General features: G+C 36.8%; 3 protein-coding genes across 12 annotated transcripts; 1 reads left to right on the forward strand and 2 right to left on the reverse strand.

The window, feature by feature from the left end:
* Positions 1–9,506: 9,506 nt before the first annotated feature.
* On the reverse strand, positions 9,507–15,567 carry LOC131429901 (U6 snRNA-associated Sm-like protein LSm4). The gene is made up of 4 exons (XM_058594343.1): positions 15,413–15,567; positions 15,310–15,351; positions 10,101–10,199; positions 9,507–9,944 (listed from the first exon to the last, which is right to left on the reverse strand). Exons 1-4 carry the CDS (start codon positions 15,413–15,415, stop codon positions 9,627–9,629), a joined length of 462 nt encoding a protein of 153 aa, XP_058450326.1. The 5' UTR covers positions 15,416–15,567; the 3' UTR covers positions 9,507–9,626.
* Positions 15,568–19,893: 4,326 nt separating this feature from the next.
* LOC131429902 (transcription initiation factor IIB) lies at positions 19,894–22,119 on the forward strand. The gene is made up of 5 exons (XM_058594344.1): positions 19,894–20,197; positions 20,447–20,560; positions 20,619–20,779; positions 20,842–21,216; positions 21,281–22,119. Exons 1-5 carry the CDS (start codon positions 20,181–20,183, stop codon positions 21,562–21,564), a joined length of 951 nt encoding a protein of 316 aa, XP_058450327.1. The 5' UTR covers positions 19,894–20,180; the 3' UTR covers positions 21,565–22,119.
* Positions 22,120–26,503: 4,384 nt separating this feature from the next.
* LOC131429904 (SH2 domain-containing protein 3C) lies at positions 26,504–109,775 on the reverse strand. Of its 10 annotated transcripts, XM_058594348.1 has the most exons (14): positions 109,760–109,775; positions 103,765–104,297; positions 91,501–91,629; positions 91,288–91,428; positions 90,214–90,307; positions 46,034–46,100; positions 41,936–42,178; positions 33,975–34,077; positions 33,713–33,875; positions 32,615–33,642; positions 32,285–32,553; positions 32,022–32,214; positions 31,747–31,957; positions 26,504–28,237 (listed from the first exon to the last, which is right to left on the reverse strand). In XM_058594348.1, exons 2-14 carry the CDS (start codon positions 103,805–103,807, stop codon positions 28,102–28,104), a joined length of 2,820 nt encoding a protein of 939 aa, XP_058450331.1. In that variant the 5' UTR covers positions 103,808–104,297; positions 109,760–109,775; the 3' UTR covers positions 26,504–28,101. The 10 variants fall into 10 exon arrangements, with proteins under 10 accessions (XP_058450331.1, XP_058450332.1, XP_058450330.1 ...); XM_058594349.1 differs by lacking the exons at positions 103,765–104,297; positions 109,760–109,775 and adding an exon at positions 91,926–91,943; XM_058594347.1 differs by lacking the exons at positions 103,765–104,297; positions 109,760–109,775 and having other exon boundaries at positions 46,034–46,097; positions 91,501–91,696.
* Positions 109,776–118,036: the final 8,261 nt, after the last annotated feature.

Consider the following 118,036-nt stretch of genomic DNA (forward strand, 5'->3'; position numbering starts at 1 on the left):
TTGCAATTATGGTCAGTATCCATTTTCATCGGCATTTCATCCAGTGCGAGTTTGAATTTCCATTCTTCTCCGTGGTCAATTTTCTTGAGCTGTACTGAGCGCTTTTTTAGAAATCATTTACGTGTAACATTCGTAGCTGTTGCCTTTTGGTATTATTGATGCTGTCGTTAATCTTTTCCTCCATTGGACGGAAACGTATGTAATAGGGATTGTCTCAATGCAACTCAATCGGACGACAACAGAACGTAAATGTTTCCTATTTTTACTTTTTTTTAATAAAATCCGTGTACATTTTTTACCTAAATACAATTCGAATATCGAATCGAAATAACCAATATAAAGAATGCGATGAAAACCCTATTTTTCATCACAATCTTTCCGGTAAAGCTATATTTTTACCAGTACCAGTACCGTCGAAAATGGCATTGAAAGAGAGGCGAAGTGCAAAGAAAAACATTGCTTTTACATAAAATTTTCTTGTTCTTGGCACGATTGAAGTACTACAGTATGGCTCATGAAAAAAGTATTGCAAATTGTAGGTGTCACAAAATAATCTCTGTAAGTAGGTTAGTTTTTCCAAAAACTGCTTTGACCATACGATGAAAAAGTACAACAAAATCTGTCAAAATAATCTAAAGAACCACTTCCAACAAACATGTTCGTATCAACACGAGACACACTGTATCTACAAGACTGGCCAGTCAGGAAACCACGACCGTTCGCTGGTTTTGATTCGTTTCTTTTGCTAAGGTGGTCTTCACTCCAGCATCCCCCACCGGTTTCCTGTTGGACGCCCCTCCTCTTATGGGAAGCCAAGATGAACTTGGCTTGATAATTTGCTACGGAAAGCAACGGACACGGAACGGAACGTGCGTTGTTCTCTGTTGTTGCCACAGAACAAAAAGGAAAAAAATGTTTTGTGTGTGAAATGTTCCGCCCGTTCTGTCTTACTCCTTCCTGCCGAAGCAACTCCATTCGATTGATGCTGCCGGGACTGGAACGAGAAGCAATGGGAGGATTGGTTTAATGGTGTAAAACTGATGGAACCATCAAAACCTATGATTTGGCGGAAGCAGTATAATTATGAACTTTAATAAGCTTGGGTAATTAGATGAGCATTTGAACATTTTGATCGCTTAACTGGCACGTGTCTTTGTAAACTGGCTTTTAGAGCGCTTTATTTTATGAAAGCTCTTTCTTTATCCACCGAATGGATACCTCATATGACTCATAGATCATATGACTAATGATATGAAATTTCAATAAAGCTACTAATAATTTGAACAAGAAAACATGCAAAATTCGTTAGTTGTAATCTTTGATAATCCACATCTCCCAATTAAAAACTAAATTATTGAAAAACATTCAACAACTTCGGTGTAAATAAAATAAGCAATTTTAATCTATCTAGTAGTGTAATGATGTCTTTCTCATATAATCCATGTTTTCAAAAATATTACTAAGAGAACTTTGAATAAGAACAAAAAAGTTTGTTTGAACATACACTAGCAAGATCTTTATAACTCATAAAAAGTTTTGATTTAACTTTATAGTCTTCGTTTTTATTTGTTTATAGGAATTCTTAGTTATGAATTTTAAACACAGTTGTTCCGGAAGGTCGTCAAAAAGTGAGATAACTAAGTGCTCACAAGTTCCCATCATATGCCGCCCCGTCAATAGAACGGCGTCGATTGAGTGCAATCGCCTTTTGCGTTAGTAGCTGAATGAGAGGGTGTGAATAGGTTTGTGTGTAATGATTCATTTGAAACGCAAAAATTATTGAAGATCCTTTAAATAGGTCAAGTATTTCACCTTGACATCTTATTGCTGAAGTGTATTAAACCCCTTAATGTAACTTTCAATTGTCAATTTGTTTTCATAAAATCCACCTGCAGTATCCTTGTAATTCATAAAATATCATACAATTATCAAAACATAATACGTTTTATACGTAAGAATTTTGGATATAAATAATAATTCTATTCTTATTATTAGTGTTTTGTGTAGGAGCGTATATATACAGAAGTGTGTAATATCTGTATATCTTACTATGTTTCTAAGGGTTGGCTGGTTCAGAAGACTGAAGGTTTGGAAAGTTTCGATACAGCTAAAAATTAAACATTGAATGCAAGCTCGAGTATTGGTAGAATTAGACAATGTTAATTATTTATACAAGACTGAAGAACATAAATTACATACGCATCAATTGCTTGCCAATTGCAAAGGATCGAAAGTCTTTCTGTAATGTTTGTATCCATTTGATGCGAACATTTCATTTAGGCGGGACTGGTCGATGGAACGACCATAAAGCCTTTCATTTGAGTCTAAATTTTCTCCGAAAATCTACTCAGCCGTCGCTGGGAAAAATATTTGAATTTTTTACTATTACCAGTATTTCCGGAGATTTTTTTCCTTTTTTCGCATTATTGCATTGAATGATGGTTTGCATTTTTATATACACTTAACCCTATAATTCCGGAACCGGAAATCGGATCCGGACAAAATTCTATACTTATTTATGGAATAGTTTGTGAAAATCGGTCATGTCATGTCTGAGAAACTGGAGTGATTACCAGTGAAAAAGGCGGGTGGATAATATCAGAGACATAACTGGATGTCGTGAATACGAAGACAACTGACATGTTCCTTAACACTTCCGAATGTCAATTTGTTGATCAATTGTATGAATTATGCAAGCATTCCCCTTTTTCACATTTTTTGCAAAAACAAAAAAAGCTTCACTTGATTTCGATTAGTGTTAATTTCACACAGCGAAAAGTGCACAAATTTAATCAAACATTTCTAGATTTGCATTAAATTGATGTTTTTTACCTTCGATTTGCGAAGAAGAAATCTTAATAGTTCTTTAGAAAACTTTTAGAGCCATTAGAACGGCTGATTTTTTGTGATGCTCCCCACCGTTGTCCTCTTTTCGTTGTTTTTTCACCAATGCAAACGACTGGCAGCTGTGACGTAATCGCTAAGCGAAACTAGCTTTGCAAAACACAAACAATACATCTGCTCGCAGTGACGATAAAATCCAAACTGATCCAATTTTTGTTAAGGGGTTTCTTTCTACGTGATTTCGTTTGTAGCTTTTTCACTAATGGGCGGACCTAACGGCTATAAAAATAGCAGCATATAGAATTTTAATGTCGATTATTTCATTTTGGATTTGCATTTCATTGAAAGAAACTATCAGGATGCTGTACGGGATTCATTCCTGCCTTTCAGAAGGACCAAATTGTGGAAATCACTACGATATTAAGCACTGCTCGGAATATTTTTCTGGGACGAATTATTGTGCAGCAGCAGATATTTTGTTCTCTTCCTCAGAACGCGTTCTGATTGTCTGGTGTTGACATGGGTCAAATGAGACAGGTTTTTTAATAGAGTACTATTGAAATACTTCAATGCTATGCTATACACGTTTAAGTGGAAAAATTTCGATTCTATTGGTAGTTAGATTAAAGACTGTCCCAGAAAGTATGGACGCAACCAAAAACCGCTGCCATTTCGCAATGGTTCAGAATTTGTCAATTTTTATGGCTGCGTCCTGTTGTTTACACTCCTATCTAACCACTTGTGCAGTTGTTTATTCGTTTTCATTAGTTGGTTTCGAAATGCGTGGACTTTCAGCAAAACAACGTCGAAAAATTGTGTACAAATGTTGCACAGAACGCGGACTGTCACTGAGAAAGATAGCAAAAATGGAAGGAGTAAGTGAAAAAGTCGTGCGAAATGCAATCAGGAAGTTCGGTGAGGATAATACCTTTGAAGATATACCGAAAACGGGTTGAAAATAAGGTCCTGCTAACTCTTCGTTTGATAAACGTATACTGAAGGCGTTCGAGCAAAAGAAGGAGGTTTCAGTTCGGGATGTGACCAACAAAGTGGGCACTTCGAAGTCAAATGTTTTTCGTGCTAAGGAACGTTTGAATCTTCGAAAATATAAGAAGCAGAAACAACCAAAACGCAGTCCGAAACAAGAAGCATCGATCAGGCCGAGGGTTCGAAAGCTGTACAATACGATTCTTACTGGAAATTCGAACTGCAAAATCATGGACGACGAAACCTACGTGGAACTCGATTACAAATCCTTGCCGGGACCACAATATTATACGGTGCGAGAAGAGCAAGTGTTAAACTAGTCCGAGACATCGATTGAAGTCGAAAAATTTGGTAAGAAAGCTATGGTCTGGCAAGCAATTTGTAGCTGCGGTAGGATTTCGAAACCCTTCATCACCACTGCTTCAATGAACAGCGAAATATACATCAAGGAATGTTTACACCAACGATTTCTACCCATGATTCGAAGCCGCAAGGATCCTGTTGTTTTCTGCCCAGATTTTGCTTCTTGCCACTACTCGAAATCAATGGTAGAATGGTATACTACCACAAATGTCACTTTCGTCCCAAAATACATGAATCCACCAAATTGTCCACAACTTTTACTTCAAATTTTTTCAGGAAATAGGGCAAAGCAGTAATATAATTAGGTATTTCAAAATGCGCTCATTGAAAACATTGGACGTCACATTCCAAAAACCTCCCCCCCCTTTCCCCTGTCAAAAAGGTCACGTTTTATGAAACACCCCCCTCCCCCTTGCGGCGTGACGTCTTTTATGGACAGCCCCTTATGAATTATACTCTTTGATACTCGTTTATACCAAACATTTCAGAAAAGTTTAATTTTGAATTATTTGAGATTATGTCCCATAACTGAAAATTTTATCATCGAATTGTTAGATACAACAAGAGATATTCGAAATTCGTTAGATACAATAAGAGATATTCACGATCAAAAACTCTCAGAGGGTAAATTTTGAAAAGGCGCCTCATAGTAAAGTAAAAACTACAAAAAAACTGCGTTACTTTGGACGATAACTTTTTTCGGTACTTTCGGAACCGGGTTTTTTTTCGGTACTTTTGGCCAATTTTTATACTTATTGGCCTGTGATTCCGGAACCGGAAGTCGTATTCGGATGAAACATTATTGGGGTATATGTGATTGTAAGACCCTTTCTTTGATTTTTTGACAATTTTAACTGAGAAAATCGAGTGTACATTTTTAGTTTATTTTGCTCTTTTTACCCTGTAACTCCGGAACCATAAGTCGTTTCCAGATGAAATTTAACAGCAGGCAGGAAAACCACTGATGGGATTTATAGCGAATATTAATGAAATGGAACGGAAATATTGTTCATGAAGATTTCAACATATTTTGATTAAAACATTTTCAATTATGTTTTTATATTTGAAAGGTATTAAGATAATCTTTCAATGACGATTTGAGCATCTCTACATAAACGTTCGAGATTATCTGCATAGAAAAACAAAATAAGTTATCCCTAAATCGGAAAGAAGTTAAAATTTATCTTAAGACGATTACTTATCGATTATGGTTTGATTACTGTAAAGAAAACTTTCCGTTTTTGTTAATCCAATGTTATAAAGCATATGTATTTATTTATATTTAGTCCAGCCAAGAAAATTCCAGTGCCATATGGCTTTTGCATTAACTGTAAAAACAAACAACATTAACTACGATCTGACTCTGACGAACATTTAATTATCTTCGTTTATCAGATTTGCCAGTTAATAATGCGGGATACTTGAATGGAAATATATATTGACTGTAATTAATAGGTTCAAAATACTACTGCTCATAGTAGTTACCTTTGAAACATATGCATTTTTTCATCTTTCCATCAATTTTCAAATACCTTATGATCAAAAAAGAACCGGAATTTTCATTTTAAAATTCCCGCACTTGTCCAATCGGTAAACTTTTATTCTCTCAACGTTGGCAACACTTTTATACACATTCTGTTAAATTTTGACGCATATCGTACAATTAGTTTTTGTTTGGCGTCTATACAAAGAAGTTGGAAAATTTTTGTGTGGCGATTTTTATAATGGATGAAAATTTAGAACAACGTGCGTGCATCAAATTTTGTGTTGCAAATGGATTCAAGTGTTCCGGAACGTTGAAAATGTTAGAAAAGGCCATTGGTGAATCGTGTCTAGGAAAAACACAGGCATACGAGTGGTATAAACGCTTCAAAGGTGGTCGTTCAAGCTTGGATCATGATGAGATCCCTGGCCGCCCAACAACATCTGTTACTGAAGAAAACATTGAATCGGCGAAGCACAAATCGTGTTGCAAAATCGTTCTGTACCGATTAGAGAGATTGCTGTGTTGTTGGGCATCTCTTATGGATCAGCCGAACACATTTTAACTAATGTTTTGGGTTTGAAACGCGTCGCTTCTCGGCTGGTGCCAAAAAAGCTGAATTTCATTCAAAAACAACGTCGTGTTGATGTGGCCAAAGAGATGATTTTTGTCCAAAAACTCAACCAATATCATCAGCCAAGCACCGTACTCTCCAGATATGGCCCCGTGTGACTTTTTTCTCTTCCCCAGACTCAAATTGCCATTGCGGGGAACGCGTTTTGAGACCATAGAGACCATAAAAGAGAATTCGCTGCGTGAACTAAAGGCCATACCTTCGGCGGCCTATAAAACTTGTATGGAAAATTGGATCAAGCGTTGGCATGCATGTATTGCCGCAGAAGAAGAGTACTTTGAAGGCGATAATAAAGAAATACATTAAAAATTGAAATTTTGCGTTTTGCCTTCCTCATATAGAAAGGTTATGCAATCACTTGAAAAACCGACCATTGAAAATTCAACCATTCACCATTCGACTCTGTTCATCGAGCTGAGCAATGTCTGTGTGTGTGTGTGTATGTGTCAAATAATCTCACTAGGTTTTCTCGGAGATGGCTGAACCGATTTTGACAAACTAGGATTCAAATGAAAGGTCTCATGGTCCCATACGGAATTCCTGAATTTCATTCGGATCCGACTTTCGGTTCCGGAATAATAGGGTAAAGTGTGTTCAATATTGTACACCGTCACTTGAGCCGGCGAAACAAAAAACGTAAAAAAATTTCTAAACTGGTCTCAAAATTACACAAATCGATAGTCATTATCAGTAGGAAACTCAACAAACCAATTCCGGCTATCCTGGTTCCCGGTATCCGGCTCCGGAAGTACCGGAAATAGTGGTCATATACACCAAAATAGATCTCACTCACTTTTCTCAGCGATGGTTTGACCGATTTCCACAAACTTAGATTCAAATGAAAGGTCTTCCGGTCCCATACGGAATTTCTGAATGTCATCCGGATCCGACTTCCGGTTCCGGAATTATAGGGTAAAGGGTGTTCAATATTGTACACCGTCACTTGAGCCGGCGAAACAAAACACGTAAAAAAATTTCTAAACTGGTCTCAAAACTACACAAATCGATAGTCATTATCAGTAGGCAACTAAACAAACCGATTCCGGCTATCCTGGTTCCCGGTATCCGGTTCCGGAAGTACCGGAAATAGTGGTCATATACACCAAAATGGATCTCACTCACTTTTCTCAGCGATGGTTTGACCGATTTCCACAAACTTAGATTCAAATGAAAGGTCTTCCGATCCCATACGGAATTCCTGAATGTCATCCGGATCCGACTTCCGGTTCCGGAATTATAGGGTAAAGTGTGTTCAATATTGTACACCGTCACTTAAACCGGCGAAACAAAAAACGTAAAAAAAATTCTAAACTGGTCTCAAAACTACACAAATCGATAGTCATTATCAGTAGGCAACTAAACAAACTGATTCCGGCTATCCTGGTTTCCGGTATCCGGTTCCGGATTCCGGAAAGTGCATATAATAGTGAACTCATTTCGTTTTCTTAAGGATGGCTTACGCAATCAAAGCACTGTTTTATTCTGTATGTTATGCCTAAACAACTTCTTGGTTTCTTTCAAAGTTTATTACATGGCTTACCGTGGTGAACAGTTTTTTGGCAATATTGACATGTGGCCATCTGATTGTCATAGGTAACAAGTGATTTGCACGGGATTCTTGTATCCTGACCGAATGTCACATAAGAAGATATAGGCCTCCTCAAGCGCATGCGTAACAAACGTACGCCATTTAGAATACCGGGGAAAAAATTCTTCCACTTTTTTTTCGATAGAAAAAATCTCTCCGTATTGGGACATAGTTTTGCGAATATAAGGATCGATGACGATTGAGGGAAGATCATGCACATACACTTCTATAGCACTATCTTCAATATATACTGGAATGTTGTACTTGATATTTTCATGCTCCACATAGTGCACATTATAGAACTGGATATAAACAACATTATTGGTCTTATTGCATTGAAGTAAATGCACACGTTTAATGTCAAGATGCATTTGCTCCTTAAGCAAACCTTCAAGTTCTCGTATCGAAGGTCGAATTTGGCACTTGCTTGTCAACAATAATTGTATTGCCGACAGGCGGTACCTTTTGTTCGTTTGGTTCACTCATTTTCGAGGTCTATTGTTCACTACACAATACTGTACTTGGTTTCTTCTGTCCCCAACGTAAGCGGTTTTGTTTTATCGACTGACTTGGATGAGATGTGAAAGCGAACTGATCGTGTATTATTTGTAATGCAAAGAATAAATTTCCGTAACTTTAAAATCAGTTATCTAATTGTAACCTGATTGGACTTAGAAACATTAGCAAAAATCGTAAAGCGATTGATCATTAATTTAAACGTGACATGTAATAACGATTTTGAAATATGGTTCGCATATCTATTTGAAAATTGAATCGTACTAATATACTATATATAAAACTTTGTAGAATACTTGAAAATCGATTAAATTTTCAAAGTATTATCGAATACAAAAATCTTAGAATTTATACTTTCTTAACTAGACTGACTTTTACGGGAATTAAGAAATGACATCCTAAAGCTTCAATCAGAGCTCCATGCAGAATCGAAATGAATCTTCTTTACCATAAGTGTCTTGAGAACCATTGCCACAGTTCAGTACGCTAACCTTTCCCAAATTAGTTATACCGTAACGACGTTTTATCAATGCGCGTTGTGACCAAAAACAGCCGCAGCAACTCGGCCCCGTGAGGTTGACCGGACCCGTCTTTCTATTATGGAAAACAACTTACAGCATCCAGAGACCCGTACGCTGACAGACAGACCACGTCAGGATCGAGTCCCGGACCATACAATGGACAATGGATGATTCGCTTTGAGAAACCGGTTTTTCCTTTATTTCACACCAACTTATTCAATTTGGCCGAGGTGTCGTTTTTAACAGATTTCAAACGATTAATTCTCGCTCTCCGCTTTGCCCACGAGAATATCGCTTCTTTCCTGTTAGTTCGTCATTTTTTTTTCGTTCCGTTTTCTACCATACGCTTTACCTTTATTCTTGCCACCTTAAGCGGCCTTTGTCCATTTATATACACACAAGTATCGAAAAAGGGGACGCATATTCAAAAGCGAATAAAAGACCGAGGCGGCGGAAAAGACGAAGCGAAATAATTTATACAAAAAGAAATTAAATTTATCTTCAAGCAGACAGTTCTCTATTAAAAAAGCCCACGAGGAATCCTTTGAATTGGACGAAAAAAAGCCATCGTTTCCATTCAAGCACATATTTTTTATTCAAGTTCGTTTATTTCATTCTCTCAACCAGGTATTCAGCCGAATGCTCGGCTTTTCGTTTTTCACACCTTAAAGACGACTTCTCGCTTCTCGATTACTTCTTGTTGGGCGCGTTCCGATTGGGATTGCCAAGCCCGGCCCGGTTCCCCGGTCGGTTGGCCCCGCCGAATGTGTTCCTATTATTGGCATTGGCATTGTTGCGTCCACCACCTCGGCCACCCTGCTGGCCTATTCCGCCCCCACCGCCACCACCCTGATTGCGACCGCCACCTTTGTTCAGTTCTTGCCGATTCCGCGATTTGGCCTGCACGTCATCCTTCACCATGTCGATCACCTCGTCCGGTATGCGCAGATACTTGATAGTACTGCCGCGGATGTAACACTCGGGCATTCGCCAAAATTTATCACCATCCTGTCCGGAAAGAAGCGGGGAAAGGAGAAAAAAATATGTATTTACGAATTAATTTATGTCCCGGGCTCGTTAGTTCGGTTCGGTTTCAAGTGACCTCCCGTACAAGGCACGGGAACGTCCATTATGCATTCGATTCCATGTAGGATTAATTCTCACCTTTGATGTGCAGATGACCTCCCGAAGATTGATGTTCATCCAGGTGTCGCAGCTCACCAAGTGTCCGTTGTACGTTTCGCCATTCTTCAGCTCCACCAACTGCCGGATTAAAGGAGCAAATATTAGTAGGTGTTAAGTTTTATTCCGAATTCTGATGAAATTTGAGGGATGTTCAACTGTTGGATACGGTATTGTTTATCAAACTTGATCACAGTTCATTATTAAAATATGATGCTCATAAGTGTATTTAAAGGTGAATCCATAAACAGATTTGATTTGAGTTTAATTTTCTCTTCATCTTAGACTAGTCAGTGCATAACAGCTTGTTGAAGTAACACCGCTCAAATTAAACTACTAGAGCAAGTTAGCAGTTCATCTTGAACCACTGAGCAGGCGTAACGATCAAAATTCTACATGTGTAGAAAATTTATATTAGATTAGATGTCGTTTATTTTATCCCGGTTTTAAGTATTCAGTCGTTCATCGGAAACTTTATATTCATTAGTGATACTGTGGCTCAACGTATTTTAAATAGAAACTAAAGGGTGATTTTTTAGGAGATATAGGATTTGATTTTTAAAACATAGCCTCTCTTTATGAGAAAGCCGAAAAACACACCAAATTTGAGGAAATTGTTCAAATTTTGGTACATTTTCTCCTACATATCGGTTGGTATTTCACGAATAATGCCACCGGCCCATAATCCACAACAAACAGTGACTTTTTTGGGATGCTTTGGTAGCTCTTGCAATGCTTCTGGCTGGTCTTCACTCCAGATGCGACAATTTTGCTTATTGCTGTATCCATTCAACCATGAAATGAGCTTCGTCGCTGAACACAATTTTTCGATAAAAAGGTGAATCTTACTGCAACTTTGCAGGGGCCTATTCATGATGAAATTATAGACCAAACGACGATTCATGATTAAATTATAGACCAAACTGATCAAGTTTGCCAATGACACAAAACACGATTCATGCGTGATCTGTCAAAAACAGTGTTGCCAAAAAGATACCAGCAAAAAATCATCCTTTTTAGAAAATTTTGATTTTCCGAACATAACAAAAATATGCTTTTCAAATAACCATTCAAATAAATCACGCATAGAAATGCCGATATCAATTACGGTCTACTTCTTTCAACGGGTGTGGTAAGTTTCGTATATCCTCTTGGCTTAGTTATTTGTATTGATCAAAGGATTTTGACACCCAGAAACTTCAAATATTCGTGAAACTTCGAAATGCAAAAAATATTAGAAATGCAAAAATGAGGAAATAGGGTGGACTTTCACGATTCATTTTCAGAAGTTTCAACGCCACGAAAGAGTTTTATACAAAAATGACGTTGAATCACAAAAAATAATTTTCATAAATCATGGAGATTTTCGTAAAAACCGCATTTATTTCAAGGTAATTAGTTATCATTCTTATTTTTATCCATACATTCACGATAAAAATAGAAGCGCGTAAAGTTTTTACGTTCGGAAAAAGCCTCAAACTCGTAATTAAAATCTAATATATGGAGTGTATCGAAAAGTGTTTAGCAACATTGATTATTGAATAAAAAAGCGAAAAAAAAACATATTTTGACATCAGTTTTCGATATATTTTAGAAAAATTATATTTTTATGCATTTCACTGATTATATTGAAGAAAATCCTAGTTTCTGTGAAAATCCTAGTTTCTGTTTGACAATTGCCCAATACTTTTCAATTGGCCGAAGACCCCGGTGGGTTGATGTCCTTTTCCACGAATTGTACATTATTTTTTGACAACCACTGTAGAACGGAGTTGGCGTAGTGGGCTGAAGCCAAATCCGGCCAGAAGAGAGGAGGAGCCTTATGCTTTCTGTACAGTGGCAGCATTCTCTTCTTCAAACATTCTTCCTCGTACACCTTGGCGTTAATTGTGCCCTTCGTGAAGAGAATCGACAACCGCAAACCACAGGTACAAATTGCTTGCCAGACCAACACCTTCTGCCCAAACTTTTCCATCGCCACCGTGGTGTCAGCGTCGTTCAGGTCCTGGTACACCGATTTCGAATAATATTGCGGTCCGGGCAGCGCTCGAGAGTCTTCCTTGGCGTAGGTTTCGTCGTCGATCAGGATGCATTCGTCTTTATTCTGTAGAATCCGATTACACCGTTTTCGCGCTCTTGTTTTGGCCTGAACTTGCTGTACCAGGGACTTTTTCGGCACATTCTGTTTCTTGTACATTTTTAGGGAGTTCCGAACTTTGATCCACTGAATCATCCCGATACTGGTGTTGAACTGCTCGGCCAAATCCCGCATCGACGCCGATGGGTTTTTCCTGATGTACTCAACCACTTTTAAGTCCCGGCCGGATCGGGGCAAATCCTTCATTGAAAGGGTCTTACTGAACTTCTCGATAATATTTTTTACACTGGCACTTTCACCCTTTTTTTGCAATTTCGTTGTATGACACCACTTTCTGAGTACCAAGTGTGCAGAATTTTCTTTCGCGTGTCCGAATCAATTCGACTCATCATTGAAACGATAAACCGTACCGAAACCAATCGATTGCGCAGCTGTTATTGACATGTAAACAAACATGTCACCGCAAAACACGCTGCAAAAAATTAAGCCATTTGAGAGTAATAACTGTTTGAATGTTGCTAACTACTTATCGATACATTCCTTATTCTTACTGATTGCATTCAAAGCAGACATGACACACACATAGTCAAGAAAAATATCATCAAAACGACAGTTTATTCATAGCGGAATTCATTCCATCCGAATAAATTTAATGTTGATCGTGAAGCTGGTTTCAAAATTTTCTTGAATTTGAAGTTTTAACGCAGCTTTATGCTGATTCCACTTGGCAGAGCCTCTTATAGAGGTTTTCAGTAGGCTTTCGTGGAGTTTAAAGTGATTTATTATGTAGCATTGAAGGCAGCTACAAGTATTTATTAATATTAAAAATGTTACTTGGGTATTTTGCATGATCATTAGTCTAAGAGGAAGTTGTTGTCGAAATGAGTGCCGCATTTGTTCACGGTGGACCGAAAACGATAGCGACAACCATGGCGAAATTGCATCAAGTGGGTTTCGAATTGATGCCACACACTGCGACAAACCAAATCTTTAGTTTTTTTACTCGCCAAATCGATCCCTCCAGAGATGGAATAGACACTTTTTTTGTCAATAAACCAACGATGGTGGAAAATCTTATTTTGCCCCGGGCAATAATTTTCCTGGTACGCCCCTAAATACAATGATTCAAACTCTTGAAGCAATGACATGAATTCGTATTTATGTTATCCAGTTATTACTTCGACATTACCCACCCGTAATTATTACACTTGGATTACGTGTCATGTTGAAACTAATTCGTGAAAATACAGAAAGCCTTTTAACATTCCGAATTACAAGGGGGTGAAAAAGTGGAAACGCCAATTTTAACTGTCTGTATCTCAGTTAATGTTTGACCAACTTCGAAACTTTTATCATCATTAGAAAAACGAATTCATTGAGAGTGAAACATACTGAAGGTTATGCAAAATAGAGTTGTCTACACAAAGTTTTCAGAAAAAGTACAAATAGCAAACAAGTTGCCGAAAATTGTATCAAATTTACTAAGAAAAATCAAACAAATTTCATCTACACGGAAATTCAAAAATAATACATATTTGACATACTACAAGGATTTCAAAGCACTCATCTTAGCCTTTTTGTTCACCAATCGGTTGAATATTGCTTCAGCTAAAATTTTAGAAAAGAAAATATTTCAAGTGTACTAAAAAAATTAAGAAATAACATTTTTACAGAAATTTTAGAACCTGACTTAGCTATTCAACCAATTAAATTTGCACCAGCTAAACATTTACTGTATTTACTAAAAATCTCAAAAAGTAGATATTAATAAATTTCAGAATCGTTGAAGTTTTTAATTATGTTTACATTTCGTCTTTGACTCATCAGTGCATTAGCAGTTCAATATCTACACTGACGTGCCGAACGAAGTTTTTGACATTTACGGAATATTCAAAGCTACCATCTAAACATTATTGTTCATTGAAATTCGCACCAGCTAAAATATGTGGAATGAAATTATTTCGTTTTCACTAAAAAATCTAAAAACGGTATTTTCGCAGAAATTTTAAAATTGTTGATCTAAAATCTAAGCATTTTTGTTTTTCGGTCGATTGTTTTTTGGTCAATTTTCAAAGAAATTTTAAAATTTTAGAAGTATTCGGAGCTTAACGAAGAATGCAAACGAACAAGTATTTTTGAAAATAACGTGTTTTTTGTAAGTTCAGAAAAAGAAAATTTTTCGAAAAATATGTTTGTTGGATCTGTAGGTATCTGCTCATGTGCCATATGATAGTTTGGGTTGACATTTGGATAAAACAAAACCGTATCATACGCGAACAAACTCGGAGTACAAGAAAAATGAATTTTACTTATGTCATTTCTGTATAGTAGAAAAAGCAAGGTCCCAATATTACTTCCTTGTGGTACACCAATGCTTACTTGTTATGAAGAACTTGTTTTCCTGTTAACGAAAACATATTGGGTTCTGTTTTCCAAGTAACTACAAATTACGCTGCTAGCAACGCCTCTGAGTCTATACATTTCTAATTTCTGAAGCAGAATTTAGTGATTAAGAGTATAGAATGCCTTTTTCAGATCTAAAAATAATGCACCTACATATATTTTGAGCCAGTTTCCTCTAAAATTTTGACTACGAGCTCAGTTATAGCAATAGTGGTACTGATACCGCTTCGGAATCCCTATTACATGCTATAGAGTGTTTTATGTCTATCTAGAAAATTACTAATTCGACTTATCAGTAATTTTTCAAATATTTTCTTAAAAATAGAGAGTTGCTATTGGACGATAATTATCAACACATTCGTAATACATGAATATCATTCCGTCTTAATACACGAATATCGTCACATCTTCGCTAACGATTTTATATTACCCGTAAAATACTTCTGAAACAGTACCCTCGCCATGATGTGATTATCCGCCAAATCGAACTCGACTCAAATATTTAATACAATAACAAACTGTTCGGACTGATCTGTTGTATGACCCCATCGTGAAATTGATACTTCACCATTTGAGGCGAACATTCCTGTTGAGGTATGCAGTATATAAACCCGTTTAGCAATTTCACAAAATATTATCTGGCATGAAAACGAATACTATACTTAGCCAGATTTTTGTTTATTTACTTACCATAGGATGACTTTGCGCCGTCTTTAGCAGTGATAAAGGTAGCTAGAATACATTGGTTTTGATAACAAATTTTAGGAAAATAATTTAAGTAAGATAATATTACCATTCCAAAGATTCTATTTAAAACTTTAAAAGCTTTTATACAGTATAATTCGAAAATTTCATAAACTTTGTCCCATACAATCGGTACTATTCAGCTATAAACGCTAATATCTTGAATGAATAAATGCCGACCAAAACAAAAGTTCCCATTTGACAGTTATCTCAGGGACAACCGAAAATGAAACGAACGATCTCGGGGGGTCTCATTGAAGCGTTGAACCATTTCAGCTGTTCTTTAAAGAAGGACAAAACATAAAAAGTAAGCAAATCTCTATGAAAAACGTAACATTTCTCATATATTGTCGATTTCATAAGATGTTCATATGAAAACTATAATAGAGATAGATGAGCTACATATTACAAAGGCCTTATAATAGAGGTACATTTTGTATATTAACATGCTGATATGATGTTTTTGATGATTTTTTATGTATTATTAGATTTGCCCTAAGATTTTCAAGATTAATAAAAATGTTCGGAATCAATATAGAAAGTTTTCATTCCAGACACTTTTCAGATTGGTTGCTTCAAAAGTAAATCAGTGCTACATATCAAAGAGGCGTGATCAAATATTCGAACTAGATGACATAACACTGTAAAGATGAAACTTCGCGATGGGTTACACGACTACATCACAGGAATTTTTAATAATTTTACAATAAATTGTATATTCTCTTACCGTTCAGAATAAAGCTAATCTTCCAAACTTGTTTCGACTGTTTCGTTTGATATCACGATAATTTGTTTCAATTGAAAACGCTACAATAAATTCGCTTCGATTGAATTTTTTTAATTTGCAACGGTTAGGTTTTTCTTCTCTATCTTCTCGGTGATTCTGTCATATCCAACAGAACCCAAGTATCCAAACCATGTTGTGTATTTGCTTTATATTCATATATTTATATTTGATTATATTCATGCATTACTCTAATCTCTTATATTCTAAGATACGACAAGATTCCTTCCTCGTAGCTCGATAAATAAAAAAGCAGCACTTCTAATAAATTATTACCATTTGTTTCTTGTTCATGTGATGTTTTTATCCGACAAACTGAGATGTCAACCTTCAGTTTTTCTGAAAACAAAATAAGCAATATATCGGTATTAAAATGACTTTAAATTAGTTCTACAAGCACGATAAAAAAATATTCACAGCATAAAATCGATAATGTTTGTATATTTTATTTGAGCACTTTAAAATTTATGTCAAGCTAACTAAGGTGCTTCATATCCGCAGTGTTTTAAAGTATTCGATTTTCAACTGTACGGCTTAAAATAAGGCTAACAATAAGACATTAGTTTCCCATTATGTCAGATCATTGCTATCGCCCACTTGCACGCGGTGGGCAGATTTCTTCCCAGACGGCTGGCTATGTCTGCCAGCCATTTTTGCCGGAATTCTGCCAGCAACAATGCAACAACCGTTTCCGGCAGAGAATCCCGCCTAGAGGTTTTTAACGGTACTTTTTCTGTCGGATTCTTGCCATACAAGATTGGCAGAACCGTTTTGAATCGGTTTCACATTTTTAGCGTCCTTGTTCTATTTTTTCAATAAAAAGTACATACGAAAGGCAATAAGTTATTGCCCGTCATATATACTAATTATGGAAAAGGCGAGGGGAATGACAGTAATTCATTTCCTAATTACCAACGAAAAATTTACTCCGCTTCGCATTGCTTGAAGCTCATATGTGTCATTTTCCCTCACTTAATGAGAATATGAAAAGTAAGCTTCGCTTTTTAGATCACCGTGGGTATATCATCAACTTATCTAGATTTTACAAGAATATTCATGAATAATTTGCTTGTGTTGCATAGTTACTGCTATGACAACACATACAACAATATCGTTGATGACAAGCGGTGAAATAAATTCATGTTCGAAAAAATTGAATACGTGCAAGAAGACTGAATTTGTAAGTAATGAATGTAATGAGTGAATTGAATGCATATTAAATAAGGAAATATATTTCCAGCTTCAAGCTGCTGGAAAATGAGGAACATGAAGAGACCGTCTACAACGGATACGAAATATGCCCGGAGGCTGGAACGGAATTTATTGTGAAAGACTCGTATAATGTGAAGCCGAACAATATTTTTAAAATTCGAAACCGCAACGGGAAGGTTGCACATTTGAAAAAATCTACATTTGTATGGATGATTTCGAATCAAACCGAACGTTGCTCGACAGACAGAATTTATCGTTTTCAATCACAAGAGAAAGCAAGTTTGTCGATACAAAGATTTGGAAATGATGTTCTGAATAATATAGTTATAGGAGAATGGATTTTAGTGAGAGAAGATAGTTTCAAAGTTTGTAAAGTATATGGTTTCAAATACATGACAAGGAAGAATAAGAACTACTCTCTGGATAGTGCGCCAATTAATGTACCAACGGGTGCAAAAAGACGTGGTATCATTATTATTGGTTCATATTTTGACATTTTTTATTTTGATAACGAATTTTTATTGGAGATTTTGGATCAAAGTAGCAAAATTCAGATAGACATCGATAGGTATATAACACATTTAGAAAAGCCATCCATTTTTAATAGCTTATTAGTTTATGATTGCAATTCAGCTAAGTGCAATAATAAATTTGTTAGTAATAAGAAATATTTCGATAAGCAACATCATATAAATTAAAATTAACTGCGTAATAATGAAAAATAAAATGATATGTTCTGTCCGATAAATAGTTTCTCTTATATATATATATATATATATATATATATATATATATATATATATATATATATATATATATATATATATATATATATATATATATATATATATATATATATATATATATATATATGTATATATATATATATATATATATATATATATATATATATATATATATATATATATATATATATATATATATATATATATATATATATACATATATATATATATATATATATATCTGAATATTGTGAGGTCTCAAGTCACTCATCTGGGAAAATTATTCGCGCTTTGAATTACCATCATCAATTATCGGTTGAATATGACCAATTATTTATAAACAACCATACTAGTCAGAATAACTTGTTTTTATCATAAATTGTTGTTGTTAATTTCACATTTAATTGGCAGGAAGATATGTTTGTATATAAAAAATATTAAATTAGACAAATTATACTTTGTTACTGAATTGTCAATCATTTCTTTTAGATAAGATGTGTGCTACTAACAAGTAGATGCATGTGGATATGTCGTCTCATGTTTGCAATAATAAAGAATAAAAAGCATTTCGAAGAATTTCGACGTTATAGTAGTCCTTTGAAGTGAATTTCTCGTTGCCAGACTAACTTCTACTTCGAAATCAGAATTAATTCAATATTGTCATCCCTCTCGGGAAAATGTTATTGTCAATAACATTACTTTCTAACTACCAAACATACCCATAATTCAGTCTTATTTGCCTCGTCTCAAGATCCGTTTCTTGTATGCGGGATTAACGAATATCAAATGAAGTCGATGAAAAAAGAAGGAGGATTTAAATAAACAAGACACGTACGGCGAGATAATGACGCAATTTCGCCTGGACAATTTTGACAGCAGCCGGAATGCAGCCAGCCTTCTGACGGTTGCCAGAATTCTTACAAAAGCGAGAAAAATAATTACACAAATGATTTACTGCCAGTATGTTTCCTGCTTTGTCCGCGGCCTAATGGTTATGGTTACTTGGAAACAGTTCGTTGATCATCCAACCCTATCGACAGCCGGGTACTGTGCTTATATTCGTACCGATGTTCAGACCGATGCAGCTGGACAAAATTTACTGGGCTGAGATATCGGGAAATGAACCAAAAATATATTAAAATATACTGCTACTCTTTTCAAGCCAGCTGCATCTCTAATGTCGTTTTCGTTTTTAAATTGCACTACACCGGTGTAGCGAAAGCTGCACTGAAACCGTTCGTTTTTGCCAATTGCACTACACCAGTGCTACACTTTTTCTGCACCGATACCACTGGTGTAGCACTCATCAAAAGTTTGGTGCAGCTCTGTGCAATGGAATCGTTTATTGTAGTCAATGGTTACTGTTTATGTTTTCGTCATTTTTGTTCGTTTATTCATGCCTCAGTGTAGCACTGCACCGGTGTAGTGCAAATTAAAAACGAAAACGCCATAAGAATGTATACAAATTCTGGTTTCCCTGGCAGAGATGCCAGACGCACAGATTTTCAATTTGTTGCAGTAATTTACACAGTTTTCTAGAAGCGAACACAGCCAGACAAAGATTCTTGGGAATTTTCTAATTTGCTTGTGGAAATGATGCTAGAATTTCATGCTTGACATTGAACTCGTGCATGGTGGGACCTTTTTCTTTTGTTCTCCAAAACGATCCCGTTCATCGATTTCTTATGGGTTTTTATCAATTGTCTAATTTTTGATGCGTAAAAAGATAGTTTGAAAAATGACTTGGCATCCCTGCTCTCTGGAAAGGCTTTGCGCGTTTGACAACAGGAGCCCTCGACTGACAGAAACGCTACGACGACAGAAAACGGTATAAGCCTTCGAGTATAGTAACAGAGAAAAAGAAAGGTGAAAGGATAAAAAAATAAAATACAGCCAACCATCGTAGTGCAATTCTTGTATAAGTGCCTATCAGGAAACAAGACTATATTTTATCTTTCTTTTCATTGTGAAAGATTGATTTTGCTGTTGCAGCTGCTACAAAAATAATAGTTGCCCCGTCGCAACAAATCTTCCAAGCGAAGGTTAACGTTCCTTCGCCATTTCAAGCAGCAAAAATGGCAAGTTCTTCAAGGTAAACGACCCACAAAAAATGTGTTATAGATGGTTCTGTGCGAAATATTTGAATGAGCAAGAAATAAACGAAATATATTTAGTTGTATGATGTTATGATACTCTATTCTAACACAGAATTCGACACTGATTTAATGTAATTCGGTTGCTCTTAATTTTGCCCTTTCAATTGCACACATACGAGTGCAATGACTTTTGCTTCAAAATTGCGTCGGAAATTAACTTCAGTAATTGTTTCCATCTAATGCAGAGATCTTCACCTGAACAAGGTATGCTGCTATTCACATCCAGATGCACCATTGATCGAGGATTATCGAGCAGGGGACATGATATGTTCCGAGTGTGGGCTGGTCGTAGGCGATAGGTGATTAATATGCAATCATTGTGTCTTTGAAAACAACTGTTTCGTTTTCTCGCTTTAGAGTTATTGATGTTGGTTCCGAGTGGAGAACTTTTAGCAATGAGAAGGCGGGAGTTGATCCATCACGTGTCGGTGGCCCTGAAAATCCGCTTCTCAGTGGAGGTGATCTGTCCACAATGATCGGACCTGGAACAGGCCCAGCATCTTTCGATGCTTTCGGCAGTAAGTGATTTTTATTAACAGCTAACTTATTGGTGGTGAGTAAAATTGATTGTGTTTTTCAGCCGCCAAATACCAAAATCGACGCACGATGAGCAGCTCCGATCGGGCTTTGATAGCTGCATTCAAGGAAATCAGCACCATGGCCGATAGGATCAACCTGCCAAAGACGATCGTTGATCGAGCGAATAATCTTTTCAAACAGGTGCACGATGGCAAGAATTTGAAGGGTCGTTCGAATGATGCCAAGGCGTCGGCATGTTTGTACATCGCTTGCCGTCAGGAGGGGGTGCCGCGCACTTTCAAAGAAATTTGTGCTGTTAGTAAGATCAGCAAGAAAGAAATTGGACGATGTTTCAAGCTGACACTCAAAGCACTGGCCACATCAGTTGATCTCATCACGACTGCGGACTTCATGTCGCGCTTCTGTGCTAATCTTGGTAGGTTACCTTCATGGTTTTGAAACGATTGGCTAACGTTTTAACCGCACTTTTCAATTACTAGACCTGCCGAACACGGTGCAGCGTGCCGCTACGCACATCGCTCGGAAGGCAGTCGAAATGGATATCGTACCTGGGCGGTCCCCGATCTCGGTGGCAGCCGCCGCTATCTACATGGCATCACAAGCGTCCGATCAGAGAAAGACCCACAAGGAAATCGGGGACATTGCCGGTGTTGCAGATGTGACCATTCGACAGTCGTATCGTTTAATGTATCCCCATGCCGCCGAACTGTTTCCGGAGGACTTCAAATTCACCACACCTATCGATCAACTGCCGCAGATGTAAAGTCCGCCGTAGGATGCTGCGAGTTGCATCTATGCTATGATAATTTCATCTAAAACTTTTACTTTCTTTGATTTCCGACTATTAGCACATTGATTCCCCACCATTCGTTCTTTCCTTATTAAAAGCCCGAGTTACAATTTTCTAGTGTATCTGTTTCTATTACTATGATGAAGCGTTTTGATACAGTAGAAATTTGTGTGCAGTTCTAATCCTGCGTCAAGCTCGTAGCAACACTTTATGAAACATTGCGACCAGAGGCCCGCCTTTAACACAAAATGTCACCTCACCTGATAAGGGAAGTATGAATAATAATTATAACTTTATGTAGGTGTATTAGTTTTGAGCATGAAGAAGATTAACAAACAGTGAAACACAAAACTTTACCGGTTTTTTGAAGGAATGCAAAAATAAAACAGCCTTCAATAAGCAAATAAAGAAAAAATACAGGTTAACCGCGTATGGCTGAACTGCGTGAAGCATACAAAATACACAAAAAAACACTATCAAATAGTTGTAACACTGAATTACAATAAAAAAGCACTTGAACGAAAAGAACTTGTTTTTGTTATTGGGTAGTTTGTTTTGTTTTTGAAATTTATTCCACAAACATAAGCGAAGTTGAATGTTACGAAAAATGTCCAAATATAGGATGCTAGGATGATGGTAACCCTATTCATCATACCACTCGGATGCATCCCTCGGTCGGCACGAATTTGATTAGGGGAAAAAGATCTTGCATTTTGCTTTTTGCCCTCCCGTGGTTATACAATCAATTACAGTTAGAATTTAATATAGATATATGTTACAGCTTTAGCTTAATTATTGAATTTAATGAATGAGATACGGAACGACTTGAGTAAGATGTTGATTGCATTACGCTCCAAACATCCGCATTTTGGAGAGGCCGGTGGGGCTTAACTGAGCTCTGTTTTATGTTTCATTTGCATACTACCGGCCCTTATTACCAGTGTGAAGTGGAAATTAAATGGAGTGAACGTATCACAATTGGGTTTTACACGATGACATCAAACGAACGGTAAATGCTGTCCATCTTTGACGTTTATTGGTGGTTTGGGTACCATGGAATACTGTGGAATGAGATAGTATATTGTAGAATAGAATAAAATAATACAGACTGAACAAATGAGCAAACCACTGATAGCTGTCAAACGATGTTCATTCAGTTCATTTTGTGAGGTTGTGTCGTTTTCATGTAAGACATGATGGGTGAGATGATCTGTGAGTGAAGTGTAAGAGGAAATGTATGCAAGAACGGTAATAAAGGCCACCGTTTCAGCTCAGGACTAACGATCGACCAATAGTAGAGATAAAAGTAGGGTAACGGTACTCTCATTTAGCTCAGCTCCATTAGTCATCTCTAACCATTAGTTAGAGTGAGATCTGTTGTCTCTGTTCGATAGATTGACTTCAAAAGTAAGATGAAACTAGGAGCATTCGCTTCAAGTTTTCGCGTCGCTATAACAACAGTAATGAACAATTTTCGAACTACTTTTCTGCAAATCCGAAGCAAAGATATTGTATTCGATTTGATCACAATGCATTAATTGAAAGTCGAGTAATCGCTAAAATAACATGGTTACGATGTTTACTTGTGGAGTACATGTATGTATGTATGTATGTATGTATGTATGTATGTATATGTGTGAGTATGTTTGCGTGCATATGTAGATGTATATGTATGTGTAAATTGCATGTGTAAATAATTACTTACTCAACACTTCTATTTCATATGAAATTAATTCAGGCTGAGAAAACTGGAAAATCGAACTAAGAAAAGCTTTTAAACTTGAAAAAGAAGGAAGAAGAAGAATGATGCAGAATTCCAGAAATATAAAAAAAAAACAAATAAATAACGCAAGAGTATAGATAAGTAAGCAAAAAAAATAAATCAAGTACCCAACAGGTAAATCCATTTAAACGATTATTATTATTGTCATTACTATTGCCATTATTACGATATTACATTACTATTACAATTATTACCACTACATTCCATACAGACCATTACAAGAACCACATACCACAATTTACATTATCACAAAACCAGATCTACGACCATTGTCATTACAAAAACAATAACTAAACTATAAAACACAACCACACATTATAAAGACAATTTTATACAATCTATTTGAATCAGCACAAAAAAAGGGACCAAGTGAGCACCATAGCCTAGGAACGTCTGTGTGTTGATTTAAAATAGAAACTCATAGAAGCAAATCTTATCAAGGGTCCAGTGTAGAACCGAAGCAAGAGACTGCTGCCACTGTGACTACTTACAAAAAAAAAAAAAAAAAAAACAAAAAAGATCATGCATTTTGCTTTTCAAATCATACATAAATTGTGCTGTAATAACTGATGCTAAGGACGTATCTGTGTACTAGTCTTACCATATTTTTCTAACATTATTTGGAGTGTATAACTAATCATGGATCTTATTACCGAAAATTCGACGATGCGTGGTATATGCGCAAAGTTTTGTCAAAGTGATCTAGTTTTTTGATTAAAAACAATGTTTCAGTCAATTAGTGGGAATGGTGGGATATAATTTTCCCAGTAAACGAAGGCTGATCAAAATTAAACTTTGTTTAAACCATCTTGCTTTCAAGTTTTTCGGTATAACATTTTTAAAAATATCTGTCAAGCGTCGTTTCTTTTTTAATCAGATGCACGGAAAGACCGAAATCAGCATTTTGACGGAAAAATTAGTTGATTTTCTAATTTTAGTTAGTTATTTTGTGAGACAACTAAAAAAATCTTAATTTCGCTAATTTAGATTTTTTAATTCTCATTCCCTTAATAATAATAAAATATTTGTTGAAATGGCAATTTTTTAGTTGAATTCACCAATTGAACGTGCTGTCATTTCATCTCCATTCAACTAATTTTTTAGTTGAATTAGAGAAATAAAACGTTGTTCTTAACCAACATAAATGGTTGAATTGGCTTCTGCAATTTGTGCTATATAGCGCAATGACTACTAGCCACTAGATGGCACACTACTACCGAAAAGAATTTTTCAGTCGCGGTTGTATTTTCTATATTGGCAGGTATAAATACGATGTGGTATTGAAGAAAAAGACATAAACTTCTTTTTGAAAACTGTTCTTCTAAATCGCTGTATTCTTCATTCGACTTCGCGAAATCGACTCACTCACTGAAAACTTTGAGCACTCGGGGAACAAAAACCGAATACAAGTAGTGCACCTGACGGCGCAGCCCGAAAAGTTGGAAGATACAAAGAACATCATTTTACATATACAATTAGGGTGCAATTTTCGAAACTCACTTCACTGTCCCGCGCAAAAACATTATTACGCACAATCGCTTCAAATGCGCATACATTCTGAATAGATACACTTTCCACTAATAGTTTACGTCATTTTTACATATCGGTTTAGAGATTCATATATGGATATATCGTAACACATGCGAAAAACATCAAAACAATTTGCAAGCAGTTTCAACAAAACTGTCATTTTTAGTTTTTTAATGGTTTGTTTTGCTTTGACACTTCTGATGAGTTTTTGGCTAACAAACTTGTTAATAAAACCAATTTCATTTTTGTTTTCTTTGTGCGGTCCTTCAGTAATATTGAAACAAATTTTCTGATTTTAATAACAAAATTAGTTGTCAATGAGAATTTCGTGTTGGATTGAAATATTGATGGTTTGTGTCCCGGATATTCGCCAACTAAACACATTCTCTAAAAATAAGAGTTTTTTTTTAGTAAAGTAAATTCTCAATTTTACTAATTTCATAGTTATTTTGGAAATTGTGTTGTTAAAATTAACTAATTCAAAAACAGTAATACGAATTAGGCGCAGAGCTAATTTCGGTTGTTCCGTGTGTATTCGCAGATTTATCACTTTTATGTGTACTATAAAATCGCAATACTGGTTCTCGTTGTGGTTGATATAAAACTTATTCAGAAATTTAAAATACAAGATTATTCATTAAAATCGATATTGTCCCCATCGACTGAAACACACATATGCCAGTGCTTGATCCAATCCTCAAATCATTTTTTATATTCAGTTTTCGGTATGGCCATCAGAGCCTTCTGCGATTTTAGCATAATCTCATCTCGGGTGCTGAAACGCGTTCCACGGAGTTGTTGCTTGAGTCGACCGAAACGAAAAAAGTTGCAGGGAGCCAAATCAGGTGAATTCGGTGGTTGCTGAATGGTATTCAATGCACTGGTTCTGTACACTCTGAATCGGCTGCGAAGTCTGTTGAAACAGAAGGTCAAATTCCACCACAGGAATGTAATACCAAGGATTTTTAAATGGTATTCGTTTCGTTTTTAGTCAAATGTTCACGGATATTGACCCTAATTTGAGCAATTGGAGCAAACGGGGTTTCTCTATATTAAACAACACTTGATTTATAACGTTCACAGTCAGCTGGCAGAAAAAGGACGATCTTCTCTGCACGCTGATCATTTATTCGGAATTCTGTATACAACAACAGTTAAGTTTCTTATCGAAGTTTTCAGTAATCTTTGTTGAAATACTTCATTGTTTTCAATTGATCCGCTAAAAATTGGTAAAAATTGTATCAAAGGGACCCTGTCAGAGTGAAAGCTGAGCAGATTTCTCACTTGTACTCTGACAGGGTTTCTTCGATATGCTGCTAATGTGTTTCCCGCTCTTGGCCTGCTGAAGTCAGTCACCAGTTCGGCTCAGCTTCTCGCGCTCACTCTGTCTGTTGCGAAAAAAGTTACTGTTAGGTTATTTGATAAGATCACAATACTAGTTGAACCTCTTTTTGTTCCGAAGATATAATCGCATGAATGTTTAATGGTATTATTTAAATGGCAGAGAAAGGTAATATCGCATCACTAGGAGACTTGAGAAAGGTTTTGTAAATGATAGTGAGAAAGGCATAATCGCTTCACCAGAAGCATTGAAACAGGTTTGTGTTATTTTCTTCAAATAGTTTATTACATATCAAATATCATACTTTTATGCGCTTACGGCATGTCATTGAGTGTATGTATGAATGTGTAAGTGTGTCGGTATGTACGCAGATGCGTATGCTCGTGTTCGTGTACTTGTGTATGTATTTTCATGATTTCCGTCTCAACTTTCCCACAGACCACTAATATCTACAATACGCTGTGTGTTGCATTACATAATACTTTTCTTTACCAGTTGTTCACCCGCACAAGGTTAATATTGTTGCATTTTATTTCCGTCCAAATACTCAAATTTTTACGATCGCTATCATTTTTCGGAGCTTCCGTGTGTAGTTGGCTATTTCCTGTACTAATGGGTATGTAAATAAATAAGATTTGATTCAATGTAGAACTGTGACAGCTCCCCACAGTCAGGACTTCCGCTGTTGCGGTTCTAAAAATAGATGCAGGAGATGGTGTTCATCTAATATTTGTCATTTTCAAACTCAACAAAAAACGCGATCCTAATGAAGTTGCTTATCCAACATGTGAGTGAGAATGAGTATCTGTGTTCAATACGAAGTTATTATAAATGGTGTGTTATTGTTATTATCATACAGTTTCCTATCCAAATTGTATCAATGATTAATTATTCCCTTTGCGTTTATAACTGACTATATTCTATTTTACTCTATCCAGATAATTCTGCATTTTGTATTTTACATACTTGTCTACGTAGTCTAAAATACGTTTACAGTAGGAAAAGGTATTTAATATGAGAAAGCTTTGGATTCATAGTTAGGGTGAAATTCATTTTTGCATTTGCTTTGTAGTGTTCTTTTGTTTTTAAATTGTTTTTTGATGCTAGATATTGCTTTGGAAAGAACAAATCAAACTCAGTGCTCCTAGGAAATCTGTTTCGTTTTGATGCTAAATAGTCAGTCTGTTTTGTCAACCGTTCGATCATATAAACTTTGGGTATAAAAGTAACTGCTTCATGATTTTACTGTCGATTGTGTAAGGTAACGAAAATGAGATGGTCTCTTCTTAATTTCAACTATGCACCGTAAAATCTAATACTCTCAAAAGTTCTGCGGTAAGAACTATGCTGTTTAATAAAAATTCGTCTTCTTCTTCCTGCGCATTTAAAACTATCTTAAACAACAGTTTATGGTGCATTCTGTTTAATCTAGAATAAATACAGTTGTATCAAATTACAATGATCGTTTCGTATAAGTGTCAAAAAATTAACGCTTAAATACTCCGATTTTTTGCTTTGTTTTGACTAGTTTATTTGAGGGTTTTCAAAAGGTGTTTTCGCGTTTATTTGACTATTATTTATTTTTCGGGGTGACTGGCAGTTAAAAAACATGTTCAAAAACCAAGATAAATCGCATTCATATAAATATTATTTGACGGTACCATTCATCAATTATTGTTTCGTTTGATTCGTTTTTGCCTTTATTCCAATACATGAGCTAAAAGTTTTGCCTAAAATGTGTATTACCTAAATCGTGATTTTGCGAGTGTGAATAATGGATGAGGATCAAAGATTGAACGAAGAACGATATTAGCGCGATGAGGGCAAGGAAGAATCTATCGAAACCAGTCGGTCTTTATCCAGCGGCATTGGAATCACCACAAAACTTGTCCGCCATCACGCTGAGCACATGTTCGAATTTGGCATGACGGTCCTCGGCTGGAATAAAGCATCCTTTGCAACCCCAGAGGAACTTGACCTGAAATTCGGTGCTGTGAAAGATACAAATTAAAAAAGCATTTTTAATGCCTTGTCTAAAATTCTTTCTATTTCCTGAAAACTGCTCGAGAAAAATTGTTTAAGTTACAGCTTACTTCCACTAACACAGTCGCTTTCAACTAGCAACAATAAAAATAGGCCTGCATGCAGCCAAAGACATCATATTAACAAGATACCCAGCTCTCATGTTTCCCGAACAAATCGTTGTCAATATCTTTTTTGCGAGCATGGCGCCCTCAAGCGAGTCCGCATCGAATCTCGCACATAGAAGTAGAGGAGATAAATGTCAAACTCGTGCGCGCCAAAATAGCAGCACTGCGCACCCATACTATTGACATGATAGGTTGAATGTGATGCCGTGCGATGGCGTTGCTGAACTGAAGATTGATTTCGCTCCAAATTGACAGGGTCTGGTGCGTAAGCTGTCTCTGAATACGGAAATTTGATTCTGGAACTAGATTTTGGACTTGGATTCAACTACTTAATTCAGGTTCAGAAATCAAGTTCAGTATTCAGTTCTAGAACAAAATTCGGAATCTGGATTTTGAAAATGAGCTTAGTTCCGAAATTCTAAATTGAAACAGAATTCTTGATCTGGATTCCGAATCTGAATTTTGCAACTGAATGCTGAGCATGTTCTAGATTTTGAATTATCAGAACCATTGATATATTCACAAAGGATTATACGAAATTTACCTCTAATGAGTATCTTAATTCCATTTTATATAATTGAATGGTAGAATATGTTTGTCCTTATTCGCCCTTATTCTGAATAACGTCGTATCGTTTTTTCGCTCGTATTTCATTCGTATTCCCAATAACGCAAGCAAAATCAAAGGTAGCTATGATTCGATCGAACCACATTCGATCGAAAAATCAATACGTCGTTATTCAGAATAAGGGCGATTAAGTCGCATTTTGGCATAACACATGGTCTGAAAAGTCCCGGGCCTAACAAAGAGAACACGATTTTTTGGTTCAAAATTAACTTTATTCTTCGACGTAATCTCCATCTAAAGCAACGCAATCATTCCAGTGCTGCTCTTACATTTCAATACCACTTTTGTAGAACGATTTATCTTTTGCCTCAAAATAGGCCTCAGTTTCAGCGATAACCTCTTCATTCGTGCGAAATTTCTCACCGGCGAATTTTTTCTTAGGTCTGCGAACAACCAGTAGTCGCTGAGAGCCAAATCTGGCGAAAGAGGTGGATGTGGGAGCAATTCGCAGTTCAATGCATGGAGTTTTACCATTGTTTTGATTGACTTGTGACACGGTGCGTTGTCTTGATGAAACAAAACTTGTTTCTTTGCCACATGCGGTCGTATCTTTGAAATGTCTGCCTTCAAACGCTCCAATAACGCTATATAATATTCACTGTTAATGGTATTTGCTATCTCACGATAGTGGATAAATTTTACACCAACCACATCCCAAAATTGGGGCTTTGGACGATGTTCACCAGCTGCTGTCCAGTCATATGACGATCGTTTTGATTTCGGAGCGAAGTGATGAATCCATGTTTCATCCTTCGTCACATATTGATTCAAACATTCCAGTTTGATACGTTTAAATATGGCCAAACACTGCTCAGAATCATCAACACGTTCTCGTTTTTGGTCAACAGTGAGCAAACGCGGCACCCACTCTGAACAATGCGTTGCAAAATTCACACAATCTAGGGCTATTGCACCAATAGTCTTCTCATTAGTAGATTATTCGACTTTCATTAAACGAATTGTGATTGAATCGGGTATAATATTTTTACTGCGGTTCTAAGAAAGAATACCACAGAAACAATAGTTCAAAAAATTTTCAATACTGATGTTATAGCGAAGCGAATGTACCAACCACTATTGGCTTACCGTAGTGAACAGCTTTTTGGCAATATTGACATGTGGGCATCTGATTGTCATAGGTAACAAGTGATTTGCACGGGATTCTTGTATCCTGGCCGAAAGTCACATAAGAAGGTATAGGCCTCTTAAAGCGCATGCGTAACAAACGTACGCCATTTAGAATACCGGGGAAAAAGTTCTTCCACTTTTATTTTTCGATAGAGAGAATCTTTCCGACATAGTTTAACGAATATAAGGATCGATGACGCTTGAGGAAAGATCATGCACACGCACTTCTATAGCACTATCTTCCACCTATACTGGAATGTTGTACTTAATGTTTTCGTGCTCCACATAGTGCACATTTTTATTGTCATTTGCGAAATGAATTGCATCCAACTCTTTATAAAACTGAATGTAAACAACATTATTTGTCTTATTGCATTGAAGTAAATGTACACGTTTAATGTCAAGATGCATTTGCTCTTTAAGCAAACCTTCTCGTATCGATGGTCGAATTTTGTACTGCCTGAAGTCAACAACAATTGTATTCTTTCGTATCGGCGGTAGCTTTTGTTCGTTTGGTTTACTCATTTCGAGATCGTTCTATTGTTCACTACACAATACTGTACTTGGTTTCCTCCGTCCCGAACGTAAGCGGTTTTGTTTTATTGACTGAGTTGGGTGAGATGTGAAAGCGAACTGACATGTTCGCATTGGGTGTTTTTGATTGCCGTAACAAAATGTGAGAATGAAAAAGTGACACACTACAAGACAAAATTAGGTAATGATTCTATATCGGTACCGTATTCGTTGTGATTTAACAAATAAATACAAACGCAGTGTCGGTTGAAAACTTTCGCACATTTTCCCGGAAAATAATTTTGAATCAATAAATAGAATAAAATTCCTCTGGATAGATGGGAAAAAATGGGTATAGTTAAGTCTGCGTATATACTTAAATTTTTTGCCGATATATGTGCGAATCAATTTGTTTCGGGAAGTACACTCTCTCTACCAAAAAGAAGATTTGTACGCTTTGTCAAGGCAGTATATACATGGGAAAACTTATGCTAATGGCTACCATTATGTTCATTGAATGAAATATGCATCAAATTTCCAAAAAAAAATGCATTTTTATTCATTGCGTTTGGTCAACTGTTTTAACTTTGGTATTTGAAAACCTTATATTATTTACTACAAAATTCTTTCTGAATACATTCAGACTTTTTAGTTCTAAATTTTATATACCGGGAATAAAAATATGAATAATATTTAGCATGTCTATGTTCTAAAACCCAAAATATCAAAGGCGCGCACGTTTTCAGTAAGTACAATGATCAACTTTACCATAAATATCGAATAGCATATAGATTTTAAGTAGATATAGTGAGTTTAAATAAAATTCACAAATCACAAGTCGATCAAAGCAATTGCAAAAGTACATGAATTGAACTTCGAATTGCTCCCACAGCTCTCACTGGCTCTCAGCGACTACTGGTTGTTCGCAGACCTAAGAAAAAGTTCGCCGGTGAGAAATTTCGCACGAATGAAGATTCAGATTGAGAACCTTGCTGTGCAGCATTCTCCATTTTTAAAAGAAATGCCAGATTTATCTTTTTGAAACGAGCAACTGACTTGATCGACTTCCAGAACTCACTTACCGGAATGCCTCCTCCAGCAGAGTATCGAACCGGCTGGTGTCCTGCATAACGATCTGAGCGTTCTTCCGGTAAAGTGAAAGATTGTTAATGAAACTTCTCGCCGAGTCCAGATGAGCAAACAATATGGAAAATCCAAAATCTTGCGTGTTTGTTTCCCACGGGGTAACGCAGCTCGTTACCAACGTGGAACTCTGAGATTGTGACGAATCAACTGAAAAAAGAGAGCAAATATTAGCACGCTAGTTGTAAAGTTTCTTGCACGGTGGTGGCTGTACTCATAACATCGTTGATTGTGCGATCCTTAAGTAGTATGTATGGCAGTATGTGCGGTATCGTCGTATTCGGTGCCTGCGGGTTCGAGCAATCGTTCATGCTGTTGAGCGTGGGTCGTAGTTTAGCTTCAAAATTGAATGCACTGTCGGTATACTTTTGGCGCAATGTGTGCCACGTAGTTTCTAGCTTTTGAATCTGAAAGAAATAGTACGTATGCAGATTAGTGGGGTTTTTGAGGTTGACTAACCGAACAATTCGGTACAACCTGAGGCATTGAAAGACCAAGCATGATTGCACAGAACCCGAACAGATTTCCGAGGGCAGTTTTCGTTTCTACAGCTATTTGAATCCATTTGTTCAAGGTCTCCGCTCTTTCCAGGTCATCCTGGCAGGTCAAAATGGTAACAGCTACTAGTAGTTTCATGCATTCCGTACGCTCAATCAGATCCTGTCGGAACTGTTTGCCCTGCTCGAGTGTGATCAATTCCAGTCCCGTGCAGTTGAGAGGGTGGTCTTTTTTCTCGTCATCTTTTTCTATTTGTAAAAATGGAGTAAGTAAGTTTATTTTAACATATGTGAGTTCGATTGTAAGTACCTAAAATTAAACTAATATCAACACGCGTTAGATGATTCGCAATCACCCTGGAACCGGTTTCACTCAGCATCATCCGGAACGTATTGAGGGTGCCACTGTCCAATGGTTTGTAGTCACAAAACGGAAGCAGAAGTGTGTTGAAACTTTCCAAATCATAACGCGAGACCTGCTCGAATATTGGCATGTTCAGAGACAACAGTGTTTCCTCGGCGGCAGCCGGATCAAAATCCACATAAGATCGCAAGGTGATGGATGACATGGAGCTGGGAATAAAGCGAGGATTTTTCAGTACTACACCGCCTCGATGCTGCAAAACCAATTCATCTCCGGTAGCGGAGCTTTGAGCAGAATCTCCGGAGCCATTACCAGAGTCCGATCCACTGGGATGGTACGAGCCTAACCGTTGAACTGGTCCATGATGATCAACATCCTTCATTGAATCATTCCGCTGAACACCTCGAATCGGCTTCGGTGGAGGACTAGGAGCTTGTTCCGTTTCTTCATCAGCCTCCGCCAACTGTTTGTGCTCTAAACAAGGACTCAGTGAATGCTCGCTGGATTCTTTGTTAATACTAAATGTCCGTGAACCCAGTACTCCACGGGATGAGCGTAAACTGTTGGAACGGGGCAGAGATTGAGAACTCATTTTCAGCGCCGGATCGGCTGTTCCCGATCGAGTTAAAGTTTGAGTTTTTACTACACCATCAGCGCTGGAAGATTTCTCATCCACGGGGGTAGTTCGCTGACTGGAATCATTTTGGATAACTCCATCGGCACTGTTGCACTTCTCGGTCGAGCCAGGTAATCGTGAGGATTTGGAAAGAGATTTACTATCGGAGCCGTTGGATTGTATGACGCCGTCTGCACTGCAGTATCGTTGCTGGGCCGTTTGAGCTCCCTGCAGCGGAGTTAGAGACTGCGAACGTTGCTTCTTCGAAGGCAAACGAGGTGGCGTTTCACGCTTTGTTCGCGGTGGTGAAGACATCGGACTTCGATATGTGTTCGTTTGCTGGGTGTAGGGATTATACCTTGAAAGAAAAACAAACAAAATTACAATGCATAAATATCGTCATGATAAATCCAAACATGCATCGCTACCTAAACCCAGGTGATGACGGCACCGGCGAGGGTGAGTTGAGTGGGCTTGGCCCTCGAACTCCCCCCACGTGCTGGCCATACTTGGAAGCATAGAACGACAACGGATATATTCTGTTGCAGGGGAACTGGATCCGTGCTCCGGAGGCTGCTGAGATGACTTTCCCTGGTAGGAGGAAACGAAATGAAAATGAAGCGGTCGAGAACAATTCCGTTGTGTTTCTGGTGAACATAATTATTGCTGACGCCGCCGAAAGCAACTCACCTGAGCCTACATAGAACGTTATTAAATCAGGAACTGTGTCGTAGGCATCATCTTCGAACTGGTATTGTACTCTTTCGTATACGGTTTCAGGTTGAATCAGCAACTGTGGAAACAAAACAGAAACGTGTGATGTGAAAAAAGAATCAAGGAAAATGCTGTTCAAGCAGTGTGTTTGGGGAATGAAATTTAGTTTTCAGTTCTGCAGCACAAGAGAAAATTGTTTTTTCGACGATTATGCATGATGTTTTGTACTTATTTTCTAGAGTATTTAAAGATTAACCTCGGTATGTTCTTTTTTTTTATTTTGCCTTTAAGATTCCTACTTTCTGGTAATGTGCCTCGCGGGCCAGAAAAACTTTTTCATCCTACGTGCGGAATGGAAGATATCGAATTACTCTCATCACGTTATACCCGGTTGGGCACGTCCAGTTTTACAAATAAACTTGATTGCAGTTGAATTTTCTGAGGTGAATGGTTAAATTTGATGTGGGTCGATAGTTCAGGTCATTACGCATTGATCTCATAAATCAAGTGTATCAAGTAACAATTAAAATGAACGGAATACTGCAAAACGACTTTTTTTGTTTTCCTCCTCCTTTCACGCAGATAAAAGAAATCAATTCTGTGGAAAAACATAATTAAGCTTCCGATCGATAACTGTTCAATGTATCTCAATCTGGACAAATCGAGAGAGGATCCTTTTTGACGAAATTGTCATGCTGCTTATGAAGCTTCTCTCGACTGTAGTAGTAGCTAGCCAAATCTTAACAAAACCTTACAGACTCTTTTGGTGCTTTGATGAATGGTAGAATTCATTTTTATTCTCAAGAGCTCATCTATGTAGAGCTTCATAAGTTTTTGGACCGCAGCTACAAATTGCTTGCCACATCCGTAATGATTAAGTCAAAAACGCATAGCTTTTGCTTCAAAAACACTTTCGTCATTGAACCAACTAGCAACTACCATCAATGCACAATAAGGCACCAACTGTGGCACTAGAAATGATCACAAGACTGCGAACAACAAAAACAAAGCAGAAACCACCCACAACTTAATCTTTGCTGGATGGAAATGGAAGCTCCTCTCCCCCAAGAAAAAGTGTTACGACAAGATTTACTAACAAAAAATTAATTCTAGCTAACAAAAACGAAGGCTCATTCGGCGACGTAAAGCTTGTAAGGAAACAGACCTGAATAAAAAATTTTAATACATAAATAGAAACGTATAGCGTTAATGAAATCTTCTCTAGTCGTTGCCACATGAAACTTTTACCCGGGATGCTACCTAATGTATACCTTCATATACGTTAGTTGTCCATCTACAACTCTAACTCGACTGCAGTAGCAGCTAACCAAATCTCTGACTAAAATTTTACAGCGCCTGTTTATGCTTTGACAAATGGTAGAATGCATTTTTTCCAGGCATGCTTTTTTCGTCATGCTTTTCGACCGCACCCACGAACCTCTTACCAAATCAGAAATGTTCATGCCTACTCATCAACAAAACGTATTTAAATCCATGATGACATCTACTTTAGCCATGGGCATATGAATTCTTTACCCGGGAAGCTATCGGAAGTCCATTTCCACATACGTTTTGTTGTCCTTCAATATGTAACCTTAAGGTAATTTTCGACTAGCAGCTAGTCATTTTCATTTTCTTTTCTTATTCTTTGGGGAATAGAAGATTACGTCTTTTGAGACTCTGTTTTTTTTTAAACTTCGAGTTTATGTATTTCCTTCACATACGTTCCGTTGTCCATCAGTAAGTACCCTTGAAGTATCACTCCACTGCAGTGGCAACTACCCGAATCTGCCCGAACCATTACACAGTCTCTTGTATTTCGAGGCATGGTAGATTGCATCTAAAGACAGACTATTATTTGTATAACTTCGAATTGATAGATTCTTCTTTTTCTTCTTCTTTCTGGTTTGCGTCACCACACTTGAGATAACGCCGAATTGATAGCACAGCAACTAAGGCTATATTGCCAGTTAATTTTCGTTTATAGTCCAATGGACTTTATTTTCACTTGACTACAAGCAAAAATCTCGCTGTGTGCCTGCGTCGAATCGTCAAAATACGGCTGAAAATCATTTCTTTCTGGCGAAATACTCGAATTTTCTCCGGACTAACACTATGCAACGTGCTCACCCGTTGAGAGTTTCACCGGAAGTGAATTGATAGATTTATTTTTACCGAATCATGAGTTTTTTTACCACAGCTGAAATTCACTTGTCAAATCAGAAAATTTCAGGCCTACTTATCAGCCAAAACGTATTTATATCCGTTGACGACATCTTCTGGTGCCATAGCCACATGAAACTTGTACCCGAAAATCAATTCAAAGTTCATCCTCACATGAATTTTGTTATCTTTTATGGCGTTTTTCATTGATAAACACTGGTGGCGTGAATTGCTCTGGTTTTGTACTTTCGAGCAGAAATGGTAACGAAACACCGTCAGAATGTTGCATTTCTGCTCGAAAGTGCAAAACCGGAGCAATCCACGCCACCAGTGTTTCTCAATGAAAAACGGCATTAGTATGTTCCCTTGAAATATCTATTGACTGTAATTGCAGCTAGTCAAATCAGACCACAACATTACAGACTTTCTTTTGCATTGGGAAAGAACATATTGCATCTTTTTTTAGAATCATTTGTAATTGAGTTACGAGTTTTTGCCTTTTCCTATCGAAATTTTTGGTTGCGATTCACATTCCAAATCAGAAATTTTCAAACCAACTTATCAGCAAAACGTCTTAATATCTATTTATTTTATTTTATTTATTATTAATATTTCACTGATTTTTCGCACGGTAGTATATCGTATAACTCCGAGTTGAAAGAAAAGGGTGTATCATTCAAAATCCGCACAAATAAAATTCGTTCTTAAAATTCGGGTTTTTATTCGATTATCACCCAGTTTTCAGAGATACAAAGCAAAGCCTTGGTATTACATTCCTGTAGCGGAATTTGACCTTCTGTTTCAACAGACATCGCAGCCGATTCAGAGTGTACAGAACCATTGCATGGCTGGTGCTACGATTCTACTGACACTGCGGATCCTTCCAGGTCGGGGCTCGAACATACGACAACAGGTTTGTAAGACCAGGTAAGTTTATTTCGCCTTTAAATCCGAATGCACATACCTTGACCTGAACTCTAGCTATAAAATTTTGCACGACCTTCGTTTCTTGTACATTCTTTACAATTTTAAGGGTGTTTCAGACGATGCTTCTTTATAATGTTCCAGTATTTATCTATTGGGCGCAGTTCTGAAGTGTTTGAAAGACTCAGATCTTTCGGCACGAAATGGACATCATTCGCCTTATACCACTCTAGTACGTCTTTCGTGTGGTGGCATGATGTCAAATCCAATCAGAAGATCGGTGAATCGTCATGAGCCTTAAGGATACAGAATCCGCTTTTGGAGCCACTCTTTCAAATACACTTGTCCATTCAAGGAACTTCTTGGCCAAATTAATAACTTCTTGGCAATAAATATTGTTTACGACTGTTACAAGTATTTGAAGGTTATGCATCGGCTTTTCAGTCTTGTATAAATTATGAACTCCTTTATTTTCTCTCCTTTCGACGTTTCGGTCCTTATTGGACCTTTTTCAAGGAATCGACAATTATGTTGTTTTAGAGCTAACAGACAAAAAAATACCATAATTGTCGATTTTTAGAAAAAGGTCCAATAAGGACCGAAACGTCGAGAGAAGAGAAAATAAAAGAGTTCTTAATTTATACAAGACTGAAAAACCGATGCATAGCCTTCGAACTTCTTGGCTAATTTCGACATCTTCTATGTCCGGAGGTTCTCAAACATCAAACTTGCACTTGGTATTTTCATACAGGTTTCGTGAAATCTGCTTGAAGTCCGCCTCGACATTCATAACGCAGCAGTGTAGTTTCGCCGAACCACTTCCGAACACGGCTTTTTGCGACTGTATTCTGTTTGTTATTACGGTTTAGAGAGTTTTGAACTTTAAACGTTCGTAGTCTAGCTCAAGTTTTGGTATTCTGCACGAAATTTTTCCGTTTCCGTGTAAAAGTCCGTTTAGAAAGTCTAAAGGGGTTTTTGCCCGAACATTCTCTTCTGATCAACAGTTAGACGTTCTTCGAATCGTTCTATGATACCTCATATCGTGGAATTCGCTTCCGGAAACTTTCTTCCGATGGCATGAGGCGATCGATCCTTATTCTCAAAGTACTCGTGCAAAACCTTTTCTTTCACGCACAGTTCCTTCGTTACCATTTTGATACCTTTTATGAATCTGATAGCTCCATCAGATACAATAATAAAACGTTCTGAGCAGTCTTTGGACACGTTTAAACGTAACAAACTGAATTTTTGTGTCGATATGTGACAATGGATGAAACATGGATTCATCACTTTACTCCGGAATCAAACCGATCGTCATCTGAGTCGACCGCACCTGGTTAATCTCGTTCAAAGCGCCCAAAAGTACAACAATCGGCTGGAAATGTTATAGCCTCGGTATTTTGGGATGTGCTTGGTGTAATATTCATCAACTATCTTGAGAAAGGAAAAACCATTAACAGTGAATATTATATATTTTGAGGCAAAAGATAAATCGTTCTACAAAAGAGGTATTGAAAAGTTAGAGCAGCGCTGGAATGATTGCGTTGCTCTTGATGAAGATTACGTTGATGAATGAAGTTAATTTTGAATAAAAAATCGTGTTTTCTTTGTCAAGCTCGGGACTTTTCAGCCCATGTGTTATTATTGTTGTGAGGAGGAAAGGAAGTACTAGCTTTATTTCCTTCTCTGTTAACCAAGAAATATGCTTATTTCCAAATCAGATTGGACTCAGACTTTCGTGAATAACCCCAAAACTTACGGGTCCCTAATTTGACATATACACATCTTCTTGACTCTGTTGCATGAAAGTCCTCAGTTCATTTCGTGTTTCTGCTCGATCGACGGTACTCTCGGAGGTTCACAATAAGCTTGAACGATTTTATGCTCCAGGATTTAGTTGACAGAGATGGATTTATGTCCAGGTTTCCCTTTGTCCTAGAGGTAAAATTCTCACTACCTTCCATGTTCGTCAATTGACTCAGAGAAACGTTGAGAATAGTGCATCATTTGTGCAAGATCTCTTTGGACATTTCCAGGAAAAAGCTTTGCATTTTAATGAAAACTAACCGATACTAGATAGTTGCAGATTTAAATATTGAAATGTATTATTTATGCAAAAGTTGAATTCAATGCTTCATCGAAATTCAGGATTTACTAGAAAGCTAAAATCCTTGGATAAAACGTTTTGAATTTTTTTGTGCATTTTAATTATAACATTTTTGCCTTTCTCATATAGAAAGGTTATGCAATCGCTTGAAAAACCGACTAGTGAAAATTGGCCCGGAAGGCCAAGTGTCATATACCATTCGACTCAGTTCATCTAGCTGAGCAATGTCTGTGTGTGTGTGTGTGTGTGTGTGTGTGTGTGTGTGTGTGTGTGTGTGTGTGTGTGTGTGTGTGTGTGTGTGTGTGTGTGTGTGTGTGTGTGTGTGTGTGTTGTGTGTGTGTGTTGTGTGTGTGTGTGTGTGTGTGTGTGTGTGTGTGTGTGTGTGTGTGTGTGTGTGTTTGTGTGTGTGTGTGTGTGTGTGTGTGTGTGTGTGTGTGTGTGTGTGTGTGTGTGTGTGTGTGTGTGTGTGTGTGTGTGTGTGTGTGTGTGGGTGTGTATGTGTGTGTGTGTGTGTGTATGTGTCAAATAATCTCACTAGGTTTTTTCGGAGATGGCTGAACAGATTTTGACAAACTTAGATTCAAATGAAAGGTATCGTGGTCCCATACGGAATTCCTGAATTTAATCCGGATCCGACTTCCGGTTCCGGAGTTATAGGGTAAAGTGTATTACATATTGTACACCGTCACTTAAACCGGCGAAACAAAATACGTAAAAAAATTTCTAAACTGGTCCCAAAACTAAACAAATCGATAGTCATTATCAGTGGGCAACTAAACAAACCGATTCCGGCTATCCTGGTTCCCGGTATTTGGTTCCGGAAGTACCCGAAATAGTATTGATATATACCAAAATGGATCTCACTCACTTTTCTCAACGATGGTTTGACCGATTTCCACAAACTTAGATTCAAATGAAAGGTCTTGTGGTCCCATACGGAATTCCTGAATTTCATCCGGATCCGATTTGCGGTTCCGGAGTTATAGGGTAAAGTGTGTTCAATATTGTACATTGTCACTTAAAATATTTTCGGATGCAACAAACATTTAAATCGTAATTTAGAGTGCGTACTAGAAGAGTTTGTGTGTCATGTTAGTTGGTGGCTGTTCGAACTTGATTATACTAGTTCTAGGGTTTCGGTGCCGGAAGTGCATAAGTGAACCCATTTCGTTTTCTTAAGGATAACTTACTCAATCAAAGCACTGTTTTATTCTGTATGTTATGCATAAACAATCTCTTGGTTTCTTTCAAAAATCGAAGAGAAAAATTTTGAATAGAGTACCACAATATTATATACATGAGAAATGCATCATTACACCACTAGGTGGATTAAAACAGGTTTTCATGGTAATGTGGTCGTTTCATCACTGTTTTGAATAACGTATTGAAAACAATTTCTCCATCTTTTTTTCTCATCGTTTTTATTAGGTACGGCGTACAAGTACATTTTCATTATAGAATATTTATTTAAATCAGCTTCATTCCATTATAACTATAGGGATAGGATTAATTTTAAGCATAGAGAGGACAGGCTTCAACATTGAAAAGAACACGATATTACACCTACCACCAAATACCAAGTTTTATCTGACCGAGTCTTTTACGCGGCTCTTTAAATATCGGTAATCCGTATCAAGGGGTGCCGTTGTCAAAGTTTTCCCCCGGGTAGTATTCGGATGTGGGTGATAAATCACGAGTACAACCATTTGGTTATTTATATTCATAAGCAGCATGGATGCGAAATATTTCGAATTCGGGAGAGGAACACAGGAATCATCCTGTCGATTTAAAGCTCTCCGCCGTTGGTGAACATTTTTTTTTCATTTGTCCCTCAAGCAGCCAATGAAATGCCAATGTTTAAATCTTCACAACGGGTGTGAATGTGAAAGCATAAGAGTTTTCCTCTGGCACTCGTGTTACTAATCGCAAGTGCTATTACTCGAGTTTTTATGCGTTCAACTTGAAAACTAGAGCTCCACTTAACTCCACGCTTCTGAACAGCATCTCAGCTCTATTTACAACAAATAAATTGTTGTAAATACAAACTGTTGTTTTCCCTCTCTATTTGCTAGTAAGTGTTTTTAGAACCGTTGTGAAGTGTAACCAAAGTCTGAAAATACCGTGGAGTGCCGTGGAGAATGAGCACAAAAAGTGCAGTGTTTTCTACGCGAAAACCCTTCCACCACTCGCAAGATAGCAACATAATACACACCTAGTGAAAAGTTCACGTATTAAAAAGTTTACCCCGTTGTCTGAGTGGTTTGTGATGCAGATGAAAGGTTGGCAGAAAAGCTACCTTCCTGTAGCGGTAACGCATCAGGCACCTTGGCAACTGTTTTGTCGTTTAACCGTCAGTTAGGAGCAGTAAGTTTTTGTCCTTACATTTCCCACTCTCTACATTCTGTATATTTACCAGCGCTAGGATGCAGAGATAGGAGTTCAAGTTGAGACCGAAAAGGCACTCGGTGGATGCTGCTTTCGGGAGCAGGCTTCATACTGCTTGATTTATATGTAACAGTGCGGTCGGTAGTAATACATAAGTTAAGAGGATTTGAAAATGCTTTTAGGAAATTCATTGCATTTCTGGTTAACCTGAACTGTGTGTGAGCATGATGCACCGTTCGTTGCAAATTGTTTAGTTTAATACCATTACCAGAGTATTGATTTGACTGACTGAAAAAAAAAACAACGTGACTGAAAAACAAACCCCAACCCGTCGTTAATCAACACCCCTCGTACGTACCTTGTTGATTACAAAATGCAGCGTGGGTCCCTTCGTCCTGCAGGTCAGCACGTAGTTACCGGGCTGTGAGACACAGTCCCGCACCAGGAAGTCACCATCCTTCTGGACTATCTCCTCGGCCCGCTGTCGTGGAATCGGTCCATGGTACCAGGCGTGCGATCGTAAATCTCTCGAATCCAGCGACAGTTCCCATTCCAGGGCTTTCTTCAGTGCGACAGCCTCATTGCCACCGTCGGGTGTTTCCTGTGGTAGAGATGATTTTTATTTCATTTTTATCGAACATTCAGTCATAGTGCTTGGACGGAAGGGAAAGTCGGTACTTTGCAATAGAATTGAAACATGTTGGATTCAAAAGGAATAAAGTTACTTATACTTGTTTCATTACTTTTGTGCAGTTGGAGTTTGATTACTGATTAACTATGCTTTGAACATTTTCACATTTGTTCAACTGAAATTGCGATATAATAAAAATAAAGTTATCGGCATTAAAGTTTAAATAATTTACCTTGATGTCTATCGTTGTACGTTATCAAATACAAAAAGGCACATATTCCTTCTGTTTCAACCGACTTCGCAGCCGATTCCACAAAAGGATTGTAATTCCAACACGGAAAGGAATCCGTTTCGGCGGTCATGATTAGAAAATCATGAAACCAATCATTTTATCTTCTCATGAAACCATGAGCAATAAGTCTTTTTCCATGAAAATTATTCATGGTCCGAAAATGCGTTACTTGAGAAATGTATTTCTTTCAAAGCTCGTAACTCCAATTTCATACCCGAATATCACTTTGAACCCTTTGCCTCAAGTGATGTGATAGATTGCTTAAAAGATTAATGGTAAGGCAAAAAGCAGACATTGAAAAACAAGAACTACTTAAAATGTTTACTTGATCCTTGGGCATATTAATTTCATAATTGGCTGACAGAGAATTGACAAAATAAAAATAATGAACCCAAAATTGACATAACAAGAGACTAAGCACGGCTACGTTTTTCATTTGGCAAACATGAATGCTACATTTTATATGAATGTATTCTTTCATATTTGATGTGACTGTTGTTTTTAGAATAATATTCCGAGAGCTAGCGTAAGCCGAAAAATAAATGAATGAATTTTCAGGAGTCACCCTACTTTTATACGGGAAAATTGATGTAACTCGATCAAATGAAAAGCTAGAGAGGTGCTTTTTTCAGCAAAGTTGCTCAAAATAAAATTTCTTACAACTTTATTGCACCAAAAAATCATTTTTGAGTTCAATTAAGAAAGTTAGATTTCAGATTTCAATCTAAATGAAGACCACCCTAGTATCATTTTTCATCAAAAGGAGCACCATTTAATTACAAACAACTTTTGTGAAGACACCAACTACAAAAAAACTAATATTTAATAGTGAAAATCTTTTTGTCACGCTAATTTCCCGTTTCGGACCACTGTGCACTGTTAAAACCGACTTTTGAACCGAGGCCCGAAGAGCCGGATGTCATATACCATTCGACTCAGCTCGACAAACTGAGCAAATGTGTGTGTGCGCGCGTGTGTGTGTGTGTGTGTGTGTGATTGTCACTCAATTTTCTCGGAGATGACTAAACCGATTCACAAACTTAGATTCAAATGAAAGGTCTCACAGTCCCATACAAAGTTCCTGGATTTCATTTGGATCCAACTTCCGGTTTCGGAATTACAGGGTTATATGCACCAAAAATGTGAAAATAATGTGTCACTCACTTTTCGGGGAGATGGCTGAACTGATTTTCACAAACTTAGATTCAAATGAAAGGTCTTATGATCCCGTATGAAGTTCCGAAATTTCATTTGGATCCGACTTCCGGTTCCGGAGTTACAGGGTGATATGTTTAAAAATGTGAAAATAGTGCACAAAAAATCTGAAAATAATGTCACTCACTTTTCTCGGAGATGGAAGTTCTTAAGATGCCGTGAGAATATTCCAATTTCCACTCGGATCAAAACCCTGAGCCCGAAGGTAAGATGTTTAGTATAAAAATGTCAATTTCAAGAATACTTTGTTCATAAGCTACCTCTTGTGGAACTTTGGATTTCTTCTGGCTGGATCGCTTCGTGTCGGGGTACAAGTGTCTTCACGTCCGTTCTGGACAACTGCTTATCTGAGAATGACTCAATCGATGGTCACGAGTATTCTCGTCTCAAGGCTGACTTGGTTAGTGTTTTTCTCTAGTTTGCAGACCATGAGAGTCTGTAACCAAATAAACAATTGATAGTCCCATAAATGATTTGCTGAATTTTATCCAAGTCCGACAACCGGTTCATTTTTTTTCCAAAATTCAAATCGCTATAGAGAATCTTGAGATCCGATTGTCACTATGCCGATACCCAGCTTTCGCTTACGAAAGTACCGACAATTATAACCAAATGTGATAAAATTGAACTCACTTCACTTTCTCACATATGATTGGATAGATTTTCACTAACTCAAATTCAAATGTAGTATATCAATGTATTAGTATTATGCAACAGAAATCTTCAAAACTATTTTCTAAACTTTTCAAAACTGTAGTATTTTGGAGAATTTCTGCTGTAATATATAAGAGAAAGTGATAATGAGAAAGGCATCATAACATCACTAGGTGGATTAAAACAGTTTCTAAATATAAATCTATCTGTAATTTTTTTTCTAAGCAAAACTGATCTACCCTAGCGTATATGTGCAGTGCGCTTTCATTCATTTTGTCTTGAATAAGACTTACTTTACTATGGGGCGCCTTTTCAAAATTTACCCTCTGAGAGAGTGATAAGTTTTTGACCGTGAATATCTCTTGTTGTATCTAACGAATCAACATAATTTTTGCTACATGCCATCAGAAATATGATCACAATTTTATGATAAAAATTTCAGTTGTGTGACATAATCTCAAATAATTCCAAATTAAACTTTTCTGAAAGGTTTGGTATAAACGAGTATCAAAGGGGATAATTCATAAGGCGCGTTGGCCTTTCTCGTATTTTGAAAGTTCATAGCTCAGTAATCTGTGAATGGATTTATATAATCTAACTACCAATAGAATCGAAACTTTTCAACTTAAGCATGGAAAGAAAAAGCAATGAAGTATTTCAATAATACACTATTGAAAAATTTGTCTCATTTGACCCATGTCAACGACAGCCAATCAGAACACGTTCTGAGGAAGAGAACAAAATATCTGCTGCTGTACAACAAATCGTTCGAGAAAAATGTTCCGAACAGTGCTTAATATCGTTTCTTTCAATGAAATGCAAATCCGATATGAAACAATCCAAAATAAAATTCTGTATGTGGCTATTTTTATAGCCCTTAGGACCGCCCATTAGTGAAAAAGCTACAAACGAAATCACGTAAAAAGAAACCCCTTAACGAAAATTGGAACAGTTTGGATTCTATCGCCAATGCGAGCAGATGTATTGTGTGTCGTTTGCAAAGCTAGTTTCGCTTCCGACAAGAGCGATTACGTCACAGCTACGAGTCGTTTGCATTGGTGAAAAAAAACAACGAAAAGGGGACAACGGTGGAGAGCATCACACAAAATCAGCCGTTCTAATGGCTCTTTAAAGTTTTTTAAAGAACTATTAGGATTTCTTCTTCGCAAATCGAAGGTAAATATCCTCAGTTTAGTGCAAATCTAGAACAGTTTGATTAGATTTGTGCACTTTTCGCTGTGTGAAATTCACAGTAATTGAGATCAAGTGATGTCTTCTTTGTTTTTGCGAAAAATGTGAAAAAGGGGAATGCTTGCATAATTCATACAATTGATCAACTGATTGATATTCGGAAGTGTTAAGGAACATTTCAGTTGTTTTCGTATTAACGACATCCAGTTATGTCTCTGACATTACCCACCCGCCTTTTTTTAATTTTCGAATGTTTGGCTCGTGCCATTTCTCAATTCTACAGTTTTGCGCAAGCTTAAACACTGGCTATATGGGATATGTTATATTATTTTCATTAATATTTTCGTTTTTCAGTTCTCATATGTCTACCTTTTTCAACCAGTTTGTCGTTGGGAATCGATACAAGTTAATGTTACGTCAAGAATAAAAACTCTAAATAAATCACATTCATTCAGATATCAAAAAATACTTACCATATCTAACAGATCGCCCAGGCTCTTGCTCTGTTTTGCGTTACTGATCGTCAAACATTCATAGCTGCTGAAATGAAACAGGGATAGAAAAGAGAAACGAATAAATAAATATCTCATCCTTATCTATTGTTTTATGAAACATTTAATCGTCGCAGCAAAGTACGGCTTAGACGCTGAAATGAAAATATCGGAAGAGAAAATACCACAATAAGACCAATACCCAGTTCAACGCGAATGAAAATTCCTCATCGGATGGATGCACGTCGTACGGTACGGATAGCAATGAAACAAAGCTCCTAATAGCCTTCGCCAGGATAATATCATTTTGTCGTTGTTCAATTCAACCATTCATTCAATTTATGCTCTTTTCTTCGATCCAATTGTGAACGAGGGATCCCGATCGATCGGGTGAACATTGAAAGTTAAATGTAATTCAATCCACAGAAGAATAATTTTTGCATTTTCCTTTCGTGCACGTTTCATATGCCGTCTAAACAAACCCCAACAATTGCTGGGTGGGTGGTCCCGTTCTCTGTAATACAGTTCAGAAGCTTCTGCATGGGGAAAATAATAGAATTTCCGGAAGAGATCAACGGATGGAAGCTGTAGAGTAATTTCTTTCATTTTATCTTAAGAATTATCTAAAAGTTCTATTAAAAGAAATTTTTGTTCCAATGATGTTCGAACTGCTTAATCTACCAACGTCGAACAAAACGCAAAAAAGTTGTTGGAGCCAGTTCGCGCTTTAGGACAAATTCAATAGAATCATCACACCTCCACAAACATTAAACCGTCGTAGGACGAACATGCTGTGTCAACAGAATCGAGCAAAAGCTTTTACTCTGTCGCCACCATTAGCGCTGTCCAGTTCACATTCAGAAATGATGACATCCAGCGGTAGAGAAAGGGGCTGACAACTTTTGTTTGTTCAATACTGGTTCGCTGTCGTTGTTTAAAACGTTGCGGTAAATGTGGAATTAAGTTTCAAATTTTGGGGTGGTGGGAGATGGTGAATGAATAAAACGATGAATGAATTATTGAACTCGACTACAGAAAAGTGATAAACGAACGAACGCCTGTTTCTATATTCGAAATGTTCAATTGGGGATTTTTTTTTATTAGGTTTAAAAGTCGATTTCCACGGTGATTGCTTAACCGTTTTTTAGAAGAACGGCTAAACTAAGTGAATAGAAAAATATTGCTCGGTAAATTTCATTAACTTACAGGTAATTTATTTATTTACTATTATTGTGTCCATACAAGATCTAAATGGAAAATTAGAGTGAGAAAAAACTGGCGCAAAAACCACTATCTTTTCTAAACCATATGAAAGCAATAAATTACAAATAAACTTAAAGCTAGTATCACAAATATCACTAATAAAATAATATCTTAAAAATTCAATGAGTACTGATGTCAAATCAAATCAAATTGGTTTCCGACACCCAGATTCGGAAGTCTTTGAAACAGCGACTAAACATGTTCAAAATTGAACTCACGTTGCACAGTGGTCCGGAACGGGAAATTAGCGAGACAAAAATATTTTCGCTATGAATTATCGGAAGTTTTTTTTCGTAGTTGGTGTTTTCGCGAAAATTGTTTACAATCAACTGGTGCATATTTTGATGTCAAAGGTCATTAGGGTGGTCCATGTTTGGATTAAAATCTGAAATCTAACTTTCTTAATTGAATTTAAAAATTATTGCACTTCATAACAAAGGTAGGAAGTGTAGGTAGGGTGGCTTTTGAGAAATCAATTATTTGTATCTATTTATCTATGTGTTTATGTGTGTACATGTGAGTGTGTATGTGACAAATAATGTCACTTGATTTTCTCAGAGATGACTGAATCTCTCAGATTTAAATCTGAACAAACAGCGTGCTTTGTTCAATTTTGTATAGCGTGTAGTGTTGCCACATTTAAATCTACAATAACTTGACATAACTGTTGACAAATTAAAATGGTTATGGTAGTTTACACCCAAGTGGTTGATTTTATTCCAGATTGAAAAAAAATTCTTGACCGAATCTTCTAGTAATGGTTTTTGAAAATATAAGTAATATGAGAAAGGCTTCATTACACCACTAGCTGGATTAAAAAAGGTGTTGAGACTTAAATTCCACTCGGCAGTAGCTCTCCAATAGATATCAATATTTTTGTATGAGCGCTGTATAATAAAGCGATGCGTGGGAGCCAAGTAAAACACGATTTTTAATACTGTTGTATGCGATTGCTTCTAAGCTCCTAAAATACTGTGTACTGCAGCTTTTTCCATGATGTTTCGATTTGAGCACAATTCGTTTTTGGCAACCTAATCGTAACATTAAAACTGCTAACAGCAATGATTACATTCGAATCAGTTAGTCGAGATTTCACTAAATTTGTTCGGAGTTGGCTTAGATTTCGGTTAGATTTCTTCAAACTCATGTTTCATATTCATATGAAAAGTCCAATGGTCCCATACAAAGTTTCTGAATTTCATTTGGCTCCGACTGCTAGTTCCGAAACTACAGGATGATATGTGTAACGAAATTAAAATAATGCCACTCATTTTTTACGTAGAGAACTGAACCAATTTTCTCCATCTAAGATTAGAATGAAAGATCTGTAGATCTGATAAAAACTTTTTGTTTTTACCAAATCCGGTTCAGAAGATACAGGATGATGAGTATAAAAATGTCAATTTCACAAAAAATAATCGGGTTTGTCGGGCTTGCGGATTTTAAAAGTAACTTATTTCATTTTTAGATCTTGGAAGATACAAAAAATGTTATCGCAACAACGATTTCACGAATTTTAAAACATTTCAGAACAGATTTTAAAACATTTCAGAACAGATTTAAAACATTTCAGAACAGATAAAATGGATTGCAATCCATTAGGTGAATTTAACTGACAGCAATTTCCGGATTCCAGTCTCGAAAGTATGGAGAATGGAGGAGCTCAATCGTATTCTCAAATAAGGCCAAAACGAGTTTCATAAACAAAAATAAAGTTCAAAAAAGACGTTTAATTCCATACAAAGTTGATGAATTTTTTTCCGATTCTGGAATTACAGGGTGATGAGTTCTAACATTCAAACCTTCATAGAATCGTCAGAGTTGGGCTAAAAACTGCTACACTGGACTCGCGATTTATGCGCAAAGTGCGTAAACAAAATTTCGCGTGAATTGAATAAAACATCGAAAATTTTTCGCGTAAAAATGATTCTTTCAATTATATTCGTTTTTAGTGAAAATAACACAAAAAATCTAGCTACATTCATACACAAAAGCACGAACCATCTGAGTACATTCTGAGACTACGGAAATCCGTAAGAGATATTCCAAGATCTAAGAACTACTTGGAATATTGTCCTTAGAAATTACACTGTGCCACAGCAAGAGCTAAAATGGCTAATATCTGCTTTTTGTTTACTGTTCATGTTTTTTGAGCTACATATTGCTTACTTGTCTATTGATAGCTGTTCCAGGTATGTTCTCAGTAGTCCAAGAACTTTAGTGAAAACATGTCTTAAGATCTACACAAACAATCCGCAGTTTATGTGCTGGTAGATCTTAAAGCCTGAGCTCCTGGTTGTTTTTGGGTGACCCAGAGCATCCACAATAAACGTCTTAATTGTAAGTGGAATCACGAGTATGGACCTTGATCAATAATTTCGCATGTTGGATAAAAATTACCTTCATCATGTAAAAACTTTTGTTACGCGGTAATTGCCTAAATTAAGTAGAAAATCGCTCCCTACACAAAATTCACAGAATTGCGGAAGCAAACGATGTCTTCATGGTAATAACCAAATCAGGTATATAATAGGGATGAAAAGTCACCACTTGTGGCTGAACTCCCAATTTAAATCTTAATAGTTTATTTTTAACTCATATGCCAACAAATAGTTATTAAAAAAACGTGCTTAATCCACCTAGCAGTGAGATGATACCTTTTTCGTCAATCCGCATGTGTTTTTTGTATGAATATTTTTCGGTGCTTCAGTTCTCGTGAATGACCGTCGATTTAAGTGGCAATTTTAGATTTTAATCACTCATTATTCTGTAATATCGAAACTGCAAATCGGTTCGAATTTGAATCTAAAAGTGTGACAATCGATTGAACATTACATGATATGTCGGAGTAAATTCCACTTTAGAGTTTACGGTAATTTAGGGTACTTCCAGGGCCTTAATTTAAAAAATTCATCATTCTGTAATTCCAGAATCGGAAGTCAGAATTGGATAATATTAATTAATTTTGTCTTCGTAGACCTGCTTTTTTTTAGAAAACGATTGAGCTTTGAGAAACGATTCGATACTGGTACCGGAATTCGAAAATCGGTTTAGTCGAAGTCAGATAAATTCACCTGAGTAGCTGTTTAGTTTACATTTGTTTCAAAATGTTTGAAAATCAGTATAAACATCTCTGAGAAATCGTAGTGCGAATTAAATCCGAATCGAAAACTGAATACCACTAAAACTGAAATAAGTTTATTTGATTATCGACTATCCGAATCTGTAAACCCGATAAACCTGATTAATTTATGTGAAATAGACATTTTTATACTAATCATCCTGTATCCCCTAAACCGGAAGTTAGATCTGACTGAAAAGCAACATGTTTTACAGGATCTTAAAACTTTTCATTTGAATTTTAGATCGATTCAGCCATCTACGAGAAAGGTCGGAACCAAGCATGATTCAGGAGTCTTGTTTGGGAACATACGACTTTTCATATTAATCTGAGTTTGTAGAAAACGGTTGAGTCCTCTCCTAAAAAATTGAGTGAAATTATTTGTCACACACGTATTTGCTGATATCGACGAACTGATTCGAATGGTATATGGGTGTTATGTTATTCCAGCATTTATTGCTGTAAGTAGTTAAAAACAATATAATTATGGAATTGCTTTCAACTCTAAAATTCTGCCATCATCTGGTTTACATATGGCATATTCAAACGGTTATATTGCCAAAAACGAACCGTGCTTAAATCGGTCCGAGGAAAATGTCATGAAAAAGGATACTGTACTCAGTCTTTTTGGTACTTAGAAACAATTGTATGTAACAGTATAAAAATCATGTTTTACGTTGCTCCCAAGCATTGCATAGGGGAAAAAGTCACTTACACAAAAATATCGATATCTCCGTTAAAAATGGACGGATTTTATCAATCTATGGGTCGTTGAATAGCTATTACCGTGCGAAATCTGGAAACATATTCTGTTTTCAAGGTCAAATGTGACAGATACTGTAAAAAAAGGAAAATTTTGACATAAAACTTCGTTTGAACGATTTCTATACCTATTTTTTATATATATAAAAAAGGTAAAAATTTTTCTAAAGTTTGAACGAATTCTATACCTATTTTTTATGTATATCAAAAAGGTAAAAAGTAGAAAATCGTGTTATTTCAAATAAAACGCGTAAAAGAGTCGCGGTAATGGAGGTTATAGTGTACCATTTATTCGTCATATCAATTCATGTCCATACGAACCGTTTTGTTGTTGCTTAAATACTGGCTCTGGAAGTACCGTAAATAATGACCACAAACTCTAAAGTGGACATCTCATGAAATGCTTAATCTATTGTCTCACGTTTGGATTCGCAGATTTTTTTTATGGTTTTTCTTTTCGCGATATTCAGCTAATCAGAGACCATTTTAATGAAACAGGAAATGAAATTTATAGAATGATAGCACTCTAGGAAGAGCAAAAAAGTGGATACCCAGAATGGAAAGGTGAGACATGACAGAGGGTAAATGAAACAAGCAGAAATCTTTTAGTAACTTAACTTTTACCTTCTACCTAACTTATTTTTATGGTTCCATACAATTTCTCTGTTCGATCCGACTTGCAGTTTCAAAATTACAGGGTAATGAGTGATTGAAATTTCAATTTCATAAAAACTAAGAACTCCGAAGAATGTTCATGCAAAAACACGTGCGGATCTATAAGAAAAAGATGCTCATCTCACTGCTAGGTGGATTAAGCACGTTTTTTGCCTTTCTCATACAGAAAGGTTATGCAATCACTTGAAAAACCGACTAGTGAAAATTGGCCCGGAGGGCTAAGTGTCATATACCATTCGAATCAGTTCATCGAGCTGAGCAATGTCTTTGTGTGTGTGTGTATATATATGTCTCCTGGTTGTTTTTGGGTGACCCAGAGCATCCACAATAAACGTCTTAATTGTAAGTGGAATCACGAGTATGGACCTTGATCAATAATTTCGCATGTTGGATAAAAATTACCTTCATCATGTAAAAACTTTTGTTACGCGGTAATTGCCTAAATTAAGTAGAAAATCGCTCCCTACACAAAATTCACAGAATTGCGGAAGCAAACGATGTCTTCATGGTAATAACCAAATCAGGTATATAATAGGGATGAAAAGTCACCACTTGTGGCTGAACTCCCAATTTAAATCTTAATAGTTTATTTTTAACTCATATGCCAACAAATAGTTATTAAAAAAACGTGCTTAATCCACCTAGCAGTGAGATGATACCTTTTTCGTCAATCCGCATGTGTTTTTTGTATGAATATTTTTCGGTGCTTCAGTTCTCGTGAATGACCGTCGATTTAAGTGGCAATTTTAGATTTTAATCACTCATTATTCTGTAATATCGAAACTGCAAATCGGTTCGAATTTGAATCTAAAAGTGTGACAATCGATTGAACATTACATGATATGTCGGAGTAAATTCCACTTTAGAGTTTACGGTAATTTAGGGTACTTCCAGGGCCTTAATTTAAAAAATTCATCATTCTGTAATTCCAGAATCGGAAGTCAGAATTGGATAATATTAATTAATTTTGTCTTCGTAGACCTGCTTTTTTTTAGAAAACGATTGAGCTTTGAGAAACGATTCGATACTGGTACCGGAATTCGAAAATCGGTTTAGTCGAAGTCAGATAAATTCACCTGAGTAGCTGTTTAGTTTACATTTGTTTCAAAATGTTTGAAAATCAGTATAAACATCTCTGAGAAATCGTAGTGCGAATTAAATCCGAATCGAAAACTGAATACCACTAAAACTGAAATAAGTTTATTTGATTATCGACTATCCGAATCTGTAAACCCGATAAACCTGATTAATTTATGTGAAATAGACATTTTTATACTAATCATCCTGTATCCCCTAAACCGGAAGTTAGATCTGACTGAAAAGCAACATGTTTTACAGGATCTTAAAACTTTTCATTTGAATTTTAGATCGATTCAGCCATCTACGAGAAAGGTCGGAACCAAGCATGATTCAGGAGTCTTGTTTGGGAACATACGACTTTTCATATTAATCTGAGTTTGTAGAAAACGGTTGAGTCCTCTCCTAAAAAATTGAGTGAAATTATTTGTCACACACGTATTTGCTGATATCGACGAACTGATTCGAATGGTATATGGGTGTTATGTTATTCCAGCATTTATTGCTGTAAGTAGTTAAAAACAATATAATTATGGAATTGCTTTCAACTCTAAAATTCTGCCATCATCTGGTTTACATATGGCATATTCAAACGGTTATATTGCCAAAAACGAACCGTGCTTAAATCGGTCCGAGGAAAATGTCATGAAAAAGGATACTGTACTCAGTCTTTTTGGTACTTAGAAACAATTGTATGTAACAGTATAAAAATCATGTTTTACGTTGCTCCCAAGCATTGCATAGGGGAAAAAGTCACTTACACAAAAATATCGATATCTCCGTTAAAAATGGACGGATTTTATCAATCTATGGGTCGTTGAATAGCTATTACCGTGCGAAATCTGGAAACATATTCTGTTTTCAAGGTCAAATGTGACAGATACTGTAAAAAAAAGGAAAATTTTGACATAAAACTTCGTTTGAACGATTTCTATACCTATTTTTTATATATATAAAAAAGGTAAAAATTTTTCTAAAGTTTGAACGAATTCTATACCTATTTTTTATGTATATCAAAAAGGTAAAAAGTAGAAAATCGTGTTATTTCAAATAAAACGCGTAAAAGAGTCGCGGTAATGGAGGTTATAGTGTACCATTTATTCGTCATATCAATTCATGTCCATACGAACCGTTTTGTTGTTGCTTAAATACTGGCTCTGGAAGTACCGTAAATAATGACCACAAACTCTAAAGTGCACATCTCATGAAATGCTTAATCTATTGTCTCACGTTTGGATTCGCAGATTTTTTTTATGGTTTTTCTTTTCGCGATATTCAGCTAATCAGAGACCATTTTAATGAAACAGGAAATGAAATTTATAGAATGATAGCACTCTAGGAAGAGCAAAAAAGTGGATACCCAGAATGGAAAGGTGAGACATGACAGAGGGTAAATGAAACAAGCAGAAATCTTTTAGTAACTTAACTTTTACCTTCTACCTAACTTATTTTTATGGTTCCATACAATTTCTCAGTTCGATCCGACTTGCAGTTTCAAAATTACAGGGTAATGAGTGATTGAAATTTCAATTTCATAAAAACTAAGAACTCCGAAGAATGTTCATGCAAAAACACGTGCGGATCTATAAGAAAAAGATGCTCATCTCACTGCTAGGTGGATTAAGCACGTTTTTTGCCTTTCTCATACAGAAAGGTTATGCAATCACTTGAAAAACCGACTAGTGAAAATTGGCCCGGAGGGCTAAGTGTCATATACCATTCGAATCAGTTCATCGAGCTGAGCAATGTCTTTGTGTGTGTGTGTATATATATATGTGTGTGTGTGTGTGTGTGTGTGTGTGTGTGTGTGTGTGTGTGTATGTGTCAAATAATCTCACTAAGTTTTCTCGGAGATGGCTGAACCGATTTTGACAAACTTAGATTCGAATGAAAGGTCTCGTGGTCCCATACGGAATTCCTGAATTTCATCCGGATCCGACTTCCGGTTCCGGAGTTATAGGGTAAAGTGTGATTCCGGCTATCCTGGTTCCCGGTATCCGATTCCGGAAGTACCGGAAATAGTGGTCATATATACCAAAATGGATTTCACTCACTTTTCTCAGCGATGGTTTGACCGGTTTCCACAAACTTGGATTCAAATGAAAGGTGTTCCGGTCCCATACGGAATTACTGAATTTCGTCCGGATCCGACTTCCGATTCCGGAGTTATAGGGTGCGTACTAGAAGAGTTTGTGTGTCATATTAGTCGGTGGCCGTACGAACCGACTTTGATTATACCGGTTCTCGAATTCCGGTGCCGGAAGTACATATAATAGTGAACCCACTTCGTTTTCTTAAGGATGACCTACGCAATCAAAGCACTGTTTTATTCTGTATGTTATACTAGTTAATGCACAAACAATCTCTTGGTTTTTTTAAATCGAAGAGAATTTTTGAATAGAATACTACAATATTATATGTACATGAGAAAGGCATCATTACACCACTAGGTGGATTAAAACAGGTTTTTCTCTTTCATTTGACTTTTGTCATGTGAGACTAACTGAATTCATCGTCAATTGAATAACCACTCCAAGTCATTTGAATTTTTGCATACTCAATTCCAAATGCCGATAAGCATTAATTCAGCTAACAATGGCAAGCCAGTTCGAACGAAAACACATGCAATTCAACCCGAATACAAAAAATCATTCAGTTGAGCTTCCGTTCATTACCAGCGTTTACAGTTGAATAATTTTCGATATTTTAGAATACACAGTAGCGGGTTCCGAATGTTCAAAAAGAAGTTTGTAATAGAGAACAAGTACATTCTGTGAATAACAAGAAAATAGCGTTATGTGACTGAAAATTGGTGAACTAATATTGACTCACTTCCAGTTACTAAGAAGTAAATTTTATACGGTATAGAGCTAAGGACAACAATGGAATCATGAGACCGGAATATGCCACTACCCTAATGAAAATATCCTAGTTTTCAGCTAGTCGCTAATTAAAATTAGAAAATATCTTTGGCATCTTAGAGCCTAATCAGTGTGCCTTTAAATATGTTATTATTGAATAAATAAAACACTGAAATTACCACTTGAACGTTGGATTGTTACAATTTTCAATATTTCATCCAAAAGCGTGTCACCGAGATTCAAATCCAAAAATCACCAATTAAAATGACAAAGTTCGGAACTCACTAAACCGTACTCTGTCTGCTTCGAGGACTACTTAAATGAACCGTTCTTCAAGTGGTTAGTTATCACAGCTTTTGTTCCCACCGGTCCCGATAGGAAACTTTCTCTATCATCGTAATATAGAGCGCTGAACACAAACGTGTTGGTCAGCTAGTGTTCGATATATACTGTTTATTCATTTTTTAAATTTAATCCACGAACGCAGGACAAAATGGTTAATTCAAAACTCAAACCGATTAAGATAGGTATTTACAAAAAAAACGGAAATGAAAAAGGATTCTCAAACATTTGAAGCGGTTCAGTCACCCTACGAACAGATCGAGTGTTCAACGCGCGGCCAAAACGAACAAAAATCAACTTCCCACAATATGAGCAACGGGGTGAATAATTGGGTAGCATTTTTCTTCCTGGTTCCATAGTCTTCCGCTTTCCAGGATCCGCGAGCAGCAGGAAGTTATCGCGTGGTTCGAACGAGTGGACGAAACAGAATGGCATTCCGGTTTGTTTGTCGATTCCGGTGCTACAGGAGGGAGTGACGTCGAGGACGTCGCGACACAGACTCCCAAACCCAGCGGGGGCTGCTTTTAATGGAAAATATTATAGAAATCAGAAGAACCGAGAATAGCAGAACAAACTGGAGCTTTTGCATATTGCAACACGTGGAAGCGAAATTTTGTAAATTTCCATTGTTCTTCGCTGAACAAAGAAGTCGTGTTGCTTGCAGGCATTTTTACATCAGAGGAAGGGTTTTTGGTTTTCGGAATGGTAAATGTATCATAGTGGAGTGAAAGTCGTCTTATTCGTCTGAATTCCATCAATTGGACGGGGTTTTGGATATATTGGCAATAGTTGGACACCTGTTGTAAGTATCAAAGGATAGATTGTGATTTTTGAAAAAGAAGATCCGCACTCTGTACGACCAAACATGACCAACTGTCAGTGCTGGATGCGTGAGCAATCACTTTGTCCAGACGTGTTAACTTACAACCCTCGTACCGATAATCTCATCACGAGTCACAATCAAGTAGCTATAATCATCTACAACCGAGCTTCAATCTTATAACCATAACCACCACCACCGGGCAGCAAAGGATGTGGTAGCTATGCTCAGACAGGATCAATTAGACTAATTGAGTTACCACGAGTGTGACTATTATTTAGTTACATGCTTGTGAAGTTACGACCTACAACATGCAACATGAGAAAGGCATTTTGGATTGAGTTAAAGTGATTGCATCCGGGAGTAGGCAGTGATCTGGAAAATGCGTAAATTGTTTCTAATTCTGTTAACTTTTGGATAATAATCCTAGTGCAGAACAGGATTATATCATTTGTTTGTACATAAAATACAAATCGTTGTAACTCAAGAACTGATGCTTGTACAAAAATGTTGTTCATGACGAAGTTTTAGGAAATAAATTACATACTCTAAAAATATTACACATTGAAAAAGAAAATGGAATAAAAAGAATCGGATAATTAATTTTTGTCTTCTTCGTACTAAACATACAATGATTCCCTATACTTTAAGAGTATTGTGGATCATTGTTTTGTGAATACCTATAATGAAAGATTTCTAGTGTAAATTTACTCACCTACCCGTACCACGGATATCAACCCGTTGAAAATATACCGCAACCCCAACTGATGATGAATAACTGAGCTTTTGTGCACCCACAACCAAACCCCCGGAAAACTCCTACTCTGTGGCCGGCCGACTAATTTCCTATCCGGTCAGTAGCGGTATTAATTTCGTTTCCTCCGCAATAAAACCGGATGAAGTACAGAGTTACGCCTGCCAGGTTGAATCGCTGTAGCTCTTGTGATAAGCTACAGACAGACAATATCGAAACGGGTTTCGGAATGAACCAACCAACCAACCAACTTATACCCACTCTCCCTTTCGTGGGCGTTCAACTGCCGAACGGAAGAAGATTATGGCACCGTGCTGAATTGTGTTGTAACTATGGAGTAGGTACCGTTCGAGTGTACGAATGGAACTAATGAGTGGAAAAGCTTTTCCGCACTTATACTTGTGATAGGAAGGAGTGACGTCGTTCTGCTACTTAGTAAACTTTTCAAATGGCTAATCGAATTTTAAACCGATTACTTACAGTACACTTGCAGGTAGACATCTTTGAAAAAGCAGTTTTGGACACAAACACCCACAATTTTGTTTTAAACATTGCCAATATTCTTTCTCAAAACTCAGTTCTCAATTATAACACAAATGCATTATTATAATGTATTATGAATGCATTATTATAATGTATTTTTTCAATACTAACTTAAAAATTGTGTAATCAGAAATTATGATTCTGAAACGATTTTTTCAATACAAAATTTTCTATAGGAAAAAAATATCTATATAAATTGGGTTAAACATTGAAGCGTTCCAATATTTTTCTTTTCTATGTACAGGAAACTGAGTTTATGACCTAAAAGTAGTGAAAATTTGAGAAGATCGAGTAAAAAATTTCTTGAACCCGAACTCGAGTGATGCCCGATAAAAAATAAAAAAAATACCCGTACCCGATCCTAACTCGAAAAATTCAGATATTCGGCTTTTAATACCCGTTTAAAAACGAAAGAATCATCACCCGTACACGACCCGCTGGTCTTACAATCCAGCTGTCGTATGTTCGAACCCCGACCTGGAAGGATTCTTAGTGTCAGTAGAATCCATAGTACTAGCCATGCAATGATTCTGTACGCTAAGAATCGGTTGCGAAGTCTGTTGAAACAGAAAGGCCAAATTCCACGGAAGGAATGTAATGCCAAGATTTTGCTTTACACGACCCGAACTCGTCATTCGTGCGTTTCACTAATTGAACTATTATATTTGAAACTAATTTTCACAATTTGGGCGTTGTTTTAGTGTGAACCTATCTATAACGAATTGTCACAGATAACTGAACCAAACACTAGAAGTGACTATGACAGTTAGATGACTAGAATGACAGTTATCTCTATCGGAACATGTTACTCACACGGAAATACCCTCATATTATTTCTTAATTCCCCTTTTTCCCCTTTTCGCGTCGTTACTTATATTGGCATTTTCTGATCGATCCTTCCCAACAACCCATAGCTCTAGAAGCAGAAGTCAGAATTGATTAAAAATTGAATATAGGGCCGTCGAGAGAAAATTCAGGGAACTGCAATATTATGGAACCTCTCTGAATTTGAGAAGTTTAGTAAAAATTTACCTAACAGAATAATTTACATGTCAAAAAGGCTTACATTTTTAATATTTTTTACTATGAAAAAGGAAACCATTTTTAATCTTCGAAGTTCCTGATTAATCTCTTTCGCCATTCCCTCTCAACGGCCAAGACTATGAAGTATGACAACCTTGATTTTGAATTTAAATAAATGAAAATAAATTCAGCGATCTCTGATTGAGTGAACAATTTTATCACACACACTCGCATATAAACAGACACAATCCTACTCATGCAGACATTCTCTGGTCTCGCCGAACTGATTAGAATGGTATATGGCACACAGTCCTTCAACCTTCTCTTGGAAATTTATTAATATTATTTTTATTATTATTATTATTATTATTATTATTATTATTATTATTATTATTATTATTATTATTATTATTATTATTATTATTATTATTATTATTATTATTATTATTATTATTATTATTATTATTATTATTATTATTATTATTATTATTATTATTATTATTATAATTATTATTATTATTACTACACCGAAACCTCCATTTACGAACTAAACGGGGGTTCGTAAATGGAGGTAGTTCGTAAAAAAAGTTTATTTTATTTGGGATTTGGTTCGTAAAAAAGTTTACGTTATTTGGAATTTACTTCGTAAAAAAAGTTTTTTTGTAATGAATGTGTAAACCCCCAATCACATGGCCATTTTCGGAACGGATGTGATAAGTGGGTGCAAGAAAATGATGTTTGGGGTCGTTTCAAAATCCAAGATGGCGATTTCCGGCTTATCGATATTCCAAAAACCCTTACCATGTGGGTATTTTCGAACCGGAATTGATGAGTAGTGGGCAAAAAACGATGGTTTGTAAATGAAAGATGGTGACTTCCGGTTTGTCGATATTCCTTAAAAACCCTTACAATGTAGGTATTTTCGGAACGGGATTGATGAGTAGTTGACGGAAAACGATGTTTGAAGTGGTTTGGAAATCCAAGATGGCGACTTCCGGTTTATCAATATTCCTAAAAACTCTTGCAATGTGGGTATTTTCGAACCGGAATTGATGAGTAGTTGATGGAAAACGATGTTTGAAATGGTTCGGAAATCCAAGATGGCGACTTCCGGTTTGTCGATATTCCTTGAAAACCTTTACAATGTGGGTATTTTCGGAAAAGGATTGATGAGTAGATGACGGAAAACGATGTTTGAAGTGGTTAGTTACTGTTTTAAATTTCGACATTCTAAAAATTAATATTGAGTCGAAAAGGTTCCTTTATTAGGAAGAAGAGATTGCCGTACTGAAGAGGTGTACATTGTTTCATCCGATTCGGAGAAAGTCGATCCTGCTAGTTTATCTGCTATTTATTTCTGGATTTGCTCATAAATGTTAGAAATTTAGTGTCATGTGGTTTTCTAACTGACTCTTACCACTTGAGCCAAATAATATCCCTTTTCCTCAATGGCTTACAAAATGTTAAATCATATTTCGACGGGCCAGTTCACATGAGATTTTGAAAAGTTAAAAAAAAGTGTCGTGATGAGAGTAACAGTACTTTTTTCGGCTTTATCACGTGCATTAAACAACTGAAATTATAAGTGTAACACTAAAAATAAAAAAAAATGGAGAACACGGTCATTGATTTGAAACCAAATTTTAATGTTTGTGGTTGCTTCCAAATATTAGATTGAGACTTCCAGTTGTTCAATAAAATATTGAAAGCATACAATATAACTATAACAATATAAAATTATTATAGCTATTCAGACGTCTACTTGTTATGGTCATTTCGAAAATATAGTACAATATTCAAACAATAATGATTAGCAGGAAACACCTTTGTCAGAAGCATAACTTTTTTTTAAACGATAATAATGATGATCATAATGATCGTCAAAGAATACCGATACAACTGAACTCACCATTTTGATTTTTGAAGCGCTTTCAAACATAATTTCCCGGTATATACTCATCAAACCCGTCCCGAAAATACCCATATTGTAAATGTTTTTAAGCAATATCAAAGAACTGGGAGATGCCATCTTGGATTTCCAAACCGCTTCAAACATCGTTTTCCGTCAACTACTCATCAATCCCGAGTCGAAAATAGCCACATTGTAAAGGTTTTTAAGGAATATCGACAAACCGGAAGTCGCCATTTCGGATTTCCGAACTACTTTAAACATCGTTTTCCGTCATCTACTCATCAATCTCGTTCCGAAAACACCCACATTGTAAAGGTTTTTAAGGAATATCGACAAACCGGAAGTCGCCATCTTGGATTTACAAACCACTTCAAGCATCGTTTTCCGTCATCTACTCATCAATCCCGTTCCGAATATATCCACATTGTGAGGGTTTTTAAGCAATATCGATAAACCGGAAGTCGCCATATTGGATTTCCGAACCACTTCAAACATCGTTTTCCGTCATCAACTCATCAATCCCGTTCCGAAAATATCCATATTGTAGTAATTTCCATGGAGCCGGAAATTGTTTTCATTGGATGCAAAAACCTCTTTTTACGAAGTTGGTTCGTTAAAAACGTTTACGTTATTTGGGATTTGGTTCGTAAAAAAAGATTACGTTATTTAGGATTTGGTTTGTAAAAAGAGTTACGTAAGAAGAGGTAACGTAAAAAAAGTGTCTATTATATTTATTATTGTTATTCTCCTTTCTCATATACGCAATCACTGTGAAAACCAACTTTTCAACCGAGGCTCATACCATTCGAGTCATATACCATTCGACTCAGCTCAACGAAGTGAGTAAATGTCTGTGTGTGTAGGTGTGTGTATGTAACAGAAATGTGCACTCGATTTTCTCGGAGATGGCTGGACCGATTTTCACAATCTTAGATTCAATTGAAAGGTCTCTAGCAACCTATGGAATTTTACTCGAATTGAACTGCCGGTTCGAGAGTAACGCAGTAAAATGTTCAAAAAAATTAGGAAAAAGTGCACTCGGCTTTCACTCAGAGAGCGCTCAACCGATTCTCTTCAACAAAGATTGCTATTGAATTTCATCTGGGTCCGACTTGCGGTTCGGGAGTTACGGGGTAAAATGAGCAAAATGAACTAAAAACGTTTCATCGATTTTTTCAGAGACCGCTCATCCAATTTTCACAAACGTAGGTTCAAATGAAAGGTCTTACAACACTATAGAATCCTACAAAATTTCATCCGGATTCGACTTCCGATTCCGGAATTACAAACTGATAGGTATACAAATTTCATTTTCGGGGGCGTTTTTTCATACATGACATGAAAAAATTCAATCAAATACATTCGAATAGCCGTATAATTTTTGAATCGGATAGATTTGGTTAGTTGATTACCAAATACATTGATTTTGGGTATACCGGATCTTCGTTTCAGATTCTGGAAGTATCGAAAAAAAAAGTGATCGTGTAATCCAAACTGGAACTCACTCCAATTTCTTAGAAGAGGATGAACCGATTTTTACCAACTCAGATTCAAATGAAATGTCTTGTAGTTCCATACCAAACTCCTGAAAAATGTTTGGATCCGACATCCGGTTCCGGAAATATGAGGTAAAATGTGCAAAAAATTGTTAAAATAAGTGCACCAACTATTCTCAGAGATAGCTGAACCGCTTTTCACAAACTTAGATTCAAATGAACGGTCTTGTGATCCCATACAAAATTTTGTTTGGATAGGACTTACGGCTCCGGAGCTATGGGGTAAAATGTGCAAAAAATGGAAATAAGTGTATTATTTTTTCTCAAAGATGGCGTGACCGATTTTTACAAACTAAAATTTGTCTCATGGTTTTATACAAAACTTTTGAATTTCATCTGAATTCGACTTCCAATTTCGGAATTATAGGGTTAAGTGTGTTAACAATTGTATACCATCACTTGAAGGGGAGAAACAAAATATTTAAGAAAATTTATATCGACATAAAAACTGCTCCAATCGGTAGTCATTACGAGTAGACGACCACACAACGCGATTCCGGAAATTCTTTCAAGAATCGAAGAAAATTATTTTGAAGAATACCACAGTATTATATATGATAGAATGATTGATATGAGAAAGGCATCATTACACCATTAAGAAGATTAAAACAGGTTTTTCAAAACAGTTTCATTTAAGGAATTACGTGGGCTAAATCCACAATTTTATGTCGAGTTTTGACAGAAACTTTCACAATTTGATCGTTTGCTTTTAGTCTTGTCATATAACGAGAAATTAGAAAAAGATTGACGAATGGAACAGTAGTAACGAGAATTCGAGAAAAAGTTATTGCAGAGATAGGACTTGAACCCTTAACTTTCTCCTATCCGGATAGATCGTTTTACCAATTGAACTACCCGCCATGTGGAACACATAAAGAAACAGCTTATTTGAACAGCAGATTCCAAAAAATGTGTGTACTAGAACGCTACGCAATTCAATTAATAGTTATATCCCCACGAAATCCTCCCCGCAAGATATCAGTCCACATATCATATCTCATGGCTAATTTACCGCATGCTGCTTCCAGACGCTCTTGAATTGAATTTTTAGAAATAAGGATCTCAGACAAGAAAAAAAGTTCTATTTTTTTAACAGAGTAACGTTTCTGGTAACAGGTTACCCTCTCTGAAACAATCTGGATTTGGATTTGTAAATGTTAAAATGTAAAGTAATTTGAAGCATTTTTCGCATTTATTTGCAACGCAAGTATTTCGAGTTACTAAGAAACGTGGTTTACATATTACCCGAGGCAGCCAGTTCTTAAATGCGTCTATAATACCAAATGTCATTTCATAATCTCGCAGCTCCAAACTGATTTCTAAACACGAGGCTTGTTTTTCGGTGGTATTCTACATTCGATTTTCACGTAGTTTGATCACGCGGAGAATAATAGCCTGTCCGCACTATACCGGGACGACCGGGACGGGACCGTCCGGGACTATCCGGGACGTTTTTTTTCCTCATCGGCGATGACTGAGCTGCCGGCGTGTGCATGTATTGGAATCCCGGACCCGGCATAAAATCCATTTGCTTGCCGCCGATATTCCTCACCGAGTTTTTCGCACCATGCCGACAGCCCACACAGAAAGAGAGTGAATTGAGAGAGCAAGAGCGAAAGGCAGACCGAAATGAATCCAAATGGTTTCATAAATTTTCCTTAGCTTAATTGATTGATTGATTTAGTTAATCATCAAGAGTCCTTACAATCGAGTAATGTCATTATAATTAGCCATTACATTACATTTTAGGATGGTGATTTTTTAATTGTTGCTACTCATTACATATTGAATTACACTACAGATCCTCGTCTATGGTCCCCTATTGATTATGTTATCATTGTACATCTATTCGAAAAACTATTTTAAATAGAATAAATAAATGGTAGTTCAGTCTTATTATTATTGAAAGGTTTGGTCTGAAGGAACTAGGCTTATTTTGATTTACAGCAGCGCCGCTTTTACGTAATTATGGGCTCGGGAGCAGCATATATTTGTGTGCTTATTACTAAGACCGTGGACACGTGCCCCTCTGTCTCTCTTATTATTGTTATTATTAGAGATTGGAATTAATATGAAACAACGCAAGAAACAAGTACGATGTTTTACTTCAATTCGAATCCACTGCCATACATTATTAATAAAGCTATAAAGTGATAATGTGACGAAACTTCTTTACAAGCACAGTTACTTGTTGTATCTGAGATGTTTTAATAAATGTACTTATAGAGACAATGGGTATTTTTAACAATGGAGACGTCTACTAAACATGAGGATTTAATTTAACCATATATTATGATTTTAAATTTTTTATTTTAATAAATGTTTATTGTTTGATTTATGAATAGAAGCTCTAGACTTAAGTAAAAAGAGGTGCGTGACAAACGAAGATTTTTACCCGCGAAGGACAGGATTTGGAGGCAGCCAACGGGTAGATTTAGTTCATTCCACTAACTAGCGTCTTGACTCGTACTATGGCAGCAGTTTTGGTATTTCAGGTAGCCTTAAAAAAAACTGTTACATCCGGCAACTCTAGGAAGCCAGAAATACTTCTGGATTAGTATGCGGTGCAAACGGCTGTTTGAAATCGATTTATTTTCCCAATATTTCTCTGTATTCAGATGACAATGATTTTGCAGGTTTGAGTACAATTGTTCAACGGTTCGCTTCTGAGTTAACCAACCTTGAAGAAGGATAAGGTCCAGACTATGTCAATTTTCAACATTTAGTACTATTATTAAATTTTCTTTCACTTATTCAAATCAAATTGGATACAGTGGCTCCCCAACCGCCGCTAATAAGAATTAAAACTGATACATTGATGAAAGTTGTAATAAGCAGACCAAAATACTAGTATCTGCTTCTGTTACATCTGTTGATTATATATAAATATTTCGATTTGCAGTGACTTTAACAGCGAAATATCACAAGACATGAACAACACGATTGACACTCCTTATAACTACGACGACGCTGACGATAAAAACCCTTACAATAGTTCAAATAATGGAAACGAAAACAGCGGCGACGATAAAAACTCCTACAATACTTCAATCAATGATAAGAAAATATCTGAAAATATCACCATTGATACCAACATTATCACCAATATGAACACGCCTACAAGTGAAGTCGTTAAAACAGCATTCAATACCATCAACAACAATTTTATGGAAATAATCAATCCCAGCGACATAACATCCAACTTAAACTATAATCATATAATATATGGAAGCCCCCCGAAAGCTTTTTCCAACTTCAAATAAATAAGTACACGTTTCTTCTTGTCTATAAGTTGTTTATTTAATCATTTTGCCATGGTACTGCTCCAGCCTCAGAATTGAAGTAATTCTTATAGATTTCTCGCACTTGGAAAGCAGATTTTGACGAATTTCCACCTCGTTTAGATAACTGTGCGAGCTCTAAATGATGCTGATGTGATGGTCCTTCTCCACTGTGCACATCTTGCATGCCATCATACTTACGAATAAAATTGTGCAGTATGCATGTGGCAAGCACGATTTTATCTGCATATTCAGGGTCCAACTCGATTCGTCGATTGAAAATTCTAAACTTCTGTGTTAGGATACCAAAAGCATTTTCAGGTGTTCTCCTGGCGCGACTCAACCGATAGTTGAAAATCCGTTTTTGATTGTTCAGATCTTGTTTTGAATATGGTCTCATAAGATATGTTTTCAACGGGAACGCCTCGTCTCCAACAAGGTGTCTGTATCAGTTCCAGGTAAGATAGAATCTGATGGCACTGACAGATTGTTGTTTTCTGGTGCATGTCCTAAATTAGAATTAGCGAGAATCCCGCCATCACTATCTCTTCCTTTGGCCCCAACGTCAACTGCCAAGAAGTTGCATTTTGCGTCTACTAAAGCTAACAACACTATTGAGAATCTACCTTTATAGTTATAAAATTCTGTACCACTATTAGGAGGCTTTTTGATAAAAATGTTCTTCCCATCGAGAGCACCCAAGCAATTTGGAAAGTTCCACCGTTCGAAAAATTGTTTCGCTGTATCTTTCCATATTTGTTCAGTAGGCTATGGTATAGCTTCTTTTAAAAGTTTATCAACTATTATTGCACAGGTCTCATGCACCATTTCATGAACTGTAGTCTTCCCCAGGCGATAACTGAATGATATAGTTGTCATTGAGTCCTAAATTAAGCGTTAATGCAATGGGGGGTGGGGGGGTTGGGGGGTTGTTGGGGGTGGGGGGTTAATCGCCAGTCGAAATTTGGAGTCTTCCTTTTTTAGATAAACTTCTAGTTTGCGTAGAAGTAATTCAAAGCAGTGTTGCGACATCCTGAAGTATTCGTGGAATTTTTATCCATCGGCTACTAACTCTTTGAAAAGTGTAGCAAATTCTTCCTCCGTTTCACATTTCGTCCAAGCTTCATGAACCCACTTCTTTTTTTTTAGCAGAGGGAGTTTGATCCTCATCTTCCTCTTCGTCTTCAAATGCAATAGCCATCATCATAACTTCGTCATCAGTGAAGTTCTCCATTTTCTACTAACTAAATATTATTTACCACTTTACGTTAACACTTAACGCTCGTCACTGTATAAGTTTTTACGTCGTCCCTCATGAAATATATCGTATATTAACGCTTCTGATTTCAAACTACTTTTATTACACCTAACTCGGGCAATAAATACTTGTTGGTAGGTATTCAAACGTTATTGAAAATATAAATATATAGGTACACAGATTCGCTAATTGATAGGTAACGAAATTGTGAACGTGATATAGTGTTCATTTTATCAGGTAACCATTAAACATAATTGATTTTATGTGTATATAGAGAAGGGCCCATCGAGTCGAAAATCCGCATGTAGAGCATGTAAAGGATTGACCCGGCTACTTGTACACAAAATAATTTAAAGCAACAAATTTTACAATAAACAATCCACACTCCAAATTCTTAAATTATTAGAGCGGTTGGTGGAATTAACTAAATCGCTTTTAAAGAAAAAAATCCTTTTATTTTCACTAAATTCAGTCCAATTTGATTTGAATAAGTGAAAGAAAATTTAATAATAGTACTAAATGTTGAAAATTGACATAGTCTGGACCTTATCCTTCTTCAAGGTTGGTTAACTCAGAAGCGAACCGTTGAACAATTGTACTCAAACCTGCAAAATCATTGTCATCTGAATACAGAGAAATATTGGGAAAATAAATCGATTTCAAACAGCCGTTTGCACCGCATACTAATCCAGAAGTATTTCTGGCTTCCTAGAGTTGCCGGATGTAACAGTTTTTTTTAAGGCTACCTGAAATACCAAAACTGCTGCCATAGTACGAGTCAAGACGCTAGTTAGTGGAATGAACTAAATCTACCCGTTGGCTGCCTCCAAATCCTGTCCTTCACGGGTAAAAATCTTCGTTTGTCACGCACCTCTTTTTACTTAAGTCTAGAGCTTCTATTCATAAATCAAACAATAAACATTTATTAAAATAAAAAATTTAAAATCATAATATATGGTTAAATTAAATCCTCATGTTTAGTAGACGGCTCTAATTACCGGTTCACTACACGGTGAAAACCAAGTTAAATGATTGTGACCCTTATTATCGGTATCACTTCACGGTGAAAATCGAGTGAAGTGAATTTAGGTCCTTAGTACGGAAGTCGCTTCAAAGATAAAAGTAATTATTTGTATGAACTTGATGTCATTATGAACATCACGCCATCAACATTTCGTTGAAAAAGTGATTTTTTTCCACTACAGTGATCACTTCACTATGCGTGATACTGGTAATAGGGAGAATCAAGTGAAGTGAATGTGAAAGTGGAAGTGAGAACGGTAATAAGGGCCGACGTCTCCATTGTTAAAAATACCCATTGTCTCTATAAGTACATTTATTAAAACATCTCAGATACAACAAGTAACTGTGCTTGTAGAGAAGTTTCGTCACATTATCACTTTATAGCTTTATTAATAATGTATGGCAGTGGATTCGAATTGAAGTAAAACATCGTACTTGTTTCTTGCGTTGTTTCATATTATGTAATTCCAATCTCTAATAATAACAATAATAAGAGAGACAGTGGGGCACGTGTCCACGGTCTTAGTAATAAGCACACAAATATATGTTGCTCCCGAGCCCATTATTACGTAAAAGCGGCGCTGCTGTAAATCAAAATAAGCCTAGTTCCTTCAGACCAAACCTTTCAACAATAATAAGACTGAACTACCATTTATTTATTCTATTTAAAATAGTTTTTCGAATAGATGTACAATGAACCATGAACATTTCTATTTAATTCAATGATAACATAATCAATAGGGGACCATAGACGAGGATCAGTAGTGTAATTCAATATGTAATGAGTAGCAACAATTAAAAAATCACCATCCTAAAATGTAATGTAATGGCTAATTATAATGACATTACTCGATTGTAAGGACTCTTGATGATTAACTAAATCAATCAATCAATTAAGCTAAGAAATATCAATGGAACGATTTGGATTTATTTCGGTCTTCCTTTCGCTCTTGCTCTCTCAATTCACTCTCTTTCTGTGTGGGCTGTCGGCATGGTGCGAAAAACTCGGTGAGGAATATCGGCGGCAAGCAAATGGATTTTATGCCGGGTCCGGGATTCCAACACATGCACACGCCGGCAGCTCAGTCATCGCCGATGAGGAAAAAAAAACGTCCCGGATAGTCCCGGACGGTCCCGTCCCGGTCGTCCCGGTGTAGTGCGGACAGGCTATAACTCCTTTAGACGAAAAGCACGCTGGTTTGTTTTTTGTGAGAAAAGAATAGAGATTATAAATTTCTCACTAAATTAGTGTTCTTAGAATTTGGGTTTTCCACTTAATGATAGCGATATGAATCCGTTTTCCCAGTAGAAACCAATAAAAAATCCCTCCAACCGTTTGAAATATGAAAAATATCAAACACAGTTTGTTCAAACAAGCAAGGGGTGGATTGAAATTCATCAGTCATATGAATAATTCATAAATCGAGGGAAACGTACACCTCTTCCTCGCCGGCATGAGCAGTCAGTCATCTGCAATGGGATGGTGGGTGTGTGACCCGGTACTGCGATACGAAAAGCATCAAGTCATTCAATTCACGACACATATGCTGATAGATAAGATCCTTCACCACCCATACGTCAAACGGAATCACGTGTACTCCTGAATGTTTCTTATCTCGGATATGTGATGCTGTAGGCAAAACTAGAAATCCTTGATATTAAATCCCGCCACCGCGACTATGCTTTGCCGTTTTCCGACGGCGGTGAATTCATTGATTTATGTGCGACGACGGTGCCGTTGAAAAAGGATGTTATTGAATGTAGTCTGCCTGATGATGTGCATGTGCCTCATAGTTCGAGAGTTCTTTCCGGCTCCGCCGACGAAGATTTCAAATACGGCTGTTTGTCTGTCTATGACAGACGAGACGGTTGACTTGGTGAGGGAATGGTTTCGAGCGAACCACTCGAGATAGCGGAAGGATGAATTTGCTTCCAGAATTGAATATGGGCTTGTGATGTCATATTACTGTAATGATGTTCACTAGCTCTTACAGCAAGCACTTTTGCCAAAGTGATTCATTCTAGCATAAAAACAAACTATCGTCGTGGATATCACTATCAATCATAACGTATTCATACTGACTTCCAGTTGATGGTGCCAATAAAATCAGGTTTTCATTTTGAGAATTCAATTTTTGATAGCGTATAAAACCCAATATGCTACCAAATAAAATTCTCATGTTTGCATTAATTTCTGAAGTCAATCTATCTCGTAGCTGTCGTTCGAGAAAGTTGGGTACCGATCAGTCACTCGACTAGAGTTGATAAACATGCGATGCAAATTTAATTTTCCACTTGATTAAATTCCTACCAATTGGTTGATGTGGTAGATACGAGTATCTCTCATTGAAGTTAGATTTTGTACATCGTTCTGCAAATTATTTAGAAAAAGTACCTCTTTAGTATTTCCTTGAATCTCTATGTCACAAGGATATTTTAGATGTCGTTGTTCATTAACAACATAGTACTTTGAATAACTAAGAAAAATGATTGAATATTGGAAATATTTAAAGAGGAAAAAAGACTTTTAGTAGAAATAATGTAAAGAATGTTTTTTTAAGAGCTTGCTAATTTAAAATTTAATTAAATCATGCCAAATTATGAAATGGTCAGTTGGTTTTTATTTGGTAAATAATATCTTGGCATATAACATTTCGATATGGCTGCCAGAACTATTTTTCACAATGGTCATACTGGAGGTCCAATTTTCGACCATTCTTCAAGCATTTGTGGACGTATTTCAGCAATGACAGGTTGAATATTGGTTTCCAAAGCATCAATTGTTGCTGGTTTATCCACATAAACGAATGATTTCACAAATATCCCCACAAAAAATAATCGAGTGGCGTCAAATCACACGAACGCGGAGGCTGATGCACCGGTCAATTTTTCTAAATAATGTTCTTTTAATAAGTCGATTGTTTCGGCCGCTGTATGACAGGTACAATGCTGTTGAAACCACATTTCGTCCCCATATATATCATGAAGATTTGGCAAGATCATTGATCATTGATCATGGTTCTGTATCGATTTCCATTCACGGTAACGCGTCGTCCTTCCTATTTTTGTAGATGAAATTATCGTTCTCTTCGACTCTGGCCTGAACGACAGCAATATTTTCTAATGTACGCACTTTATCATTCTTGTCAATGGCTTGGAATCCAAAAGATGGTCTCAGTCGGACGATTATGTGCATCATAAAATTCACGAAGTGTTCTATTAACAGTTTTAATTGAACACTGATTTTGAAAATAAATTTCCACGATTTGGAAGCGTTGCTCTGGAGGTAAACTATTCATGTTGATTTGCCAAACAATACTGAGTAGAAACGTCAGTCAATAGAGTAATCCATTTTCAGTCAATAGAGTAATTCCTTTTGAAAAAACTAACCTCCCAAAAAATCACCCTTTATAAAATTTACTGTGTATTATTTTGTATTTTTCGAGGAATTTTCGGTGCTTTATCAGATGTACTAAATTCCCTTAGTTTTTCAACAGATGTCTCTAGCGGTAACTGTTGATAGAAAAAAATCGATCAAACACGTCACAGGAGAAGATTGGACATATGTCAACATTTGACTGTTTGCATCATTGAAAAAACATATTCTCGAATGAAAAAGTAAGTTTTTGAAACACACGTTATTAGAAGAAAGTTTTGATTTTCCTAAACAATTAAAAAAGATTTGCTAATCGAATATAACAAGGTTCTTAGGGTAAGAATGCGTTTCAAGTACCATAATGGTACAAAGTTTTCGAAAATGCTCAATTCACTCGAGCAAGATGCAATCTAAATGCAAGATGAGTTTATAGAATTATAGCAAGAGACTCTGAACGCTGTGTTGAAGCCCATCGTTGATAAGTGAAGAAAACAAGAGATGTCGAACGGGTATCTTTATTTGTGCTGTAGCAATCGCGAGCATTTCAAAAATCCGATCTACTCGCACCCCAAAACGACGAAATTGTTGAATTCGGCTGAATCAACTGTAACCGAAGAAATAAAAGTTCTCGGAAAATGTTCCTCGATAGCCAGGAAGATATGGTTCGTATGGAAATCGGAAAAAAAGGGCGGGTAGGTAATGTCAGAGATATAACTGGATGTCGTGAATACGAAAAAAATCTGACACGCTTCCCTCACACTTCCGAATACCATTTATTTAATCGATTGTGTGCATTGTGCAAGCTTTCCCTTTTTTTAAAATAATAATAATAATAATAATAATAATAATAATAATGGTAATAATCATAATAATAATAATAAAAATAATAATAATATTAATAATAATAATAATAATAATAATAATAATAATAATAATAATAATAATAATAATAATAATAATAATAATAAAAATAAAATTTATTATCATTACCTCATAATAAGTATTGAAAGTTCTGGCACGAGTTCAAGATATAGAAAAATCAACAATGATAGTAACAATAATATCTTATGATTGTTAGTGTTATTATTATTTAATTATTATTATAACTTTCTTGAAAAACTAATAACAAGATTAGTAAACGAACCTTTATAATCAATAACTATATTAAAAAGTATGCCAGACACAATAGACACATTTTAGCAAACATACCATGTTGACTTACAATCAAAATCGGATTTAGAATCCCACTCACTCCAAACACTGTTTGAACAAATGTGGATTTTCAGCGGTTTTAAAACATTCCACAGTGGGAAAAAATGGACCAAAAACGCGATGATTTTTTTGGAGGCATGATACAGCTGACCACAAAGCACTTTTTTGGTGTAAAATGGTCAGTAAAATCGATTCCATGTCTTTAGAAGGACCGCACGAAACGCTATCATGTTCATTTTACCCCAAGTTCCCTTTTTATACTGCATTGTATTCAAGTTAAACTATATAACATGAAACCGAAAAATTTGCAGAAGGCGAATAGAGTGTTTCCGATGTAAAAAAAGTCTAACAAATCGATTGCATATAGTTTTATTGACAGCAGAAAACTCGTTGCACCGTTTTACTCCATTTCTTTTCTTGTTTTAATATTCAGTTGAAATATGATCTACAATCCAAAAGCAGATCCAATGCGATCTATCAATATTGGTTCATAATACGTGCAAAACATCTGTGATCCAATTAAACACAATGGGAATGACAGTACTAGCCTGTTTAACCCGTTTTACCCCTAATTTATATCAAAAGTCGTATTTCTGGTTAAACCTTCTCTCGCATACCGAAAGCAGGCTGATTGCGGTCGATGAAAATCGATTGATATTAAGAAAGACCAGAAAATAGGATTACAAATGAGTTCAATGACCGCACGAATCTTGCTATACCGTTTTACCCCAATTTATTTCATAAGTCGTATTTCTGGTTAAACTTTCTCTCGCATACCGAAAGCAGGCTGATTGCGGTTGATGAAAATCGATTGATATTACGAAAAAAGACCTGAAAATAGGATTACAAATGAATTCAATGATCGCACGAATCTTGTTATACCGTTTTACCTCAATTTATCCTTCAACTGAGTCTTAAAATTTTGCTCCACATTGAATTCATTTGTAAACCTATTTTCAGTTCTTTCTTCGTAATATCAATTGATTTTCATCAATCGCAATCAGCCTGCTTTCGGTATGCGAAAGAAAGTTTAACCAGAAATACGACTTATGAAATAAATTGGGGTAAAACGGGTTAAACGGGCTGGTACTGTCATTCCCATTGTGTTTGATTGGATTACAGATGTTTTGTACGTAATATGAACCAATATTGGTAGGTCATATTGGATCTGCTTCGGGATTGAAAATCTGAATTCAACAAAAAATTATATTTGTCGGAAAATTGGGGTAAAACGATGTAGCACGAAGCATGCGATCATGAACACTATCTGTAAATTATTATTTGAGGTTTTATGCGGAACATAGAACTGTCTTGTTTAACTAAAATTGGTCCAAACACCGATCAGTAGAACTTTTTTTCTGTAAATTCACGGAAGAAGATGACTGGGGGTAAAACAGAATACAGTTGTTTGCGGTCAATCTAATTAAAAACAATCCATTTATCTAACTTATGAGCATGTCAGGAATACCTTCCGATTGGTGGAATTGAGTTTTTTCCTGAGTTTCACAGTTAGTTTTCAAAGTAAAGTCAGATAAATGAGGAATTGGAGCAAAACAGGCATGATAGTGAATTTTGCGGATCTTCTAACTATCATAAATCGATTCTACAGAAAAATTTGCATAACAAATACTAATTTTAAAAATGTTTGCTCATGTTTTTATAAAATTATTGAGCAAAGTTGCGTTTTTGATCGTATTTTTCCCCACTGTGCATTCTTTCCTTTCACAACATTTAAATCTGTATTTTTCAGAAGATAAAAAATACACATTAATCTATACATCAGGGGTTGCCCTGTTTCGTACGGCATATTTCCAAACGTTACCCATACTAGTATAAAGATGTGTTCTACATCAATACTTTCATTTTCGCATTACGTGGGTAGTATTTTTCGGTGCAAACTTTGTCTACTTCCATTTTGATGAATCTGATGCTTTTGGTACGAAAGAGAAAATTCAACTAATTCTTAATGATGATCTGAAAGTGCTTTAAATTGTCACGAAAAGTGGTTTAAATTGTCACGACCAACAGGATCTGCATTTAGATCCGAGATGGTTCTTTGCGTGCACACTGATCACTTCAGCTGGTAAATTTTTGAGGTGGTTTTGCTGTCTGACCGCGGCCTGGCTGCGACTACCACTCGCTGCATTTCTCCGTGAAGTATTCGACGTTGCTCCCACAATCTAACTGAGCAGCGCTTCCCTGACGACTAATGGCTTCAGCTAGCAGGCTTCTGGCTTTTGAATCGCTGTAGCAGCACATATTTTGTTCTCTTCCTCAGAACGCGTGCTGATTGGTTGGGGCTGAAAGTGTACTATTGAAAAAACATCAATGTTTTTCATTTAGGGGTTAGCCAAATTTTGTGCTAGGGCACACAACCGTTTTCATTATTTTTACGTTTCGTCTTTGACTCATCAGTGCAGAGCAGTTCTTGTTATAATACTGCTCTGCACTGATGAGTCAAAGACGAAACGTAGAAAATAATGATCAATGTTTTTGCAATATACGTTAAAGTTGAAAATTAAATGTATAAATCCTTCTACAGATCACTTCAAAATACGAGAAAGACAAACAAGCGTTATGTGTTTTACTCTTTGATACTCGATGAAATCAAACATGACAGAAAAGTTTAATTTTGAATTATTTGAGATTATGTCACACAACTGAATATTTTATCATAAAATTGTGATCATGTTTCCGATGGCATATTGCAAAAATTATGTTGATACGTTAGATATAACAAGAGATATTCACGATCAAAAACTTATCACTCTCTCAGGGGATAAATTTTGAAAAGGCGCCCATAGTAAAGTAAGTCGTATTCATGACAAAACGAACTGGACTGTCGACTTACAAAAAAGTGACAGAGATATGCAAATACAAATTTGCATTTGATTGGAGACACTCACAAAGACATATTTCGTGTGGCATCTGTTGTTATTGTGGCTTGATATGGGAAAATCACTCATTTTTCGACAATAACTATTTAATTAAATTCGATTCTTTTCAAAAGACAGTCAAAAAGTTCTACCCTTTTTAAAAGACAGTCTAGATCAATTTTGGAAAAACAAAGTATGCAAAGTAGCTTTTTGTTACAAAGTCTACATATCCATAAAGTTTCGTTCAAATCTGAGAGAGTATTTACAACTGCAAATATGATTTGGTGCGAAATTCGTCAATTGGATAAAATCAGAATCATCATCGACATTATGAATCCCTTGAGATAACTTAGATGTTTTCATCTACAATGGATTATGCTAAGAATTGATAATCGTATGAAAACAGTAGAACATGAATTTGCTTAAAAGTATGATTGAAAGACTCCTTACCCATACCAAAGCAGATTACTTGCAGTACCACGGCCACCGGATCAAGCGCCAGACAGATTGTGCTCAATCGGCATAATAATGAGCAACTTAACAGTTCACTCCTGTACTTCCAGGGTTTCTTACTCCAGAGGTGCAATGGATTGAATACCGCCTCGGAAACGAGTTATTCGTAGAAAATTCTAGCCACCAACTCCCACCGTCTACTCTTTCCGAAACGCAATCATTTCCTATTCATTTGTTGACTGACCTCGAATGCCATTGGCAGACTGGGAGTAAAGTTTTCCCGCTTCGTAATGAATGCAAATGGCAGTACAAGGGACCTACCTAGCCTAATTGAAAGCCTTATCGCAAATAATCGAGACGGAAACAATTCTCTGTTGCAGTGGCAATCTACTGTAATCTGTGTGATTTGCATTCGAAGTTTCGGTTTGTTGACTAGTCAGGATTGTGCGGCATGTACATACCGGACTTTTGCTTGAATCTCAATACCGAATTCTATTCGGATACCAAGCGCACTCGGAGCGTCTGGGTCAATGCTAAATTGTAATCTGGTATATGTCACTAGCACATAGCAGCTATCCCCATCTTTTATATCTATCACATATTTGTTAAGCAAACTCCCCGCAATTTTTCATTGATATTAAAAGCTCTTCAATCGATTTTCCACTTTTCAACACATTTCCAAAAGGCGCCTGTTTCCAGACTGCTGCGTCACAACAAGTCGAACAATGCTGGAGTTAGAAAGAAGGGAAATATTAACAACGGGCTCAATGCTTTTGTCTAAGTCAGTCGAGGGTCGAGGGAAACATGGATCCTTTTGCATCCGGTGCCGTTACGATGACAACCTTTTCGCTAGCGATAAATCAAACATCATCAACGAATGCTATTCCCTACCGCTGTTGCTTCTTCACAGCACGCATTATAAAAGGTCCTTCGAGATTAAAGTGCTACAATTTGGTGAGTTAGGGGGAGATTTCCCGGTTTGCTGTATGTTTGTACTGCCGGGTACTTGCCGTTTAAATTAATTCCTTTGTACATAGACGTTTAACATGCGGGGGAGTAGACTTTGTAAAAGTGTGTTGTTGTGGGATTGTAATTAAAACTAAAGGTGACAACAGGAAACAAGTTAGATTAATATTGTTAAATTTTCTTGTGATGAGTGTAATCATTACCCTGCATTCTGGTTTTTTTTATTCTCTCCAAATCCAGAAAGAGATATTTCGTTTTCCGAAGAAATAGAGCTCTAGGGCAGGATTTCATGGCTAAACAAAAAAATACCCTTTGGAACATATTTTTCTTCCTCATCGCCATCCCGTATAGCTCTAGGCAACCAGACAAACGAAGCAAGTATGCTTTTATATCAAGTAATTTAGTGTAACATATTCCAGAACACGATTTCATTAAAACCACACATCTATCAAATGGGTTAGCATAAAATTAGTTTTTTTTTTTTCTCAAACCTCCTACTCATTTACGGTCCAATCATCCAGAACCGAAGAAACCCAGTTTCTTAAATCCAAACCACTCGGAAGGGGAAAGTTGCTTCTAGGCATAGACCGGACGCAAATCTTCTCCTGTTGGTACACCATCCGGAAATGGTACTGAAAATGCGAACGTTAACCCCCGCAGCCTGTTTGGCAACTGTATGCCCATAAAGAGTTGGCTGACGTTGGAAAAGAATCTGTACGGCAAAAAAACGAAGGAACGAACGGGAAATTTATGCGGTGCCGGTCGAAGGGTTCGTTATCCGCTCTTACCTAATAATACGCTACAGAAGGGATGAAAGAACGTTGTGGCTGAGTTTTTTTTTCATATCCATAGTTTCTCAATATGGCAGATAATAACTATTCTCAACAAAGCACATAGCCATTGGAGTGATCTTTTCGATCAGGAAAAAAGTAGACAATCGATAAATTTGTACTCGGTCACATTTGAAGTTTATTGATTCCAAATCTTCATACAATGGGTCATGTAGTTCCGAGATGATCATCACCGTTTAATGATTAAAGCTGGATGAAATTAATTTGATTATAAAAATTCCTTTCCGTAATGAGACTTGTCCTGTAATTTGTTGTGGATCGTTAGTTTTGAAGCTTTTGATCTCTGATGGTCTACGGGCGATGGAGATACCTACTATCATATTTATTTTCAAAACTTCCAAAACCATTTAACTCTGAGTCGAAGCCAATTCACTTCGAATAATTGTGTTCATTTGGTTTATGTTTAACTTCATTGGAATATGAAACGTGAAAGATAGAATGGAAAGAGGTTCGTGACATTTTTTTGATCAAAACAGCGGAATAACAATTATTGAAAAGAGGTTTTTTTCATAAACTAAATAAACTTTGCAGTAACCAACTGATTGAAATCAAAGACATGATATTACATTCCTTTCGTGGATTTTGAATTGTTTCAAAACACTTCGCAGCCGATTGTTAGCATACAGGTCAATTGCATAGTTAGTACTACAATCCTATGGACTCGTACGATTTCTTCTGAATCGTTCAGGCATATCGAAATCTTGACCCTGGAAACATGTTTTATGGTACCGACTTGGAAACTTAAGTACGATGAGATGGGAAACTACGTGAGAGTGAAAATTTTAACCTATTATCAGTGTTTGTGTATTGAACACAATGGGATCACTATTGGAAATCTTTTCCGAACGAAATTATCCTATGTATAATACTTTGGGTCAACACAGTAGCTAAAAAATTATGTCTATACTTTGAGAGAGGTCATTAATTATTGGTTCAATCTACCTTCGGTAATCAAATACATGATTCAATGTCATTTAAAAATTACCCTCAGAAGTGTCGTCAGAGATAGAGGCACTATACTTGGTACATTTTGTCGAAAACATACTCCTTTATTTCGGTTTCTAGAGGATAGTTATTGATAGCATACACATTTAGAAAAAAATCTTGTACATTTACGTGCACATAAAAGAAGCGTCGTGATTCAATTTACAATTCAAAGCATGTAAATATAAGCCATATCTTTAATTTCACAGTTAATTTAGCTGCAGTTTTCATTAATACAGGCACAAGAACTATTTCTACATGTTAATAGATGTAATATTGTGTCATCACTAGTGATTCATTTTTCACAGAACTGCAAAATCAATTTCCTTAAAATTGTTTTCTTCACGTGCCGCTTTCAGCTGCTTTAGTAGTACAAATTGGGTTGCCATATCTACCTAGCAGTTCAAATTAACCCTCTAAGCAGACGCAAAGTTTACACTGGCCCTTATTACAGTTCTCACTTCCCCAGTACATTCACTTCACGTACATGTCACTTCACTTGATTTTCCATATTATCAGTATGACGGACAGTGAAATAATCACTGTAGGGAAAAAATCGTTTTTCCAACAAAAATTTGGCGATGTGATGTTCGTAATAATCACAAGTTGATCTAAGTAATTACTTATTTTCTCTGAGATGACTTCCGTAATAAGAATCTACATTCACTTCACTCGTTTTCCACCGTGAAGTGGTACCTATAATCAGTGTTGGGAAAAAAATCAAAATTTCAGAAGTGATTTTTAGACAAAAAAAATCATCGGTTAGAGACTTCACTGCAGAAATGTTCAGTACTGATTTTTTGCAAACGCGATTGTCACTGAAAATTATTCTATATGGCAAATAATCAGTTGTGAAAGGATCACTAGCGAACATTCTACTTGATGATATTTGAGAAAAAAAAGTTCGCTTATTGAATATATCTGATATGACTCTCGAACAGAAGATTTTTGGGAAATGAGTTTTCATAGTCGTTAAAGATTAATCCATTGCAGAATACATAATGAATCAATTCGCCGATGAACAAAATATAAACCTTTCTGAACATGCTAGTGCACGTAGGGTGGTTGATAAGTGAATCAATAGTGGTGATATATTCGATTTTTACTAAGCAATACCGTGGTAGTGGAGTAACATCGTCAAAAATAGCAGCAAGTGCTATAATTAATAATAGTAATAATGATAGTAAAAACAATCACAGAGCATGTTATGCTGCTGTTTAAAAATATTATCCAATTTAACTTGAATATCGTACGCAGAAGTAACAGGAGCGCAGATGTAGCGTTTGAGTGATTCAATCATGCTGGCAATGCTGCGCTCCTGTTATTTCTATGATTTAAATTCTTGATAAATAGCGTTTTATTGGATTTAATCTAAATAGTGCAGTGTGATCAGTCAACTGGAATTAAAGCTGCCTTTCGTCGCTATAATCACTATTTGGAATGTGAAAAAAAATATTTTTGTTCATATTGAACACCCCACATGCATCGAAAATATTGCAGTCATTACTTTTTTTGCGAATTTTTTCAGCAGAGATTTTATTATTGCTGAAAATATAATAATAAAATCTTGCACGAATCACTTCAGAGTCGAACTGTAGCTTAAAGGAAATTCAGCATCGAAATATTTACGGAGACTTTTCTCGCTTTCGATTATCTCTTTAGCGATATTTCTGTGGGTAAAAATTCATCCCTTCATCCCAGTTTCCCTAACACTAAAAATCATTTGTGAGTTTTGTGGATGCTTGTTTCATTCATAAAAATTTCGGAAGTGATTTTTTCTCTTCAGTTTTTTTAGAAAATCACTTGAACTGTTTGATATTTAATAAACTAAGATTCAACCTTGCAATTCCATAGACGAATGTTGAATTTGATTTTGGTCCGACTTACGGTTTCAGAACTACTCGGTTAAGAATGCTTAAAATTTGAAACCGCAATTCACTGCGAGAAATCGGCTCAGTCAACTCCGAGAATATGAGGCGAAGAGAAAATAAATACGTTTTGTCGGTTACGTCACTTACATTCTATCCAATTCGTCTGCGAACTTGATTCACAAACTTTTAAACGGGCCTATGTTGGTTGAAGTCGGTTTAGTCATCTCCGAGAACATCGAACGGAGATGAAATAAATGCGTTTCGTTGGTTAGGTCACTAATGCTATAATGTCTACGAAATCGGAAGTGACAGCCAATTGGTCTCCAAACATAAGTCACAATTCAAGTACTAGTATGCTAAAATAGGCTCCGCAATCTTCAAGAAAATCGAAGGCAGAAAAAAAGCGTCTTGTCGGTTACGTCACTTATAACATAATATCGCTGAAACCAGAAGTGATCGTCAACTGATTTCCGAACTTCATTCATATGCTAGAAGTAGCTTTCAAACCTAAGCTTGCTACAATGGGTTCCGTCATCTCCGAGAAAATTGGGCGAAGAGAGAATAAGTGAGTTTTGACGGTTACGTTATTTATACCATTATATCTACAAAACCATAAGTGGCTGCCAATTGATCTTCAACAGTTTCGCAGTTCCAGAGTAGTTTTCAAACGAGTCTCAGTTTGTAGAAGTCTGTTCAGCCATCTTCAAGAAAATTGAGCAGTTCGTGCTCGCATCTCATCAGACACAGTCGCAAATCGTTTATGGTCGAGAGTCGAGACAACAGAAACAAAGACAATACAGCGTAGTGAACAATAGAGTGTACGAAATGGGCAAATACGATTTAACAAAGCCTGAAACTTAGCCTACAAGACCAAATTCAATTTGTATTGATTTCAAGCGCTGCAAAGTTAGACCAGCAGCAAATGGAATTGAAATCTTACTTACTTACGAATGCATCTAGACGCTAATATATAAGGGAAATTCAATTCAACAAGGCATCTAACTGTGTGTACATTATGTTCAAACGAGGTGCATAGTGTTGATCATGACAATGTTAAATATAAAATCCCTGTGTACATGGTGGACAATGCAATAGAAGTACGCGTGCATGACCTTCCCCCGCAGACTCGCGATGTGTTCGTTCGGGAAAACATGTCGCAGTGCGGTGAAGTTCTTTCCATCGAAAGGGAAGTATGGCGGAATTTTTTCCCCGGTATCCAGAATAGCGTGCGAGTGGTACGTATGCAACTACGTAAAGCAATTCTATCTTACATCGTTTGTGGTCAAAATGGAATACATCCGTGTAAAACGCTGATTACGTATGAAAATCAACTGGTTACATGTCAGTTTTGTGAACAACCTGCACACTACGGCAAACCTTGCACTGAAACTGCAAAAACAAACGAAACAAACAAAAACAAGGACAACCGCTCAACAACGGAAACGTGTGAATGCAGTGCTCCTGTTTCAAAAACACCTTCACCATCTGCAACCAATGTACAACAATGTGCTTCTACAGTAACTAGCAACGAGATCAAGACTTCGAATAACAAGGAAAACGAAAAGAAGACGGAAATCAACAATACCACCGATGCGTCAATGGACGACGAGACGAGCCACGAACAAAGTGCTCCTCAATTCTCGCAACGGGTGACAACGAGATCGAATACAAAAAATTTTTTATTTGAAAAATCGGCTCAATCGGCCACGTGTACGCAAATAGGCCTGAATAAAAATGTCTTTTAAATTAAAAAAAAAAGGAAATTGAGCGAAGAAAAAGCAAAATTCGTTTTGTCGGTTACGTCACTTATATCATTATATCTTCGAAATCTAAAATAACAGCCAATTGACCCTCGATCTTGATTCACAAATCAATAGTAGCTTTCAAAGAATCTAAGGCTCAGCAATCTCCGAAAAAATCGAGCGAATAAAAATCTTTCAGATGTGCACACACACACATCTTGTCGAGCAGAATCAAAATTTTTCCTTACTATGAATAATGTCAAACACGTAAACAATGTAGGCTATCGAAAGATAAAAATACCATATTCACCTAGCGATGTGATGATATCTTTCTAATATTACAAATATTTTCATAAACATTCTAAGGGCTTCTTCAAAAAACGTTCAATCCAATCTTGGATAAAGACAAGAAAGTTTACTAGCATAACCTTTTTAAATTATAAACAGTTTTAGGCAAAATTTTGATGAACTTTTACGTTTTCTGCATCGTCGTTTTAAGTAACGGTTTAAATTTTTAAACACACTTCACCCTGTCGTTCCGTAACCAGATGTCGGATTTGGAAACATTCATTAGCAGCTTATGGAACCATAATATCTTTTGTATGAGCCTAAGTTTAGCTGTCTCTGAGAAAATGAAACGATTCCAATTTTGTGAGATTTTGAACTCTATCTCCGATACCTTCGAAACCGGGACCTGAAAACCGGTACAGCCGAAATTTGTTCGTTTAGCGGCATCTAACATAAACTACAATATGAAGCTGTTTTGAGTCAAATTTAGAAGCATTTTTCCGTCACTCTGAATGACGGTTTGTAATTTAAACACACTTCACCCTGTAGTTCCGAAACCAGATAATGGATTCGGAGAAAATGTAATAGCAGCGATAATGCGCCCACAAATTCCATTTGAATCTTAATTTACGAAAATTGGTTTAGTCATATCTGAGAAAATGAAGTAAGTTTTGTTTTTGAGTTTTTGACCATTATTTTTAGTTCTTCTGGAGCCGGCATAGCTCAAATCAGTTCGGCTGGCCAAGTACTACCAAATTGAAACTATTTTGAGTCGAATTCAAATGATTTGCAATTTCAAAACCACCTCACCTTTTAGTTCCAGAACCGGAAGTCAAATCTGAGCATTAAATTTAATAGCAGCATATGGAACCTTTTATCGGCATAAGAGCTTTCATTTAAATCTGAGTTTGAGAAAATCGGTTCAGTCATCTCAGAGAAAAACAAGTGCATGTTTTCATTACATGCATACACACACAGACATTTTTTGTTCTCGACAAACTGAGTCGAAAGGTATATAAAACTCGCTCCTCCGGACCTCTCTCCAGAGGTCAGTTTTCACAGTAATTGCATATCCTTTCTTTATTAGAAAGGCACAAGTTGCTGTAACGTGCTTAAATTATACAACTCAGCTTTAATATGGATTGTTTTTAAGAGGGGGCTTTCACGTTGTGGGGTGGAAATCAAGTTTCATTCTCGTACGCAGATTTCTTGATAATAATCTTTTTTTTCTGAAAGTTGAATACAAGAACTGGAGCAGGGAGGCATCTGAAATATCTCAATGACTTTAGAATAGAATGAGTCATAAATCATTTACAATTAAACGAACGGTATCAAAGTGCTAATAATTGTTTTTTTTTTTACTTTGAGTGTCTCAAAACAAATCCTCTAAGATTCGCGGAAATAAACTAATTGCAGAGACCTACAGAACTTAACACTCACTCTCTTCGCACAACAAAGTGGCGTTTGTATACTGAAACTGTGAGTAGAAGAAAAAACTCTTGCACGGCGAGAGTAACTCAACCAATTTCATTGAGAAAACACGGGAGCTCCTATACAAACGGTGAAAAGAAAATTAGAAAAAACTAGGAAAATCATATACACACCTTAAATCACGGGACAATCGTTTCCTCTACGTCGAACATAACGTTCCGGTGAAAACTCTAATTGCTTGCGGTGTCACTTCGGTGAAATGAGGAATATACGAGCCAGTCTGGCAGTGCACGGGTCAAAACGTATCCTTCACAAGGGGCTCGGACAACAAACAGTTTGTCACACCACCAACTGGGATTGCGTAGGTGGAAATTGAGGTTTATCCAATACACGAAGAATGGGTGGTGCACCTATGTTGCTGAGGAAAACTTTCTCTTTGCTTTTATGGATTTGTAATTTTATGAGGGAAACTTTTCTTGTTCATCAAATATTCAATAATGAATGCTGTTTGGCTTTATCCATAGAAACATACAAACACTATCCATCCAGGAAAGATGATACTCACTTCGGACACAGCACGGAAAATTTCCTGACGAAGACACCGTTTTTACACCCCTTGTAAAAATTTTCCCACCCACTTTTTACAGCTAAGAGTAATGATATCCTTATTTCACATTAGAACTCAATGGCAGTTGCTTAGATGCATAACAAAACAAAACTGTATGGTTGAAAATGGAGAACAGATTGAATTTCCACTGAAGAAAGATGGAAAACCAAAACTTAAATGCTGAATTTTCACCAGCAAGACCGAGAAGAACAAACTAACATTACCGAACACGGGAAAACGCACTTCTGGACTGTGGATGGCTCCCACCGACTGGGAAGTCCTGAATTCCTCTGAGAATTCCGATCCCGAGCACTAACACCATCATGAGAATGAGCAGCACTCATGCAAGCACTCAACCCAAGTTTTTATGTATGTGTGTCCGGTCTGAGTGGATTCTGGCTGGCAGGATGAGAGGCGCGATTTCTACGTTTGCTGTTTCCGAGGCTCGATAACTTTTGATAAGAGCAGAACGTGCTGACGGGGGATCCTTTCTCTCAGCGTGTGTTTTGTGCCTACACATGTGCACATTTCGTAGTACTACGAATCGTACACCAAACTACTCCTGGAAAAGGGTACTCAAATCCATGCAATAGCATGAGGTTGCTGCAGGTGGTGCTGGTGGAGGTGCTGACGATGAAAGTGTTTTGTGCGAACGAGACTGGCCACTTGTGTTTTTGTTTAGGATGCCAGATGACAAATCTGCATGGAAAGGATGATTCATTCATCAAGAATCAAGAAAATACGGCGACAGTATGGTCGTATTGAAGGCCAAGCATTCTGTAGGTCAGATGATGCGACTCATTCTTGCTACGTTGAGGGGTTTCGTAGTATTTACCTGTATTTATTATTGAGTTTCATTGACGTTTGAAATAAATTCCACACTCTGGTGAGGCAGTTTGACATGTTGTTAGGAATCTAGAAATGAAAGAAAACAGCAAAAGAAGAGGGAAACTCAACAAAAACGCACCCCAGCCACAACAACCGCGGCAACGTAAACACGCGTGTAAGTTGCATGCTCTCATTGCGTTGTTATCCCTCGTTCAATTCGTTTAATTCATTAGTTGGTAGAATGTATTGTTATGAATACACGGTAGGATTTTTATGTTATCCCAGCCCAGCGAGCTAAAATCATAAAAAAGAACTACCAACCGGAGGGTGATTCATGTGAGAGTCTATCCGCGAAAGCTACCGAAGTGCGCATGAGTTGCACCGATTTGCTGCTAAATACTCCCTTTAGGAAAGTGAACATTGAAAGATTGCATGTAACGTCATGCCATTCGTACTATTTGTAATGAAAACTACTGTTGTAGTCAGATGAAAAAACAAAGTTACAGTTACAAAACAAAGCCAGTTACAAAACAATAGTCAATCCCAAGTTGAAATATTAGGATATTTTCCTTACGTTTCATTTTCGACTAGTCACTTTGCAATCACTGTTAGAACCGATTTTTGAAAAAAGGCCCGACGTTCTGAGTGTCATATACTATTCGACTCAGTTCGTCTAGATCATAATATGTGTGTGTGTCCCCATTTCCATTTGATTTTGACAAATCAGCCAGTCAGTGTTTACCAATTAAGTCATGGATCGATAAATGTAAAAAACAGCTAAAATTATGCATTAAAAACAATAGTTTAACCGACGACACGACCAGTCACTCTGAAGAAAAATCGGCATTAAAATTGTCTGTAAGCGATTCACCACAAGTTACCAAATGTTGAACGATCCCTTGAAATGATAAAAAATATACTCTTCGAGCAGCGATCAGATGGGAATAACAGAATTATAACAACTGGAGTAATTTATTTCAGAAATATTTTGTAACAAATTTTGAGATATTTCTGGCTGGTATGTTAAGCTGTTACAAAAACAAAAATCATAACAAAAAAGACTCTAGCGGAAACAAAATCGTAACAGATTTTAAAACGTTTGTATCACAATTATTATTGAATTTGATATAACTAAAGAAGTCCGAAAGCATAATTTAGGAATTTATAACAATAGTTGTAATAAATTCGATAGCAAATTTAACACAGAAAAACTATATAACAGCCAACTTTTAGCATCGTTTCAATCCAAATTTGTTGAATGATTTTTTTATTATATGAATAATTTATTTAGTGATCTGATTTCTTCTTTTAGTTTTTTGAAATTCTGATCATTATTGTTCGATATAAAGCAACGGAAGAACTCTTTTTTTTCTAATAATGAACGTTGTCATGGGTCTTGCAAATGAAAATAAAACATCATAACTGATTTTGTTGTTATATTTCTATCAAAAGTTTTAACTTTCAACAGTTTTCAATTGTTAAATATCTCAAAATAACACAAATTGTTATACATATCAACTGTTGATATACTTGTGTTATGCTTCAGTTATGTGCATCTGATCGGGTTGGTTGCTATACCAAACGATATAGTCGCCATGTTACTGCATCGAAGTTAACAAACAGTGACATGTTCGTTTTTTTTATGAAAAGTTTCGAATTTAAAATTTGTGGTTCATAAATTTGATATGAATTAAAACCAAAGACAGGATTCAATGTAGAAAAAAGTTGGGGAAGTTTTAATACATCCAAGCTATGAGTAATTTTTAAAAACTTGATATACTACACAATATTAATCAATATTATATACTAATTATCGAAAATTCTAGCTTCTAATGAAACAATGGAACTGCTGGTACATTCCATCTAGTCTTCTAGCCCGCCAGATCAAAATATAGGTCACCATTTTGATTTCATGATACGGTGGCAATGATATGGCCTACGTGAACATTTCGCGTTTAGATTTAAAAAAATTAAAACTTTATTATTTTATTAAAAAAAGGCCTCCAACTCACCCGCACACACAGAATTCAAACAAATGATGCACCCGAAAGATGCACCCGACGAAATTAACAGTGTCAATATGACAAAATATAATCGAGGAATCTCGAGGAATGCCTCTCGACCTTCGTTTTCAGTGAATAGATAATAAATAGATACACTGTTTGAATCACGATTTTTATTGAAGGCGCTTCCGGATACTAAAAAATTAGTCTCAGGCATAATCTTGAATACAACGTAAGATAAACCGTCGAATCAAACCCGCTCCTGAGAAAGGTTAACTGAAATAGTTTAGGATTTAGGGTTTAGGATATAGAACGGTGACACAACTAAGTACCCGGAATGACCAGGTTTAGCATCACCAAAACTGCTGAGACTAGTTTTGAAATTACAGTCAGTGTCGTTTACGGATGAGAGGGGTTTTCGTCAGATTGTGCATCATGAATTGGATTGATTGATTGCTCTGAAACTGCTAGTGAGTATTTGCCATAAGACGATCAATACGGCCAAGAATTATTTGTCAGTGGCCGTAAGTTCAAATGAAAGTAATTCAACCGTAATTGCTACTTCTCGAGTGTTGAACAGCCCAGATTCTGTGATGGACACATGTTCAAATTCAATAATTCTTCAACTGCGAAATTGATCATGTACTTCTGAGAGATGTTGGTCTCCGTTAGATACTCCTCCAGTAACCACAGCAGGTGTTCAGTTCCTGAAATTCAACATGAAATTACTTTTTACCTCTTCAAAAACAGGAAAAAAATCTGTATAAATGAGAATATCTATGGATGTTTCCAAAACATCGGCGTCAGAATTAAAGTTTCGTTTTCATGATCGTCCATTAAACTAGGATTAAAGACTGTCCCAGCTGCCATTTCGCAATGGTTCAGAATCTGCCAATTTTTATGGTTGCGTCCTGTTGTTTACACTTTTTTCTAACCATTTGTGCAGTTGTTTATTCGTTTTCATCAGTTTGTTTCGAAATGCGTGGACTTTCTGCAGAACAACGTCGAAAAATTGTGTACAAAAGGTGCACAGAACGCGGACTGTCACTGAGAATGATAGCAAAAATGGAACGAGTAAGTGAAAAAGCCGTGCGAAATGCAATCAGGAAGTTTGGTGAGGATAACACCTTTGAGGATAAACCGAAAACGGGTCGAAAAAAGGTTCTGCTAACCCTCAGTTGGATAAACGTATACTGAAGGCGTTCGAGCAAAAGAAGAAGGTTTTAGTTCGCGATGTGGCCAAAAAAAGTGGGCACTTTGAAGTCAATGTTCTTCGTGCTAAAGAACGTTTGAATCCTCGAACCTATAAGAAGCAGAAACAACCAAAACGTAGTCCGTAACAAGAAGGATCGATCAGCATAATCATGGACGACGAAACCTAAGTGAAACTCGATTACAAATCCTTGCCAGGACCACAATATTATACAGTACGAGAAGGGCAAGTGTTAAACCAGTCCGAGACATCGATTGAAGTCGAAAAATTTGGTAAGAGCTATGGTCTGGCAAGCAATTTGTAGCTGTGGTAAGATTTCGAAACCCTTCATCACCACTGCTTCAATGAACAGCGAAATATACATCAAGGAATGTTTACAAAAACGACTGATCCTGTTTTCTTCTGGTCAGATCTTTCTTCTTGTCACTACTCGAAATCAACGGTAGAATGGTATACTACCACAAATGTCACTTTCGTCCCATGAAATCCACCAAATTACCCACAACTTCGACCAATTGAAGAATTTTGGGCATTAACGAAGGCACATCTTAGGGAACATGTCTCGGCAGCCGAAACCATTCAACAGTTCGAAAAAGATTGGAAGTGTCAAAACTTGTCGCCAAGAAGTCTGTACGGAATTTAATGAGGAACGTTCGCAAGAAGGTGCGCCAGCTAGTCTACAATGGCTAAGTAGGAAATGTTGAGAATTGTATTCTGTTGTTGTGGTCTAATGTTATCAGTATATCGAATAAAATTTGAATATCTAACACTTGTGAATTATTTACAGCGAAATCAAGGTGCGTCCATATTTTCCGGGACAGTCTTTAGCCGCTGAGGATGACAGATCACCTTAGTAAGTCGAAACGTCCGGTTAAATGCACCGATAAGTTATTATTTCCATCGAAAAAAATCGATGACCGTCCATATCAGTTCGTTTGCGCTGATGATCATAAAACAACAATGTTTCATAAAAAGAAAAAGAAAATTTTTTTGGGTTTCTGCCACCCCGGCATCACTGTGCGTTGCAGCTTTTCTATATCATGTTGCATAAAAGTATTATTTCTGCCATACAACTTTATGTCTAAAATATGCTTTCTATAAAGCTTCCATCTGAGCATAAAGTCCCATTGCGTAAAATGAACCACCCGCGCTCGTGAGCTTTTGATATGTTTGCTTTCGAATTTACTTACGGCATATCCTCGTTATTCCTGGTACATTTGTTCGGTTCCACTGCCACGCTGTGCCGCATCGTTTTTCGCAACGTATCAACATGTTTCAGGCTTCCTGTGGAGATGAAAGGATTTATTATAATTAGATCTGAGGTCAACGAACTTTTTCGATAACTTCATGGTGAATAAATTGCAATCACCCGGAATTGGAACACAGCACAGTGCTTTCAGGACGCACTGCTGCTGTTTTCTGATACTTGTTCTCATTGCGGGCGGAAAGATGTTTTCGAATGAAATGACTAACCGATACTGCAGAAGTACGTCTAAGCGTACGTTATCCGATGTGCTGTTAGAAGTTTACCGGCATGCGTTATTTTTTGCATTGATATGATAATTCCAATCGATAACACCGGTCATCTTGGTGTTGTGTAATGGGAGTTTGTCTTTTATAGAAATAAAGAACTATAAAAAGTCTGTTTATAAAGTAAACAAGGACAGTAATTTTGCAAGTATTGCGAAAAATTGTGCAATCTGTGCTTGCTCAAAACCTTGAAGTGTCAACAAATTGCTACGGAACTTCCTTGTCATGCAGCACCAAAAACCTATATATTCTACTGACAAATTAAACGTGACAAGAATGAGATATTTCTGCTGAGCACAGTTTTCTAAAAACACTTGAAACTTTCCGAAATAGCAACCGGCGCATTACCGTTTTCAAAATGTATCGTTGAAAATGTATGAAGCCACGGTCAGCCGTATTTTGCTGGAGGGCAAACATCGCACATTGCCACTCACTGCAAGCTGTGCCGGTTAGTGTGAGAAAGTCCCTTCCAGCTATCTTCTCTGGCAGATCTTTTTTATTTCATCCGACTTAAATGTAGGTACCTCTAGTCTGTTATCTGGACTTTTCCTTTGCCCGGTGTTTATACAAAGCAATTAAATTAGCGAACATGACAACGGAACGCGTTAGGCTGCTATCGTTTGATATCATCAGCAGTTCACTTTTAGTGCTGGGAGAAATTCAATGTCATACCCGCAACACACGTATTATGTTTGTTGTTGTGGACTCTTCATCCTTGATTAGATGTCACTTACCTGTTGATGATTTTTCTCGTAGCGCAACCAAACTGCTAATGATTCGTGCTCGATGGGCATTATTGCGTATTCCAAGCTTTTTGATGTCGGCCTCGCTGTGGTAGAGAAAGTCTTCAACTCCATTGAATAGCTTGAACTTATCTGGAATAAAATATCAAATCCCAGGATTTTGGGCACTATACATATATTGATTATTTTTTTACGACGTCTCACCTCGATATTCTGTCAGGTCCAGTCTCGCTAGCCAGTCGGAAACATCCATGTGGGGACAGGAAGTAATAACCATTGGCGCATTTTTTCTTCTCCGGTTTAATGATCCAAATTTGTGACTCCACGATATACCTTCGAAAGGAGAAAGTAAACTTTGAGAACGGGATACCGTAGGACGAGACATTCTGTGTCGGCAATGATTGTATTAAATATCGTTCATTTATTCTTCAGGATCCACACTCTACTTGGTTTCAATAAATAAAAATATTAAAATCTCAGTCGAGTTAAACCGAAAAACAGAGGAAAAACCCCACTGCCGATCTGCGATTATCCTCGTTCGAAATGGAACTAAATCAACAGACCACTGCTTGGTCACTGTGAACTGGACAAATGCAAAGTTAATAAACTTCTTTTCGTTCGGTACACACAGGAATATCAACTGCTTGAACGACAACGATCGAGAGTCCAGCGAAAAAAAACTGTCACTCCCTGGAAGAACAAATCTGGTGGAGTTCAACCAGAGAGGTACGTTTAAGCACAGTTGTTTCAGTTTTTCATCACATGCAAAGCGTTTTTTTTTTGCGATGTGTGCTATCATTTTAATAACAAAGATAGCAGATAAGACTGCGGTTACGGTTGCCATACGTTTTTCTGATGCAAAGTACTAAAATGGTGTTGTCATTGATTATGAGATGCTATTGTTAAGCAATATACTGCGAGAGAAATAATTACTGCATTCTCTGTCGAATACCCATTCGCCAAATCTATGGTACGAGTATTGTTAAATCATTGAAATCCATCGAACAGCTGTTTCTTGAATGCATACTTTTTGTAGCGTTTCAGTGAAAAAAAAAACAGGCACAATGTTCAACTCATTACACCGGTGTATCAACTCTGCGACATAATGTTGATTGGTGCCACCAGACGATAATGCCTGGCATCGTAAATATCGATAAACGTGACAGTTGCGGGTGATAATGATAATAATTACTGCAACGCTCGGAAGCCGCGGTCCAACCGACCCAGCAGCTTGTCATGCCAATCGACTATTTAAATGCAAAATATGGGTTTAGGAACCGACTGTGTATCGATGGAAACTGAAAGATTACTAATGAAACCGTTCTTTTTGTGTATTGTGGATGGGTTTCGACTTGAAAAATAATTATATTAATTAATTCTGGGTAGCGGAAGACTTAATTTTTAAGTGATTATTATGAAAATACCACCGTCAGTTGAATGTGGAAAGAAATATCCATACTACTATTTGCAGACTAACCATTCGCCAATTCATCTTATAGCATTTTATTGAACAAAACCTAAGAATATAAAGTTTAGGAAAAATGTCGAAAATTCGAACAAAAAAGGGTGAATTTTTGCTAGTATCTTTTTGGCAACACTGTTTTTGACAGATCCCGCGTGAATCATGTCTTGTGTCACTGTCAAAATTGTTCGGTTTGGTCTAAAATTTCATCATGAATCGTCGTTTGGTACATATTTTGATATGCGAATGAATATGCGCCGGCAAAGTTGGAGGAAGAATCACTTTTTTATCGGAAAATTTTGTTCACGGTAACAAGCAAAATTGCCGCACCTGAAGTGAAGACCAATCAGAAGCATTGCAAGATCTAGCAGTGCACCTAAAAAAGTTACTGTTTGACCGGTGGCCTTATTCGTAAAATACCGGCCGCTATGTTGGAGAGAGTGTGCCAAAATTTGACCTTACGCATGGGCCTTCTAAAACGAAACCGCGGCCAACAGCAATAAATGATCTGCAAACATTAAATTATATTGATCGTTCAATCCAAAAATAAACTCGAGATTACAATGTTCCATATGATCCATCGAAAAATATCGGATCAGTAGTCGTGAGCCAGTGAACTTAGTAATAGTGTACTTTGGTTAACCTTTCGTTAGTAAGCGTCGATAAACATTTGAAAATGACGGTAAAATACCATAGTAACAATACAAGTTTGGAAGGAAGTAAACATTTGTAAACATATCACACAAAATATTTTGTTACTTCCATTCACTTTAATGCTTCGTAAGATAAGATTATAACAAATTGAATATATTCTTAGTAATAATTTAATTGATTTTTCAAGTTCCAAGATTTACTCGTCATGCAGCAAAATACCGAGATTTCTTTCATATTGCAGCTTAGGATTGGTACTACATAAACAAACATTGTAACGACGCATGTAGCGATTCGACGATTGTTGTTTTGTTTCAAATAATAATTGAACTACAACTGACGGTGAACCGAAATCATCGAGGGGTCGTATTTGAATAGTACATGAGAAATCAAGACTATTCTCAAAGTTTTCGTGTTCAGTTTTTCGAAAATCAAATCCTACACCTCTTAAAAAATCACCCTTCATATTACCTATAGAAACACTACGTTGGGGCATACAATTTTTGGAGAATATAAATTTATTTATTTATTGATTTATTTATCTATTTCTTCCCATCATCAGATTGATATTAATAGAGTTTTTGGTTTTTAATCGATTTGGATTTATTCAAAACGAATATTTTTCGAAAAACTGATTTTTTGCAAACGATTATAATGGCGCTCATTTCATCCCAGAAACCTAGATTCCCAGAACACTAGATTTTAAGCCGTCTATGTCTCCATACGCGCGGTTTCCTTCACTCCACATATAAAGCGAGTGGGTATGTCAACTCCGTAGCCATCAACCTGGTTCCAGATTATTTACTAAACCATATTTTCTTCATGCATTCTAACTACAAGTCCAGCCCATTGTAATGCTTCTTGTTTTATCAACTTTGTTATATGTTTGTATACCTTGTATAGTTCGAGAGTTAAACGTGTGTGCTTCAAACAATGGCTCATTATTCAATGTAACTAGAATTCAACTGCTAGTGCTCGTAATATCTTTCTTTAAATGATTGTTAATTGAGTTGGTTTGATATGGTTAATCCCGGGTTGTTGGTTCAATGCATAGGGCACTGGTCTTACAAACCAATTGTCGTATGTTCGAGCCCCGAGCTGGAAGGATTCGTAGTGTCAGTAGAATCGTAGCACCAGCCATGCAATGGTTCTGTACTTTCTGAATCGGCCGCGAAGTCTGTTGAAACAGAAGGTCAAATTCCACTACAGGAATGTAATACCAAGGCTTTTTGATGTGGAACATATCTTTATTTTCTATATAGGGGTGCAAATCAGAAACTCAAGGAAAAACACACGTAGATGTGATCAGGTTTCAAACACTTACAGCTCAGTCTATTTTGTATCAACTATTAATATTATTTCATCATTTGATTGGAAATATTTATTAGTTTCGATTTGAATGTATCAAGCCATGTATTTTCAATTATAAATGATTGAAATTCTGATTAGTAGCGAGCAGTGTCCTATTTTGTCTGCTAAAAATAGCTGGTATACCAAATTTCCCTGCCATATACGACGATTTTGAAGGAGTAAGCGATATATCAAAGGGAAAGCATCGCTCTGATTGGTCAATCGATGCAAAAGCGAAGCTGTTGAAAGCATGCGAATCTATAAATCGAAGCGAAATTAAGCTGAAGCTTTAATTGGTATGGTCTGATTTCGCGTCATGCAAGCTCGGATGAAATTTTATGTTATGTCGTTTCGTCTGAGAAATTGACAACTACCCCAGGGTAAATTTTGAGTGCTTAATATTAATTTCTAATTTAAATAAGATGAACTCGATTGATAATGAGAAAAAGTTTATCGCTTCAACCGAAATCGCAGAATGGTAGAGAAACTTAACGCTATAAAGATAACTGCTTGCATACAAAACTTGAACACAAGTTTGGCGAAAAGAAGCTTAAATATCGAAATCCAAGCATTGCAAGTATATACAAAGATGTAATTGCATACATTTGGGATATTAATTTAATTTCGTCGGCTACAAACCTCAATTGTGAAACTGAATTCTATACGTGAACTCTGGATCTGGATTGCTGAACAGATCACCGAACCTGTGTTGTGGAACTGAATTTCTAGGATTCTGGTTGGGCACTGAATTATTAATCCGATTCCAAAACAAAACTCTGGAACTCTTCAAAATACAGAACTTCTGGTCTGCGTCTGAATTTTACTTACAGAACTCGGGTCCAGGAATCAGTTTTCAAATTTGGATCTAGCATTTAGCTCCAAAATTCAGTTCAAGAATCCTGATCTGGAATTTAGTTCAAAAATCTTCAGAATCTAGTTCCTAGATTCAGTTACACTTCCAAAGTTGCGGAACTAAATTCAAGACCTGCATTATGGAACTGAGTTCAGAATTCTTGAACTCAATTCTAGCCTTGGATTTTAGATGAGGAACAGAAATTTAGATCTGAATTCTGGAAATGAAAAAGAAAATCTGGCCTAGGATTGTGAAACTAATTTTCTGAGCTGAACTCTGGGATTAGATTCCGGACTTGGATTCTGGTCTGAACTGAATAAGTCAATTAGGTGCTTATAATAAACGAACAAGCGAATTTTTACCTTCTTTACTTATCAAACATTTCAGAAAACTTTAATTTTGAGTTATTTTTATTTATCTCATACTCCTGAAAATTCGGACATAAATTACTGATCAAATCTCCAATGACGTGGAGAAAAATATATGTTGACTCGTTTAATAAAAAAAAAAGATATTCACGATCAAAAACTTATCACTCTCCCTTAAAATGCGAGAAACCATGTTTGCGAAACATTTAGAATCTATCAGAATTCAATTGTTTTCAAGTCTGATTTGCATATTTCAACAGATAAGTAATTCTGATAGACTGTTTTGTAGAGTTTTGACGATCGTTGTGCATTTTTCGGTGCATTTTGCTCCAAAGCAAATGACCAGTAGCTGGATCGGCATCTGCTCTTGTTTGAAGTGAAACTCGCACTACGAACGTCTCACAGCACAACTGTTCTCCGTTCGGATTGATTTAATACTGAAGCAATTTTTGTGAAGGGATTTCCTCTTACATGATCTCGTGTACAGATTATTCACAAAGCGGCGGTGCTAACTGCTCGTAAAATAACAACACATTGATAAAAATTGAAAAAAACATATTGAATTTTAATGTTGATTATTTCATTGCGGATGTGCATATTTCAACGAATGAAACTAACAAAATGCAACACGTAATTCATTTCTGCAATGCTAGATCCTTGTTTGAAACGAAACTCACACTGCGAACGGTGCACAAAACATTCTGAACCTGAAACTATATTCAGAAACTGAATTCTTGACACTCAAACTGGAACTGAGCTCTGGACTTGAACCAACCGAGATGGCTTTCTCTTTGATAATCAAACCACTAGCGGCATAGCTTTCTGGTGCAGGATTTGTATTCCGTTTATCGGTTCATTCAGACGTTTTCCTCACCTTGAAGATATGAAGTCCGTCATGGCAAGGTAACTGAAGCCGAGAACAACAACCCTGGTTTACGTGGCAAACAAGACTATGGATTGCCAAATATACAAACAGGAGCGCCAAGAAAAGCGTATTACAGCTCACAATAGAGAAATGTGACAGTGGCATCGAGGCAATGCGGTAGATTTTCCCAAAAAGGACATCAATCCAACCTACAGCCTTCAATTCCGGCCATTGAGAAATATTTGGAAACTGTCAAACAGAAGTTGAAGAAGAGTTGAGAGGTGACTTGGGATGAGACCGAAACGAATAGAGGATTGAATGAAATGGCGATTCAGGTTAGCCAACAGAGTGTAGAAATTATGATGATAGGTATTCGAAGAAAAGTTCGATGTTTCATCAAAAGCAAATCGGATTAATTGTGTCTCAAGTTTTTCTTTTAAGTGCAACAAACAAGCCTCCCTTTAAGTACTCATTATTATTATTTCGTTAATATGATTTCATGATAAATAAGTTTATTTTTCGTCCAGATATTCAATGACTCAAATAAGATATTAAATGATTTTTAAAAGAACTGAAGGTATGCCCATATTATAGGTATTGGGTCTATACAAAATTGCAAGATCATGAATTATTTGAAAATCAGTACAGAAAATATAATTCAATTTACTATTCAACATTTTCTATAACTTTTGTCCACTTTTCAGACAATTTCCCGAGCCCGTTTTCAAACAAACCTGGTGGGGTGACTTCCTATACCTCGAATAACATTTCCACTAATGTTGTCAAACGTTAGTAAAAAGAATACTACAGATTCCTCATGAACAAGACATAAATTTTCTCGTTAACGGATTGACACTAAACCTCCCAATGATTCACGTCAAATTGATTTACACATATTCACTAGTTTGTGCCTACACAGAGTTACTTATTCGATCGATAAAATATATCTTATCAATTTGGGTTAATGTGAATCAGTCGTGCCTGATCACCAACACTGATTTCAATATGATGGTTATAAGTTCTATTGCATGCATGCAAGCACCATGTATTGGACTCAGCAAAATCTTCTACTAACCAACATTCGATAATCACAAATATTTGACATGAATAAATACCTATTCAAATAGAAGTTTCATACGATTCGTTAACCACCCAACAAACAATGCTCGACTAAATTCAGTTGTATCACAAATGATACATAGAAACAAACATTTTGAACAAAAGTACTGACCTTACACCAAATATGATTGACTCACCACTCAGTATGCTGTATGCACTACTGTAAATGTTCAAGAACCAGGCATTATCGATGTGTGCATAAAGAAGCAAATTGTTTTATGATTGTTATTAATTCATATTCAATATAAACTCACACGTATGTTGAACGATTACAGTAAGCAATTTATTGTCTGTTTGCTTGTACATGGATTCGTACGATCTATTCTCGAAATAGAAATGCATCAATATCAATCTGTAGACAGTTTAATTTAATGGCTCAAAACAACTTGTGCATCAGATCAGTGTATCAATTGCGCAATTGATATCATTGGAATTAGTTATGAAATCATAATATTGAATGGCATATGCAATAAATATGGATTGATATGGAATTGAAATTGGGACCGAAAAAGTGCACTTTTTTTAAACCAATTAAACAGTGCCATGAAAACAACAACAATAGTTTCCACTCAATTGGAGCGTATCTCATCCGAAGCACTGACGGGCGCAAGACGCTAGCCGACAAAAAAAAAAGACAATTAAATGCTGTGAACAATAGAACACCTTCGGGATAATCTGTTAAACGGTACATTAACCTCCGCAACCAAATTCAATCTTCATTGATTTCAAGCGATGTGAAATTATATTGAACGGAAAATGTGACAAATTATTTGTTTCGTGGTATCGGAATGGAATATTCTTCATTACGAGAATTTTGGTCAAGGTACTCGTAAATCTTCTGTAACTTACGAGAATCAGTTGATTACATATCAATTCTGTGAACAACCTGTTCATTACGGTAAACCCTGCGTAGAAACTACGAAAAAGTCTTTTTTAATTGCAACTAGTAAACCCATTACTACTAAACCCATTACTAAGCCATCATAACAAGTTTTCCAAAGCTTAAAGTGCAATCATTGTTAAACAAAGTCCACTACATCAACACAATATAGTCGATGAAGTTTAAACCATGTGCATCCCAAAATATTGAAGCCATAACCTTCCCAGGTGACCGTTGTGCTTTTAGATGCTTCGGGTGTAGTTCATTGGCTGCAAACTGCTCAGATGACGATCGTTTTGATTCCGAAGTCAAGTGATGGATCCATGTTTCATCCATTGTCACATATTGACACAAGAAATCTTATTTATTACTTGTAAACATGTCCACACATTGCTCTGAATCATTAATACGTTGCTGTTTTTGATGGACTGTGAGTAAACGCGGCACCCACTTGGAAATCTTTCTCATGGTCAAATGCATAATTGAGAACACTGCACTCTAATATCTTTATGGCCTCAGCTATCTCACGCAATTTCAATTTACGTATAAACAATTTGAGCGGCAAATGACCTTAAAAAGGTTAAAACCGTAAATAAATTAGTAATAACAAATTGGTGGATTTTTTTATGTTTTATGGAGTAACCTTTGCAATTGGACGACCACGTTTAAATTCAGCAATCCAATTTTTTTTTCTAAGGAGCACTTTTGAAGCCATGAAGCTTGTACAGTTTATTTTATCAGAACGCAATGATAAATTAACACACGAAATTTTTTTGAATCCATAGTGTAGCTTCACTTAAATGTCACTTTTTTCGGACCATGAAATTTCACCAGAGTCTAGATCCTAAAATCGTATACTGAATTTTATTCATGAGCTCTGAAGTTGAAATCCTAAATCAGAATTCTGGATGCTAGTCCCGAGCATACATTGAGGAACACAATTCAGTTTGAAAATCTAGTCAAGGAACCAACTCCAGAATCCAGAATCCAGAGTCATAGTTTCAAATTCTGAACTTGTTATCTTGAACTAAATTGTGAAACTGAAGCCAGAAACTGAATTCTAAACCTAAAATTAAGTTCAGAATTCAGGTTCTAAATTAAGTTTTTGAATTCAGTTCTAGAATCCAATCCAATATTCAGCTCCCGGATACAGTATTCAGAAGCTGAATACGATTGCCGGTATATTGTTGTTGCTGCCGATGGTTGAAGGTGACGAACAGTTTTTTTTCTTTTTCAATGGAGCAGAGTCTAAATAACACTTTTAAGCCATTGCTAGGCTTGTACAATAGTTTTTGATCATCAAGACGCAATGATTAACTAATACACGGACTTGTTTTAAATTGTTTTGAAAAATGTCAAAAGTAACTTCTCCTAAATGTCACTTTTTTCTAACTAATCGAAATGTCATTAAATTTCACCAAATTTCAGATCGCATATTCATTTCCTGAATTTTCTCATGAATTCTGAAGTTGAAATTCTAAATCAGAATCCTGGTTGCGAGTTCCGAACCTACATTAAGAAACTGAATTCAATTCCAAAATCAAGGAACCAACTCCAGAGTCCAGAGTTAGCATTGAGTTCCAGAGTCATAGTATCAAATTCGGAGCCTGTTATTTGAAACTAAATCGTGAAACTGATGTCTGAAACTGAATTCTAAACCAAAAATTAAATTCACAATTCAGGTGGACCAGAATTCAGTTTTAGAACTCAGTTCTAGGATCCAATCTAATAATCAGTTGCCGAATCCTGATCCAGTATTCAGAAGTTGAATGCGGTTATTGTTCTTGCTGCTGCCGGTTGAAGGTGACAAATAATAAATGGTTTTTTTTAATGGAGCAGAGCAGATAACACTTTTGAAGCCATTGTTGAGCTTGTACAATGTTTAGTTCATCAAGACGCAATGATAAATAAACACACGGAATTGTTTTCATTCAATTCTTCTGAAAAATATTAAAGTAGCTTCACTCAAATTTCTGTCACTTTTTTCTGACTAATCGAAATATCATGAAATGTCACACATGCCCTTATTCTGATGCCGTTTTTCATTGAAAAACACTGGTGGCGTGGATTGCTCTGGTTTTGCACTTTTGAGCAGAAGTGCAATTTTTTGACGGTGTTTCATTGTCATTTCTGCTCGAAAGTGCAAAACCAGAGCAATCCACGCCACCAGTGTTTTTCAATGAAAAACGCCATGAATAACGACGTATTGATTTTTCGATCGAATCCTAGCTACCTTTGATTTTGCTAACGTTATTAAGAATACAAATGAAATACGATCGTAAAATTGATACGACGTTATTCAGAATAAGGGCGATAGTCTTTTCAAAGTTGGTTCATCATGAACGTCATGTGGATTTGAAAATGATAGCACCATCTGTGTGTCAGTAACACAGTTTATCACTGTCAACAAACCTGTTCTTGTTAGTAGAAATTATCAAAATCTTTCATTTAACGCTTAGTTTTGCGATTAAATTATATTGAAACGTACAAAATTGTAAGAAACTTTATTTTTTTGTAAAATAACTTTTTATTCACAAAATATTTTTATCTGTGTTGTTCCAAAAATAAAACTATCTAAAATAACAAAATAAGTTCGTGATCTGACAGGCGATTTGCGGATGTGGTAAAATATGCGAGCTTCACCACTTCCGCAAGAATCAACGATGCGATTTGCACGGAAGCGTGCCGTAAGAAGCGTCCCTTATCATTCATGAAGAAAATCAACGTATCAACTCTATTTGAACAGATGTTGAGCGTCCTGCCGCTCAAGACATGCCTATTGTACGATTCAGACGATCCTGCTTCTTCCGTCACCGTCACCGGAACGTCAGCCTCCGTCAAAATTAGTCAAATGAGTTTTCCCTTTGCGCATTCACACGATCCAGCAGAGATCCGGAACGTCAACGTCCGTCAACGGCAAGCTCCGTCAACATGTCTCCGAAAGAATATTTGACGGACTGTGATTATCGCACACATGCACGATTCATATGATTACGGTATTGAGCTGACGTTTATTATGTATGTATTCGGTGTCAAGATCCCACTCTCAAACGAAATATACCACATATAAGTAATTAAACTTATCAGTAGATTTGCAAAGTACGTTACGTTGTTGAGTGGAACTGATTGTTTTGTTTTTTCCTCTTTCTAGTTAATTTTGAAAGTTATTTATTCGATTAAAAGGTAGGAAAACAACAGATCGATTGGCTTCAAAAGCTCCCAGATTTTGTATTAGTGAAATAAAATTGTGCAAAACTAAGTTCTTCAAATTCTGCGTGTAAGAAAATGACATGACGGACACGGATAGGAAACCGGATCGTGTGAATCAGAATGACGGTGACGGACGTTGACGTTCCGGTGACGGTGACGAAAGAAGCCGGACCGTCTGAATCGTACTTAATAGGTATCGAACCAACGGACTCAATATCGTGTGAAACAACATGAGCCCACAAAGTTGTCAAAACAGAGCTAGAGCAAAGTCAAAAATTTGGGTCAATTCAATCGGGCGTATTCTGAGATGTAATTAATCGCATCCCGAGACAGTTGCATTGGAAGAAAGGATTTCCAATCTGTCTTTTGTTGGGTATTGATTGATATTTTTACGCCAGAACGAATGAACCGATAAGAAGCTGTAAAAGTCGGTCGGTCGTATTGCAGCCCAGCTGATTTTTTGGAAATTTGGCAGCTCGGAAACTACTTCTGGGTTCAGGTGACAATTCTATCGCTTTCAAAGGGTTTTTAATAGCTTGTCGATTTGAAACTTAAATAAAGCACATGCCATATTATGAAAATGTTCGTTAAATAAGTCCATTGTTTCGGCCGCAGTATGACAATAGACCATTCTGTTGAAACCACATTTCGTCCACATCCATATATTGAAGATTTGGCAACAAAAATTCATTAGTCATGGTTCTGTATCGATTTACATTCACGGAAACGTTTCGTCCGTCGTCATTTTGCAAGAAATAAGGACCGATGATTCCACCAGCCCATAAACCGCACCAAACAGTACATTTATTAGGATACATCGGTAATTTTTGAACGACGTGTGGATTATCTTTGCTCCGAATATGGTAATTGCTTGTTGGCATATCCATTCAACCAAAAATGCGTCTCATCACTGAAGAGAATTTTGCGGTATAAACAATTTTAATTGAACACTGATTTTGAAAATAAATTTCCTGGATTTGGAAGCGTTGTTCTGAAGGTAACCTATTTATGATGATTTACCAAACAATAAGGAGTATAAACGTTACTGTACACTGTCAAAATAACTTTCAGACAATAGATCCTATTTGAAAAAACAAACCTCCTAAAAACATTCGTTATTAATAGCAAAATTTGCAATGAATAAAAAAAAATAGACGTCGAAAACAAGTACTCAGTTGTTCTAAAATATAAAATGATGGTACACCGTATTGAAATATTGATTAACAATTGCCGAAATTTGCGTTGTAGGATTAATAAACTGTCTTTGCATGACAGTTCTGCTTGAATTTCGGATATATACATATATGGATATATTTACCCGGAAGCAAATAGTTGTCCACTCAATAGAACAAAATAAAGTGAACCTTTATTAGTAACTGGCTCCTATCGAAACTTGCAGATTCGTTATAACACCTTAAAGTATAATTCAGACGTTCCGTTATCTTGCGTAACCGTCAGCATCCGTCAAAATTGGTTAAATACTTTCTATACCGAATTGTTTACATTTACCAGACGTCAAAACGTTCCGTGACGTTGTGTTTTAATGTATCTCATAAATTGCATACAACTAATGACAGCGTTCCATTGTCGTTACATGCCGGCGACGGACGCTTGACGGAACGTGTGTATCGCACTCAACGATTTCTATCGGTGGTTCTAAAAATATCTTGAATGATACGGTCTGATCAAAACATTGATATGTATACTTACTCTGAGATCGGCGCTTATCTAGTTTACTCGTTGTTTTGCCCATTTTGTTGAACTGTAAGCTGCTGTTTTTTTCACGTGTGCTCGGGGACAGGTTTTTACGCAGCCACTATCGGAAACACGTTCCGTAGTGATTTAAAATTTTAGAACCAATTAAATATTCAGTTCAGCCTTCTATTCCGCATCAGGAGCAACTTTTTTAGAAACTATCTAATTAAACTAGATTATCATTTTGCGTTCATTTTGCTTGACACTATACGTGAATTGTTTGTCCACATAACATTACACAGAATCGGACATCGTGAACACTCTTGACAAATTGATGATCTGTATCAAACGGCACCGCCTACTTAAACGCATATATATCTAGATACACCTCCAACACCCTGCTGCACCATGGTAACATAACACAATGAGTTCCGCGTACTGTTTGAATGCACTATCACACATTACACAAACAAGCTGTCCCAGTAAACCGCACAGCTAAGGCGATTAGCATGAATCCGACAGCTAGCTGTGGTGAAACACTCGTTGTGCTGGGGAAGATAAAACAAATTACTTTCGGTGAGCTGAGATAATGATGCTGGGATGCTAGTGATGATGCTGCTGCTGCTGTTTCTAATGCAAAGGACAATCACCAGACACAGTAGAACAAATCCCCCGTTAGATTAATAACAAACAATAACGCTGAAATGCTTGAAACCACACAAATTCAGCGATGCGATCCGAGCCGGATGATATTCTAAAGCTTTTGGTATATCGAAAAAGTTCCGGCTCAGCAATGAGATTACGGGATGCTCAAAGCACTCGGATCAGGTGTGCTTTGGATTTGCTAATGAGCAACCACGAGAACGATAGCAAATGATGTCATTCAACCGTGTGAAGTTTGTGGCTTGTTTTGGCAGGAGAATAATAAATAGTGGGATGCTGATGCTGGATGGATGTATGAGGTAACCTGTCGTGCTCATTTCGAGAGTTGCCATTCTATTTTCAACATTTCAATCGAAGAATTTAAAAGAACCACATCAATTTTTATTTTAATACTAGATGTGTGTCATGTAAGGTTTAACGTATTTCTCAGTAGGCGATTAAATAATATTTCTTCACCGTTCTCAAGAGCCATTTCTTATCAGGACTGATATCGCATTCTTTTGTCATGCAGTTTTATACACGGTGGTTAGGATTGTAGACATCCGAGGGGAAACAAACTTGCGTAAATAAAGTAAGCAGCAAACAAACGGTTCGGTGTTCGTAAACGTAGAGTATATATACCAATTTTCATCCCATTAGTCAAAGCATTTCACGAAATCATTCATTAGTCGGCTAACAATCAAGTGGATAAGAATGAAATGTGTGTCAAAGTCTGTTCTTAAATCCGAAGTAACAATAACTTATTGAAACTGAATTGAAAAACGTAACTTCCAATTGAGCTCACCAAATCTCAATTTATCTTTTATATGGCTGGAGGAAAAGTCGGATAGGTGCAACTTTGTTTAAAACCTCCGTTTCAATATTTCTGAATACAAACAACGGGTAAAAAACCATGCTTTGTCCGCAGCGACTCAAAACGTTAACCAAATAAAACATTTATTTCGGAAGAACCGACTTAGTTTTTATTTGTTTTTTTTGCCCGGTTCTTGAAATAAAGAGGGATTTATTAATAAATTATCAGGTTTTCTAAATTAAGAGTAAATTTAGCAGCTGGAAGCTTTATATGGGCGATCTATAATAGAACTCAAACTGGAACAACGTATCTCCACAAAATCGTTTTAGTTTTATTTATTCTAACAGTTCTACTGTCAAATTTGAAACTGGTATACGCTGCCGTTCTATTTTTTGTATTTTTGAAACAAGAGTAAAACGCTGGGGCTGCCAGTTTTTCTTGTTATAATTTCCAGGTGAGAAAAAGTTTACGTTCTTTGGAATTTATTTCGAAGAAAAAGTTTATTTGAGATTTAGTTCGAGTTGTAGGTAGCGAATTCTGGTATAACAATTTTCTCTGAAAACACTTATATACGTACATTTATGGCACGAATTTGATATATAGATGCCGCAAAATTATGTTTGAGGTCGGGCTATTGATATTTCTAATGAAATAATTTAGAACATGTGGTATACAAAGGTTTTGAAGAACGTTAAAAATCATTTATTTTTTCGTTGGGTTTTTTTTCGTACATTTCAAGAATCGTTTTTCAAAAACTACTGTTCTTATTTTTTCTTCAAATTTTGCATACACTTTTTACAGGTAAAATACCAGACTTCAGCTTTTTCCTTTTCGTTTTTACAAAATAGTGGATTGTTTCATGAAAAATTGTTGTTTTGACCTCAAACAACCACAAAAAAAGGCAAACAGAATCTTTGGGGCCCAGAAAAACATTCACTCTATCTATGCTGCTTTGATTTGTTGACTTTTAATTAGTCTGCACTGAGATACAGTTGACACCGCAAATCATGATTTATTTCAGTTCGTGAGATGTGAAATCATCCAAGTCAGTCGATAAAATAAAACCGCTTACGTTCGGGACGGAAGAAACCAAGTACAGTATTGTGTAGTGAACAATAGAACGATCTCGAAATGAGTGAACAAAACGAACAAAAGCTACCGCCGGTACGAAAGAATACAATTATTGTTGACCTCAGGCAGTGCAAAATTCGACCTTCGATACGAGAACTTGAAGGTTAAGGAGCAAATGTATCTCGACATTAAACGTGTGCATTTACTTCAATGCAATAAGACAAATAATGTTGTTTACATCTAGTTTTATAAAGAGTTGGATGCAATTCAATTCACAAAAGACAATAACAATGTGCACTAGGCGGAGCTCGAAAACATTCCAGTATATATGGAAGATAGTGCTATAGAAGTGCGTGTGAATGATCTTTCCTCAAGCGTCATCGATCCTTATGTTATATTCGCAAAACTATGTCCCAATACGGAGAAATCCTCTCTATAGAAAAAAGAAAAGTGGAAGAACTTTTTCCCCGGTATTCTAAATGGCGTACCTTTGTTACGCATGCGCTTGAAGAGGACTACATTTTCTTATGTGACTTTCGGTCAGGATACAAGAATCCCGTGCAAATCACTTGTTACCTATGACAATCAAATGGCCACATGTCAATATTGCCAAAAAGCTGTTCACTACGGTAAGCCATGTGATGAACTGGACAAGGAGACAACTACACCAAAGGACAACTGTGCTTTCTTCACACCAACCCCTAGCATCCCCAGTACACCTGTGACAGTCACCAACAACAGGGAAGTATCCCCTTCAACGAAACCATCCAACGTAACCCCTATAGAACAAAGTACACCAGCTGCAGTTAACAGCTTACCATCCAACCAACCATCAACTGCAAACAATGTACAACAAGGCGCATCTACAGCAACTAGCAACGAAATCAACATCAATACCACGGCAATGGATGAGAGACGAACCACGAACAAAGTGCACCTCAATCCTTGCAGGGGAAAATGGAAGCTCCTCTCCCCCTAGAAAAAGGGTGACAACGAGATCCAATACAAAAAAAATTATTTAAAAAATCGGCTCAATCGGCCACGTAAAGCTTGTACGCAAATAGGCTTGAATAAAAATATCTATTAAATATAAAAAATCATGATTTTTTAGAAGCATCTTCAAAACTATCTCTTCACCGATTCATTTCTCAAATTTTTTCCATGATAAAATTACAAAATATTGCTCGAATGAATGCAAAACGTTTGTTTTTATTTTGTTTTTTCGAAAATAGGGTCTGAAGTTAACAGCAGCCTTTTTAAAAAAATCTTCGATGTTCACGATTCTGCTGAATTTTCTAGCATGGTGCTCTCTGAAGTTCCGGATACTTTTATTTCGAGTCTCCCGATCTTCTTCACTAAGCATACCAATAGTTAAAATCGCGTGACTAATTATCGTGGCTCCGTGTACCAACAATCATTATATCCGTTAGCTTTTTGTAAGACAAAGCACTTCCTGAAACCCAAGAAAATCGTTAATTTGTTGAAAGGAGTAGAATGTATTTATTCCAACCAAAACTCATTGTTTTTGAGTTCTTTCACGGTGTTTTTAAGACTAATTTAAACAAGTTAAAAAAATAACACCTTTCCAATTTTCGCATGCGTATGCATGCGCTTAACGAAACCAATTCCATCTTATGTGACTTTCTATTTCCATAGAAGGTGATTATGTCACTTACGAAAGCCAGCAAGCCGCTTCTTATGGCAAGCCTCGTGAAAAAACGAAAAGAAGATTTCTAGACCCAAGGACAATGGCACTTCTTTTACACAAGCCACAAATAACCCCAGTACTTCTTAGATAGAGATTAAATACAGCCAAACACTCTGATCGAATAAGCCATCAGCTGCTACTGATGTACAATAAAAGGAAAATAATACAACAATACGTCGTCCGTCAAATGAAACAATGTTATAATTCAAGAAATTATTTTACACAGTTCGAAAAAATCGTGTGATTTTATATTTCATAAAATGCACATAAATGGAGGGTCATTTTTCACACTAATTTATATTCAAGAACATGTAAAACTGCATGATTTGGAAATTACATGGCTTGAAATCGAATGAAATAGAAAACAAAAGATCAATAGCAACAACGCGACTTGAACCGAGAAACACTAGATCACAAAGCACGTCAGTTAATTGACTGAACCACAGGAGTTCATATCTACTTGATAAATAATTGATACAGCGCGGCACTTGTTAGCCGAATGTATTGCGACATTTGATCTGTTAAGTAGTTATGAATTGTATCGTTTGTAGAATTATTTCGCCTGTAAAATTCACAGTTTTTTCTGTGTGCTTTTAAGTACTGTTAAGAGATGTCCTTGGCATCTTAGATCTAAGCCAATGTACCTTATTAAATATATTCTTTTATAAAAAAACAATACATCGAAGGAAAAACAGTGAAAGAATAGTGAACCAATGGCTCCCCAAGCTTCCTCCAAGAACATTCGATATCGAACAGATCCAGTAAAAATACTGTAGTGACTACGTTTATGAATTTTTCAAAGTACCAAGTGTATTAAACCGATTGAAAATTTAATAAGAATGAATAACAACGATTGCAAATCGCAGCAGAAGAAAATATTTTATATTCATTGAATCTCTTTCATCTGTCTCTGAGCTGACAGTGCTCTTTCCTTATTCAAAGCCACTGAACGATAATTGAGACATCACCATTGTCTATTACAACGGTCACTACGATTGTTTCGAAGTGCATCGAATGATTGCACGGCACTTTTTAACGCGGAGGCCAACATTTATCACTGGAGCGACTTAGCTGACTATCACTTTATACGCGTGAAGTAATCAATCATTAGCACTTCGATTGAAAGATCGGAAACCGCTAGCAGCCCACCGCCTTAATTCCAAAAACGTCACAACATCCAGCCTTCAGTGCGGTCATGCGGAAGAATATCGCGCCGTCACGCATAAATCAGTATCATCAGTGATTCAATCGAAAATTGGCGACTCAATCGTTGCATTGGTTGGCATTGTAAATAAATGAATATTCCCGAAGCACACACCAGGGACGCCCCGTTGTCGTTGGATTGTTTTACATTGAATGTTCCACCGGAAAGGGACCACCACCATGCACTGGCGTCACATGATCGGCCTTAATCGTAAAACCATATTGAACAAACATATATTACGAACATCCACCGATCCGGACCGGTCTACCGCAGGGCAATTAATTAATTTGCAAAGGTAAACACAGCGCGCACACATATTTTGCTTTGCATACAGATCATTTTTTCTAACATTGCCTTGCATCATCATTCGCGAAAGAATTTTCCACTTAACCGTATCAATGCGCCCTATTAGCTAAGTCGCGTCAGCTGTTGTTGGTCTCCGAGTGTGGCCATGGCCAACTATACTGGAAACATGACGGCACGCGGTTCTACTTTGGAAATACCTATAAATATTTGCTGACAGAGTCAGCATTGTTGTCCAACACGGACCGGACGGGCGGAGATAGTTCACCAGCTATTAGAACAGCTTTGCAAACAATTAATGCTACCGCCAACATACTGCTGACGTCGTCTAACATCGCGTGTACTGTCGACGAAGGGCTTAAATATTGCAACTCGCCGCGAGCCACGCGCGCCGGTTTCGATAGCGTAATGACGTGTTGATACCAATCGAGAGTTGAGTGAGAACTGAACGAACGATGTTTGCCTGCTGAGTGGATCGGGACCTCGGGTTCTACGCGCTGACTTAGCTTTACAGTTAGCGAAGAATTTCTGGACAGCGTTGTATTCGGTTTTATCAATATTGACAGAAGTTGTTACCATAAATGAAACATGACTATTTCTTGAGTTCATTCGTGAGAATATCAATACAAATATATTAGTTTCGTTCATGTTTGTTTGGTAGACATAATTAAATGTCATTTCTATTAACAACCGCGTAAGCTCTTCTCGATATGTGCATTCATTGGGATAATGATATCATAATTGCAGGTACTCAGGAACTTCGAACTAATTTTAGATATGTTTTTTTTGTTTGATAAATATCATCTACACACTCTTCGACATAACGAAATTAGATCGTTAATACGAAATACGATTTAATACGAAACCGATTTATCAGTATTAAAGGAAGATTTTCCAAGAAGTATAGGATTTGCTTTTCCAAAACAAAATAAACCCAAAATATTTAGAAAATTTATGAAGTTTTTGTTGGAATCGATAAAACGATCAATATAATTTAATGTTTGAAGATGATTTCATACAAATATTGGCCCCGACTCCGCTTCAGATGGCCCATGCGCAAGGTCCAATTTTGGCGCACTCTCTCGACCATATCAACCGGTATTTCACGGATAAGGCCACCGGCCCATGATCAACACCAACCAGTGACTTATTTGGATGCATTTGTAGCTTTTGCAATGCTTCTGGCTGGTCTTCGCTCCAGATGCGGCAATTTTGCTTGTAGACGTATCCATTCAACCAGAAATTAGCTTCGTCACTGAACACAATTTTTCGATAAAAAAGTGGTTCTACCTTCTTGCCAATGCCCATTCATGATTAAAATATAAATGATGGACCGAGCTGAACAAATTTGACAATGACACAAGACACGATTCACGCGTGATCTATCAAAAACAGTGTTGCCAAAAAAACAGTCAAAAAATTACCCTTTACAAGCGCTCTTGGTCGAGACTTGGTAAAATAATATTTTGATATTTCGGTAAATAACAAATATACCGAGTTCAGCAAATGCGTTTGCCGAGATTTCGATCAGTGTGTAAGCTTTCATCGAAGTTCGACGTGACACTTGTCATCTGATGCCATTTATTGATTTTGCATTGTATCATGCTGTCGTTTTTAAGAAGTTATTTTTAAACGATTATTGGAACGATTGAAAAGTACCCTGTGATTTTACATATTATAAGATGCATATAAATGGTGCGTCGCAGCTCATGCAAATTTACTTGCAAGAAGTAAATGTGTAATTGGAAAATTCCATGAAATGAAATTCATTGAAATAAAAATGAAATAAGTTATAGGTTCCAACTAAAACTTACAGTGTCTTCTCATGTTTCACTTTCATAGATCAAGTTAGTAATAAAATTCGAAGATTTTTGTTGAAATATCCTGATTTCCGTAGATTTAGCTTTCAGATCCGTAAAATTTCTCTAAATCCGTAGCTCCACGGAGATATCCATAGATCAGACATCGCTGGTTGCACTTAGTCACGGGATGTGCAAGAGATTCTAACATCAGAATCTGGTTCAAAACTGTCTCTAGTTTCAATTCAACGACCCTAAAACTAGGTTCAAAACTGACTTCAAATAAACGGTTTGACAGCTTGAACTAACTGGAAATTGTGTTTAGTTAGGCATAAGTAATGAGTCAAATTTTCCTGCTTATTACAGCACTCCTAGCGGATAGTTTCGGAAGCCTTTGACTTCTTTTTATTGGAAACAACTACAACAATAACAGTGTACTATTCCAGTGCATAGAAAGGTCTTGTTTTGTCAGCCATCATGTAAAAGGAATGCGTAGTCACCATGAATCTTCCTAGAGACACCGTAATGTGTGTGTTCAGAACGTATAGGGGAACGTAGACGAAGACGTACATGAAAACGTTTCGATTGTGTCCTTAAGGGGTCATTCATAAACCACGTAGACTCATTGAGGGGAGGGAGGAGATTAGCAAAAGTCTTCGTTTGTCTACGATGAAAGTAGGGAAAGTATTTGATCTTAAGTCTACGTGGACTTATTTATTTTCCCCGAAATTTTAAAGTACGGATCGTTCAAGCTTAGTATTTTATACGTTACTAGCTTAATTACCCGGCGTTGCTTGGAAATGTTTCGGCAAGGCAAGGCCGCAAAAAGATTCTTAAAATTGTCCTTACCTTACCTTACCTAACATCTATAGGCCTGGGGCAGGCGCGTACCCAGAAAAAAATTTCGGGGGGTGTTTCAGAACATGTTGATCAATTTCCATACAAATGGAACTTTTTATATAATTATTTGAAATTTTTTTATTGTGGAGTCGTTTGTTGAAAATTATTCATTTTATTTTTTACTTATTTGAAAAAAAGAGTTTACATAATATCATACTTTTTTGAGTTTCGGAGGGGGTTTGAACCCCTAAAACACCCCCCTGTATACGCGCCTGGCCGGGGTGTCCTTTGCTGTATCAAGAATACATCTCCATATAACTCGGTCCATGGCTGCTCGTCGCCAGCCACTCAAGGCACGGACGCTTCTGAGATCACCCTCCACTTGATCGATCCACCTTGCTCGCTGCGCTCCTCTTCTTCTTGTACCAGTCGGATTAGATTCAAGAACCATTTTCACTGGGCTGCCGTCCGACATCCTTATGACATGCCCAGCCCATTGTAGACGTCCGATTTTAGCTGTCCTACGATAGGTGGTTCTCCTAGCAGCTGTTGCAATTCGTGATTCATACGCCGTCTCCACGTTCCGTCTTCCATCTGCACTCCGCCATAGATGGTCCTCAGCATCTTTCTTTCGAAAACACTGAGGGCGCGTTGGTCCTCTGCCAACATAGTCCAGGTCTCGTGGCCATAGAAAACAACCGATCTAATGAGCGTTTTGTAGATGGTCAATTTCGTGCGTTGGCTACCTTTTTCGATCGAAGGGTTTTTCTGAGTCCAAAGTACGCACGATCCCCTGCCAAAATACGTCTATGAATTTCTGTGCTGGTGTCATTGACGGCGGTCACCAGTGAGCCCAAATACACGAACTCGTCAACCACCTCGATATCGTCACCGTCTATCAATATTCGTGGTGGGAGGCGTAGTGTTTCTTCTCTATAGCCTCTTCCTCTTATGTATTTTGTTTTTGACGCATTTATGGCCAGTCCGATATGCCTAGCTTCAGCTTTCAGTCCGATGTAGGTTTCCGTCATCTTCTCAAGGTTACGTGTTACAATATCAATATCGTCAGCGAAGCCAAAAAGTTGTACGGACTTTCGGAAGATCATGCCACTCGTGTCGATCCTCGCTCTTCGAATCACACCTTCCAGGGCAATATTGAACAAGATACAAGAAAGTCCATCACCTTGACGTAGCCCTCTCTGAGATTCGAAGGGACTCGAGAGCGTCCCAGATACTCGGACGTAGCGTAGGCCCTACGAATTCCTTAGCTATTGGTGATAGACGACGGCAAAGGATTTGGGAGAGTATCTTGTAGGCGGCGTTGAGCAATGTGATTGCGCGGTAATTGCAACAATCTAGCTTATCGCCCTTTTTGTAGACGGGATATACCACTCTATCCATCCATTCCTGCGGTAGAATCTTAGAAATCATCCAGTGCAGCGCTCTAGACAGTGCCTCTCCTCCATGTTTAAGCAGCTCGCCTGGCAACTGGTCATTGCCCGCGGCTTTGTTGTTCCTCAGCTTGCCGATCTCCTCACTTATCTCCGACAGATCAGGGGCTGGGAATCTGTCGTCGACTGAGCGTGCACCCAGATTGATTCCTGTGACGTTCTGTGTATCCTGTGCTTCGCCATTCAGATGCTCGTCATAGTACTGCTTCCACCTGTCGATCACCTCACGTTCGTTCGTGAGAAGGTTACCACTGGTAATTGTCCTGCCTATCGAAATACTCTGAATGTAGTTAAATCCGGCAACCCGATTGAATAATTCTTCGTACATGTTCAGATTGCGCACGGACAGTGTCCCATCTCAGATCACAGCAATTTTCACAGCATTCTCGTCAAATCGGTTCAGTTTTATGTTTTTCGTGAAATCCGATCAATTTTACCTTACATTTCGTATGTTTGGGCCACTTACTCCCTCTCTCCTTAAATAACGTAATAATCTCCTTTGATATAAAATAGTATCTGTATTTGTCAAGAAGCATGGTTTCTCGTCTAATAAATGGTATACTGAGCTCCCCTTTTTTAGTGAACTTACTGCAGCTCACCTCCATGAGTATTCTTATAATCACCTCTGAGTAGTGGAGAAAGTATCTGAGTTCATAATAAAGTATCGATTCCTACCTTTCATACATGTGCCAAAAGTTTGCGTTGCATTCAAATTAACAATAGCAATACTATCTAGCACGACTTTGAAATTCTTCTTCCTCTCTTGATTTACAAATAAATGGCAGATGAAAATTGGTTTTAAAAACCCCCTCCTTGCCGTCTAGATCTGCAAACACCCCCCGCCCACCCCCCTTTTATTTGTCTACAAATAAGAAAAAAAACTACGATAAACACTCTTATTTAGAGGTACTACAAACTGCCTTCTTTTAATCGCCTTTGCAGTGAATATCTCAGCTCGCCGAAAAAATTTTAAAAAATATCCTTATAACCTCTGTATTGCAAAAAGTACCTGTGCCAAGTTTGGGAATAAATATCTGTGCCGAAACATTTTGCCTCTCTGACATTCCCTCTGTTAGCAAACGCTTACTACGACCCCCCCCCCCCTCCATAAATAACCTTATAGAAACACATCAGCAGTAATAATAACTTGAGCCAAGTCAGGTGTGAGGTGTGGTAATCTATTGAGTTGTTTCGGAGTTATGGTCGATCATAAGAATCATCTGATGTGCAAATGATATCTGTACTGTATCGTTTTTTGGAAAATGCTATTGACTTCACATTAAAGCTTTTTTTAGAGGCTCTCATTACATTAACCCCCCTTAAATACCCTTAAGACCATATTTGAGTTTTTCATAAAATATGGATGGTTCATCAAAAATTATCGATTCTCTTTATATTATAGCAAAATGATCATTGCCCCCTTCCATGTTAAAGACATTTACTACACACTCTCCCTCCTGAAAAAGTCCCAATGATCATCTCTGACCAAGAAGTATTAGTGCCAGGTTTGATAATAATCCGTTCATTATTTCCGAAGGTATGCAGTTACAAACATTACACCCCCTTTTTAGAGGCACTTACTACATTCATCCCCCTCTACAAATACCCATATAATAATATTTGAATTTTTCAAAAAGTTTGTATGTTTTTTAAAAACTAACGAATCTCTTAAAAATTTGATAAATATCGTCATTACCACCCCCCATCTCCCTTCCCATGTTAAGGACACTTGCTGCACACTCTACCCCTGGTATCTGTGAAATTTTCTCATGACCCCCCAATGTTCATGACACTTGCTACGCTCCCTTCTCTAAAAAAAACACGCTGATCATCCCTGAAGAGCAAGAAGTACATGTGCCAAGTTTGATAGCAATCCGTTAAGTAGTTCCGGAGTTGTTTCATTACAAACATTACACCCCCCTTTTTAAAGGCACTCCACCCCCCATATAATCATATCTAATATATGAAAAATGTTTCTATGGTCATAAAAAAGTAACGATTCTCGTCAAATTAGACAAGTTTTTTCATGACATCCCCTGTTAAGGACACTTACTACGCTCCCTCTCCCATTAAAATACCCTTTTAACCATCTCAGAAGTGCAAGAAGTATCTATGCCAACTCGTGGACTCGGCTGCCAAGTTTGTTGAAACAGAAGGTCAAATTTTACAAAATGAATGTAAGGCCCTATGCTTAAGCCGCAAACCCGGCTTCGATGCAAGCCTGGAAAAAAATTCTTAAGGCCCCCGAAACTTTACTTAAGATTAACGGACTTAGTTTTTTCCCTATACATCTATTTAATTTTTCTACATAATCACGCTTAAGTTTCAAGCTTTGTCCTTGTCTGCACCAGCTTGCGTAACCCCTTTGCATGGAGTATCGCCGCCTCAACAGCGAAACAATTGCGTAGACAGTAACACCAAGGTCAATTTTTTTTAGAAATATGCACCCTCATTCTTGTTTACGGCCGTATGCGATACGTTCGAAAGTATATCAAATTCGTATTCCTGTTTACGTTCGAATCAATCACTATTTTAAACATCGCACATGCATAAAAACAACGCTCATCCAACTTTAAACTATCAGTTCTGGTACAGATTTTAGTTGTAATTAAAAATCTTTGCTATCATTCGTTATTTGACTTGTTTTTTCGCTGACTTTGTATCATCATGCTTGCTTACGTCCGTACGACGAACACATGCTTTCGAACGAATGCGAACAAGCCATTCTTGTTTTCACTCGAACGTGTACGTACGCGACTCCTGTGCAAAAAAGGATCAGCAGCGCAGGTAGTTTTTTTAGGAAGATTCCAAGCATCAAGGAAGTGACGAATGCTACATAATAAACAAATATCGTACTCAGGACCAATTTTATTCAAGTCGGTAAATGATCCGCAGTCCGATCAGTATTATCTGCGAAAAATATGTTGCATTTTTCTTGCAGTTTTGTCATGTTATCGATAGTCTTCATATTTATTACATTGGTAAAATCATGCATTTAATATAAAATAAAGCATATCTGCCTATGGCAGGCCCGTGCGCAGGGGGGGGGGGGTTTGGGGGTTTTAACCCCCCCCATGAAGAATTTTTTTAAAATTAAGTTTCATGAACACTGGAGTACTTATTATATTAAAGTACAAATAACTTGACAATTCATACTACGTTTTTTTTACAGTTTCAATATTGTAGATGACGCAACTTGCTTTTTCAAATTTTGGCGCCTTTCCCACTTTCTGTCAAGTGTTACTGGAAATGGAGTCATCGATGTTACGCATTTGTATAGTGCGTGCCCGAAATACCGACTACCACCGCTCTCAATAACGCGCATCTTTTCACTAGAGTAAAGCCCAATACTCACATGCAGGGGAACTATTTCTTTTATCGTTTTCGCTAAAAAAATGTTCGACAAAATTGCCCCCCCCCTTTAATGATTTTTGCGCACGAGCCTGTCAGAATTCGTTTTACATTGTCAATATTGTGGCATCTTTTCGTTTTTTGGACACTCACCTCTCCCCTTGAAACCCCCCCATGGATGATTCCTGCGCACGGGCCTGGCCTATGGCGTATTTTCCAGTACCTAATGGATGTAAAATTTGATGCGTAAAAACTTGGAACCGAGCATATATTCGAAGGCTCGCCAGAGAAAAAAAGCATTTTACTACACTGCTATGCCTTCTAAATGTTTTCTGCAATACACAAATTTATGATTTGATTGCAAATCACCTTTAGACTAGAAAATAAATTTGTTAGAAATCGGTTGAACTTTTTTCAATGTGTTTGAACGATTGATTCGCAACATAAAACTGACGAATCGAAACAACGTCATTTCGTCTATTCGTCCGTAAACGAGAATGGGACTTTCCGTTCGTACGAATGATGTTCGAATACACGTATCGTTTGAAGTTAAACTGCCATACATTTTAGCGTTTCGCATATGGTTAATCACAAGAATTTAACTGATTTCATCAAGGCTTAGCATTTATTTGAAGAGGGTGATAAACAAAATCCACAATTGTCTGTAAAATTAAACAGACAATTGTGGATTTTGTTTATGTTTCGAAAAAAAAAATTGTTTTTGTCCCGGGTTGGCGGTTCAATGCATAGGGCGCTGGTCTTACAAACCAGTTATCGTATGTTCGAGCCCCCGACCTGGAAGGATTCGTAGTGTCAGTATAATCGTAGCACAAGCCATCCAATGGTTCTGTACACTCTGAATCGGCTGCGAAGTCTGTTGAAACAGAAGGTCAAATTCCGCTACAGGAATGGTAATACCAAGGCTGTAACATTAAAAACACAAGTCTAGTCTTCTGGTGGATAGCATTACCCATTGATGACCATTTCAAGAGTGCATGTAATGACCATCTGACTGCTAAACAGATCCCACATTATTTCTCACCGATTACTAAATTATTTCTCGCAAAGCTCGAATAAAAATGTTTCCATAAATTTCATCAGGAA

Source organism: Malaya genurostris, chromosome 2, assembly GCF_030247185.1.
Source record: "Malaya genurostris strain Urasoe2022 chromosome 2, Malgen_1.1, whole genome shotgun sequence".
Taxonomy (NCBI): Eukaryota; Metazoa; Arthropoda; class Insecta; order Diptera; family Culicidae; genus Malaya; species Malaya genurostris.

Coding starts and splice junctions, on each gene's coding strand:
- LOC131429901 (XM_058594343.1), bottom strand. Junction 10,200..15,309: donor CGGCGCAAAGTCATCCTATG/GTAAGTAAATAA, acceptor TTAATCCGGCAG/TTGGTGGAGCTGAAGAATGG. Junction 9,945..10,100: donor AGGTCATCTGCACATCAAAG/GTGAGAATTAAT, acceptor CTTTCCGGACAG/GATGGTGATAAATTTTGGCG.
- LOC131429902 (XM_058594344.1), top strand. Junction 20,780..20,841: donor ATCTTTCGATGCTTTCGGCA/GTAAGTGATTTT, acceptor TGTGTTTTTCAG/CCGCCAAATACCAAAATCGA. Junction 21,217..21,280: donor GCGCTTCTGTGCTAATCTTG/GTAGGTTACCTT, acceptor TTCAATTACTAG/ACCTGCCGAACACGGTGCAG.
- LOC131429904 (XM_058594346.1), bottom strand. CDS start 91,681: ATGTCTCGTCCTACGGTATCCCGTTCTCAAAGTTTACTTTCTCCTTTC. Junction 46,101..90,213: donor AGGAATAACGAGGATATGCC/GTAAGTAAATTC, acceptor GTTTCATTTCAG/CAGCTATGAATGTTTGACGA. Junction 33,643..33,712: donor CCGTCATCACCTGGGTTTAG/GTAGCGATGCAT, acceptor TTTTCTTTCAAG/GTATAATCCCTACACCCAGC.